Source organism: Sapajus apella, unplaced genomic scaffold (genome assembly GCF_009761245.1).
Source record: "Sapajus apella isolate SASKATOON/1434 unplaced genomic scaffold, GSC_monkey_1.0 scaffold14, whole genome shotgun sequence".
Lineage (NCBI taxonomy): Eukaryota > Metazoa > Chordata > Mammalia > Primates > Cebidae > Sapajus > Sapajus apella.
In genome coordinates, this window is record NW_022436954.1 from 30,119,562 (window position 1) to 30,263,740 (window position 144,179).

General features: G+C 44.9%; 2 protein-coding genes, 1 long non-coding RNA gene and 1 pseudogene across 7 annotated transcripts; 1 reads left to right on the forward strand and 3 right to left on the reverse strand.

Annotated features, from left to right (window-relative positions):
* Positions 1-44,778: 44,778 nt before the first annotated feature.
* Positions 44,779-47,412, reverse strand: LOC116555168. The gene is made up of 2 exons (XR_004270406.1): positions 46,972-47,412; positions 44,779-45,324 (listed from the first exon to the last, which is right to left on the reverse strand). It is a non-coding gene; the product is annotated as an uncharacterized LOC116555168 (long non-coding RNA).
* Positions 47,413-59,484: 12,072 nt separating this feature from the next.
* Positions 59,485-61,683, reverse strand: LOC116555217 (annotated as a pseudogene).
* On the reverse strand, positions 60,273-63,404 carry LOC116555167. The gene is made up of 3 exons (XM_032283659.1): positions 63,004-63,404; positions 61,650-61,779; positions 60,273-61,012 (listed from the first exon to the last, which is right to left on the reverse strand). Exons 1-2 carry the CDS (start codon positions 63,342-63,344, stop codon positions 61,743-61,745), a joined length of 378 nt encoding a protein of 125 aa, XP_032139550.1. The 5' UTR covers positions 63,345-63,404; the 3' UTR covers positions 60,273-61,012; positions 61,650-61,742.
* On the forward strand, positions 63,315-109,293 carry WT1 (WT1 transcription factor). 5 transcript variants are annotated; one of them, XM_032283653.1, is made up of 10 exons: positions 63,315-64,151; positions 70,178-70,300; positions 70,745-70,847; positions 80,794-80,871; positions 81,870-81,920; positions 97,331-97,427; positions 101,038-101,188; positions 104,358-104,447; positions 105,047-105,139; positions 107,888-109,293. In XM_032283653.1, the coding sequence occupies exons 1-10, from the start codon at positions 63,710-63,712 to the stop codon at positions 108,007-108,009; spliced, it is 1,350 nt and encodes a 449-aa protein (XP_032139544.1). In that variant the 5' UTR covers positions 63,315-63,709; the 3' UTR covers positions 108,010-109,293. The 5 variants fall into 5 exon arrangements, with proteins under 5 accessions (XP_032139544.1, XP_032139546.1, XP_032139548.1 ...); XM_032283655.1 differs by having other exon boundaries at positions 105,047-105,130; XM_032283657.1 differs by lacking the exon at positions 81,870-81,920 and having other exon boundaries at positions 105,047-105,130.
* The last annotated feature ends 34,886 nt before the right edge of the window (positions 109,294-144,179 follow it).

Below are 144,179 nucleotides of genomic sequence, written 5' to 3' on the forward strand. Positions count from 1 at the left end.
GTAATCTTCACATTCAAAAGTGAAATTGTTCCTGCATAGATATTTCCTTTTAACGGAGAAGACAGGTCATTTTTGGCTAGCACTGGGCTTAGGAGCTATCTGTTTTGCACTGAGATATTTCATAATTTGCTCATATTATGAGCCTAAAATGTGACATGGGAGTAAGAGCCCCTAAATGCCTGGGGTTGAAGGCTGGCTCTTGCCACACGCAGGTGGCTTGGCTTTGGGTAAGTTGCTGACACTCAGGGCCTCATTTTCTCCTACCGTCACATGAGATAATAATACCACCGCCTCTCAGTGTGGCTTTGAGGATTAATTGAAATTAACATAAGCAAGAGTACTTACCCTATGCCATAAAGGTCAATAAATATTGAAGCCAAATCTCTTACCCACCTCCCAAGCAATGAATAGTGAGGAATTGGGCACATAAATCTCCTATATTCGTGAAAAAAGACATCTGCTTTTAGGGGTAGCTGAGTCTTTTATTTCTGTAATGATCTATTGCCTCTCCCCTTTCATACGCTGTCTAAAAAAAATCACAGTGACCCTGACTTTTAACCAAGATAAGAAAACATAAGTGATAAGGACACTGATGAATTTTCTGACACATTGCAGGGTTGTTTGAATGATAAGACTGACCCTCAATCTTCCTTCTTTGCCAACCTAGAAAAACTCTGAAATGACTAAGAGGTCCCAGGCAGCCAGTAGCCCAACAAACTGAAGCGTTGAAGGAGTGCCTGAGTTCATGTTGGTCCTAAGAATGTGTCAGCAAACAGAGAACCACTGGTTTCTGGAGTGTACTGTAAAAGGTGCATTCAGTCCTGCTGGCAGTGATGGCTCTGTTGTTACCGTGCTGAAAGCAACTTGAACTTGAACATATATAGATTTTATTTGAGGTGGGAGGGGGTAGCAATTAGGGTAAGAAAAAAGCCTAGATAATCAGGAAAAGCTTGGGAAGATCAAAAGTTTTAAAGTCATAACTCAAATGAGATTTCGAGATTTTCTCCTTTCTTTCTCTTTTCTTTCTTCCCCTCCCTCCCCCATTCCCCCACCTTCCTTCCTCCTTGTTTCTTCCCTCCTTTCCTCCCTTCATTCCTTCTTCCCTTCCCTTCCATTTCTCCCTTTCTCTCTGTTTCTTTCTTCTTTCTTTTTTTTGTCAAGGTGAGGGTCTTACTCTGTCACCCAGGCTGGAGTGCAGTGGTGCAATCACAATGCACTGCAGCTTCGAGCTCCTGGGGCTCAAACCATCCTCCCACCTCAGTCTCCCAGGCAGCTGGGACTCCAACTGTGTGCCACCATGCCCAGCTAATTTTCTGTTTTAGAGATAGGGTCTCACTATGTTGCCCAAGCTACTCTCAAACTCCTGGCTTCAAATGATCCTCCTGCCTTGGCCTCCCAAAATGCTGCAGTTACAGGCATAAGCCACCATGCCTGCTTGAGATTTGGGAATTTTCTGATTACTTTTTCATTCTTGTTACTTCTGGAAATCTATACCTTCCACCCCTGTAAACAGGTACAAATTCCCAAATTTCAAGTTCTGAAGGTATTAGCTAGAGCCTAGGCCTTGAGGCCTATTGATCCCTGCAGCCTGGCCTGCTCCACTCCCCTGGATGTCTAATGCGCATCTTGGACCTCTCCATCTCTGTATTGAGAACTCCTTTCTTGCACTGATTTCTGAACATTTACTGGGTTCCTAGTATGTGTCGATTATGGAGACAGAAAGATGAATAAAGTACGGGCTTTCCCCTCAAAAAGTTTATGTCTACTGGATCATAATTATCTATTGTTGTAGGCTCTCTTTTTTTTTTTTTTTTTTTTTTGAGATGGAGTCTTGCTCTGTTGCCTGGCTGGAGTGCAGTGGCACGATCTCAGCTTAATGCAACCTCCATGTCCCAGATTCAAGCTATTCTCCTGTCTCAGCCTCCCAAGTAACTGGACTACAGGCGCATGCCAACACATCCAGCTAATTCTTGTATTTTTAGTAGAGATGGGGTTTCACCATGTTGGCCAGGATGATCTCGATCTCCTAACTTTATGATCTGCCCACCTCAGTCTCCCAAAGTGCTGGGATTACAGGCATGAGCCACCGTGCCTGGCCTAGACTATCTCTCGATTTCCAACAATGCATTGGAATACTACCCTTATTCAAAAACACTGGGGAAATGATTCTCTTCTAAAAGAGGTGTTTACATGTTTACATATGTGTATACTATATGTGTGTATTTATATATTTATATGTATATATGTGTATATGTGTAGATATGCATGCATTTGTGTATATATGTATATTTGTATACGTATATGTATATACATATACATATACGTATACATATATATACACACACATACGTGCACATTCGCTACCTTGTACAATTTTTTTTTTTTTTTTTGAGACAGAGTCTTGCTCTGCCACCCAGGCTGGAGTGCAGTGGTATGATCTTGGCTCACTGCAACCTCCGCCTCCTGGGTTCAAGTGATTCTCCTGTCTCAGCCTCCTAAGTAGCTGGGACTAAAGGTGCATGCCACCATGCCTGGCTAATTTTTGTGCTTTTAGTAGACATGGGGTTTCACCATGTTGGCTAGGCTGGTCTTGATCTCTTGACCTCAGGTGATCTGCCTGCCTTAGCCTCCCAAAGTGCTGGGATTACAGACATGAGCCACCGTGCTGGACCTAAACAACCTTTTTAAAAAATTCCTCAAATCCAACTGATGGTTTGGAAAGGTATGTCTAATTGGGTTTCTTATAATGTTTTGTATTCCAGTGTTGTACTTTAGGTCAGCAGTCTCCAATCTTTTTGGCACCAGGGATCAGTTTTGTGGAAGACAATTTTCCCACACACCGGGGGTGGGGTGGGGGATGGGATGGTTTCACGATGAAACTGTTCCACCTCAGATCATCGGGCAGATCATCAGTTAGATTATCATAAAGAGTGTGCAACCTAGATCCCTCACACATGCAGCTTACAGTAGAGTTTCTGCTCCTATAAGATTTTAGAGTCTCCTGCTGCTGCTGATCTGAAAGGAGGTGGAGCTCAGGCAGTAATGCTTGTTTGCCCACCACTCACCTCCTGCTGTGCGGCCAGGTTCCTAACAGGCCACAGATGGGTGCCGGTCCATGGCCCTGGGCTTAAGGACCCCTGCTCTAGGTCATTAAAATTTCTAAATTATTTTTATGGCTTTGTAATGCATTATAATGTTTATATAACTATAACCTTAAAATTTCATATGACTATAACTTATAACTTTATAAAAAGTATACTCTTATAACCTCCTAAGTATTCTTTTGTAAAACTATTCCTTTTATTCTCAGAAAACTTTTGTACAGTAGCTAAACTCATAGGAAAATTAAAGACTCATCATCTGTCACATAATCCAAAACATCTTATTTAGCAACCTTATTTACTATTTTTATGGATTTTAATAATATTTATTTAATGGTTTTGATTTTTTTCTAGGTGATGCATGTGATTTGCAATTAATGACAGTGAAAATCAGTTATTTTCTAACTTTTTTTTTTTTTGAGATGGAGTTTCACTCTTGTTGCCCAGGCTGGACTGCAGTGGCCCGATCTCAGCTCACTGCAACTTCTGCCTCCTGAATTCCAGTGATTCTCCTGCTCAGCCTCCTGAGTAGCTGAGATTACAGGCACCTGCTACCGTGCCCAGCTAATTTTTTTATTTTTAGTAGAGACAGGGTTTTACCATATTGGTCAGGCTGGTCCTGAACTCCTGACTTCAAGTGATCCATCCTCCTTGGCCTCCCAAAGTGCTGGGATTACAGGCATGAGCCACCATGTCTGGCCTAATCTGCACTTTTCAAAACCCTATATAATAATAATAATGATGTGGCCATCCATACCTTGTTTTGTATTTTACAGGGAATAAATGCTTCCAGGGTTTTTCCATTAAATATACCACATTAGCACAGGCAGTCTTTGTAAAATCAAGGAAATAGAATTTTACTCTTACTTTAAAACAAATAAAATGTTAAACTGCAACATGGATTGATTGGTGACAATGCAGGAGAAGTTCCTGGTGGTCTACAAGAATTGGTACAATTTAGTGGATCCTTTGAGACCAAGGCTGTGTGTGTGCACACGTGTGTGTGTTCATGTGTGTGCATGGGGAAGTTGGGTAGGGAGTGTTAGTACCTCTTGACTCTGGACACTTGACTTGTAGAAGCAGAAAAGAGTACGTGCTAAGAGAAAGGGTTTTTTTGCACTGTGAAGGAAAGGAAACCAAATATTAGATTATTGCCGTAACTGAGAACTAGCCCCTAGGTATTTTGAGTAGATGAATTCTTTAGCTGCTCCTTTCGAATGATAATTTATAGCTCTTCTTTTTTTCCTGAACTCATTTTTATTAGGCTTCTGCTTTCAACGTTTCAAATACAATCATGAAGTTAAGCGTCACTGTTACTAGCTTCCCATGGCCTTGCAAAATCTGCTTCTATGACAGAGGTGATGATGGCTGGCTTGGCAAGGGGCTGTGAGGTTATGCTCAAACCTTCAAAAACAGACCGGGGCTGAGGCCACAGACAGACGGCACAGGTGAGAGGAAGCATAAATTCTACAGCTCAGCCGTTCTGACTCCAGTTGGCCTGAATGGGCCTCCCTCCGTGGAGGGGTCTGAGGCCCCTTGGGCTGGCGGATTTATGTCAGCGAAAGCAGTGTAGTAGAAAGAGATTAAGAACTCTTTCAAAGGGTGCTTGAGTGGGTTGCTCCTCCATCGGAGCAGGCTGGGACACAGAGTTCAGTCTGTGAGGACCTGGGTTGGTGCCAGCGAAGGGAGTAGGGCAGGCCTGAGGAATGGAAGGTCACTGGCAAATTGGGTGTTGTGATAATTATATCCTTGTTTCCTTGAAGGTACCAGTGTCCTTGATTTTCCAGCTTCAAAGTGAACTGCCTCTGAAGTCAGGGAACATTCACACCTGCTTTGCTGCAGTTGATTTCTGCCTTCCTGGCTGCAGACTCAACAAGACAATAGGTCTGCTGACATTTTCAAGGCCATATTCATAAACCAGGCATGGGAAGCTTCTCTTCTACCTTTTCTTTCTAAAGGAAAATGACAAAGTTTGTGTGTCCAGTGAGAATTCAGCAACGAATCCAATGTAATGGTTTTACCTTAAATTCAGATGTTTTACAAGTCAGTTAAATCATCACCATCATTCTTACCTTCTCTCCCCCCCAATTCTCATCTCCTCCCTAAAGGGATAATCAGAGGGCCAGGTCTAGTAATCACTAGAAGTATCAGTGTAGCATACACCTAGAATGGCTTTTTCCTTTATTTTCCCGCTCTCCAGAGAAGCTGTGCCAACATGGTTAAGAAGTATAAGCACAATACTGCCTTTTGTATGTTCCCTATAGCATTTAGCTTCCTATGAGACCTCGAGAGAGGGCCTTGTGTGTCTACTGGGTGCAATGAATGTGATCTCAAAGTGGAATTTCCCCTAGCTAAACACACATATCTGCTGCCTCCCCGCCCCAACTTCTCATGGGTCATCTGAACCCTCCCATCATTAAATGGGCAAATTTAAAACCATATTTTGATGTAAAAATTCCATTTCTTACAGATCAAATGACCAGTTTCTGACACTTAAAACCTTCCAAGAAGAGAACTGGGTATTATGTATAGGTCCCTGGATCCTGCCCTCTGATGTTTTTCTGCCGTTGTTATCGGTTTTGTAGACCACAATTTTCTTCCTAGGTACAAGCAGGTTCTGATCAAAACCTAGAAATTGGAGAGAGGGAAATATTCTTTATTTTTCTGCCTAGTTCTTGTTCTGACCATGACAGTGATAAATAGTGATTCTGTATACAAAATCTTTCCTAATTTTTTTTGACTTTTATCCTGAGATTGTACAAATAGACACTATTATATTGATGAATTCTGAATTTAGTGACACAAATAAAGTCTTTTCATATTGAAAGAAGACTCATGGCTGAAAGCAGTGGCTCACACCTGTAATCCCAGCACTTTGGAAAGCTGAGGCAGGCGGATCACCTGAGGTCAAGAGTTCGAGACCAGCTTGGCTAACATGTTGAAACCCTATCTCTACTAAAAATAGAAAAAATTAGCCAGATGTGATGGCGCATGCCTGTAATCCCAGCTACTCAGGAGACTGAGGCATGAGAATCGCTTGAACCCAGGAGGCAGAGGTTGCAGCGGGCTGAGATCACACCATTGCAGTACAACCTGGGTGACAGAGCAAGACTCCATCTCAAAAAGAAAGAAAGAAAGAAAAAAAGAAAGAGAAAGGAAGAAAGAAAGAAAGAAAGAAAGAGAGAGAGAAAGAAAAAAGAACGAAAGAAAGAGGACTCACCTCCACCTCTACCTCTCTTTCCTTCCTTCTCTCCTCTCTTTTCTTTTACTCTCTCTATTATTCTGAGAGTTTCTCACTGCCTAGAATCAAGGGTAATGACTGCCATGACACCTAGAAGGGAACAAAAGCTCTATCCTCTCAAATCAGCTCCTGTCCGTCACCTGGGACCCCGGGATTCTGAGCTCTTGCCTATGATTTAATGAGAGGCCCAGTGGTACAGCTCAGGTGCTGTGTCTCAGACCCTTGCCAATTGCCAAGGGAACATTTAATCTGTTGACTTTATTCAGTTATGCTAGTCTGGCAAACATACCTGGAGCTGTAAATTATTTAAATGCCTAATTTATTTGGTGTAGAAGGCAGTCTCTTATAACTTAGCTATCTAATAGCAAAAGATAAAAAACCATTTCATTTACAAATCATAAAAACCTTAACAGACTTGTGCCTTAAGCAGCAAAAGAGATCTCTCTGACCTTAAAAGCATAACAGGGGTCCAAACCCATATTGTTAACAGATTTTTTCTCTGTGAGAAAAATTGTGATACAAACCTGGCTGGGCTAGAAGGGGAGTGGGAAACGAACACCTTCTATCGGCTGCCAACGGACAACCAGTTTAAAGAGCACACAAGGCATATTGTAAATGAGAAATGGGGGGCACAGCAGGGACCCCATTATTACCATGTACTTTCCAGTGGCCCAGAGGAGGGAGGAGTTTAAAACTATAGAAAGTTTTGATGCAAAAGCAATTGCAATTTTTTGCCATTGAAAGTAATGGCAAAAACCGGAATTACATTTGCACTAACCTAATATAACTTAAACCCTGTTAGTACACAAAGTTACCACCTAACAGTGAAATATATCACCGTTTTGCTTATTGACCTCACATTCAGTGCATTTCATTAAAAAAGAAACTCAGTATATGTTTCATTAAAATAGGAACAAACAACAGAAACAAATGATCTTGTGGAATGACTGACCACTACAGCGTGAGATTAGGGATTCAAGCTTCCACTATTTCACTCCACCTTTTTTTTTTTTTTTTTTTTTTTTTGTGATGGAGTCTAGCTTTGTTGCCCAAGCTGGAGTGCAGTGGCGCAATCTCTGCTCACTGCAACCTCTGCCCCCAGTTTCAAGCGATTATCCTGCCTCAGCCTCCCAAATAGCTGGGACTATAGGCGCACACCACCACTCCCGGCTCTTTAATATTTTTAGTAGAGATGGGGTTTCACCTTATTAGTCAGGCTGCTCTTGAACTCCTGACCTCAAGTAATCCGCCTGCCTTGGCCTCCCAATGTGCTGGGATTATAGGCATGAGCCACTGTGCCCAGCTTTCACTCACCCTCTTGATGAAAAAGGATTGATTTGTAGCAAAAAATAAGCATAACCTATAGCAATACAAAAATATCAACTATGGGAACATAGAAATTCTTTGTGAATTTTTCTTTTATACCCGCGTTGTTTTTGGAGACAGAGTCCCGCTCTGCCACCCAGGCTGGAATGCAGTGGTGCGATCTTGGCTCATTGTAACCTCTGCCTCCCATGTTCAAGCAATTCTCCAGTCTCAGCCTCCGGAGTAGCTGGGTCTACAGGCGCTCGTACCACCCCCGGCTAATTTTTTGCATTTTAGTAGAGATGGGGTTTCACCATGTTGTCCAGGCTGGTCTTGAACTCCTGAGCTCAGGCAGTCTGCCCGCCTTGGACTCCCAACATGCTAGGATTACAGGCATGAACCATCTTATACCTGCCTTGTTTTAAAGCTACTTCTGTAATAAGGTGACATTATTGGACTTTTGTTTAGCATCATCCAAGTATTTTAAAAAATTTTTCTTCACCAATGAGTTGCAGTAGAATTTTAGCTACAAACACTGGTTCTGCAGTCTGGCTGCCTGGTTTTGAATTCCTGACGGTCTGATTGGCTGTGGTACCTTGGGGAAGCTACTTAACTTCTCTCTACCTGTTTTCTCATCTGCAAAATAGGGATACTATCTTCGTCACGCTTCTTTACTTCTTGTGTGGTAAAGTACTTAAAACAGTGCCTGACACACGATAAACGTGAAGTATGCCTCCACGCATGTTAACTTATTGTTACAATTCATCTACTATGTGCTAGCACTAAGTTATTGTTATGAATCATCTTCTACCTGCTTTGGAGCAATTGCCTTATAATAAACAACTCTATGAGGTAGTGATTGTTATTCCCATTTTATTGAAGGAGGAATTTACTTCAGGCCTTACAGCTAGAAACAAGCAGAAGTTAATTTGGAACTCAGGTCTGCACGTCTCTGTGGCAGGTCTGGATCCCCAGGAAACAGATTGTGAGACAGAGATCTCCGTGCAGGGAGTTTAGTGGGGAGTGCTCCGGGCAACACCTGTGAGCCAAGGGAGACGCTGAGTGCCATGTGGTAGGAGTGGCTGCAACAAAGTCCTCAGCCCACTTTGCAGCAGCTCTGGCACGGGCGCGACCCTTCAGAGTTGGACCCATTGGGACAAGAAGCCAGCGGTTAACTAACCGTTCCACTGAATCTTCAGTCTTTAGAGGTAGGCTGCCCCAGAAGGGTAAGTATGTGGCTTTGGGCAAAGCAACTCCTTTCAACCAAGGGCTAGCTCCAGCTGGGGTCTTAACTGCCAAGGCTGCCAGCAGCTGCAGGCACAGCACTTCAGTCTCACAGGGGAATGTACATCACTAGCGTATCACAGGGTCCTCATCCCCCTGCAGCTTAGGAGGAAGGTGTTCAAAGTCATCTCACAGACCATGGAGGGTGTGATCACTGCTCTTTTTGTCCTGAATCTCTCAGACCCCACTTGTGTCAGGCACTCTAGGAAGCATATAGAAGGACTACTGTTTCTGTGAAGTACAGAAAGTGCTTGGCTTGAAACAGCCACAGCAGCTGCTAACCAACATCAAAGCCAAGTAAATCACCAGCAGAGACTGGATGCCACAGTTTATATTCTCTTTATAGCTGATGATTGGTCATTTACAAAACACTTAAATAGCCCGTTTTAAAAATTCAATCTCTATAGTATTTTTTATGGTATATGTCATCATCTATAGACAAGAATCACAAAATTTTAAGACTGCAAGGAGACTGAGAGCCCTAACCCCTTCATTTGAATCAGGGTGGAAAGGAGTGATTTAGTCAAGGTCACACAGCAAGTTAATAGTTACACACAATGGGATTGGGATCATAAGCATGAAAATTGATATCTCAAGTAGAGGTTAGCTGTTTGCCAACTGCAAAGAAATTATAAAAACAAATTCTTGGCTGGAAACTTGAAAGGATAGGTTTGGAATGTTATCTTAATGCACATTACAATCTTGAAGTTTCTTGTCATATCCAAGATAAAGCACTGTGTTTATATTTTATTCATTTCCATGCAAAATGGCTTCTAAAATGAAATGCCAAGAATTCTCACTGACGCGGTGCAGTTTGCATTTCTTTGACTATATTTTGTTTCTCTTTGACAAGAAGATATTTTTGTGATTAAAATACTCTTCTACTCTTAGTACTATAGTTTTCCCCCATATATTTTATCCAATTACATAAATACTGTACAGTGTTGGAAACCTTTAAAGAACCTTTTCAGATTTGAGAGTAAAGTCTTATCTTTGAAATACTTTCAGAAAACACATCAGACATATGGAGCTGTCGGGTTTAAAACAGTACCACCAATTTTATAGTTACTTATTATCTAAAGTGCAATATTCTCTGGCATATAGATATATCCATAATGATGAAGATTAGTGCTCAGCCAAAAAAATAAAAGCTTTTAATTTTTCATTACCTCCTTTGTACACTACCTGGCTGGAGCTAGAGACATTTAAAAATCCCATATGATTGTTCAGTTCTTCAGAGCTGTTAACCCTTATATTTCCAGCAGAAAATCTACTAGAGAATATTTAATTAATTATTAACAACAGTAGTAGTTTAATATTGGAGCTCAGAGCACACACACTTGGGAGCCATACGGTCTGTGGTCAAAGCCCAACTTCACCAGCTGTGTGACTTTGGGCAAGTTATTTAACTTCTACAAAGTGGAAATGGTAATATCACTTGGCTCTTGTGGTTATTCTAAGGATTAAATGAGGTAATATTACGTGCAAAATGCTTAGAACAGAGCCTGCCCACAGTAGCTCTCAGCTGATGCCATATCATTACAATTTGCTTTTTAAACTATAGAGGGCTGAATCTTTACGAAGAAAGTTAAAGATGAAATTTAAAAACCCGATGCACCTAAGTGATCATGTTACAGTTTTTATTCTTACAATGGAACTCTTCGGTGAAATAAAATCATAAGCCTAGATAGCCTCTAACTTTACATTCTAAAGGTTCATTTCACAACTTGAAACACATGATGAATGAGGTGGCAAATTACCAATTTTTACTAGAAGAAATTTGATTCTGGAACTCAACGATGTTCTAATTGTGGGCTGTAAAAAATTATTCTTAAATGGCAGCTCCATGAAGCAGTAACTATGCGAAGCTTGCTCAACATTATATGCCCAGCATTTTTTTCACTGTCACATAGTAGGAATTTAATATGTGTAAAGTGACTGAATGACTTAATGTTAAGAGGCAAGGGCCTTTAATTCATAGAGTTTCAGAGTTGGAAGGGCTGCCTGCTGCTGACATCACACATGAGAATAAATGACTTAAAACTAATTATGTGGTTAGCTGGTAACAGAACCAGGATCCAAAGTGTTGACACCCAGCCTTGGACACTTTCCAATAAGTCATTGCCCTCCACAGTATTTTTCAAAAATGCTATTCATCACTCATTCATTGAGTGATATTCATCACTCAGTGAATACCCCAGTCTCTTGGGATATTCAGTGAGTGATGGGTGGAAGGAGTTGTTCTATATAGTCAAATAATTTTGGGAAATGCTGAGTTTTAAACAGTAGCTCTCCAAGAGGAAGTTATAGTGCCATATGCAGCATTTCTGAATAGGATTTGACATAAAATTCCTTTTAAAGGGAGCATCTTTTGGGACTGATGATCAATGAGACAAATGGGAGAAAACGGACCAGCTGGCTTCAACAAATATTTATTAAGCACCTACTACATGCAAGTATTATGATAGGGACTGCACAAAAAGCTAAGGTAAGTTAGACATCAAAATGTTCCTGGGCCTTTAAAGCAGGTGGAGCGGGGAGGGCGTTAAGAAAACACACAGATAACTTCAGTTTATGTCTGAATTGGTAAGTGTCATGAGAAAGGTTAAATAAAATGCTATTGGGGGTCCAAAGAGGGGGATTTGGCCAGAGTTCCATGGAAGAAATAGCATTGAGATGAATTCTGAAGGTTCCATTAGTGAAGGTCTGCTAATTTTTGTTTATTTGAAAATGTCTTTATTTTACTCCCATTTATGAAATATAACTTTTTTGGATATGCAAGTGACAATTTTTTCTCAACACCTTGCATATATTGTTTCTCTGACATAGTTTGGCTGTGTCCCCACCCAAATCTCATCTTGAATTGTAGCTCCCATAATCCCCAAGTATCATGTGAGGGACCTGGAGGGAGGTAACTGAATCATGGGGGTGGGCTTTTCCTGTGCTGTTCTCATGATAGTGAATAAGTCTCATGAGATCTGATGGTTTTATAAAGGACAGTTCCCCTGCACATGCTCTCTTGTCTGCCGCCATGTACAATGTACATTTGTTCCTCCTTCACCTTCCCCCATGGCAGTGAGGCTCCCCAGCCATATGGAACTGTGAGTCCATTTAACCTCTTTTTCTTTATAGATAAGCCAGTCTCAGGTATGTCTTTACTAGCATGTGAGAATAGATTAATACCCCCTCTATCTCCTTTGTCCCCTCTACTGTTGAGAAGTCTTCTGATAGTCTGATTGTTGGTCCCTCATCGTTGGTTTTTCTCTTCTCTCAGGCTGTCTGTAAGATTAAATCATTGTCTTTGGTGTTCTCCGTTTTCTCTATAACATTTGCAAGGCATAAACTTCCTTTTATTTATCTGGCTAGGAATATCTTGTACTTCTTAAATCTATGGAGTTGGGTCTTTGGTCTTTTCATCAATTCTGAAAAATTATTAGCTACCATTGCTTCAAATATTATGTCTCCTCCATTCTCTCAATCTTCTCCTTCCAAAATTCCAACTAAATGTGTATGAGAACTTCTCATTCTATCTTCCATATTTTTAACCTTCTCTTTCATATTTTCCATTTTCTTTTTTTTTTTTCCTGTTCTACATTCTGGATCTTTGCTTCAGATATTTCTTCGGTTCACAAATTATCTCTTCAGATATCTAACATGTGTGTTAAATGTTCGCTTTCAGGCTGGGCATGGTGGCTCACACCTGTAATCCCAGCACTTTGAGAGGTTGAGGTGGGTGGATCACCTGAGGTCAGGGTTCAAGACCAGCCTGACCAACATGGTGAAACCCCGTCTCTACTAAAAATACAAAATTAGCTGAGTGTGGTGGTGGGTGCCTGTAATCCCAGCTACTTGGGAGCTGAGGCAGGATAATTTTTTGAACCCAGGAGGCAGACGTTACAGTGAGCAGAGATCGCACTGCACTCCAGCCCAGGCAACAAGAGTGAAACTCTGTCTAAAAAAAAAAAAAAGAGTTCACTTTCTATAATTTTATTTTTAGGCATATTAAACATTCTTTTTCAAAATTATTCCTGAAGGCCTTTTGCTGCTTGCTTGTCTTTGGGATCCCACTCCTTACTTCTTGAAAGTTTCATCCGTAGCCATTCTTTGTTAGAAAGGCAGCAAAATGCAGTGGTGAACGACGCAAGATCTAGAGCCGAACTGCCCGAACCCAGGTAGTACCTCTACCATTTAACAGAATTTCACCTAAGACAAATTACTTAATTTCTTTGTGCTTAAGTTTTTTTTTGCTTATAAAACGAGGATAATACTTGCTTTGTTGAGTCACGATGATAATTAAATAAGTTAAAGCTGGAGAAAAATCTTTATAATGGTGCCTAGCACATAATAAATGCTCTACACAATTTTCTAAGTTAAAACATATTCTGTAGCCGAGAATTTTGATGTCTAACGTTCTTATGGTCTAAACTGGATATTTGTCTTTCTGTGGACTCATTCTCTCTGTGGCTTGCCTCCTTCTATATTTGGTGATTTTTTTATTTGAACCTAAACTCAGTGGACCTTGATGGCTTTCCACTGTGAGGATTTGTGTCTGCTTCTGTTGAGAGGCGGGGGAGTTAACCAACCTGAGACCCTTTAGCTCTTTTGGAGTGTCCTGGCTTAATGAAGAAGTCTCAGAATCTTGACTATCCCACAAATGTAAAAATACAAAAATTATCTGGACAGGGTGGCAGGTGCCTGTAATCCCAGCTACTTGGGAGGCTGAGTATTAATGGTAAAGGAGAACAGAAAGTTAAATGGCAACTATACCATGGAGGGCTCTAAATGCCAGGGGAAGCTTCATTCAGTAGTGACTACAAGGCCACTGAAAATTTTTCAGCTGGAAGGTAACATAAATTCAATCCAGCCTTTACTGAATATCTACCACGTACCAGGTACTATGTTAGTCATTAGGGAGATATATATGATATAAAATTAGTACAAAAGTGAATAAAATACTGCTCACATAGCTTACAATTTAGTCTTCAAACAGCTTACAATTTAGTAGCATAATTGAAAATGTACCTAGGAAGATTGATGTAGACTATAGACCAGGCACCAATGTGAAGAAACCAACTTGAAGGCTACTGTAATAGTCCAGGTGGGAGCTGAGGAGGGCCAGAGCCAGATGACTAATAGTAGAGATGAAAAGGAAGGAGTGGATTGAGAGGTCTTATGGAAGTTGCATCTATAGAATGTTCCAATTATCCAGATACGGGAAGCAAGGGAAAGGAAAGACCGAGGAATCATATGAAGGTTATAAACATGAAGGCCAAGGAGAATGGTGCCATTAACAGAAATATCAGAAAGAGCCCTTGGTTTGGGGGAAAAGATGATCTTTTTGGTTGTATACGTGTTGAATTTGAGATTTCATGAGTACAGTTGTCCTTTGGTATCCATAGGAGATTGATTCCAGGAACCACTGCAGATATCAAAATTCCTTATTTATCAAAATCCCTTATATAAAAAATGCCATCTTATTTGCATATAATCTAGGCACAGCCTCCCATATACTTTAAATCATCTCTAGATTACTTACAATACCTAATACAATGAATACAATGTAAATGCTATATAAATAATTGTTACATTGTATTTTTAAAAATTCGTATTATTTTAAATTGTCATATTGTTATTTTTTTTCCAAATATCTTTGATCAGCAGATGGTTTAATCCAGAAATGCAAAACCCAGGGACACAGAGAGCTGACTGTATACCTGATGGAAATATCCGGCAGCAAGTTGGATATATGAAAACAGAACCCATGGGAGAAGTCAGAAATCAGAGTCCTTGCACAGCAGTAACTGTTTACACCATTTACAGAAGATAAGATTGCAGAGGGAGCTACAAAGTCATTTTTTTTTTTAAATTGCAGGATGAACCAACTGGGTGCAGTGGTTCAAGCCTGTAATCCTAGCACTTTGGGAGGCTGAGGTCAGGAGTTCAAGACCAGCCTGGGCAACAAAGAGAGACCCCTGTCTCTTAAAAAAAAAAAAGTGGGAGAGAAAGAAGAAATTAGCTGGGCGTGATGGCATGCACCTGCAGTCCTAGCTAATAGGAAGATTAAGGCTGAGGCAGCAAGATCACTTGAGCCCAGGATCAAGTGATGCAGGCTGCACTGAGCCATGATCAGCCACTGCACTCACACCTGGGCTACAGAGTGAGACCCTGTCTCAAAAAGCAAAAAAGAAAAGGAAAGAAAAATATTGCATGATGAATATATGAAATCACATGAGGCCAGCATGGTGGCTCACGCCTGTAATCCTAGCATTTTCGGAGGCCGAGGCAGGTGGATCACTTGAGGTCAGGCATTTGAGACCAGCCTGGCCAACATGATAAAACCCCGTATCTACTAAAAATATGAAAATTAGCTGGGCATGGTGGCATGGGCCTGTAGTCCCAGCTACTTGGGAGGCTGAGGCAGGAGAATTGCTTCCACCTGGGAGGCGGAGGTTGCAGTGAGCTGAGATTGTGCCACTGCACTCTAGCCTGGGTGACAAAGCGAGACTCCATCTCAAAAAAAAGAAAGAGAGAGAAAGAAAGAGAAAGAAAGAAAGAAAGAAAGAAAGAAAGAGAAAGGAAGGAAGGAAGAAAGAAGAAAGAAGAAGAAGGAAGGAAGGAAGGAAGGAAAGAAGGACGGAAGTAAGGAAATCACAGGACTTATTACAGGATAAAAGAGTGAAACACAAAACTACTCTTCTATCCAAAACTCCTATCCTGTCACAATAAATGAAATGTCATCCTTACAGATCCATTCCCCTAGGTCTGGGAGGTTTTTTAGTCCTCAGTGTCTCCAGTTACAGTATAGAAACTCCCAAATAATCCTTAGGCCCTGATCGACGATGCCTTACCCAATATAGGCTTATTAGGGAGCATCCTCTTTAGCTGGATGAGGTGGTACCCAGCATAGCGATCAGGCTTGGGTGTGTTGGGGCTTGAGGGCTATTCAGGAGATCAGAAAAAGGGAACCGGACTCTGAACAGAAGGTGGTCAGGGACCAGATCAACCACTGGAGGCTTTAAGGGTCTCCTGAGGCCCCGCCATAGAAGGTGCACACAGTGATGTCTTTATCAAATGTGTGGAGAGGGAATTTGGAATAAACAGTTCTGCACTTTTACTTGGTTGGACATTTAGGATGTTCATGTGGAGGACAGTTGACTGAAATATTACATTGGTTATCTTTCTCTCCATTTCAGACAGACAGGAAGGTTTTGTCATGTCTTCCTGGAAAACAGGCTGGGGCAGGGCAAGGTGGTTCACGCCTGTAATCCCAACACTTTGGGAGGCTGAGGTGGGTGGATCGCTTGAGCCCAGGAGCTCAAGACCAGCCTGGCCAACATGGTGTGAGCCTATCTCTTAAAAAAGGAAAAGGAAGTTTTGTCTCTTCGGTATTTAATGTCACTGAACACCCAACAGTGGTTCAGAGGATACATTTTATGTTGTGTATATTTTACTGTAATATAAAATTTTGAATACAATACCAAACGATTTTGTTCTGAGTATTCTGATATATGCACTATAACAAGAAATAGACATAGCATTTACTCTCATAAGAAAATAGTTTTCCATGTTGAGGCACCATGAAGGGTGTTCTGGAGAGGGAGGGCCAAGGGAGGATGGTTTTGAGAAGAGACGAGTTTAGTAGCAGCGATCCCTGGTCAGGGAAGAGTGCAGATTCCTCTGGATGGGATCTGCCCCTGTGTCTGAGCAGTGACTGGATGGGCAGCACCTAGTGGGGAGAGGCCGCGTGTGCTCCCACAGAGGCCTAATGGCAGCCTCCCCAAAGAGTCCTTCCTTGGCCCTAGGTGAGGTACAGGTGTGCCTGCTCAGCCTGGAGCAGAGGCACAGATTTGACCTCTTTTTGTACATTGCTATTAATCAGCTCCTAGAGCAGGGCCTGATGTGTGGTAAGACTTCAATACATATTTGTTAGTTAAATGAATGATGATGGCAAAGCAGGGCCTTATGTTGTATAAAACCTCTGGACTGCTGCACTAGCCTGTGGACTGGGGAGAAGGGAGGTGGATGGTTTACTTTCTCAAGAGCGTGGAAGGATGAGGATTTGGAGTCAGACTTAGGTTGAGTTGTGTAACATAATAATGGTCTTTCAGAGTTGGAGGCTGCAGTGAGCTATGATTGTGCCACTGCACTCCAGCCTGTGTGACAGAATGACACCCTGTCTCTAAAAATAAAAATGAAAAAATGGCCTTTCTTGCACACCTGAGAGCCTTTTCTTCCTTCCTTTTTTTTTTTTTTTTCTTGAGATGGAGTCTCACTCTGTTGCCCAGGCTAGAGTGCAATTGTGCGACATCTTGGCTCACTGCAGCCTCTGCCTCCCAGGTTCAAGCAATTCTCCTGCCTCAGCCTCCTGAGTAGCTGGGATTACAGGTGCACCAACACACCCAGTAATTTTTTATTATTGTTATTAGTAGTAGAGACAGGGTTTCTCTTGAACTCCTGACCTCATGATCCGCCCACCTCAGCTTCCCAAAGTGCTGGCGTTACAGGCATGAGCCACCATGCCTGCCTTGAGCCTTTTTTAAAAACTGACTATTCCCTTGCATCCTTCATAACATGTTCTATAACTCAGTCTTGCAAACAAATAGCAGACTTATTTACCAGTGAAAAAGGATTTTACACACTAACTTATGAGCAGCAAAGAATCCAGAGACACGTGAGGAGTGAGACACTGGCTGGGTGCAGTGGCTCACACCTGTAGTCCCAATGCTTTGGGAGGCTGAGAGGGAGGATCACTGGAATCCAGGAGTTTGGGACCAGCCTGGGCAACATAGTGAGACCCTCTCTGTACAAAAAGAAAAAGAAAAAGCCAAGAACGATAGCCCCCACCCATAGTCCCAGCTACTCAGGAGGCTGAGGCAGGAGGCTCACTTGAGCCCAAGAGTTCGAGGTTATATTGAACTATGATTGTACCACTGCACTATAGCCTGGGAGACAGAGTGAGACGTTGTCTCTAAATTTTTTTTTAAATAAACAATTAAAAAATAAAACATCCACCCCATGGGTAGCCTTGCATGTGAGTCAAGTCTGGGGTAGACCTAATCGGTCTTACATGGACTTTGGGGTCTTACATGGACTGGTCTTACATGGACTTTGAGGCTATGGGTTGCAGTGGACAGGGCTAGTTGATAATCCCATTTGGATCTTTTCTGCAAAACAGATGGGATCTCTTCTGCAAAACAAAGGGCTGAATATGATGGTCTGAAGACAGGTTTGGGATTCAGCCTGTACATACTTGGCCTGGCTGCCCCCAGTGTCTCCAGACTGTCTGGTTTCTGATTGGTCAGGTATGTATGGTACGGTGGTTAAATATTTTGCATATCAGCCCTACTCTCAGGTCTCTTCCATGTGAGGACAAATCCCTTGCAGGTCTTCAGAAGACAGAGGTAATGTGGTTTTCAGAAACAAAAGAATCAGAGGAATTCATTACAAGCGTTGATTTATCCTGATTATAAACACTATTGTGATGACTCCAGGAGCAATCGCTATGTGCAATATAAAACTGACTTCTCACTGGCTCTGCGCCCAAATTTTCCATTTTCTAACCCCTTCTAAGCCTTTTCTCCCTTTACTGTAAATATTTTTTTCTGGCTTCAAAACACATGGACACGTTCCCCATCAAGGTGAAAAAGAAGAATAGAAGGCTTGAACCCGGAGTTTCTGAGGGTCTCTCTTGGTGCCTCACTGTTCCTCTTTGGGAGAAAGCCAAACACAAAGAGAAAATGCTGAGCTGAGACAGAGCCAGGCAGCCAAGGAGCAGCATTTTCTCCATCTGGAAAGTCCTCTGCAGTCTTTCCCCCGGTGGGCTTCTAACGAACCCTCAACATACCAACCTATGGTTATTCTGCTTCCATAATACTTTCACAAAATGAACCTATTATTTTGAAATATAAACATTTTTAAGTCTATTTCTTATCAGAACTCCTGAAGGGCAGGAACTGGGTTTGGTTCTCTGTGTGCCCCACTTCCCAGCGTAACCCCAGGCTCTCTAAGTCAGGTGTGTTAGAAATGAACACTTGCTCAGCCTCCCTGGTTGAAACGAACAATCCTATTAGAACAATCCTATTAGTTTGGGGCTGGGCACAGTGGCTCACACCTGTAGTCCTAGTGTTTTGGGAAGCCAAGGCAGGCAGATCACTTGAGGTCAGGAGTTTGAGATCACCCTGGCCAACGTGGTGAAACCCTGTTTCTACTAAAAATACAAAAATTAGCCGGGCATGGTGGCTATAATCCCAGCCATATCAGGAGGCTGAGGTGGGGGAATCACTTGAGCTTGGGAGGCAGAGGTTGCAGTCAGCTGAAATTATGCCACTGCACTCCAGCTGAGGTGACAAAGCAAGACTCTGTCTCAAAAAAAAAAAAAAAAAAGATTGACCTCCCCTGAGGAAAAAAGAATTCTGCCAGTAGACTGCCTTTGAACTCAAACTGCACCCCTTCCCTGGATCTCCAGCCTACAGTCTGCTGTGCAAATTCTGGACTTAATGGCCTCCACAATTATGTGACCCAATTGCTTAAAATCTCTCTCCACATGTATACATACACATATAAACATGTACACAACCCTCCCCCCAAACACACACACACACGTGTGTGCACGCGCACATCCGTGCATCTTATTGGTTCTGTTTCTTTGATGAACCCTGACGAATACAGGTGGCATCCTATTTGCAAAAGATTGTTTGATAGTAAAGAAACAGAAAACCTCTCAAGCTAATTTAAGTAAAGGGGATACTTTTAAAATAAATGCATGTTTGTTTGTTTTGGTTTTTTTAGACCAAGGTCTCACACTGTGGCTGAGCCTGGAGTGCAGTGGCACAATCATAGCCACGGCAGCCTCGAACTCCTGGCCTCAAGCAATCCTCCGACCCCAGCGTCCTAAGTACTGGGATTATAGGCATGAGCCACCATGCCTGGCAAGAAATACTTTTAATATTCAATATTAACCTCAATCCCAATTCATTATAGCATCACTTGTGTCTGAAATATTTTTCAAAATAAAAAGCCTCTATGTGTCCTTACAGTTTCTCCCCAGTTTCTGAGTGTCATTTGTTCTCAGCCAGTGGGAGTTAGAGCAAAGGAATGATCCTGTTCTCAGGTGAGCATTAAGGAACAGGACTGCCCCTGCCTCTAGCTGATGAGCTGAGCTAGACCATGGGAACTGAATGTGTCCCATGTGGTTTACAGAACCATTAAGAAACAGAACTGCCACTGCCTCCAGCCAATGAGCTGAGCTACACCGTGGGAACTGAATGTGTCTCAGGTGGTTTATGTTTACTCTGCTCTGGCCTCCCCTTCTTTCCTGGCCTCCCTTTCTTCCCTGGCCTCCCTTTGTGCCATCACTTTTGTGTCCTGGCAAACAGTTTTGACCCAGACTAACTGCCTAAGGGATATGGATGAGAATACTGGACCTATTGCAAAGAAGTAAAACGGATAATGTGCTGGAATTCCAACCCAAGCATCCACGTTGCTCTGCTTCTCTGCGAGCTTTCTCCTGGGCCATTGGAGTTTGCTGGGCTGCAGCCACAACCAGTGGTGGATGGGGGTCATTGGATAACTGCCCCAGTCTTTCTGTTCCCTGGTGGGACAATTCTGAGGTGTGCACCGCATGCCTTCTCAGAGGGTCTCAAGAGGGATGAAGCCATCATTTCCCAAGGCTGTACCTGCTTGTTAATGCACCTTTTAATGGCTTTTGTCTTTTGCTCTTTCTACTTTTTGGTTCCTGGGGCCACCTCCCAAACAAATTTCCTATACACATATCTTTTTTTTTTTTTTTTTTTGAGATGGAGTCTTGCTCTGTCACCTAGGCTGGAGTGCAGTGGTACGATCTTAGCTTACTGCAACCTCTGCCTCCTGGGTTCAAGTAATTCTCCTACCTCAGCCTCCTGAGTAGCTGAGATTACAGCCACCACGCCTGGCTAATTTTTGTAGTTTTAGTAGAAACAGTGTTTCACCATGTTGGCCAGGCTGGTCTCGAACTCAAGTGATCTGCCCGCCATGGCCTCCCAAAATGCTGGGATTATAGGTGTGAACCACTGTGGCTGGCACAAACTGTTTTCTAATAGGATTGTTTGGTCTCAACAAGGGAGGCTGAGCAAATGTCCATGTGCATCAGCATACACGCACAGGAATGTTCCCAGCAGGCTTATTAGTAACATCCCCAAGCTAGAAATAATACAAATGTCTATCAACAGTACACGGAAAAATTTTTAAAAAAATACTATCCTGCAATAAGTCTAAATTGCAATTATGTACAAGGTGGATGGTTCTCACAAATGCAAAGTTGAGCAAAAGAAGCCAGATACAGAAGAACAATGCATTCATCCCATTTACATAAAGCTCAAAACCAGATTCTATCTAGATGCACACTTTGGTGCTAAATTATTGTTTTCAAAAGCAAAGATGTGATTCCCGTAAAAGCCACGATAATGGTTATCTCCAGGAGCATGCGAGAAACTTTGAGGGAGGGTCAGCCATATTATACTTGTTGACATGACTTTATAACAACTTGTTAAACTGAAGTTTTGTGTATGAGGTTATACCTCACAATCGAAAAGTTTAAAATTTCCCCCCAAGGTCTCCTTATGCCAATTCCCAAAGAAAGCAGAAGCACAGGGAAGCCGACTGACGGCTGACCCTAACCAGCCTCTGCCCAAAGAGGCCTCTGCATTCCTTCTTCCTCCCTAAGAGTGTCCACTTAAGACTTTTTTCTGTTTTGCCTCTCCCTGCAGAACAAACGTCTTCATTTTAGTACGGTGATTAGATTTACAATATAACCAATTTAACAGTTGAAAGCCTAAAATTCATCCTCAGCAGAACTTTCGAGGCAGCTGCAAGAAAGATGAATGCCACTCATGGGATCAAAAGCCTAGAAGGTTTTCAGGGAAGGGTTCAGTAGTGTGTACATGCAAAGCCTGTTCTTAGCAGAAGGCCTGTTAGGGGATAGAGTGTCCGTCGATCTCATTATCAGCTGGAAGTGCCTGGGATCAGTGAACTTTGCAAGGCTCCCCCCATTCTTCTTCAAAATTTCTGGTATAAAGAGCAGGCTCTCACTCTTATGATCTGCCTTCCAAGATCCTAGGCTTAAAATTCAGGATTTGGCTTCCAATGAGTTATAGAAAAGGCAGAGTGATTTTAAGGGCAGGTGATGGAGGTTTACTTTTGCCTCTTTTCATAGCTTTTAGTACTAGAAAATGTGTGGTTCAACATGCTTTCTTCCCTCTGGGAAACAGATTCTACTCGTCCCCCCCTCTCCACCCCACTCAACTCTGTCTGAAGAATAACAAATTTCATAAGGAAACCTGTGAACCCGAGGAGAAATATGCAATGCTACAGATACCTCATGTTGAACTGGCTGTCACAGACCCTGGTTTGGGTCAGGCTGTTTAAACTTCTTTGGAACAAGCATTTATCTATAGCAGGGTCATTTTATAGATCCATTAAATCTACATTTTCTCCTGGGCTCCTTTCCCCAGCTCCCCTCAACCCTGCTCTAGTCACATACTCTAAAAACCCCCTTAAGCTCCCGAAATAAATCTCTATAAACTGCCAAGTATTCAATCAGGCTTTCACTATATCTCTTTGCAATTAGAATAAATTTACTGCTTGGAGAGATGGGGGAAAATATGCAAGGTACTCCTTGAATAAATATACTGCAGTGAGAAAAGTAGAGACTCTGTAAAAATTATCTCTGTGAATTCAACAAGAATCAAGGTCACGGGAACCGCTACATACCAGGGATCGTTAATTAATGGGCCTGCAGCTGGTGGTACCACTTGGATGCTCAGCTCCAGCTGCCTGCTCCATATTTCTCCCGTTTGTAGGACTATTCTTGGACCAGATCCCATCTCTTTTTTTCCTCCAAGTACAAAAAGTACATAAGTCTATTCTGGAAGAATGCCAACCTTTCAGAGAACTAAGGAAAGTGTTGTTTCTTCGCTATTTTTATCTCCTTTTTAAAGAAAGGACAGTCTATCACCTCTGGAGCTGGATTACTTGTAATCAGCGTCCAAGCAGTGGTCTGAGGTCACTGTCCTGGCACTGTGTCCACAGGGAGATGTCTTGAATATGGAGAGCAGAGAGGGACACTTGTAACACTTCTTCTCAAACTAAAACAGAAAATAGCAGAAAAGATATACCTGTTTTCATTGACAACAGAGTTTGCATTTTAGGCCAGGTTGGAGGCAAGGTAAAATGGCAACCAGAATGTACCCAGTGTCTCTGAGCTGCAGGGGGAGAGGGAAGGAAATAGGAGAGAAAGGAGAAAACAGTCTGACAGAAGAGGCAGAAAGTGTTTCCAGGGTCAGGGTGGTTTATGCTGGAGACCATGCTTGTAAACCACTCAGCACACCTAGCTGGGACACAGGTAGCTATTATTAATTACAGCAAAATTCCAGAGCGGGGGCACAAAAGAAGTGTTCAGCATGAACCCATCCCTGCACTGCCACAAGACTGTTTTCAGATGGCGCATCAGAGTCAGGAAGATCTGAGTTTGAGTCTCACACAACCACTAAGTAGCTATGACCCTGAGAACTTTGAGCCATCTACAACCTCAACTTCCTCGTCTGTAAAACAGGGCTAGGCATTTGAATGCCCATCAATGATAGACTGGATAAAGAAAATGTGGCACATATACACTATGGAATACTATGCAGCCATAAAAAAGGATGAGTTCATGTCCTTTGCAGGGACATGGATGAATCTGGAAACTATCATTTGCAGCAAACTGACACAAGAACAGAAAACCAAACACCACATGTTCTCGCTCATAAGTGGCTGTTGAACAATGAGAACACATGGACACAGGGAGGGGAACATCACACACTGGGGTCTGTTGGGGGGTGGGGGCTATGGGAGGAATAGCAAGAGGTGGGAAGATTGGGGAGGGATAACATTAGGAGAAATACCTAACGTAGATGACAGGGGATGGATGCAGTAAACCACCATGGCATGTGTATACCTATGTAACAATCCTGCATGATCTGCACATGTACCCCAGAAAAATAATAATAATAATAATAATAATTTTAAAACAGGGCTAGGAAGTGTATCTGCCTCCAGGCTACTACGAGGAGTTAAAGAGACACCTCATGTAAGACCTTCGGCACACTGTGAGCACATTGGTAGTCTCCACAAATATTCCTTATTATAATAGGTGCTGTTATAACTGCTGTGTGGATACGGCAGCAAGAGAAGAGTTGGGGAAAGAGTTTGCCTCTCTGAGCAGGTGACGGTGGCTTCAGAAGAGCTGTTACCTGACGCTGTGAGAATGGTCTCACTTGTCTCTATTACACCCAGCCTTGTCTTTCTTCTCATTTGGAAACTTTCTTTCCATTGGTGTTACAAAGTAGAGGTACTGGGCGTTCTTCCACACAATGACGAACACGCAAATCACACCCAGAAATCACAGGGAGAATTCCTGACTGCTTCTTTAAGGAATTCTCCAGGTAGTCATTAGCCATGAACTCCAGACGCAGGGCCTGACGCTGGCTGTCCCACGCTACTCCTAAAACAAGGGGCCATGGTCCACTGGGCAGGCTTCTTTATAAAGGAGACCCAACTTCACTGAGCCCTTTTTTAAGGAAGGAAGAATGTTCTCAAAAATTGGAAATGTTCTCCATGACTCCTTCCAAATTGTAAAATGATATTTGGGCCTTTTAAAAGACTTGGGAAATTTTCTGAAATTAAGGAATATGGATTTAAAGGAAGTCTTGGGGGATTAGATTTTTCTTCCTCTTTGAAGCATTTGAAACAACTTGAATCTGCTTTGAGAGTGCTATCCAATTTAGCATGGCATCTGGTAAAATATTTTCGCCTTCTTCATGGAACTGATACTTTTGTGCCCCCTTTTAAACCCATTTGGAGAAATATTTACGGTACAGAGAAAAATTAAGCTTGAATTTTAAGAACATTTATTCAGAGTGAAGAAATGGCTTCTGAAAGACTTGAAAGACATTATTATAAAGTTTTGTTTGACATACAAAAAAATCAAACAAACAAACACAAATGTAGTTGTATATGCAGCTATACTGATATGACCGTCAATCCTGGGTTTTGGTCCTTCTCTCCTATCATAAATGCACCATTATGATAATAAAATGTTATTCTCAAATAATAGTATTACTCTGGGAGACAGACACTGCTATCTTTTCTTTTTCTTTTTTTGAGACAAAGCCTCTCTCTGTCACCAGGCTGGAGTGCAGTGGGGCAATCTCAGATTACTGCAACCTCCACCTCCCAAGTTCAGGTGATTCTCCTGCCTCAGCCTCCCAAGTAGCTGGGACTACAGGTGCACACCACCACGCCCGGCTAATTTTTGTGTTTTTAGTAGAGATGGGTTTCACCATGTTGGCCAGGATGGTATCTGTCTTTTCACCTTATGATCCGCCTGTTTCGGCTTCCCAAAGTGCTAGGATTACGGGACTGAGCAACTGTGCCCAGCCTACAATCATTATTTTACTGACAAAGGAATTGGGACTCAGGGAGTTTGAGAAAAAAAAAAATACCTAAGGAAGATGTAATATGGCAAGAAAAACTTGGGACTCTGGGTTTTGATCCCAATACCTTTTCCATATTGAGGTAGGGGGTGGGACTCAACTCCAGAGGCAGGGAGTGGCCACTGGATCAATTTGAGCACTAGCTAAAATGGGCCAGGCAAAAGCAGCTTGCTTTCTTCCTTCCCTTTTTCTTCCCTCCTTCTCTCCACTTCCCTCTTTCTTTTTCTTTCTCTCTTTCTTTTGTCTTGCTCTGTCGTCCAGGCTGGAGTTCTTTCTTTCTTTCTTTCTTTGACAAAGAAAGAAAGTCTCGCTCTGTCACCCACGCTGGAGTCCAGTGGCGCGACCCTGCCTCACTGCATCCTCCACCTCCCGAGTTCAAGCGATTCTCCTGCCTCAGCCTCCCTCCCAAGTAGCTGGAACTACAAGCATGCACCACCATGCCCGGCTAATTTTTGTATATTTAGTAGAGACGGGGTTTCACTGTGCTGGCCATGCTGCTCTTGAACACCTGACCTCAGGTGATCTGCCCACCCCTCTTGCCCAAAGTGCTGGGATCACGGCGTGAGCCACCATGTCCGGCCAGAAGCAGCTTCCTATAAGACACACCCACCAGTGTGCCATGTCGGTTTCCAATTGCCATGCCAACCTCCAAGAGTTACTACCCTTTTCCATAGCAATGATGCAGGACCCAAAAGTTACCACCCTTTTCTTAGTAATTTCTGCATAAACCATCCCTTAATCGCCATGTAATGAGAAGTAGGTATAAATATGACTGCAGAACCTCCCTGAGCTGCGACTCCCAGCACACTGCCTGTGGGGTAGTCCTGCTCTGCAGGAGCAGTCACAGAGCTGTAACACTGCCACAGCTGTAACACTGCTGCTTCGATAAGGCTGTTTCCTTCTACCCTTCCATTGGCTCATCATTGAATTCTTTCCTGGGTGAAGCCAAGAACCTTTGTGGGCTAAGCCCCACTTTGAGGCTAGCCTGCCCTGCATATATATATTTGAGACAGAGTGTTGCTCTGTTGCCCAAGCTGGAGTGCAGTGGTATGATCTGGGCTCATTGCAACCTCCACCTCCTGGGGTCAAGTGATTCTCCTCCCTCAGCCTCCCGAGTAGCTAGGACTGCAGGCATTTGCCACCATGCCTGGCTAGCCCCTGTTCTCCATCAACTGAATTCTCCAGCTCGATCCATACTCATTGTTATGACCTTGAGACACTATGGGAAGAAAGACTGAATTAAATTCGGCAGAATTGTTGTTATTATATTTTTATGATTTTTTTAGATAGAATCTTGCTTTATCACCTGGGCAGGAGTGCAGTGGTGCAATTATGGCTCCCTACAGCCTCGACCGCTGAGGCTCAAGTGATCCTCCCACCTCAGCCTCCTGAGTAGCTGGAACTACATTCATGGGCCACCATGCCCGGCTATTTTTTTCTATTTTTCCCAGAGACAAGGTCTCACTATGTTTCCCAGGCTGGTCTTGAACTCCTGGACTCAAGTGATCTACCCGCATCATCCTCCCAAAGTGCTGGGATTATAGGTGTGAACCGCAGTGCCCAGCTTGTAGTTATATTTTAATGTTCCATATATTCATTTATTTAACAAACATGGGCAGAAGCATTAGTTAATTCAGAGAGCTCATTCCCTAGTCATTCTGAATCAGCAGGATTGTTTAAGTGAGCTTTTCCCTCAGTTCAGTTCAGTACCCAAAACCAAAGCTGAATCTTCCCTCCTCATCCTGGCTGAAGCACCAGCTCACCAGAACATGCTTCAGGCTGTTCTGAATTAGCTTGTGGACAGAATTACCCTCAGTGAGGTGACCTGCTGGCCCTGTAAAAGAGAGGAGGAGTGATCTGTTTAGGAAGACCTTTTAAAAATTGTCTTTTGGCAGTGTGGCTCAGATGGTAGGGAAATAGACTGAAGTCAGGGATTTGGGTTCTAAGCCTTTATTACCTCATTGCTGGGTGACTCTGGGCTTCTGTTTCTTTGCTATAAAATAAAGAGTTCAACTAGGGGATTTTGTGGCATGGAGAGCAGTGCCCTCTACTAACTGGTGCATGGGATGAAGGATGCTAATAAAATCAAATTAAGGTAAGGCTCCATAGTCCTAAAGGTATATGATTCATTATAGAAATTAAAAAAAGAATAAATCCTTAGGATGCTAAGAGCTTTCTCTTAGACACCAGTCCTAGCCTAAGAGCTTTCTCTTGGACACCAGTCCTAGCTGTGATTTTTTTCCCTTCAAGTCAGACCCTCCTTGAATTCTGGAATTCTGGTAAAAAGCCTTTCCCTCCTAAACTAGATGAGCTGTCAACCCTGTCCTTCCTGTAGGCCATGAGAACCTGGAGTTTTCATCAGGGACTCAGAGCTGTAAACCTGGACACAACTGGTAATACTCTTTTTTGAAACCCCGTCTCTATAAAAAGTACACAAATGATCAGGGCATGGTGGTATGTGCTGTAGTCCTGGCCACTCAGGAGGCTGAGGCAGGAGGATAGCTCGAGCCAGGGAGGTCCAGGCTGCAGTTAGCTGTGATCACATCACTGCACTCCAGCCTGGGCGATAGAAACGAATAAACAAAAAACCAATTACATGTAAATTCAGGGGCAGGTCAATGCAAACTGAGGTGCAGCTTATTTAGAACTTTCTAGAAAAGGGGTGGAGGGGCAGTAACTTCCAGGTTGTTGGGGGTAACTTCCAGGTCATTGCCACGGCATTTATAAACTGCCATGGTGCTGGTTGGAGTGTCTTATGCCAAAGAGCAAGCTAGGGGTCACTTTTGTTGCCATCTGCTGGTTCCTGCTAGTTTCTTCACCTTATTCTGTCTGGACCAGATGATGTTTTGGTCAGCAGGGTTGTGACCAGAAAACAAGTCCTGCCAGTCTTCTGCCTCATTTCTCACTCACTGTCTTGGTCCTTTCATGGTCGCCAGATATTGTAAGACAGGACAGCTCCAAAATTGAGGCTTAGCCTGGGAGGGTTCTTTGCTTTACCCAAGAAAGAATTCAAGGGCAAGTCGGTGGTGTTGGACTTGCCCTTGAGATGGAGTTTTGCTCTTGTTGCCAGGCTGGAGTGAAATGGCATGATCTCGGCTCACTGCAACCTCTGCCTTCTGGTTTCAAGCAATTCTCCTGCCTCAGCCTCCCAAGTAGCTGGGACTACAGGTGTGCACCACCATGCCCAGCTAATTTTTATATTTTTAGTAGAGATGGGGTTTCACCATGTTGGCCAGGATAGTCTCGATCCCTTGACCTTGTGATCCTCTCGCCTTGGCCTCCCAAAGTGTTGGGATTACAGGCATGAGCCACCATGTCCAGCCAGACCCTGTTTCTTAAAACAAAAAAATGCATTAAATGTTGTTTTATGTTATGTGAATTTTATCTCAGAAAAATAAAAATCAAAAATTAAGCAATACATTCCAACATTCTGAAACGAATATCAAAAAGCTTATGAATTTTAAAAACTAGCATTCTTTCTATTTTTCTGCATATACTAAATTTTCTACATATGTATGAATTGCTTTTTAAAAACAGTTTTTCATTTTGAAACAATTGTAGATTCACAGGAAGTTGCAAAGAGTACAGAGAAGTCCCTACCTTCAGTTTCTCCCATGGTTACCATCTTGCATAACTATAGCAGAAGGAAAACAAGGAAGTCAACACTGATACAATGTGTATGTATAGTTCTATGCTACTCTCACAGGTGCAGATTGCGTAATCACCAGTGTGGTAAAGACATAAAACTATTCCATCACCACAAAGAGCTCCTTCAGTCTATCCCATTAGAATAACCCATTGGAAGCCAGGTGCGGTGGCTCACGCCTGTAATCCCAGCACTTTGGGAGGCTGAAGTGGGTGGATCACCTGAGGTCAGGAGTTTAAGACCAGCCTGACCAACATGGTGAAATCCATCTTTACTAAAAATACAAAAATTAGCTGGGCATGGTGGCGGGCACCTGTAATCCCAGCTACTTGGGAGCTGAGGCAGGAGAATCATTTGAGTCCAAGAGGTGGAGGTTGCAGTGAGGTGAGATTGTGCCATTGCACTCCACCGTGGGCAACAGAGCAAGAGTCTGTCTCAATAATATTGATAATAATAATAATAATAACCCATTGTCCTTCTCCCCACCAATCTTAACTGGGTAAATGCTCATCTGTTTTACAGCTCTGTGATTTTGTCATTTCAAGATGGTTCTATAAATGAAATCATATAGAACGTGACATTTTGAGATGGGCTTTTTTTCACTGGCATAATACCCTTGAGGTCCGTGCAGCTTGTTGTGTATGTCGATAGGCTTGCCCTTTTTAAATTGCTGAATAGTATTCTACAGTATGGATGGACCATGGTTTGCCTAATTATTTACCTTTTGAAGAATATTTCAGTTGTTAGATGTGGGCTTTTACAAATATAGCTGTTATGAACATTCACGTGCAGGTTTTTTGGTAGATGTAAGTGTTCATTTTTCTGGGATAAATGCCCAAGAGTACAATTACTGGGTCATGTGGTAAGCGTATGTTTAGTTTTTTTGTTTTTTTTTTAAGAAACTGCTAGGCCATGCCTATAGTCCCAGCAGTTTGGGAGGACAAGGCAGGAGGCTAGCTTGAACCCAGAGGTTTGAACCAGTGTGGGCAACACAGTGAGAACTTGTCTCTAAAAAAAAATAAAAATAAAATAAGCTGGACTTGGTGGCATGTGGCTGTGGTCCCAGTTATTCAGGAGGCTGAGATGGAAGGCTCACTTGACTCTGGGAGGTTGAGGTTGCAGTGAGCTGTGGTTGTGCCATTGAATTCAAGCCTGGGCAACAGAGCAAGACCCTGTCTCAAAAAAATTAAATTTAATTTAACAATAGGAAGACTGCCAAATCAGTTTCCAGGGTGGCTCCATCAAGTAATACTCCACGAGCAATGTATGAGTGATCCAGTTTCTCTGCCTCCTTACCATCACTACTTCTATCGTTTTATTTTATTTTAATTTTTTGTAGGGATGGAAGTCTCCCTGTGTTACCCAGGCTGGTCTTAAACTCCTGAGCTCAAGCAATTCTCCCATGTCAGCTTCCCAAAGACCATCAATACTTTTTTTTTTTTTTGAGACGGAGTTTCACTCATGTCACCCAGGCTGGAGTGCAATGGCGCGATCTCGGCTCACCGCAACCTCCACCTCCTGGGTTCAGGCAATTCTCCTGCCTCAGCCTCCTGAGTAGCTGGGATTACAGGCACGCACCACGATGCCCAGCTAATTTTTTGTATTTTTAGTAGAGATGGGGTTTCACCACGTTGACCAGGATGGTCTCGATCTCTTGACCTCGTGATCCACCTGCCTCGGCTTCCCAAAGTGCTGGGATTACAGGCTTGAGCCACCGCGCCCGGCGACCATCAATACTTTTAAATTTACCTGGAAAGGGTCATAGCTCCCCGTGGTCTTAATTTGCATTTCCCTAGCGATAGTGTTGTTGGATGTTGAGCATCTTTTCATGTGCTTATTTTCCACATATGTACTCTTCAGTGAATTCTTTTTGTATCTTTTGTCTGTTTTCTAATTAGATTGTTTTCACTGATGAATTTTGAGTGACCTATATATTGTAGATATGATAAATATATATAAATATATTATCTACTGTAAAGTCCTTTGTCAGAATGTATGGTTTGTAAATATTTTCTCTGAGCCTGCAGCCTGTCTCTTCATCCTTTTAACAAGGTGTTTCCCAGGGCAAATGTTTTTAATTTTTTGGGGGTGGGGTACAGAATCTCACTCTGTCACCCAGGCTGGAGTGCAGAGGCACAATCTCCGCTCACTGCAACTTCCACCTCCCAGGTTCAAGCGATTCCCCTGCCTCAGCCTCCCAAGTAGCTAGAACTATAGGCATGTGCCACCACACCCGGCTAGCTTTTTGTATTCTTGTAGAGATGGGGTTTCACCATGTTTGCCAGGATGGTCTCAATCTCCTGACCTAGTGATCCGCCTGCCTCGGCCTCCCAAAGTGCTGGGATTACAGGCGTGAGCCACCGCACCTGGCCTTTTTAAAAAAATAGATTGTACTTCTTGGTGTTGTGTCTTTCTTCCTCAAACCCTGAATCCTGCAGATTTTCTCCTAAAACATTTTATAGTTAGGAATTGCTTTTTGAAAAGGCATTTAAAAAATATGTCAAAGAAATACATGCTCATTGTAGACAATTTGGAATATTAAAAAGGCCAGAGAGAAAAATTTAAATCACTAATAATACAAATGTTGAGAAATATGTTTTGGTATTAGGTGCTGAGACTTGCAACTTTAGTAAAAATGTGACCTATTAGGTTGCCACAAAAGTAATCATGGTTTCTGTCTAAATGAGAAAAAAGCAGCCTTCAACAGCAAACTGCACTAGTGAGTACCAACTGGGAGTGTGGAAGGAGAGGCCTCTCTCCGAATGCTCAGATCAGCTGGGGGAGTTGCCATTCAGAAAAAAACAAGAACTACTAACCCAAACGTTAAAACTCATGTTTATGAACCGCAGCTGTTAGTCACAGGCTGTAATTACCCCCACCAGATAAAGAAGCTATTTAAGAGAGCAGGTTGCTACAGTTGAAGAGAAACAGAAAATAGAGTCTTTTTGGAAATCAGAGGATTGTAACTAGGGGAAATGTCAGCTTTGAGGGTGGAAGGGATCTTTGTGTATTCACTGGCTTGGAGACAAGACAGGATGATCTAGCAAGAGACTGGCCAAGCCGTGGCTCCTCTACTGTTTTGTTGGAGAGTAATCTGTTGAGGTTCTCTTTTTCAAGCCCTGGCATGTAGAGGCTTCTGACAGTGAGCATCCTCCCAGCCTACCCACTTCTGATTCCTGGGCGTCTGAACTCTGGCTTTGCCCCACCTCTCTTCACCTGCCTGACTTGTTGGTCACGTGGTAACAGCTGTGATCAGAGCAGCGGACCCTAGCAGCACCCCCACCCCGATACCTCCCTACAACAAATTTGAGCTATTCTTAAAATGAAGCATTAGATATTTCTGAGGTATCTCTCCCTACCCCTACCCCCAACCTTCCAGGAAGCTGATGTTCCAGTGAAATTTGCTGTTCAAATTCTTTTGTGAAGTTAAGAAACAACCCTGAATTTGATTTGGTCAGTCTAGATGTTCATGTATCAAGATTGCACCCAAGGGAACACTGCTTGAAATAACCCACCTTGCAAAGAAAATCTTATTTTTTGATGACCAAGTAAGAATCACTGCTGTTTGTTGAATACTGAGGAATCAAGTGAAATCCCTGGATGGTGGCAAATAAAATTCATAAATAGGCGGGTTGCGGTGGCTCACGCCTGTAGTTTCGGCACTTTGGGAGGCCAAGGTGGGCAGATCAAGAGATCAAGGTCAAGATATTGAGACCATCCTGGCCAACATGGTGAAACCCTGTCTCTACTAAAAATACAAAAAAAAAAAAAAAATTAGCCGGGTGTGGTGGTGTGTGCCTGTAGTCCCAGCTACTTGGGAGGCTGAGGCAGGAGAATTGCCTGAAAGCGGAAAACGGAAGTTGCAGTGAGCCGGGATCATGCCACTGTAGTCCAGCCTAGCCATAGAGTGAGACTCCGTCTCAAAAAAAAAAAACAAAAAACAAACAAAAAAAAAAAAACAAAAAAAAACCTCATAAATATTTAGATTAAAAGTTAATTATGTGGTGAAAAGTGCAACCTACATGTCCATCAAAACGGAATTGGTCAACTTAAATTATGATACACCAATACAAAAGCTCAACATTTATTGCCATGAAAAAGTGCCTAGATATATTGTATTACAAAGCAGGTTATAAATTAACAGGTAAAATTTTATCCTATTTTTAAAAATACATTGAAAAAGAAATATATCAAAATATCATCAGTGGTAATCACAGGTTGATAAAATTATGGTGAATTTTATTCTTTCCTCAGTTTTCCAAGTGTGATTGCATTGAGTTTACACTGTATTGCATTAATAATAAAAAAAAAGACAATGAAGTGAGGTTAGTTAATGGGTACTGCTATATATCTAAATAGAATAAATAAGTCTTAGTGTTCGATAGATTAGTATGGTGACTATAGTGCGCAATAATGTATTGTACATTTAGAAGTATCTAGAAGAGAATGATTTGCATGTTTCTAGCATAAAGAAACGGCTTATTTAAGATGATGAATATCCAAGTACATGGATACAGTCTTTACAAATGATATGATTGTATTAAATTAGCATGCATGGTCTGAAAATATATGCATCTATTATATGTAAATTTAAATAAATAAGTGATCCTAATTCTGTGGCATGTCAAAGAGAACTGTATATGTAGTTTACCTTTTTTAATTTGGAGAGGACCTTGCTCTGTCACCCAGGCTGGGTTACAATATCATTGTGGCACGATCACTGCTTATTGCAGCCTCAACCTCTTGGGCCTAAGTGATCCTCCCACCTCAGCCTCCCAAGTAGCTGGAACTACAGATGTGCACCACCACACCAGGCTCGCTTTTTATATTTTTTTTGTAGAGACCACTTTTACCATGTTGCTTAGGCAGGTCTCCAACTCCTGGACTCAAGCGATCTGCCTACCACAGCCTGCCAGAGTGCTGGTGTTACAGGCATGAACCACTGAGTTTACCATTTTTACTTATGAGTTTTATAATATAACTTATAAAAAGTTGATAGTTAAAAGTAACCAAAGGGGACAAAGAGTAGAAGGGAAAAAGTAAGAGTTCTCTCCTTTGTGAATCCTCATTCTGCCTCCATATGTAACTACGGTCAAAAAAATGCACATTGAAAGTAGAAATTGAACAGTGAGAGCAGATGGGATGTACAGAGGCTCATGTGAAGAGGCATGAGACAGCTCTGCAAACAGGTGAATGAAACTCACCAGCCTCCTGCTCGCCATCCCCTCATACTCACCCTGCCCTTCAAATAAAGGAAGTCCTCTCCTTACACTCTGAACACATGGGTTCCAACAGACAGTGACGCCCAGCCAAGCATGCACGTTAACATGAGCTCTAAAACCCAGGGGAATCAAGGCAAGTTTGAATTTCATAGCACATTGAATTAGTGAGTCATAAAGCAGTGGGCCTGAATTTACTTTTTTTATAGTTTCATAGCAGACTCCTTATCTTCCATTGTTCAGCTTAAATGCCACTTTCTTAGAGAAGAGACAAATTGATGTAGCCCCCTCCATCCTCTATCACCACTCCCTGGTGATATCCTTGGGAAAACTTACTACCATTTGGATTTTTTTGTTGTTTCTTGAGACAGAGTCTCACCCGGTTGCTCAGGCTGGAATGCAATGGCATGATCTCCGCTCACTGTAACCTCCGCCTCCTGGGTTCAAATGATTCTCCTACCTCAGCCTCCCAAGTAGCAGGGATTACAGGGGCATGCTACCACTCCCAGCTAATTTTTGTATTTTTAGTAGAGATGGGATTTCACCATGTTGGCCAAGCTGGTCTCGAACTCCTGACCTCATGATCTGCCTGTGTCGGCCTCCCAATGCGTTGTGATTACAGGCGTGAGCCACTGTGCCCTGCCTGTTGTTTTTAATTTAATTTATTTAAGCCTGAACTCTACGTTTCTTCTCTCCCCAGACTGTAAACTTCATGAGGGCAGGAACCGTGTGTGTTTAAATTAACCTTTGTTTAGTCAGTATATAGACCCCCAATAGGCATTTAATGAACATATGTTGAACGAATGACAGAAGAACAAGATGGAAAGTTTTTCAAGTCCATCTTTGAAGTGAAACTCTAACTTTGTTAGTGTTTTACATAATGGCTGACCTTTGAATGGTAGCTCTGTTCATGCGTTCACTTGTTCTTTCATAGAGTAATCAACAAACTTTTATTAAGAGCCTATTATTTGGCCTGGAGAAGTGGCTCACACCAGTAATCCCAGCACTTTGGGAGGCTGAGGCCGGCGGATCACTTGAGGTCAGAAGTTAGAGACCAGCCTGGCCACCATGGCAAAACCCTGTCTCTACTAAAAATACAAAAATTAGTGGAGCATGGTGGTGCATGCCTGTAGTCCCAGCTACTCGGGAGGCTGAGGCACAAGAATTGCTTGTGCCCAGGAGGCCAAGGTTACAGTGAGCCGAGACAGTGCCACTGCACTCCAGCCTGGGTGACAGAGCGAGACTCTGTCTCAAAAAAGAAAAGAAAAGAAAAAAAGCCTATTATTTGTCAGACCCTGTGCTAGGTGATAGGGACAGAGGTGCCTCATGGAATGCTCAGTCTAGCAAAGAAGATAAATCAAGGCTGGGCGTGGTGGCTGATGCCTGTAATCCCAGCACTTTGGGAGGCCGAGGCGGGTGGATCACCAGGTCAAGAGATTGAGACCATCCTGGCCGACATGGTGAAACCCCATCTCTACTAAAAATACAAAAAATTAGCTTGATGTGGTGGCACGCGCCTGTAGTCCCAGCTACTCAGGAAGCTGAGGCAGAAGCATCTCTTGAACGCTGGGGGTGGAGGTTGCAGTGAGCTGAGATCCTGCCACTGCACTCCAGCCTGGCAACAGAGCGAGACTCTGCCTCATCAGTCAGTAAAACAGGTGAGTATGATCTAGGGCGATATAGGCTATGCTCTGGGTAATACAGGGTTTAGGGGAGCACCAAGGCAGCTATTTCCTGAGCTTTTACTGCAGCTGATTTTTTTCTCTGCTAAGTCACCCTGCAACATCCATTCTAACCAAATCACTTCATATCCAAAATGTTGATTTGATATACCTGGAAGTTCCAATAGAAAGATTATCATGAACGTTTTAAGCAGAAGGTAATTGGTGTAAGAGAGTGACACCATAAGGAACAAATAAACCAGAGACCCAACAATTTTCAAGGCTATTTTCTGCAAAGTAGGGCTTTCTAAAGTGCATTCTCTCTTTCTTCCTCCTTCCCTCCATCCTTTTCTCTTTCCCTCCCTCCTTACTTTTTTCTGTCTCTCACACAGAGCTCAGACACAAGACACAGAGAAGCAAATGTTTTTGGACTCGATGACTTCAGTAGATTAGTGCTCCTTTGAAAGTGATATTGTTACAGCCATAACGTGTTTATGTGTAACACAGACATCTTTATATAGAATACAGACGTGTCTGTGTGGGGAATGGTAACATCCTGGCTTTGTCATTTAGTAAGGTAGGAAGTTCAGCCTAGGACTACAGATCCCTAAAGCTTTGGGGAAGCTTGATATGGCGAAAGGGGGGAACTGGGGAACAGAGGGAGATTTATTTAACGGTTATTTATCTTCCCCGCCCCCCGCTTCTAACTCTCCTGGGCTTAACTCCTTCACTCTGAGAAACGATCCCTTTCCAACACAGCTGGGATGGCTGTCAGGCCGAGGGGTTCCTTGTTGAGGATAACAGTCATCAAAAAAAGGATCAGGCAATTAGAAGCTGCTGGTAAATCACAGAGACACCACAGTCACCACAGTGAGAGTTCCATTTTCTTTCTTTTTTTTTCCTTTTTTTAGACAGAGTCTCACTTGGTCGCCCAAGCTGGAGCACAGTGGCATGATCTTGGCTCACTGCAACCTCCACCTCCCAGGTTCAAGCGATTCTGGTGCCTCAGCCTCCTGAATAGCTGGGACTACAGGTGTGCACCACCACACCTGGCTAATTTTTGTGTTTTTAGTAGAGACCTACAAATTTTTAGAGGCCTACTTTTAGCCACCATGCCAAGCCAATTACTACATATTTAATTTAAAAACTGGTACTTGGGCTGGGCATGGTGGTTCACACCTGTAATCCCAGCACTTTGGGAGGCTGAGGCAGGACCGCTTGAGCCCAGTAGTTCAAGATCCACCTTGGCAACATGGTGAAACCCCATCTTTCCAAAAAATATACAAATTAGCTGAATGTGGTGGCTCGCACCTACAGTCACAGCTCCCTGGGGGGCTGAGGTGGGAGGATCGCTTTAGCCTGAAAGGCAGAGGCTGTAGTGAGCCTAGATCGTGCCACTGCACTACAGCCTAGAGTGAGAGGCTATCACAAAAATAACTAAATAAGTAAATAAAAAGTTATTAAAATTAAATAAATTTAAAAATTCAGCTCCTCAGTCACACCAGTCACACATTTTGAATACTAATGACTATCATATTAGACTGTGAGGCTTTACAGGAAATCACCATTATAAGTTTGATGCAGGATCTTCTTGGTTTTTCTTTATGTATCTACACATGAAAATAAATATGTAATTAGACAAATATATATATTACACATATCTGGATTTTTGCTTCAGAAAAAATGTGATCATGCTATTTATTTTACTCAAAAGGCTAATTTTGTTCTCTTAGTTATATTTTGGATCTTTTTCCTTTTCTATATATATACAGGGATCTGCATTCTTAGTAGATTTACTTAACTACTTCCCTACTCATGTGCATATGAGTTGTTTTTGATGTTTTGCAGATATAAACATTGTCTGCATACTTGTGCTAGTATTTCCATAGATTTTATCTAAAGAATGAACATTTATGGGCCAAAGGGTATGCCCATTAAAAAATTTGAAAGTTGGCTGGGCATGGTGGCTAGTGCTTGTAATCCCAGCACTTTGGGAGGCCGAGGCAGGAGGACAGCTTAGGACCAGGAGTTTGAGAACAGCCTGGGAAATACAGAAAGATCCCTGTCTGTACAAAAGATTAAAAAAAAAAATTAGCCAGGCCTAGTGGCACATGCTTGTAGTGCCAGCTACTCGGGAGGCTGAGGTGGGAGGATCACTTGAGCCTCAGAGGTAGAGGCTGCAGTAAGCCATGATCATGCCACTGCACACCAGCCTGGGTGACAGGGCAAGATACTGTCCCCCCTAAAAAAATCAAAAGAATAAAAAAATTGAAAACTAATATCAAATTACCCTCCCAACAGTAGTGCGAATTTTTCTCATATACTCTTTGCTAGAATTCCTCTTCAGCATCTGCAGATGCTCCAAATGCCAGAATCATAAAATATTGGAAAGAAAAAGCCTTAGAGATCATCTATTCCAGTTCTTTCATTTTACGGACCAGGAAAATCAAGCCTAAGCTGAGGGAAGGGGCTATCTGCACAGCATGTTCATGGCACAGCTGGGACTGAAGCTGCTCTCCAGGTTCTTGCCCTCTGTCCAGTGTGTGCAGGGGAGCCTGGCAGAGTCTTTCCAAGACATCCTCTGGAAGGTCATTCCTCCTCCTGCTCAGCAGTCCGCCCCTTGCTCCCCCTTTATCACCATCAGCCCAGCACTGGCTAGATCAGCAGGCCTTTCAATGGAGCATGACACTGCGCCTCAGTGAGCAAGGAGCACGGAGCCAAGGGAACCTTTCCTTGACATTTGTATCCAAAATTGAATTCAGTCTACTCAAATGCTCGCTACACTTTCAAAGTGTCCCTTTCCTATCTTCCTTCTGCTCAGCACAACCAAGTCATAGACCCAGGAAGAAGGGAGAGAAAAAAGGTATCCTGTTGCATGCAGAAATAAATTTCACTGGTCAGCCATTTAAAGTAGGCCGACTCAGAAACACTGTACCTTTAATAGGAGACACTTTGGGAGGACAGAGGCAGAAGGCCCGTCTGGGGCCACTCTCAAGCTGGTAGGGCTGGTGAGATCCTGGAGGACTGTCACGTGCCAGTAAGGTAGGCTTCTCCTGAGAATTCCCTAGGACTTTACCAAGTCCGTGAACACAGATGCCTCATGGAATCCTTGCAGGGCAGGCTGAGTAGGGAGATTGTGGGGCCTTCCTGGTGGTTAGAAACCATCTCTCTTGACTCCATCTGCAGATGTTTCCCTTTTCCCCATCAGTCCCTGGACCCATGCTATTTCCTGCAGAACCATAGTGAGCCTGGGTCCCCTATTCTCCATCTGCTTCCTGCACCCCCAGCCCAATCTCATTACAGGCATTAAAAAAACCAAACCAAACAAACAAAAACCAATAACAAACAATCCCATTTGTTTATGTTACACATTTATTTTAAAAAATCAATTCAGACATATTAATTATATTTATATTTCTTCCTCTCTTGTTTTACTCCCACTCATTCTGCCCAATTACAAGCCCTTTTTCTTTTTCTTTTCTTTTCTTTTTTTTTTTTTGAGATGGGCCTTGTTGCCTAGGCTGGAGTGCAATGGTTCGATCTCAGCTCTCTGCAACCTCCACCTCCTGGGTTCAAGTAATTCTCCTGCCTCAGCCTCCCAAGTAGCTGGCATTACAGGAATATGCCACCACACTCAGCTAATTGTATTTTTGGTAGAGACGGGGTTTCACCATGTTGGCCAGGCTGGTCTCGAACTCCTGACCTTGTGATCCACCTGCCTCCCCCTTCCAAAGTGCTGGGATTACAGGCGTGAGCCACCGCGCCTGGCCTATAAGGACTTTTTCACATACTGGCACCAAGAGGCCAAAATTTAGTTAGAAGAAAAATCTGTTTTGCTACATGTTTCCAGATGTTTCATGCTCCTCCTGTACCTGGGGCCTCCTTCTGGTCCTGGTTTTTACATTTCTGATGTTTCTTTGTTCTGGAAAGAAAGAAAAGAGTTATCACAATAGGAAAAGATGATAGCAGAGGGGAGAGCAGCAGAGAAGCAAACTAAGGATTTCTTTTATGCTGTATTAACATATCATTATAAAATATCATTATAAGTCTTCCAACTATGTCATCCTTGGTACATCCTCAACCCCTAGATGCAATTCATCAACAGGCCTTGTTGGTTTTTATTTTTGCAGTATTTCTCAAGTCTATCTACCTCTATTTCAACCATCATCACCCTAATTCAGTATTCCCCCGTTGGGTCCTGTCAACTTGCCCCTCTAGAGCGTTTTCCACACTGTAGACCGGCTGAACAAAAAAAAAGGACTTTTGGCTGGCCGCAGTGGCTCATGCCTGTAATTCCAGCACTTCGGGAGTCTGAGGCAGGCAGATCACCTGTCAGGAGTTCGAGACCATCCTGGCCAACATGGTGAAACCCCATCTCTACTAAAAAAAAAATACAAAAATTATCCAGGCATGGGGTAGGTGGCTGTAATCCCAGCTTCTAGGGAGGCCGAGGCAGGAGAATTGCCTGAACCTTGGAGGCAGAGGATGCAGTGAGCCAAGATCACACCACTGCACTCCAGCCTGGGTAACAGAGCGAGACTTCGTCTCAAAAAAAAAAAAAAAGAAGGAAAAAAGGACTTTTAAGCCTCATGCCAAATGCTGTGGGAAATAATAATAACAATCTTCATCACCATGGTTAAAATTTCTGAGCGCTTACTGTGTGCCAGGTGCCATTTTTAATGCTCTCATGTCTAATTCGTTTAATCCTTACAATAACGCTAGATGATCATTATTATTTCTATTCTGATTTTAGAGATGAACACATGGAAGCACAGATATGTATGTAATTTGCCCAAGGACACACAGCAGTGTAAGCAGCTACTTTAGGAACCCAGTTAGAAGAAAAATCTGTAAGAGTTATAAAAGAAATATCCAGGTATTAATGTGTGTATATATGGCAATGCTGGAGGGGTCACAAGCAAGTATCCATTGTTGTACAGACCCCTCAGGGTGGCAGGTGAGTTGCTTTCTCACCAGTCGATTGGAAGTAGGTGTCTGGACTGCTGGGTTGTGAACAATTGCGAGGCTGCATCCGGGCCCAGTGGGAAACTGTGAGGGATTAAGAGGGAGGTCTGTCTAGGGCTGGGTCCTGGCTGGAGTGGGGTGCGTACTTGTTTTCTATTGCTGCTGCAACCAATTACCATATGTTTTGTGACTTAAAAGAACACAAATTTATTATTTTACAGTTATGGAGATCCAAAGTCCAAAATGGGTCTCATTAGGCTAAAATTGAGGTGTTGGCAGCTCTGCATCTCCTTCCGAAGGCTCTCCAGAAGAATCCCTTCCCTACCCTTTCCAGCTCCCTAAGCCTGCTTGCCTTGCTGAATTCCTGGCCCCTTCCAACAATGGCACCACTCTAACTCTGATTCTGTCCTCACACCTCTGTCTCTGATACTTTTGCCTCCATATTCTACTTTTGTTTTTGAGACAGAGTCTTGCTATGTTGCTCAGACTCGAGTGCAGTGGCATGATCTCAGCTCAGTGCAACTTCCACCTGCTGAGTTCAACCAATTCTCCTGCCTCAGCCTCCTGAGTAGCTGGAACTACAGGGGCACACCACCACGCCCAGCTAATTTTTTGTATTTTTAGTAGAGATGGGGTTTCACCATGCTGGCCAGGCTGATCTTGAACTCCTGACCTTGTGATCCACCTGCCTTGGCCTCCCAAAGTGCTGGGATTACAGGTGTGAAACACCGCACCCAGCTCCCCTCTTCCACTTTTATAAGAAATCTTGCAGTCAGTGCGATGGCTCACATATGTAATTGCAGCACTTTGAGAGGCCGAGGCAGATGGATGGCTTGAGCCCAGGAGTTCGAGACCAGCCTGGGCAACAGCAAAACCCCATCTCTACAAAAACACAAAAACTGAGCCTGGCACAGTAGTTCAAGCCTGTAATCCCAGCACTTTGGGTGGTTGAGGTAGGTGGATCACCTGAGGTTAGGAGTTCAAGACCAGCCTAGCCAACATGGTGAAACCCCATCTCTACTTAAAATACAAAATTAGCCAAGAGTGGTGGTGCATACCTGTAATTCCAGCTACTTGGGAGGCTGGGGCATGAGAATCGGCTGAACCTGGAAAGCGGAGATTGTGATGAACCAAGATTGCACCACTGCACTCCAGCCTGGGTGACAGAGCAAGACTCCATCTCAAAAACAAAAACAAATAAAAAAACAAACAAAAACACTAGCTGAGGATGGTGGGGCTTGCCTGCAGTCCCAGCTTTCCAGCTACTCAGGAGGCTGAGGTGGGAGGATCACCTGAGCCTGAGGAGGTGGTGGCTATAGTGAGCCATGATTGCCACCACTGCACTCCAGCCTGGGCCACAGAGTGAGACCCCGTCTCAAAAAACAAAAATAAAAGAACTCTTGTGATTGCATTGGACTCACTCAGGTAATCCAGGATAATCTCCCCATCTCAAAGCCCATGCCATATTCATATCTGCAATATCCCTTTCACCACGTAAACTAACATATTCCTGGGTTCCAGGAACTATGGCATGGATCTCTTGGCAGAGGGCATTATTCTGCCTACCCCAGGGGATGATGGCATCAGGTGGTGCAAGTGCTCCCTGGGATGAGGCTCTGTCTAGCCCTGAGAGCACAGGGACCCCAGTCTTATTTACTTCGGTATGTTTCACGTCTGCCACAGTAGATATGCAAATCTTTGATGAATGAATAAAGGAAAAAACTGATAAAACAAATACACAGAGTAATAGATATCTGTCTTAGGAATGTAAGAAAAAAACTACTACTTTTAACATGAAAATTTGTTTAGGATCTTTTTTTAAATTTTAATTGAGGTCCCATAGTTTGGGAAATGCCAAAATTAATGGTGGTAGCTGAGATTTACACACACACACACACACACACACACACACACACACACACACACACTTTTTTTTTTTTTTTTTTGAGACAAGTCTCACTCTGTTGCCCAGGCTAGAGTGCAGTGGCATGATATTTTGGCTCACTGCAACCTCCGCCTTCTGAGTTCAAGTGATTCTCCTGCCTCAGCCTCCCAAGTAGCTAGGATTACAGGCACGTGCCACCACACCTGGCTGATTTTTGTATTTTTAGTAGTGACAGAGTTTCACCATGTTAGCCAGGCTGGTCTCGAACTCCTCACCTCAGGTGGTCCACCTGCCTCAGCCTCTCAAAGTGCTGGGATTACAGGCATAAGCCACTGCGCCTGGCCACTGAGATTAATATTAAGCAGATCTCAGTGCTGAATGAACTTCTGCATTTGTCAGTCTTTTCTTGATATCATTGTCTTCTAACCGTTCCGGGGGCAGAAGTCTGCTAAAGGAGAAGTATATAGAATCCATTCACTTCTACAGAAGATGCTGGGAAGGAGGGGTGAGTTACTAGCCCAGGAACAAGCTCGGTCTCCCATGGGGAGAACACATCTCTTTTCCTGGCTGCAGCAGTAGTTATGCCTGGAACCACACCACTCAGCCCCAGATAAAGTCAAGTCTTCCAGGAGCTGCCACTCCGCTCAGGATTTAGTTCAAGGTATCTTAACATGATTTTCAAGGCTCCACCTACTCTGACTCCTTTCTGCCTCTCCAGCCTCATCCCACACACCACTCAATCCTGTCACACTGGCCTCCACATCAACAACCACGGCCAACCACCTTCCTGCCTCAGGGCCTTTGGACATGCGATTCCCTAATTCTGGAATACTCCTGCTACCATCTTTTGCCCAGTTAATTCCTACTTATCCTTGAGGCTTGGCCTAAAATCTCATCCTGAAAGGTATTTTCTTTAACCTCAAATCTAAATTAGCACCCACTTCCTCACCCAGCTCATAAAAAAAAAGGGCATTAGTGTCAGGAACTTGGGGTGTGGACTCACATTGACTTTGTATGCTAACTCCACCACTCCAGAGCTGTGTGACCTTGGGTGAGACAAGTAAACCTCCATGTCTCCTCTGTCCATGTATTCTTCTGTCTAAAATGGGGCTAATGGTAGTATCTACTGCAGAGAATTGTTAGAGGATTCAATGAGATCATGCATATAGAAAGTTTGGCAGAGTGCTGCTATTTTCCTTTACAGCATTGATCAAAACTGCAATTAAAATTATTATTATTCTTTTCTTGTGGGATGGAGTTTCGCTCTTGTCACCCAGGCTGGAGTGCAATGGCGCAATCTTGGCTCACTGCAACCTCCACCTCTTGGGTTCAAGCAATTCTCCTGCCTCAGCCTCCCAAGTAGATGGGATTACAGGCATATGCCACCACCAGACCCAGCTAATTTTTGTATTTTGGGTACAGACAGGGTTTCACTATGTTGGCCAGGCTGGTCTCAAAGTCTATTACTTGTTTCATATCTGTTTTCCTACATATAGTAAACCCTACGGGGCAACAGTGTCCCTCCTGCCCTCCACTGTATCTGCAGTGCCTGACGTGTCATCTGTCATATTGCAGGCCCTCAGTACATACATCTTGAATGGCTGAATGAATGGATGGATGTACATATTACCTGGGCTGGGTCCCATGAAAAAGTGCCCCCTTTGTCAGGAAATAATCAATATTATTAAAGAATATTGTGTGGAAATTTTTGATTGTCAGAGTCTGAGCTTATTAAAATCAGACCTTGTCAGGCACAACACTCACTGTCTCTCTCTTTCTGGGGCCTGTTCTCATGCAGGGCCTTGTGATGCTCATTGCCAGGCAGATTTATGAAACATCTCGTCAGGGCTTACATTCCATATGTTACAATTTACACATTCCTGCTGGGGTCAAGGTGGGGAATGGCATGCCTGCTAATAGCTGTGTTTCTCACATGAACTTTCACATAAACCCTCTTTCCAGCTCGTTTTACTGATACGTTATAATATACTTTTGTAAACGATTTTTTTCAAGGTCATAAATGAACGCTTCCTAATTTCCATTTTTCAGAGGATTACAAGTCTAGAAAGGGCAACTAGAGGTTTCTGAGCCTAGCTCCTTTCACTGGCAGCAACTTCATCTGAACCATCTTCAAAGATCTCCGAGGAGACAAAGGAGAACATTTCTCAGTGGAATCCCACAACCTCCCTCCGGTTCTTCCTTCCTTAGGTCTCAGAAATACTACTGTATGTGTCGATCATGCATATAAGAATGTTTCAAGTCCAAGAAAAAATGCTCTTTTATAGAAAACATCCGACAAAACTGCTGAAACACAATGGCCACTGTTGAGCCAGTTCGCATGTGGCTGGACGCCTCCCCCTGAGTTTTTGCTTCTTGGCAGGGAGGCCGGCAGACGTCAGTCTTCCTGTGCCTTAATTCTCCTTCTGACCTGAATTGTCAGTCACACTCTATCTTTGTTCCATTTATCAAAACGCCATTGTTCTCTCTCTTCCCTGTGGTAGTTTCTTTTCTATTGTTAAAAATATATAGGCTGGGTGCAGTGGCTCACGCCTGTAATCCCAACACTTTGGGAAGTCCAGGGGTGTGGATTACCTGAGGTTGGAAGTTCAATACCAGCCTGACCAACATGGAGAAACCCCGTCTCTACTAAAAATACAAACATTAGCCAGGTGTGGTGGCACGTGCCTGTAATCCCACCTACTTGGGAGGCTGAGGCAAGAGAATCACTTGAGCCTGGGAGGTGGAAGTTGCAGCGAGCTGAGATTGTGCCATTGCACTCCAGCCTGGGCAACAAGAGTGGAACTCCGTCTCAAATAAATAAATTAATTGATTTAAAAAGTCAGAGCTGCTGTGGGTTGATGGAAGCAGCTCTTACTGGCTGTGAAGTTTGGCGTGTGGCCCCAAGCCAGTCTCATCTTCAGTGTTCACAGACTGTGGAAATCATCTCCTTCCAAACAACTTGGGCTCCATGAGGAGCCACAGCTCACAAAAGAGTCTCCGTCACCAATTGTTCTGTGTCTGGGTTACAACTTACTGAATGGTGGGTTCCTATAACAAGGCACATTCTCTTCCCAGCTAACATTTATTTCCATAAAATAGTAAACTCAGTAAGAAAAAAGCACATGATTTTTATCAGAGAAATGTCTAGTAGGTCGGCTTTTTGAAGGGTCTGTTGCTCTAGAGACACGCGTTGTTTAGTGCTAACCTGGGTCCGTGTTTGGGAATCCCAGTAGCAATTTCGTGTGAGAACAGGATAACTAAGGTATTTTAGATGCTGAGGAGAAAACTTACTCTGGATGCTGCCGCAATCATGAATTGTTTTCTTCCCATCGTTAACATTATTTGCCCAAAGAATGCCTCTTACAACAGGATTTACAATTCAAGACCTATATTAGCTTGTGTTCTAAATTCTGCCTGAAGGGAAAAGTGATTTCTTCACTTATCAATAAGTAATATCTTTTTCTGTCCTTGTAAGTTATCATTCTAAAATTTGTTTAGATCATTTGCTAAATAGATGGATTCTTTTTTTCTTTTTTTGAGTCGGAGTCTTGCTCTGTCACCCAGGCTAGAGTGCAGTGGCGCGATCTTGGCTCACCGCAACCTCTGCCTCCTGGATTCAAGCGATTCTCCTGCCTCAGCCTCCCAAGTAGCTGGGATTACAGGTGCCTGCCACGGCACTCGACTAATTTTTGTATTTTTTGGTAAAGATGGGATTTCATCATCTTGCCCAGGCTGGTCTCGAACTCCTGACCTCATGATCCACTCGCTTTGACCTCCCAAAGTGTTGGGATTACAGGCGTAAGCCACTGTGTACGGCCAGATTCTTTCTTTTTTAACAAGGATTATTGGGAACTGACTTGGGCAGTTCAGTGAACTCATGAAGAGAAGATCCTATCAACTTCTAGAGAGAAAATGCTAGTTGCACATACTGGTTCAAGACTCACAGTGGATTTGGATTTCTCAAAAGCAATGCTAGAAGTTAGCAGCAAAGAGCAATGTCTGCAAAGTCTGAGAAAAAATTATGTTCAATGTATAATCATATAAACAGCTAAATGTCAGTCAAGAAAAGGCTGGAATAAAATTATTTTCAGATATACAATGCTCCCTCAACACATCCCTGCCTTTTTTCATCCTAGTCTGGGCCCTGGAGGCTAACCTGTATGGATGGCACCAGCGGGCTTCTTAGCCTTTCTCTTCTAGTAGGGTTTGGCCAATGGGAAATAGTGGCAGAGCCTGGAGGGAGAAAGAAGAATGAGGTCAGGCTATGTGTACCTTGGCTCCTTCCCTGCCAAGTCAGCTCAAGTCGACCATGTTCCTTTCTGCAGTTCGGCCTTTCTCTACAGCAGGCTTCTCCACTCTCTCCAGCAACTTCAATTCCTCTGTCTGGGTTCCAGAACCCCTCTCTCCTCTTCCCTCCTCTCTCAGCCACAGGGATGGTAACAGTGTCTAGAGCCAGGGAACTTCACTACCCCTCACTGGTTTCCCTTAATCCTGACCACACCTTTTAAAATAGACCCATCATTACACCCTGGCCAATGTGGTGAAACCCCACCTCTACTAAAAATATAAAAATTAGCTGGGCATGGTGGTGTATGCCTGTAGTCACAGCTACTTGGGAGGCTGAGGCAGGAGAATTGCTTGAACCTGGGAGGCGGAGGTTGTGCCGCCTCACTCCAGCCCGAGCGACAGAATGAGACTGTCTCAAAACAAAAACAAAAACAACAGACTGCTCATTAAGTGTTCTTTGATTGCCCCATTTGAAAGAGTTTCCACAGGACCTTGACTAGCACTGGTACCTGGATGATTTACTCACTCCTCTCAGATGCTGTAACAGTTAACATCAAAGGCTTTAGAATCCCTTCAACCTGAGCTCTGCCTTTTCTTTTTCTTTTTGAGATGGAGTCTTGTTCTGTCATCAGGCTGGAGTATCAGTGACATGATCCTGGCTCGCTGCAAACTCTGCCTCTTGGGTTTAAGCGATTCTTGTGCCTCAGCCTCCCAAGTAGCTGGAACCCCAGGCACACACTACCACATCCAGCTAATTGTTGTATTTTTAGTAGAGACAGGGTTTCATCATGTTGGCCAGGATGGACTCAATCTCCTGACCTCGTGATCCACCTGCCTCGGCTTCCTGAAGGACTGGGATTATAAGTGTGAGCCATTGGGCCTGGCCAGCTCTGCCATTTTCTAGCTGTGGGACTCTGGACAAATGACAAGCTCTCCATGTCTCATTTATAAAATTAGGATTTTAAAATGACTTTTCACCCAGGATTGTTGTGAGAATCAAATGAAATAATCTAAGAAAAATGTTACACGGTGCCAGTCAGTTAAGGACCATCTATGAAAGGTAGCTGCTCTTGATCCTTGGTAACTTTCTGCTATTGCTAGCCTGCCAATGGCTGCTTGCCGCACAGAGGCCAAATGGCCCAAATGAAGCCCCACAGCTTCAGTTATGTATCCTGAAGGGGTGCAGAAGAAAGCTGGACCAAGTGGGAAGCTGCTTGCTTCTAACCCTCTAAGGGTATCCTGGGTGAGGAACGCTGCTCTTGTTTTTTTGGGTTAAACCCTGACAGGCAGGGCGGGACATCCTCTGGCTCTGGCTCCAAGTTCCACCCACAGTCCTTATTAGTTCATGACCCTGGTGCTTGTTGCCAGAGATAAAGGAGTAACTGGAACCAAGGCACATTTCTTAGAAGGGATATGATCCCAAATGCCTGACTGCATAGCCCTGGCTCTCTTCCTGAGGTTCTCAAACTGGCAGAACTGTTTCAGCTTTCAGCTTCTGACTCCCTGCCTGGGATATCTAACACCTCTCTCTTCCTAACTATAAAAGAAACCTAGAAAATCAACCCTAATGGAATTCTGTCTTTTAATGAATGTGGAAGGTGCAAATTTGCCCCTGTGAAGTTATTTTCCTTTTTTCTTTGTAATATTCCATTAGCTCAGTCCTTCAGGATTGCTTGTGAGATGAAGGGTGGGGAAGGGAGAGGTGAGAGTGAGAAGGACCAGCTCAGTAAATGGGAGGTCACTGTGAAAGGGAAAAGCAGAGACAGGATTCATGTTAAGAGCACAGAAAGGATGAAGACTTCAGCAACACACAGTCTGGCTCGCTTAATTCAATAGTACTTATGAGCCTCTGGGTTTTATAAATGCAGAAACCTCTACATTTTCTTCCCCTTGTGACCATCAGAAATAGCCTAGCTCTGAGATCTTCTGAGCGCTACCATGTTAAAAACCCAAGTGGACATTTCAGTAGAGCTGGCTCTTGCTTTATTGAAATATGATATTGGTGTGCTCATGCATTCCACTCCTGCTCCACTCAACCCTGGCAGATGAAAATTCAAGTTTGGAGAGAGAGGAATGATAGTGAAGAAGAAAAACACCACCTTGGGATTCCTGGAAATAGCAACTTCTTTTTGTAACTCCCCAACAGAGCACTGGCAATGCTGTTCACTATATTTAACAACAACAATAACAACAAATCAATTTCAGGGACACAGCACAACTATTGTACTAAGAAGGTACGCTAGAAATTTGATACAAACAAGAAGAAGGTGGGTCAGACTTCAGTTGACATTGTATGGTGGAAACAGATTCTGTGTCAATGCAATTTAATTGTACTTGGGCCTGTGGACATTGGCATGATTGGATCGCACAGTAGGTTTGACTCAGAGCATAAGCTATCCCAAGCACTGGTGCCAAAGGGGTTCCCTGTTTCCTTACGTTCACCTCACTTCCTTCTGGAATTCTGATGCTGTGTCCTCCAAACTAAAGACTGCTGCTCTGGCTACACCGCATTCTAGATGGCTAACTGTGGGAAACCCAAACCTCCCAGCATCCATTTCCTCATCTAAGAAATGGTGAACAACCTCTAATTGAAATGGCTGCTGTGAGAAGTGCAGGGAATGTACGAGAGAGCCTAGGCACTCAATTAGTGATGGCTGATAACAGTAACTATTATTGTGGAAAAAAAGAGGAGGAGGAGGAGGGAAGGAGGAGGAAAAGAGGAGGACAGCGAATTTTAATTACATGAGGAAGTCACCTCCTAGAGCCATCTGGGTAGCATAAGAGTGATTTTATAGGATACTTTAAAAAAAATCTTAACGTTCTCTTAAATGAGCTTGCTAATTTTCTTGATAGGATTATTTCTTTGTTTCTAAACTTCTGCATTTTATTCCATTTTAATTATACATTATTTTAGTTCTGACATCAAAAAGTGCCTCATCTGTTTTTATCTTTTTCAGCCCCATCCACATCCTTGGTTACTGTTGCTCAGTAATCCTGGGGTCACCCAAAGTACTTTTGTTCTAGAGACCTTTTAAAGGAAGCCAAGGCAGTGGTTTAGAAAATTTGTTTATAGACAGAATTACATCAAAACAACCAAGGGAGTGATTCCTCTCTGGGATAATTATTTTTGATGCCTTACTGGACACGTTTGAAATGCTTTTCAGGTCTTTTGGGAGTCAAATTAGGAGAAATTCTTTTTTGTTTGATTTTTACATCTTGGAACTTGATCTTTGGTAAATGTCTGCGTGTTTGCACGTTTTGTAATACTCACTCCCCCAACCTCCCCCGCCCAATGCTGTCAGCATTTCATCAGCACCCAATAGGCAAATAATACAGGGTGACGAAGATTAACAATTTCTGTGTGGCTCTCCGATTATCTTCCTTTGACTCTGCTACTAAATGCAGCTCCAAAACACTTGTGCTTTTGGGTTTGATCAACCAGTCCATTCAATTCAGTTCCAAATCAGAAGAGCTCCCCCTTCGGGTATCCTTGTTGCTAAACCTCTATGAGGCATCATTGACTTAATTTAGGCAAAAAGATGCTGTTAGTACTTCAGGTATCTTTACAAGTCGGGTCCTCCTCCATGAAGTACGAGGATGCTTTCCTAATTTTCACAATGTAGTGATGAGCTAAGTATTTACATAGTCACCAGGGGCCCTCTTTGTAAAACTTAATTAAGTGGCCTTCAGTCTTCCTGAATAACACAGGGAGGAACTGGAGAGAATTCTTGGATATGGTAAAAGCGAGGGTTGTTACAAGGATACTTCCTGTATCCTTGCACATCCTGGCTCAGTGATGATCAAGTCCTGAAGCACAGCCAGATGGTAAGCAAGTTGAGGGCCAGGTTTTGCATCCCAGTTTAGTTGCTGGGCCTGTAAAAGGTACTCAGTAAGTGCAAATCGATGAATGCTGCTCCAGAAAGATAGATTTTATTTCCTGGCCTTGGGCAAAGCTCTGCCACTAACTAGGTGCATGATCTCTCGCGGATCGTATCAATGTCTTATCTGAAAAATGAGGGGTAGGACTAGACGCTTGTAAAGTCTCTTACAGTTGTAACCTGCTGCAAACTGGCAAACTGCTGATTCAGCCTGGTGAGAAATCATCCTCTGTATTCTGTCCCCACTCAGTGACAGCTGGGATGGTACCAGGCTGAGTTAGGACAAGAGAATGGTGACATTTAGATTCCTCTCGCCCCAAATAATTACTTAAAATATGCACAACATCGCTTTAAAAATGAAGAAGGGGGCTGACTCAAATATTCTCATCTTTTAAAAATAGCTCTGTTGATGGGATTGAGAAGGCAACCGTAGTCTCTGGTGCTCTCTACGCATGTGACCCACCTGAAATGAGCAGGTGGCTTTTTTATTTATTTATTTATTTTGAGACGGTGTCCTGCTCTGTCGCCCATGCTGGAATGCAGTGGCATGATCTTGGCTCACTGCAACCTCCGACTCTCGGGTTCAAGCAATTCTCCTGCTTCAGCCTACTGAGTAGCTAGGACTACAGGCGCATGACACCATGTCCAGCTAAATTTTTTTGTATTTTTAGTAGAGATGGGGTTTCACCAGGTTAGCTGGGACGGTCTCAATCTCCTGACCTTGTGATCTGCTCACCTTAGCCTCCCAAAGTGTTACGATTACAGGCACTGTGCCTGGCCGATTTTCTTTTATTTTTAAAATCTGGTTTCCAAACACAGAGATGATCAAGAAGCTGCTCTGGCATTACACACCCATCTCAGATCCATCTGTAATAGACATATGAGAACAAAGTTCAGGGACTCCAGTTGCCTTTAAGGAAACAGGGCAGACTTGACCTAACAGATGTTCATGTTTATCCAATAATAATAATGATACACTGTGTTTATTTGGAACATGACTAAATTGTTCATGCAGCTTCAAGGTCCCAGTGCAAAATCCTGGATTCAGACGCTGTGGATTTATCACACCCACCGGAGGATACTGGCTTCACAAACCTCTGAATGGATTATCCTCTTCCATAAGAGTGGGCTCATCCTTTCCAAAAGATAACATCTTGCTTCTCTGGCCTGAATTTCCCTTGACTTCTTTCAAAACACAATTTGCGAAAACAATGTGTGAGAACACGTGACAATGGGAAGTGCTCAGCGGGAATGCTGCAATAAATATGTCAGGTATATAAACTAGCTGATGATATTTATTTGGTTCTTAAGAAACTTTCTTAAGAAAGTTTGGGATATAATAAATTACAATACTTTTTCAACATCTCAGATTTCTCCAGTAATGCATATATGCTGGCAGATCTTAGTGAATCACGCTAATTTATTTGTAAATCATCAAAGGAAAGCATAAAATATATGTCTCCAGGCAAGTGAATGGACTGGGAAGCCAAATTGGGCAACAGCAGTATTTTCCTACGCCAGATGTAAACATGTCGACATGGTGACGAGGGTTCTGTCCCACTCCTGGCTGAACTTTGAAGGGTGAAATGGCTAATATCGAGGGACCCAGCTTTGTAGTCCTTTCTCACAAAGCATTCCATGAGTCAAGAGAAGGACAATCTGCAGCATGACACAGAGAACTAGGTCAGAATAATATTTCTTAATGGAGATTCCTATGATGTATTCATTACAGCAGTGGTTCAGAATTTTCTGTGCCTTGATAGGTTGTATTTTTAAGTAGGCACCCATTTTTAAATTTAATGTGATATAAAACTGAGTTCCAAGGAATCCCTATTATGTAAGTGGTAAAAAATGATGTGGAGGAGAGGAAGCAAAATATGCACATATCCACGCATACAATATTTGACAGTATTTCAAAGACCATCTCTGGGAACATAAAAGTTTATGCTGCCCTTGATTTGTATGGTTTTAAAAAATACCAGCAATATTTAGGGATCTTGGAGCATAACGTCAGAACAGAAACTCTGTCCTGAATTTGCATGTGCTATCTGGCTTTCTTTCTTAGTGCTCTACATGGATTCTTCCTCCTTTCTGGTTACATGAGTTTATCCACAATTCCCTTTGTGAATTGCATTTTCACATGACTTGCCTCTTCTTATGTTTTTTTTCCTGACATTTGTTGAGCTTGGGGAGAGACATCCACCAGCTCCACTGGGTGGGATGGAGGACTCCAGCCCAATGTCCTCTTCCCCGTGAGGTTTTTTTTTCTTTTACTCCAGCTAAAAATGATGTCGGCATTCCTTCTTCTAACAGTACCCTATGGCAGGGTTTCTTAGTCTCGGCACTATTGATATTTTAGGCTGGATAATTCTTTATTCTGGGGGTCTGTCTTGTACATTACAGAAAGTTTAGCAGCATCCTTGGTCTCTACTCACTAGATGCCAGGATTGTGCATCTAATGAGTGCCTTCTTTTTTTTTTTTTTTTTTTTTTTTCTAGGGCTGAAGTACAGTGGCATAATGTTGGCTCACTGCAACCTCTGCCTCCTGGGCTCAAACGATTCTTCTGCCTCAGCCTCCTGAGCAGCTGGGATTACAGACGCCCACCACTACACCCAGTTAATTTTTTGTATTTTTAGTAGAGATGGGGTTTTACCATGTTGGTGAGGCTGGTCTCGAACTCCTGATCTCATGATTTGCCCGCCTCAGCCTCCCAAGTGTTGGGATTACAGGCGCTAGCCACCATGCCCGGCCTAATGAGTGCCTTCTTACTCCAAGTAGCGACAGCGTCTCTAGATGTTGTGAGATATCTGCTGGGGAGCAAATCATCTCAACTGAGAACAATCACTGCCTTAGAGCTCTCACCAAATTGTTTGCAGATTCTGGAGAACAGTGGTCAAGTCCTTTGCAGTGTTTTGATTCTGGTTCAAGTTAACTGATGATTAATGGATAAAAGATGCTTTTTTAAAATTACCAATAGAGACATTCTAAAAATTAACAAATCAGGTTAATTTGAATCAGGTCAGATCTCTCAGAAAACTACAAAAAGGGACTATATTATTGTCTCTCCTCTTAGAGTTTACAGAACCACAATTTTAATGCTGTGGACATCGGGTTAAAAGAAACTATCAGAGAATGTCGCTGTATCTTTTGAAATATTATTGCTGAAGTCACTAACCATTGTCTGATAATTCTTATAGAAAGGCAGTATGTTAAGTTCTTCTTAGAGTTTAGTACTAGAAAAAGTTCATCTCTTCTGAAAAACTAGGCTTCTTTCCTTCATTGCATCATGAAAGATATGAAACCAGTGCTATTTCTCCCTTTCTTACTTGGCTGTCAGGAAGTTTAGAATTGTATTATGTTCAATTATAGAAACTATCTGCATCTTTTGAAACTAATATTAATTCAATATTTTTTTCTTCTCATTAGCCCCACTTAGCCCATATTTTACCCTTGCTCTAATGGCTTTCTTAAATCTGTCTTTTTTTAAAAAAAATAAAATAAAATTTTAAGGAAGTGAAGTCCTTATTTACCATCAAAAGTAGAATACTTTTCGGAGTAAAAGGAGAGTAATTAATAATTAATCTGGGACAACAGCTTGAGCGGAGACTGTCCTGGGCAAAATCAAAATGTGGTGTCACTCTAGATACAAATAATAAATAAAACAGATAACATTTATGCCATTCCCAGGTTGGAGATAATTAAAGATAAACATGTGCCCTACATAGGGAATGAAAGCTAAGTTATGTGCTTATTTATCTTGTGTCACATCTGTTGATTAGAGTTTAATATTTATTATTTCTTGGGAAATTTTGTAATTAGCCTCTATTGGTAGAGGAAAAAAATACTGGGCTTCCTAAAATGTACTTAATTTCTACCAAAGTAAGGGGAGGGTCTTTTAGATCTGGAACAGTGATCACAATAGAAGTTTCATTTGTTTGTGATTTATGGAGACTTGGAATAAATGTACTATCGACCAGTGTCAGATTTCTAATGACTAGATCTTGTTTTTCCTAAGCAACTTCTCATAAACTTTTGTCATATTTTGAACAGCAAGCTGATACTGTGTTCCACATCGTTTACAGAGCTATTAATAAATGCTATGTGGTAACTCCAGGAAGAGGATCAAACTACTTTTTCTCTCCATTGGCTGAAACCAATTTCCTGCTTATTCTGAAAAACATGGGATTACCAATGTCCTTGACATACGCTGGGTATTTTGCAAAGAAACCCATTAAAAATAAATGAGATTCAAAATTTTAACCTAAAGGGCTCATAGTCAAAAAGAATATCATTGTCAATGTCTTGGTTGCAAAGTCTTTCATATGCGAAAGAGTGAGATTTCAGTGTGGTATAGGTGAGTTTAAAGGAAGCTAGAAATTACTTTCTGTGTTTGTTCAGAATCACGCTCTAATTCAAGCTCTAACAGGCTCATCTGTTTTAAGTCATAGCTAATATTGTCTGATTAGAAAAATCGCAAGTTTAATAACTACCAGTTATTGATCGTTCTTACTACATGCCAGCACCATGTAAGAAATTTACATATAGTGTTTTAATTTGTTATAAAAACAACCCTGTAAGGTGACAGTATCATTAGTCCTGTTTTACAGCTATGAAAATTAAAGCTCAGAGGAATTAAGGAAGTCACCCAAAGCCATACAGAAAATAAGTAGCAGAGGAGGCTTTAAACCCCAGCCATCTGATCCCAAAGCCTTGCTCTCTATACTACTGTAAACTTGTACAGTAAAAAACTCTTTGTGTGAAAATTATAAGGCTCAATCCTCGGCCCAAGAAGACGGCCAGAGAACAGGAACAGTAACTGTACCAGTGACACTCACATGGCACACACTCTATGCTAGGTATCGTTTTGAAAGACTAAAGGTACTATGCCCACTTAGAAATGAAGAACTGTGAGAGCAAGCAACATGCCCCAGTGTTCTGAATAGACATACTCCTTTCCTCATGTTCACATGTAACAGATGCCATGATGGTCTTCTGCACCGTGCAGCACTTTGTAGTTTTCAAATCACCCATGGATTCTTTATTTCGTTTTGTATCATCTCCATTTTACAGATAAAGCTACTGAAAAATTGAGGGCTGAGGTTTTTTTCCCCAAGATCATGGTAACTGGCAGAGAAAGGAATTGAATTCAGGTGCTTTTATACCTATGCCAGAATTCTTTATCCTGGACAAGGGCTGCAAACCTGAAATGTGGTTCCAAGGAACAATGCTATTCTAAGAGTGTCAGGCTAATGTTAACTTATAGACTTCTGTACTAAAAGAAGGAACCTAAGCTTGATTTTGAGGCAAAAGCCACACATTTCCTGTTTTAGGGTTCTGGTATAGGGCAAAATGATTTAAATTTCCTTCTAGTTGGCAACAACCTCATTTAAGGTCAGATTCAGCAAAGGTTTCCCTTCCTGCTCTTCCCCCTGATCCAACAAGAGCAAAGATTTCCACCTTTTCTTAATTCACACCAAGATCAATACTAAGCCTATAACTTATCAATTAATTAGAAGCAAACCATGTATTGAATACTTCCTAAAGGCTAAGAAATTTATATGCCTTACCTTATCTAGTCCTCATAACTTTCTGTTATTTTTTTATTTTGAAGAGAAGAAAACTGAGTTTCTCAGGGATTAAATAGCCTTCAGAGTCACTCAGCTAGTGGTGATGATTTTAAGCCAGCTATATAAAGAGCAGCCCTGCCGATTCCATAAAGTCCAGTCTTGTGGGCAGAGATTTATCCAGACCAGCCATTCCAAATCCTTCAAATCCTTCCTGCACTTGGACAGTAGGGTGGAATACTTCCTAAAAACACATTGAAATGTGGTAGCATGGGCAGAAGGCAAAAAGAAGTGAGGGCTATCTGTTGCTCTTCATCCCCATCTCACCTTTAGTCATTCTCCAATCTCACAGATCTCCTTGTTCTTATATAGCAGTTACTACTATATGAAAATATCTCGGCTGGGCACAGTGGTTCAAGTCTATAATCCCAGCACTTTGGGAGGCCAAGGTGGGAAGATCACAAGGTCAGGAGATTGACACCATCCCGGCCAACATGGTAAAACCCTGTCTTTACTAAAAATTAGCTGGGTGTGGTGGCATACACCTGTAATCCTAGCTACTTGGGAGGCTGAGGCAGGAGAATGGCTTGAATCCCAAGAGGCAGAGATTGCAGTGAGCCAAGGTTGTGTCACTGCACTCCAGCCTGGCAACAGAGGAGTCTTTTTTAGACTTCATCTAAAAAAGAAAGAAAGAAAAAAAGAAAATATCTCATTTGTTTCCTTGTAAAGTATCAGTCATACCTACTGGAATATTAACTGTGAGGGCAGGGTAAGCCTGTCATTACCCTGTGTTCCCACTGCTGCTACAATGCCTGACAATCTTTGCTGCATGGTGAAGGAATGAATGAATGAATGGCACCAAAAGGATAAGGATATCCCTGCTTTAAAAAAATGGGAGGGGGAGGTGAGCTATTCCCTTTTTCTGGTGGACAATTTGATTTTTTTTTTTAAGTCTTGAAAACAGTCATTTCCAAAAGGCAAACCCTGATTTGCCAAGATTTCAGACAGCCATGGTTATGAACTTCATGAGCAATTGCTGCTTAAACACTGTGTCTGATTTTTGTCTTGGTAAACCTCTGCTAAGAATTCTGTCCATTCCCCTTCCTCACACCCAAGTGCTTTCTTCTTCTTCAACCACGAATGAATACACATCCTTCTGCTGACCAGCGGCTGGATATCCTGGTTCCCAGAGGAAGGCCCAGGTGGCTCTTCACTGCTGGCTAATCTGTTATCTGTGTGAGGAGCCAGTGCTTCCTCTGGGTGCACTTTTCTGAAGCTAAACTGACCTTTGGGGGAAAATGCATTCAGAAAGCAATGCCACTCTCCGTCCAGTCAGCTTTTTTTTTTTTCTTATTCTTTTGCTCCCAAATATATCCCAACACCTTTCTTTAAAAACATATTATCTAAGAAGACTCCAAATGCAACAGTTGAGCTTTTTCCTTTCCACCGTACTTTCTGAGCCACCACTATGCTAACAGGCTGCTCTAAAGAATAACCCCTTCTTGTCTTGCTGCACTGACACCCCCCCACCATATTCCTAACACAACCTTGGATATTTTTACAACATATATTCAGTTTGAAAGATAATACCGATACCTTGTTTTATATGAACATTTATACACCAGGACCCTGGCAAGGGGCTGACTTCATTGGGATACTTTATGGCTTAATACATCTGAATGATTTATATCTCGTTTTGTCTAAGCATTTATGCTAATAAATTTAACAGATTCTCCAGTACTGCCTGGCCCTTCATTTTCTTCAGGGGGTCAAAGTGAGAGGAAAATAAAGCAGCATGTTACTAAAGAAAGAGGGAAGAAATTGGCCAAACTAATTTAGAACACAAATAAAATTACTGCACAAATAAAATCTCTGCTTACAGTTAAGCTGGAATCGCAGTCAAAAAAGAAAAGGAAAAAAAAGTTCCTAGACACAGGTAGAGTTCTGTAATTAAGCCATTTCTCAAAGGGGAAGTAAATGTGACAGAATATTTAGCAAGCTAATTTACTGAGAAATATTTTGTTCCTACATAATTAAATTCAACACTGAGGTAAAACTGACAACCATTAAACTGAGGGCAGTTGGGAGAGGGAAAGGGGATGAGATAAAATCCAGTCTATAAAACATATTCCATTATCTTTTATAGGTTAAAAAACACAAAAGAAATATTTGGAAAGAATTGTCTAAGATGGAAAGATTTTAAGATTGTGTGTGATTTTTTTTTAAACAGGTGCAGAATATTTTTTTTTCCTCTCTCTCTAGTGGTTTTTCTTTTCCCCATTTTTTTCCCCGTTGTTTGCAAAGTTGAATCTGGGGTCAGGAGTTCTAATTGTAACCTCAGACTGGAATTCCAGATGGTGCGCTCAGGACTGGAAGCAACTCTCAGTTCATCAATTTCATGGGCCTACGTATCTGCTCTGGCCACAGCCTGGCCTCCATCCCCACTGTGGCACTAATGCAGAACAAATTGAGACATATCCTCTATATAATTAGTTCCAGAATTTAAAAAGATTTACGGTATAATAATAGAGGCAGAGCCGCGGAATCCTTTCATTGAGGACTCTCCCGGAGCTCGGGGACCATCTCGCGGTGGCATCAGAACAGACGGGTAACCCTGGCGGCTCCCAGACACTGCGAACTGGGGGAGAAAGCGAAATTCTGCATCGCACTTGGCAGTATCTAATGGTTCCGGGCCCCCAGATAGGGTTAGAGAGGAGAGTTAGAACCGTTAAGCGGGGACTAGTTGTTGTTGTTGTTGTTGATTTTTTTAAATAGAGTTAATTTTGAAATGATCAGAAGAAGCTGGGAGTAGCTATCACAAAAGCCCCTCCCTTCCTTTTTTTTTTTTTTAAATAAATAATTGACGCTGAAATTTCTACCACCAGCGCAGGGCTGGGAACCATCCTAAACAATTGCCGCGCATCCCTGAGTGGGCAGGAGTCAGCGGGGAGGAGGGAGGGAGGGAGCAGCTGTCGGGCTAACTTGTGCGCGGGGCTCCGGGCGCCGGCCCAGGAGAGAGACGCTAGTCGAACGCTAATTTCTCTCCCGCGACAGGCGGCAGAGAGGTCGAGCCACTCTTTATCACAGTCTTTGTGCCCCGCGCGTAGGGTGGCTGCCTCCGCCACTGACCGGTCGCAGCGCTTTGGCATGTTTATTCGGTTGTCCGCGGCTGTTGGGTGACTCCCGGAGGGCGGCTCGGGAGTGCGCACTGGTCCCTGGGGTTGCGGCTGCAGCAGCCCAGCTCCGCTCTCGGTCAGATGAAGTGGACCAGCGCAGGGGTGAAAGTAGGGGTTGAGAGATCCTCACTGCCCTCCTCCCACCCAGCCTAGACTTTTTTCATCTTGCAATAATTATGCACCTTTGAGGCCGGGATGCCTGCGCTTTGCCAGTGCACCAACGCCGCTTGGTTTTCCAGGCGCTCTCCTCGCCTCTGTGTCCCATTAGCCCTAGAGAGGCAGAGGGGTGGTGGGTAAAACCCCCAACTGGACGTTGAGAGACCTGGGTTTCAGCTCAGCTTTGCCATTAATTTGTTTCCTGTCCTTAAACAATAATAGTAACAAAAACTGTAAAGTTGATTGAGTCGAAGGCCAACACTGCTCTCCTATCTAATCCTCAGAACGACTCCATGAGCTGGGAGCTAGTATCCCATTATCCCATTTGACCAGTAAGGAGACCGAGGCTCAGAGAGACTGCGAAACTCGTCTAGGGTCACACAGCTGTTGGTTACCTGGCAGAGCAGAGATTCCATTCTGGGACCACCAGTCCCTTGCTCTTTACCGCTGCGCTCCACAGCTTGCCTCTCCTTCGTCTGTCTGGGCCTCAGTTTCCTTCTCTATAAAAAGAGGAGTTTAATCTGCACCTTTCTTTGCCAATAGGTGTTTGAGAATAGGAACCTCTGCCACAGATCTCGGCGCTGACAGGGATAGGAAGGTGGGGGAAAGAAGGGAGCACCCAGGTCTCACAGCCTTCTTTTCCCCGGGACATTGGGCGGGCCTCTAGAGCTAAAGAAGTGTAAGAGAGCGCCTACCTTCCGCGGCGGGTGGAAGGTGAGACCTGCCTGCGGGCCAGGCTGTGGGTCCTGCTGCTTAGCTCACAGCGCCAAGGCTAGCGCAGCCGGAGCATCCCTCTTAGGTAACCTCAGGTCTCCCGCAGAGAACGTTACCCATAAAAAAGAAGGGAAGAGAGAGGCCTGGAGCGCCCTGAGACTGCAAGAGTTTGTCAATTTCCCAGCGCTGGTTTAGGGTCTCCTGGGCTTCCGGGAATGTGGGTCCTTCAGGGTCGTACGGAGACTTCCTGTCGGGTCTTGGGGTCCAGCGACTGCTACTCCAGAGCTTAGCACTTACTTCTCGGCCCTGCAGGCTGCAGGGAACTCCTCCCACCTCTTCGGTCTGAGAAGTCGAAGTCGAGGCGAAGGGGCGCCCCGGAGTTCGTGCCAGTACGCTTCCCCTCCCCGCCCCCACAGGGATTCTGAGAAAACAAAAGGCAGAGGAAAGAGGAGTCCTAAATTTGCTTCGTTCCCCTTTCCTCCCACTCACCCCTACACCCCCTCCCCAACCCCCCGCCGCTGCCCGGGACAAAAACTTACTTTTTGAAAGCATTGGTTAGAGATTTACGGGTCTTTGACGTACCTGGGTTTCGCAAACACAAAGACTCACATTCAAGCCAGCCTCCCTCCTGATAACCTCCTTCCCCCCCCCACCCCCGCTAAAAGTGCCAAGGATGGTAAAAGAAGAAACAATCTCAATCTTTTCGTTGGGAAATGGAAGTCCCTTATAGTGCTTGAGTCCTGGTTAAGAAAAACGACTTCTAAGCAGAAATAATAGGCAGGGAGAAGGAAGGGAGAGACAGGGATTTGGGGCGTTCGAGGGGCAGCTGGTAGTGAAATCTGTCTCTCGAGGCCTCTCTCCACTCAAAAAACCAAATGCATGAAACCCCTAAAGGTTTAGGAATAGAGCGTGTGGGAGGGGACTGGGCAGAGAGCGTAGGGGTCAATTTCCTGGAGAATCTTTCTTAATAATAATTTTTAAAGCTTTTGAGTGGAGACGAAGCAAAGTCAAACAGCACAGGTGGCCTGGGGTGCAAGCGGAGGGCTCCTGTTCCGTACCTTTACCCTTCTCCTGTGACTACGGGATGCGCATCCCCAAGAAGTGCGCCCGTCGGGTAAGTCCTGGGCCCCGCACACACTTCGGGTCCTTAGTCAGAATTTAATGGCGACAACGTTTACGCAATGCAAGCTAAAAACCAAAACGTAAAAAATAACTGTCATTTATTAAAACGCCATCCTTTGTCAAACTGCAACTACTTTGCTTCATGTAAGTTTGGCTGGAAAGCTTGGAGCCCCAGCCCGGGCCAGCCAGGTACAGGAGGCGAGACTGCACCAGTTGCTTCCCTTCCAGTGCGCCCGGCCGTCCCACGCTGTGCCGTTGCTACTGCCTCCTGGCGCCCCTGGGCGTTTACACGCACCTCTGAAACACTCTCCGCTCAGGGATCCTGGTGCTTCTCCTTGCCTAGGGTTTTTTCCCAATAGATCCTAACTCCTCTAGAAGATCCGAACACCAAACCAAAACAACCTCCCTCCATCCCGCCCCAAACACCTGCTCTGGGGCGCGGAGGCTGCCAAACAGAGACTAGATGAAGGGAGTATAATTTGGCGAAGCTCTTAGAGCTCCCAAAGATTTGAACACTACCTCGGACCCGTGGGCCGTTGGGAGGCTCTCCCTACTCCACTCCTTGGTCCCCCTAACTGGCTTCCGCCTCCTGGTCAATCACTGAACAACCAGAATAGTATCCTCGACCAGAGACGCAGGCAGTGCTCAGTGGAGTGGCTCCAGGAGCCACCCTCTCTCAGCCCCAGCTTCTTATCCGAACCCTCCCCTTCACCTCTCCTCCCCCAACTGGACGCCAGGATGCTCTGGCCGGAATATACGCAGGCTTTGGGCGTTTGCCCAAGGGTTTTCTTCCCTCCTAGACTAGCCGCTGTCTTCCCGGCTTAACCGTAGAAGAACGAAATATTCCTTACTGGAAAGGGAAACTTAAGTGTTGCTGACTCCGATTTTAGGTAGGCGGCAACCGCCATCCGCTGGGCGCAAACCTCACCAAGTAAACAGCCACCAGCCCATCGAAACACTCCCGGTTTATAACTGGTACAACTCCCAGCCACCCAACTGAGGCACCTTCCCTTCCAGTCCCGACTTCTGGAACCCCAAAGGGCCGCCTCTCTCCGCACTGACCCCAAGATCATAGCCACCACCCCTACCCGACGGCTCTAGAAGCAAGAGACAGACTCAAGGGTGCAATGTAAGGGTAACCGCTTCTTTGAAGCCTGTGAGTTCTCCGCGCTTTCCTGAAGTTCCCGCCCTCTCGGAACCTACCTGCCCCTCCCTCCAAACCACTCTCTTAGATTAACAACCCCATCTCTACTCCCACCGCATTCGACCCTGCCTGGACAATGTGCTTACCTGAGGGGACTCTCCAGTGAGACGAGGCTCCCACACTGGCGAAGGCCCTGAAAGGGAGATGGGGGGAGGGTCGTGCCATACCGGGCAGCTAAGAACGCGTGTTTGGTTGAAGAGGAGGGTGTCTCCCAGAGGGACGCTCCCTCGGACCCGCCCCCATCCCCGCTGCGAGGGCGCCCCCAAGGAGCAGCGCGCTGCCGGGCCGAGCTTGGGCTGCTGAGTGAATGGAGCGGCCGAGCCTCCTGGCTCCTCCTCCTACCCCCGCCGCCGGCCCCGCTTATTTGAGCTTTGGGAAGCCGGGGGCAGCCAGGCAGCTGGGGTAAGGAGTTCAAGGCAGCGCCCATACCCGGGGGCTCTCCGCCACCCGACCGCCTGTCTGCTCCCCCCTTCCTGCCCTCCCTCCCACCTACTCATTCACCCACCCACCCACCCACCCAGAGCCGGGACGGCAGCCCAGGCGCCCGGGCCCCGCCGTCTCCTCGCCGCGATCCTGGACTTCCTCTTCCCGCAAGAGCCGGCTTCCACGTGTGCCCCGGAGCCGGCGTCTCAGCACACGCTCCGCTCCGGGCCCGGGTGCCTACAGCAGCCGGCGCAGCGGGGAGTCCGGGATCCAGGCGGCATCTGGGCCAAGTTAGGCGCAGCCGAGGCCAGCGCAGAACGTCTGCCGGGCCGGAGGAGCCGCGGGGAGTCCGGGGCTGAGCTGCAGCAAATGGGTTCCGACGTGCGGGACCTGAACGCGCTGCTGCCGGCCGTCCCCTCGCTGGGTGGCGGCGGCGGCTGCGCCCTGCCTGTGAGCGGCGCCGCGCAGTGGGCGCCGGTGCTGGACTTTGCGCCCCCGGGCGCTTCGGCTTACGGGTCGTTGGGCGGCCCAGCGCCGCCGCCGGCTCCGCCGCCACCCCCACCACCGCCGCCCCACTCCTTCATCAAACAGGAGCCGAGCTGGGGCGGCGCCGAGCCGCACGAGGAGCAGTGCCTGAGCGCCTTCACTGTCCACTTTTCCGGCCAGTTCACCGGCACAGCCGGAGCCTGTCGTTACGGGCCCTTCGGTCCTCCTCCGCCCAGCCAGGCGTCATCCGGCCAGGCCAGGATGTTTCCCAACGCGCCCTACCTGCCCAGCTGCCTCGAGAGCCAGCCCGGTATTCGCAATCAGGGTAAGTAGGCTGGGGAGCGCCCCCTACGCACGGGGCAGTGGAGCCAGGGGCTTCCCGCCCTAGGACACCTCCCTCTCCTACCCCATCCCAGACCGCAGCTCCTACCCGGCTGCTTCCCAAGGGCGGTGAGGGTAGCGGAAGCGGCGGCCGGGGAGGAGGCCGGTGAGTAGGAGTGCACGCAGGCAGGGGCCCCCGACATCCTCCAAAGCCAGGGAGAGCTGGGAGGCTGACTGTTCGCCTGAGCCGGGAGGCCTTCTGGGCCCCTTAGAGTCAGAGAGATTCTGGATTCCGGGACTGCTAGTACCCACGGGAATGGGACGAGGAGACCGGCGCAGTGTCTGACTTTGCCTCGGGAAGAGGTTTTGTTGATTAAGGCAACACCAAATTGTCACCAAGCGTTGGGCTTTTCAGACGTCTGGACTGTGGATTCGTAGTGGGACCAGCGCGGGGTGAGCGCCTATGCTGTGCTGCCTCCGCCGCTCTAAAATGTCCAGGAGCACCTCCAGCCCGCGTAATACGGTGTTGGCACACAGTAGGTGCACATTAAGCATCATGGAGAACTAGAATGAGCAAACGCACCACCAGTCACTAAATGGCTTTCTGGAACAGTGCCGTGTGCGCGGATAGCTCCCGCCTATGGTAATGTAGAAGTGGATCTTTCTCTGGGCTTCGCTCAGGCGGCAGCCACGCAGGTTCTGTAGATGGACCAGACCTTGATTTATCCGATTCCAAGCTATGCGGGACCAGGTTCTGCCGCAGACAGTGGAAGGAGGCCCGAGCTTTGGCCTTTCTTTCAGCGCATCTGGGGCGCCTCCTTATCTTGTAAACGCGGGGCTCAGCTGGGAAAATATTTCTTCAAGACCTGGAGTTAGAACAAGGACAGGTTTACTCTCTGTGCTCAGTCAGGATACCAGGACTGACCTCGGCGCACGACAAAGTATCTTGTTGGTTTCTATTCCCGCTCCGGCGCCCGCCCACCTCTCTTTAGCTCAGGCCGCACGGACCCGACCCTGCAATGCCCCTGCAGTTTGTCCTCTTCATTTATTCTCAGTGGATTTCTGCGCTATTGAGAACCTAAGCCAGTTCGGGTTCACTAGGTATTTTCGTAAACGCTTTACTAACACAATGGCGGATGCTGTTCCTGGAGCAAAATATCTTGAGTGCCTAAGGACTGGGATGTTGCTGGAATGCGAGGGAAGTCGAGTGTGTCTTTTGCAGGAGGTACCTTCCCCCAAAGCGCGGCAGAGGGGCTCTGCTTTGGTTGCCAGCCTTCACTCGCGCCTTCTAAACGCGCCTCTTAAGGCTATACTACCCCAGCCCAACCAGGAGCGCCGGGCCCACCCAAAGCCCTGGAGAAATCGAAACCGCCCTTTTCGTGCGGAGAATCTGGGATCAGTGTCCCGCGGAGGAACCGCAAGCAGACCCAAGGGTCGCCTCCACTCTGTGCCTTTAGTTAGTGAAATTAGTGTTTTGTACTCAAGGGGCGTTGGGACAACTTATCGCTGAGGCTTGTGTTCTTTGATCAGATCGCGCTACCTCTGTTTAGCAGGTTGAGTTACTAAGTCTCAGAGTTCCTGTCTATAAGAGGACAGCTGAGATGGGCAACCTGGAGATTGGGTCCGGCTTGAAGTTATTCTTCAGAGATGCAGAAGCGCGACCCACCATCGTCTTGGGGCTTTAAATATAGAACTCCGCAACCCATCTAAACATCTGTAACTGAGAAACCGTGAATCTCTGCATGTGTGCTATTTGGAGAGGGTTGAGAAACCGTTGAGTCCATGCCCCTGGGGCACAAAATAGTACTTTGCCATTACCATTTTAGTACTTCTAGGGAATTTTTGAAACCTGGGCTCTGTCTCTTCAGTTTGAGTCCCTTGTCCAGCCCTCTTCAGGGCAGATCTGGTGCCTGAGGTCTTAACACCCAGAAAGGGGTGGGGTGGAACTTTGGGTTTCACAGCCAGCGGGCATTACACTTCTGGAAAATATCTGGATTCCTTATAATACACAGGCGTGGTTGCCATAGAGAAAAAGTCAAAAGGGGACCAGGACTAGCAGGTGAATGTATCCTTCCTATCCACCATGGAGAAAAATCCCAATGGGGAGAAGGCCCCAGATTCAGGTCATACAGCCTGGAAGCGCTATCTGTAGGTTTAAGCTTTGTCTTGCAACGAAAACAGATGGGTTGAGCTTACCCAGCCATTGAGGATCATTGGGCAGCTTGGATATGAAAAGCGCTCCAGCTTCTACCCTGGAGTGGGCAACAAGGATGGTCCTAGAGAATCTGGATTTATTCTTTTGATTTCCAGGGTTCCTGCTGCTTTCCCAGGAATGCAGGGTCTGGCCTGAGACTTAGGCTGTGAAAGGCAAGGGCATCAACTCTCTCAAAAATGTGGAAATGGCCATCAGAGCGCTAAGGCCAAACCCTAGGGGAGAGGAACTGTGGTTGTCTCTGGATCCCTAGGGCAGCCTAGCCATGGTGCACAGGCAGGGGCAATTGCTGGTACTCACTCACAAGCCTTCACAAAACTTCACTAGCATGTTCATTTTTTAATTTCTTAAATAGTATACCTGGCAGCCTAATCTTGTAAACATTAATTTAGCAAACATCAGTCACCTACTTGGCCAGGCACTGGGGAGTGAATATTAATTAAGACAATGGCCTCAAGAACCTTTGCAAGAAGCTCACAGCCTGATCCTGGAGAAGCCCTTGTTTTGAATGAAGAAATCCCGGCTCTATGAGATTAGGTGGCAGAGCTGGGATTTGAACCTATACCATTCCAGGGTGTTTCTACTCCTTTTCCAGGGATCTTGGCCCCACTGTTGAGACAGATTTCTTCTGGCCTGCTGGAGGAGCGCCAAACTCTTAGTCCATGTGTAAGGGTTGAAGGGTTTGTGAAGGCAGAAGTGGGGGTGAGGACTTGGGTAGTCCCAGACTAGATGCAAGGCTTAGGGAGGAGGGGAAGAAAAGCTTGCTAGGGCCGGAGGCAGTGGCTCACGCCTGTAATCCCAGCACTTCGGGAGGCCAGGGAGGTTGGATCACCTGAGATCAGAAGTTTGAGACCAGCCTTACCAACATGGTGAAACAACCAACTCTACTAAGAATCCAAAAACAAAGCTGGGCGTGATGGCGTGCGCCTGTATTCCCAGCTACTTGAGGCTGAGGCATGAGAATCGCTTGAAACCGGGGGGCAGAGGTTGCGGTGAGCTGAGATTGTGCCACTGCACTGCAGCCTGGGCGACAGAAAAACTCCGTCTCAAGAAAAAATAAAAAGGTTGCTTGCTAGTCTACGCCTGATCCCGCAGCCCGTCGGGCTGGCAGAACGCTGGCATGATCAGGCCTGGGATAATCAGGCCACCCAGGGTCAGGTGCGGAAGCTGCGAAGACCGAGGGCCAAAGGCTCCCCCTTTCGGTCACGTACGAGAGGGTATTTTGTTAGGGGACGGGTTTTCCCGGATCCCGGTGCAGCTGCAGTCATCGTTTTCAGCCTTCCGATCACCTTCCTGGCTGAGTCTACTGTCCATTTCACCCCTCAGCTCTCCCAGCCTGGCTGGGCCAGGCGGTTCCCCGCTTCTCTGCTGCCGCGGGCGGGGGAGGAGAGCGCAGAGCGCGTCTTGCCTCTTCGATCGCGGTCAAGGTTGCGCTCCTCTCCCGGGCCGGGATTAACCGTGGGAAAGGCGCTACCTTCGCCACTCATGTCTCTCCCTCCAAGGGCTGTGCAAGGAGGCTTTGAACACGCTGCTCCTTCTAGCCGGCAGCTGTCCCTCCCCCGGCCTCTGCCCCCGCACTCTCTGCGCCAGGCCCAGAGCGGGGTCCAGGGACAGTGAGCTCTAATCAAACCCGCGTCCGATAAGCTTCTAATTAAAAGAGACCTCCCTCCGCTCCGCAGGCGCTTTCACCACTGCCCCTTCCGGGGGGAGCTGAAGAAAGTGTTCGAGGCCGGTCTCTACCCGCCGCTGAGGTCTGCGTGTCCCGTCTGGGAGGGGGCCTAGGAAGCCTCCCGTGCCACGGGTATCCTTGGGCCCGAGTTCTGGGGTGCGGACGGACGTCGCGAGCGTGGGTGCCGCAGCCGGGGACCCACGGCGCTCGCCGGGCACACAGTTGCATAGCAGGGCTCTGAGGATTGCGCAGTGCCCCGGGTCCCTGACTACTCATCGGCTCAGGAATGGAGAAGGGTTCGTCTAGAGAAAACTTCTTTGTCGCTTCTATTTCTCCTCTCTCTTTCTTTCTTTAAAAAAGTTTCCTTTTAGAAATTCGGCTTTCCCTCTGGGCAATAGTGGGTGCCCCGAGCCAAATTTCGTTTGTAAGCTGATCTATAGGCATCAAATAGGGCCAGGCCTCAGGTTTCAAAAGGAAGTCTCTGGAAGCCCAAGCATACTCACCCTCGCCTGAGAGCTAACGGGGCCGGGGGTTATCTTTGCCCACTTAGCAGGCGAGAAATGGAGGCCCTCTGGGGTCATGCAGATGATAAAAGCTGGTGACTTCTCAAATCTCCAATGTGTAGTGCTGAGCGGTGTGTGAGACTTAAGCCTGGACCTGTACTATCCTGGAGTTAGGATTTGCCTTTTCCTTTCTTCCCTTGTACTCTGCCACATCATCCTCCAGGCTGCTACCTCTGTTGCCCCGGAGAGGGCAAAGGAAGCTTGTTTTTTTTTTTTTCTTTCTTTTCTTGGGTCGGGGGCTGCAGTGTGTGCATGTGTGTTTCTAAACTAGAGGTAAGGATGCCTGGGGTCACTGCTTGCTCATAAGCTCAGTCCTGCTTAAGTCTTTGGAGGCACTTGTTGCAGAACTTCGATCAAATTGGGTAAGAGTGGGAGAATGGGTGATGTCTGATGCAACTTACTCCTGAGAATTTTGTGAAGTTTGGAGACCCAGGACAGTCGCGGGGCCAGGAGGATCTGAGGCTGGCGGGGTGGCCCTGCCAGGATCCCAGAGGAGCAGCTCTCCTTTGCCGTTGTGCCTGGACCTCAGGCCACAGACTCCGGAAATTATAGAGGAATGGACCCCACCCTTGGGTTCCAGGGCCAAGGACAGACCTTTAGCGAATGATACTTTTCCGCAGAGGCAACAACAGCTTTCCAGAAGCTTGTGGGGGTATATGTTTAAAGCAACTTAGTAACAAAAATCATAAAAGACTTTGTTTGCCAACTGAGGCACCACGTTCTTTTTCCCACTTTTGGAGACATGTGTAAGAATGCCAGAATTACCCTGGGGGTAAACTGAGGCGGAGGACCCAAGCACTACCATGGCGGGAAAGGGAGATACAGTGTCAGGCACCCTCTAAAGGAAACTGATTGTCCCCCTGGAGAGCAAGGAAGTTGGCTCCTAGGGCAGTGGTCAGGGTCGGCCTGGGCACAATGTGGGTCCCACAGGGGAAGGAGGAGAGCGCAGGTTGCCATCTGAAGGCCCAACTGGAAGGGGGCCTTGTTTCCCCCTCACCAGCTTTCCCTTGGGCCTCGGGTGTCGCGGTGTGGGTTTGGGTAGTCCCAGATAGATAACATTACTCGGCAATTACTATTCCCATTTTTAAGACCAGGCCATTTAACTGGCTCCGAGTAATTAATGAAAGTTGAGGCGCAGGCCACTGATTTACAGCTCGGAGTCAGCGTGGGGTTAGCCCAGTAGATCCATTTCACTTGCCCGCACTGCTCCTGCCCTATAGCTGCAGAGTTTGTTTTTTGGGGGTGAACAACTTTGTTGATCAGGCGACGAGTTTTATACTTAACCTGCCAGAGGTTCGCTGCAGAAGCGGCAGAGACAATGGAAGACTGAGGCATGAATAAATTGGGAAAAAGCGAGGTCGGGGCTTTAGTTGGAAAGGGTGGAGAAGCCTGTCCAGAGATCGCATCCAGGGGCTTGGGTAGTCTTTCCGCTGAAAGTCCCGGGGGCTGGTGGGGCGATAGTCTCCTCCGCTGGGGTTCCGAATGCGGGGTTCAGCGCACCCCCCCACCAGTGGCTGGTTCAGACCCGCAGTCCCTATCTGGCGAGAACCCCGCTGACCCTGTGCTTCTCTCCGCCCCTCCCGCAGGTTACAGCACGGTCACCTTCGACGGGACGCCCAGCTACGGTCACACGCCCTCGCACCACGCGGCGCAGTTTTCCAACCACTCCTTCAAGCACGAGGACCCCATGGGCCAGCAGGGCTCGCTGGGTAAGCCGGCGAGAACCAAGTGGAGTCCCTCTCCCCTTCTTCTATGCTATTCCTCCCTCCCCCCAGGAATCCCCAACCCACAGCAAATTAGGTAAAGGAGGACATCTAAAAGACCTTAGAAATCATTGGCCCAATGACACTGTATTTAAAGGAAAAGATTGGATCTTCCTCCATCCCAAGTACGTTAGGGACATCGCCATCGCCCTCCAACCAAGTCTACAAATGTCTGGAGGGCCTTTTGGGTGCACCGCGCGGCGACTGCTAGGAGAATGTAAAATGAGGCTTAGCTCGTTGCATTGTGGACGGCCTCGCTCTGCACACCCCGCATCCAGGCCCCAGTGCCCCAGGCTCAGGATCTCGCGTCTCCCCCAACCCCTGCCCCAAAGCGTGTTACCCTGAGCCCTTGGGGCGCACTCGCTCAATTGTCCTCGGCTCTCTCTGCAGGTGAGCAGCAGTACTCGGTGCCGCCCCCAGTCTACGGCTGCCATACCCCCACCGACAGCTGCACCGGCAGCCAGGCTTTGCTGCTGAGGACTCCCTACAGCAGGTAGGAAGGCGCTGGGCATCGCGTCTGGGTCCCTGGGACCCCTGAGGGAACGCACGAGCCGGAGGACTTGGGAACGCCCCAGCCGGGCAACCCTGACTGCTGGCATGCAGGGTCTTGGGGGCACGAGACGCCTCGACCCCAATACTGCTTAGAGGAAATTAAAGCTGATCTCCCCGGTGTCTGAGTTGTTCTTATTTTGTATAAAAATGAGGACAATTACTGTTTGGAGCTGAAGAAGAAGGAGCGGCGCTCTAAAAGTTATTATTTTTAGAAGGTCTTTACTGGGAGGAATTTGCTTTGTCGGGACTAAAGATTAAACGCGGAGTCCACTCCCACTCGGTTCTGAGACCTTAAACCCATCCATTGGCCACACCTGTCAGACTACTTCGAAGGCGCGAACCCTCGGCCACAGCCTTCTCCCCACCTCAACCCTTCAGGGTTTCGGCCCGCTGCAGCACTTTGTGAGCGTCGTTCCCAGCGCCCCTGCTACGCTCTCTGGTGAGCCCCCAGCCCGGGTGTGGGACGGAGGTCGGATTGCAGCAGGACCCTGCGGGGAGGCTGCTCTGGCCCGCGTGGGACTTTCTTTCTGTGCGCGGGAGGCCTCAAGGCCAGCTTCATTCCCCTCCAAGCTTTTCTCCGGTCCGTGCTTCCTCTTCTCGCCTCTCGCTCCACTTCTCTCCCCCAAATTTCTTCTTCAACTTTGGGTGAACTTGGCCGGCCGCCCGCGTCTGCGATAGGGTTGCCTAGTAACTGCGGCGCACATCAGCCTGCGCGGGGCGGGAAGGTGGGGCGGGGGCCGGGGAGCGGCCTCGCGCGGCTTGTGCGGCCAGGGATTGGGCGCGCATGACCTCATAGCCCCCCTCCTCCTGGGTGCTCCTGGATCCTGACACCGGCTGCCCCCAAACCCATCCCCATCCTCCTGCTCCTCCGCGCGGGGACCCGGGGCTGACGTCAAGGGAAGGAGGTAGTGAGGTCATGAAGGAAGGAAAAGCGCCTGCCCTGGGAGATTGGGTGGGGGAGTGGCCGTGCCTGGGGGATCGTCCAGTCCCGCAGGTGGAGGAGGGGCGGGAGTCCTAGATCCGGAGCGAGGCGCAGCCCTAGGCCCTTGCTGCCTTTGCGAGAGTGAGCCCGGGGCTGGCCTGACTCCCGCATCTAAGGCTCTCTTTCCCGGGAGTTCCTAGAGAGGTGCAGGGACGCGCCCCTTCTATTTCCAACACCTGAGACTCGCGGACTGGGGAAACCTTTTTTTTTTTTTTTTTTTCTCAGAACATCCGGTTTATCTTTTCGAATCTTGGATTCCTCATCACATTTTCTTGGGGGACGGGGAGGCATGCAGTGGGCAAGGAAATGAAATGGTCGCACCTCCCCATCCTTATTTTTCTGCCTCCCTAGCTAGAAATCATTCCTGTTCTGCACCGCAGGCACGGCATTCTGCCCCAAGCCTGCCAGCTCAGCGCCTCTCCTGGGGGGGCGGGGGTCAAGTCCCTGGAATGGGGGCAGGATTCGCACCTATTCTTCGCGGTCAGTCTCCTCCCCTAGCAGAACTGGCAGCGGGGCCGTTGCCGTTCTTCCAGAGTAGCTGCTCCCGTCCATTGCCAGGGTGTCAATGCTGTTATTCTAGTAGCCATCAGGAGGGCTGTTGGAACGGTTCCCGCGTAATGACCTTGGTCCACCCCTTCCTCCTTGGCTCCTGTGGACTCAGTTGGTGTCTCACACTAGGCTGGGAGAAGACCTTGATGCTGGAGTGGGCGCTGTTGAGATGGGAAGTTTTCTTGGGGGTTGGGGGCTGTGAAGTCATTGCAGTCCGTGCATCAGTGACACACACATCCCCTACTCACCTCTCCCAAGGCGAGATTCTCACCCTGTGGGACCCTAGGAAGGGGTCCATCAGAGGACCTGGCAGCCATGAAAGAGGAGTACAAGAAAAAGCGATCACTACCGCTGGTTTAATAGCAATTCTCCAGGGTGCCTGTGGTGGATTTTGACTTAGGTCTGACTTTGTGGTTGCCAGGGAAGTAGGAAAAATTACATACATTTTACATTTTCTAATCCAGCCTCTGATTGGCCACTGTTTAAAGCACTTTGTCGAATTCACCTTTCAGAAGTATTTGTTTTTTTCTTTATAATTCATGAACTTTCTTTTGTCCTGTTATTTTTACACGAATCCAATAAAAATACTATTTTTTTCCTCTCACAGAAAATTTCCTGAATGTAACATCTCAAAAAAGAATTTGTGACCCCTGTTGGAAGAGGTTGTTCCTTTGAAATTTGTACTGTCTGGATCTGGAAAGCTCCATTCAACCTAAATTAACATTTCCAGTTTTCAAAGATCCTGTGCTTTCCTTGCAGTCTAAAGATGAATGGGCAGGTATAGGGATATTTTAAAACTGGGTTTCTGCACCAACATTACTGCAGTTACATGGTTTTCTTCTTTCCCACTCCTAAACAAGTTTGAAAGAGTATTTAAATGCTTTTGTGAATGCAGTGTTTGAAAAAGCATAAAAATAGAGCTGAACTTTAATTGCTTAACAGCCTAACTTTTGGATTTTAGATGTTCAGTGGTCCCTAGTTTCATTCATTTTTCTGTCTAAAATTTGGGATTTTCTAGGGAAAGCTTGCTTGTATTTTGTTTGCCTTGCTGCATTTGACCCCCTGAGGCTGACTGCCCAGCTTTCCCCCCTCCCCCACTGAACTTTTTTCTCCCCAGTCTTTTTTTTTTTTTTTTTTTGAGACAGAGAATCACTCTGTCACATGGAGTGCAATGGTGCAATCTTGGCTCACTGCAACTCCGTCTCCTGGGTTTAAGCAATTTTCATGCCTCAGCTTCTCAAGTAGCTGAGATTACAGGTGCCTACCACCACACCTGGCTAATTTTTGTATTTTTAGTAGTGACAGGGTTTCACCATGTTGCTCAGGCTGGTCCCAAACTCCTGACCTCAGCTAATACACCCACTTTGGCCTCGAAAAGTGCTGGGACTACAGGTATGAGCCACCGCACCGGGCCTCTCCCCAGTCTTTGGATCTACTTTCCCTTGCCAGCCTAAAAGAAAGGTAATGGTACAGATTTGACATTAAATAAGCAGAGTACAGTGTGGAGTGTGCTTTGAGGACTTTTTCAAAATCCCAGTTCTTTCCCTGTCCCCTGCACAATTCCCTCCTTTCTCTCAGGTGACAGATCTGAGGGGTTGCAGCTGCATATTTATTTGTTGTGGCTATGAACAGCAGTGAATAGAAAATGTACCCAATCAACAACTTATGGGAAGTGACGGGGTGATTTTCTCCATCCTCCTTACCCTCTCCCTTCATGTAGAACTTGGGTGGAGTTTTGTGTAAAGGTCACTAGCGTTTCTGAAACCAGGTGTTTGCCCTCATGGAACCCAGTGATCATTGCTGGATGAAAGCATGAGTCTTTATAATGTAATAACTGAAATTTATTGCATGCCGACTATGTTGCTGTGTACGACGTTAAATGGTTCACTCAGTTTACTCATTTAACCCTTCTGACTCCTCTTTGAGGCAGGTACTATAAGTTCTAGTTTACTGATGAGGAAATAAGTTCAGCCTCAAAGTAACTTGCCCAAGATCACACGGTACATGAGAATCAGAATCAGGATTTGATCCTCAGTCTCTGACTTCACAGCCCACCTGTGCTCTGAGTCACCGAGTGACACTAGACTATGCAGGATTCCCCACCTGATTTTCCCGCTGTGTAGTCAATGTATCACTTTTGCTGATAAATCATAAGAGCACGTGCTTCTGTAGACTTACCATGTGCCAGGTATCACTGTAAGCACTTTGCAAGTATAGACTTATTTAATCCACCTAGGGACTCTCTGAGGGACACAACAGGTTCTCACTCCCATTTTACAGAGGAGGAAACTGAAGCCCTGAGAGGTAAATTTCCCCAGTGTGACAGAGTTAAGGGATGACGGGAGTTGTGTTCAAATTGAAGTAACACACCTCCAGAATCCATCCTTCTACCCTCTGCATTTGCTTTCTCTCTAGATGGATAAGTGCCATTCTCTCTTTGAAGGTGGCACCTGTCCTCAGTCTTACTAGAGGATGATCTTCTACTTCCCACAGTTGTGAAAGAAGTCCAGTTATCCACGACTTTTACCCATAGTTTTCAATAGAAAGTTCTTAGTGGTTTAGGACAGTGTTTTCCCTGAAGGCCATTATCAGAAGCAGACTTGAGCCTTCTCCTGAAGTCCTAACTCACAAAGCAGCTGTCTTTGAAACTCCAGACTCCTCCAGCTTCATCTTTACCACTGGGTGTGAACTGTTTGGGTGAAGTTCAATCCAGAATCGCAGGGCAGAGACCTTTCTTCCTGTCCATCCAGACCCAGGAAGAATGACTGCTTCCAGGACCATCCTGATTTGGGCTTGCCCAGAGAGAAGGTCCCGGGGAAAAGCATTCCCCTATCAGTGCAGGGAGTAGTGGGTTCCAACCTTAATAGGCACAATTCCCCCACTACTGTCTACCTAGAAAAGGCAGCTAGCTCGGCCTTTTCTGCTCTCTTTCCTTCCCAGAGTCCCTTTGCCTCATCTGTTTGCTGACCTCCTTGGAGACCCCCGTCCTTGAAAGATTGATCCTCATAGCTACTTTGAAAAGTTCTGTGCACTGTGTTTGAAAAATATTTCTATGCACACTGATTGTTTCTTTTAGACATTCTAGTACTTTCATTTTCCTTTTGCTGTTTTATTTGGTATGCATATTCTTCTTTAGCAACTGTGCTACCAATTTAAATGAGGATATTTCCTTTTGCTGTGCTTTTGCCTGTTAACAGGTAAAACCACTCGGACTCTGGAAGCTATCATTGATTGTCTGTTTTGGATTGAATGTTGATGATTCACAAATGGCAACATTGACAGTGGAGCCTGTTACAAATAGATTGTTTTTCATGTGAGAGAAACTTACTTAGCAGCTGTAGAGTTTCTGGGAAATCTTGGGTTCCACAACTCAGTGAGAAGTGCTAATCCACCACTTGGGTTGGCCTTCAACATAAACATAAATCAGATGACAGCCCATGCCCCCAAAATAAAATGATAATTAACAATACCTCTTTCACTTGTGTACCTATGCACATTTTACACTGTCTTTTCACTTAGTACAAAATCAGTATTTGTTTACCACATAGATGGACAGAAGGTAGAAGGTCTGAAATGGCTTCCAGGGTGATGGACAATGTTCTCAAAGCCACAGGCTTGAATTAAACTCGTCTCCAGGGAGGAGGAAAAATCTAGTTCCAAATATTCCTGTAACTTTTGTGCTGACCAAGTGTTTATTAATAGAAATTGAATCCCCAGTGGGTTTTTCTTTGGTTAGCTGGTGAGCTTGAGAGAAATTACAATACCAAGAGAGTGACTGTGAAATAATTATTCATCATGGCCTGCTGGGCAGAAATTTCTAGGCAAGCAGGCTGCAAGGCACCTCAAAGGGAAGAGCACAGGAAAAGGGTGTGTGGAAGTCTGGCTGCACCCTCTGTTAGGTTATTAGGTAGAGGTAAACTCACAGAGGCCTTCTGTTGGTGTGGGGCACAGCTATGACAGAAAAAGCTGGAAACATGAATTCTAATCACAGATGCCAGTTATCTCTACTTTGAGCCTTTTTTATTTTACTTTTTGGATCATCTTCCATGATGTTACCTTGCCAGCCAGCAACTATGTGGCAGAGATGACCCTAATCTCAGCCAGGTTAGATGGTTCTATTCCCTTGATGACATGAATTATTCTGCAGAATGTAATAAACAGACTTAAAGATGAAAATGTGCTTGAATCACACATGCATTTGAGGAGTGGGGGAGTTCTCGTCTAGATAATAGCCGAGTTTTTTTTCTTCCTTTCTTTTTATGCAGAGGTCAAGAACTTAATAATACTGCAGTTCAGGCCAAAACAAACTCTATATGATCTACTACTGATTTCCTTTTAAGCTCCCCCTTTTTGCTAGGACTGACTTCCTTTTATTTTACTCCAACTTGCATTAATCCCAGTTATAGAAGTTTCTTTCCTCTTTCCCTTGCCTCCAACTTCAAACATTCTTACGTAGGAAACAAGTGACTTTTTTTTTTTTTTAAAGATCTACTTAAAAAATATAAAGAACACCATGACTTTTGGAATACATTTTGGCAGCCTGCAATTTGAGAGTTCACTTCCGAACAGGCAGAGTTAGACGGTTGGAGCTGAAATGCCTACGTGACCACAGTGGTCGCTGTAAGCCAAACCACCTGCTTATCTCATCTCCTCTGGGAATGAGGTGGTCAGCACCTACAGTGGCTACTGAGTAATTAGATGCTTCATTTGCCAGAGGCTGTATATTCCTTGAATGAAACTGCTTCTTTCCACGGGCTTTCATGATGAGAGCAGGGTGTTGAGCGATTGCCCAAAGAGATCACAGCCTGAGCACGCTTGGGCCCAGTACTTTTAGCTCCAGTTCACATTTTTTGTCCTCTCCCCAGCAGCCGTTATTGTCCTTGCTGTCATTGACTTCCACGTGAAAGGTTGTGCCAGCCAGGCCCACTGACTGAGCAGCAAGGAGCCCCAGCCAGCAGAAGGCAGGATGTGGTTGAAACTGTGCTCTGATCCTATCTCTGGCCTCAGGAAACCTATTAGTAGCTTGGGGATTTTCTGAAAGTCCTTCTCTCCCGTAGTCCTCTCCACCGTCTCTCCTCTTCTGAGAGTTTCAGGCTAAGCAGTCAAGACAGCTAGAATCGCAAAGTGGTCTTCTACTGGGATCTTGGCACATTGTCATTAGTGAGCTGAAGAGGACGCATGGGGCATCTTGCAGCATTGTCATTTTCTAGAGACTGAATAGGTCACGATGCTCCCTGGAGCCTATTCCCTTTCACCTCCAGACTCTTTTCAGTATTGTTATTATTATTATATGAATGGTAGTGAGGGGATGAGGCTCAGAGGCCACATAATGCCAGGGTGCCTTCATAGGGGCAGGGCAGAGTGAGGGTGGTGGCACCAGGCACACCAGCACTAGGCCTGTTTTTGTGTCTCAATCCTTATCTAATAAATGGGGACTCATAATTACATCTGCCTCACAAAGCTGTGAGCAGTATTGAGAATGTGTGAAAGTGCTGTGCAAAACTTGGTAGGTTAGAACAAATTAAAGTATATTATCTGTATTGTCTTCAAAGGGCCATTGAGGGCATTACTTTCTATGGACCTCACAACATTCCGGTACAGTTGGACTGATTGAGATTAATATTCCCATTGGACAGATGAGAAAACTGAGGGGCAGGGAGCTGCACTGATTTGCTCAATGTCCCAAAACTTATAGAATATCACTGTCCAGTAGAAACATAACACAAGCCATACATGTAATTTGAAATTTACTAGTAACCACATTCAAAAAATGAGAAACTGTGAAGTTAATTTTTCAAATAGCATATTTGACTCAATATAGCCAAAAATCTTATCATTTTAATGTGTGGCATGAGTCACAGGTGGCCAGTGGCTACCATATTAGTCAGTACAGTACACAGTATATATTAAGTACACACTAGAGAGAGTCATATATGTAAGACATAGGCCCTGGATTTGAGAAGGTTTGCCTTCTGAGGGTCAAGAAAATACCATTGAAAATATTGGCTAGGCAGGGTGGCTCATGTCTGTAATCCCACCACTTCCGGAGGCCAAGGCGGGTGGATCACCTGAGTGAGGTTGGGAGTTTGAGACCAGCCTGACCAACATGGTGAAACCCCATCTCTACTAAAACTACAAAAATTAGCCAGGCGTAGTGGTGGGTGCCTGTAATCTAGCTACTCCAGAGGCTGAGGCAGGAGAATCGCTTGAACCACAGAGACAGAGGTTGCAGTGAGTTGATATAGCATCACTGCACTCTAGCCTGGGCAACAGAGGGAGACCCCATCTAAAAAATTTTTTAAAATTTTCTCTTTGGGGTACTTCCTTATAGAGACCTTAGGAATCAATCAGACTATTCCTTAGGTCTGTGAGAAAATTTCCAACTCACAAAGTTAGATATTTGGGATTCATTCACCCTTCTGCATCAACGTCTGTCACTCACCTTTCTTTCCCAGCTCCCTTGAAAATTATGATTTTTGGAGTCATATGAAAGGCTGAAATAGTTTCAGAAAGATCCCACATTCCCGAAGGGCCTAGGAAAATTGTCAACTGGGGCTGAGCAATTTTAGTTGGCGAACAATTTTTTAAAAATTAGTGACAAAAATATAGAGCTGCCTGGGGAATACAATGCCTGTTGGCTGAGATTAATGGCAAGATTAATAAATGGATTGCTTGATGAAAAGGTGCAGGAGAACAAAAACCAGTAGAGAGATTGTGGAGGAGGCCGCTTATTAATGAACTGTCAGCCCAAAGAAAGTTCAAGAAACTCTCCCGTGGTAAATGCAGCAGGCTGGCACTTCTAATAAAAGTTGGGGTCCTTCAGGAATTAATTACTCCAGCCTTACAGCAAGAATTTGTGGAATTGCAAAATGTTGTGGCACAGACCAGCACGGGCTGCTGCTGCAAGCCGGGAAGCTGCAGGAGAAACTCATCATTTTTTTTCATTGATATGTAGGATATTGTAGTAGCATAATAGCTGGTCAGACACAGAGATGAGTGACGGCGTCCAGATATACACTGACTAATGAAACAGCACATACTTTGAGTTTGAAGTCACTTCACTTTTCATATGCAAAATTCCCTCCTGGAATCTGATTTCCTCCTTATCCTGTATACCCACCACTAAGGAGTTCTGAATAATTTTCAGAGTTATTATATGAGAGTCAGATGGACTCTGCCACAATTTATCAAGCTATGTGGAAAGAGAGCACAGAATTCATTTATTCTGAGTTGCTATAATTTTCCTCTCCCCTCCACAAGTTCCCAGTTATGCTTGGCCTGAAAAAAGCCTTTCTGAATTAAAATTTCATGTTGCCTCTGCCCAGTGAAGTGGCCTAAGAATGCCATGACCAGACAGAGATGGTCTGAAATCTGCAACCTGAAACCACACATCAGATATTGAATGCCTCTTATCTTTTTTCACTTCTGCCATGAAGGTAGAGTGAAATGTTTTCTTCTGTAATGTGTTTAGAACAAAAGGTCCCAGGCAAACTCTTGGTTTCTTGGGTCTCAAATTTCATAATTAACCGTTTCAGTTCAGGCCTAAATTTATTCCTGATAGAGCTTGGTAACTTAGGAGATCTCTGGCAATTGATTCATGTGCTCGTTTTCTAGGAATTAGATAAATACAGAGGGGACAGAACAGCTTTTGGTTGGTTTACATGGTGATGTAAGACTCTTCTTTGGAGTCTTAATGTAAACGATCAGTCATTTCCCCTCATAGAATCTTATAGAACTGGGCTATTTTTTTTTTTTAACATTTGACTTGTACCAAGATTATAAAACATATAGAAAATGATTCCTTCAGCTGTGCATCGAGTTTATCATCATCTTTCTTCTGCTTGTCACATCCTTGCCTTTTAGACCATTTATCACCCATCACTCTTTGACTTTTCAGACCCTCATAATCCACATGATACTTATCCTTTTGATTAAAACAACTTAATGGCCTTTTCACGAATAATTAATCTGCTGTCTTTACTTTCAGCCCTGGGCTTTTAACTGGAGAACAGAAAGGCAGTTATCCAGCCTGCGTTGCCTTTCAAAGTTTCACTCCCCTTAGCCTTTTCCCCTCAAAGGTTTAATACTTCTTTAGAAACTTCAGTGGTTGCTATACTAAGGTTTTAAAAAATGCGTCCGAGTTACTGTCCCATCTTTTCTGCTGTGTGTGAAGTGTATAACTGTGCAGAGATCAGTGGGATGAAGTGAACATAATTTCAGACTTGGATATTGTGTCATTCTGGAAAATGCAGAGGCTTCCACTCTCAAGAAAAGTTAAAACTCCGTTGCTTTTGAAGAAACAATAGTGTATTATTTTGTGGTTATGTGTTTCTAACTCTGGATGTTTTTCTAACAGTGACAATTTATACCAGATGACCTCCCAGCTTGAATGCATGACCTGGAATCAGATGAACTTAGGAGCCACCTTAAAGGGGTAAGGTCTTCTCCATTCCATTGCTTTTCCACAGTAACTCACACCTGTTTGAACCATTTTAAAGGTGCTTAGAACTTATGAAGAGAGTACAGTTTTAGAAGAATGGGCAGAGCTCTCTGTGGCATTAGAATGCTTTCCTCCTTCCCCTAGTTGATGAGTTCTGTTCAGTATTAAATTTTCAAAAACGTAAATAGGTGGTGTCTCTATTTGGAACAAGGAATACTGGGGACAAAGCCATTCAACCTCATTTAATAATTGTGTTTTACTACGATGTCACAGTTGTTAACCATTCCGCTATCTTATCAAGAGGTGCTTTGGGTGTACAAAGTCCAGGATCCAAATTCATATTTGTGTGACGCTGATCTGGGTAATCCACAGTCCATTATGCCCATACGTGATTGCACTAACAGGGTTTTTCTTTCCATACTTGATCATACAACCATAATAGGGAGAATACAGCCAGGAAACATAGGAAGGGGCTACTCCTTGCACCTAAAAGTGAAGGAAAAAAAAAAAAAAAAGGCCGGTGGGACTTGCTTTCACCAGTGAAAGAACTCTTTTCATTTTCTAATAAATACGAAGAGATGGGCAATCGCATAGGACACTCGTGAAGTGCCTGCAGCGTGTCAGGCGCTCTTCCAGGTTAACTCATCTTATCTTCCCAACACCCTCATGAGGGCTAAGTACTGCTTGGTTTACAGATGAGTAAACCAAGCTCAGAGTGTTAACTTACTTCCCAAATTCACATACTACTAAGTGCTGGAGCTGGGATTCCATGTCCACATCTGATTCCAAAGCCCAAGCTCTTTGCAGCCTCCAGGTGGTTCTTTTCACCCCACCATTGGCCCCAGTAGGACTGGGGACTCAGTTCAGCAGTCTTGACAGCTAGCTTGATGTCTCTGTGTATTGAGGGGCTTTCATTGGATTCTGGGATCTGGGGGGCTTGCCAGAGCCATGCATGCTCCATTCCCCACTCCCCGCCTCTTCTTCTCTTCTAGAGTTGCTGCTGGGAGCTCCAGCTCAGTGAAATGGACAGAAGGGCAGAGCAAGTGAGTGGACAATGCGGGGATGGCCAAGCAAATGGCGTAGGCCTTTTGACTGGCACCTGGGGCAATGCAGGAGTTAGGACTGACGTGGGTAATCAGGGTAGCATTTGGTGGATGGGAAGAGTCTCTCTCCCCCACCCCCACCTCTTCTTGTTCCTCCTACACTGCTGGGGATGAAATGGAGGGAGTGGCATTTCTCGTCAGCGCGCTCCTGGAAAACAATTTAAAGACAATACAGTAGGAATCCTGCTCATTTCTTAGTGAATATTTCACAAAATACTAAATTTGTGGCATTACATATATTCCCGTTAGATCAGTCAAGTCTTTCAGTCTTAACTTACGTGCTTTTTCTTTATTTACCTTTAAGGCTCTCAGGGAGAACTTACCCTAAGTCTGAGGCCAGGCTTGGCAAAGACTTGTTTTTTGTTGTTTTTCAAAGTTTTTTTAAATTCCCAAACATTTGCATCTTTCCCAGCCCTATACCCGGCACCCTGGGGCATTTCTTTAGCTGTTTCTTTTTCTTTTCTCTGCTTAAACTCCGCAATCAACCACCCGCGTTTCTTCCTTGTGTTGGTCCAGTCCTGTTATTTGGTTCATCCTTCAGCAATCAACAGAGTTGTGTTTCATCTTCCAAGACTTACTGTGGGAGTCTTCACTTCACTCCACCCCAGTATTTTTAAGCAATTTTATCCAGATCTCCTCTTCCTCTCTGGACCTCAAAGAAGAAGGCTTCTGTTATTTTAAGTTATTTCTCTCCCATCTTCCATCTAGGGGACTGCTGACAGTTTTACCCTTCTGTCTTTCTACCTGTTCTTAACTCGTCTTAAGCTCTGGGCTTCTTGGTCCCACTCTTTCTTCCTGGCTCCCTTCCTTTTCTCCTTTCTCCTCTCCTCAGAACTTGATAACGTTCCCCAAGTTAAATGGCAAGGATAGACAGAACATGATTGTGAAGTGAACAGTACATTTCAGTTTTAAAAAACGTCTTCATGCTGTAATACAGGGGTTTGTTTGTTCAGTTACAAAAATCACAGATAAGGAATTTTGGCATGTATTTGCAGCTGGATCTTTCCATAGTTGAGATAATTTCGATACTTTTTAAGGTCTTTTGACACGTGCTGTTAGTCACTTGTGGAGGAGGCAGAAGCTATATTGTAAGGATGAAGCACAACGTGTGAACAGTTTCCTCTGTTCAGTCCTGCATAAGAAAAAAAATGAGAAGAATTTTCATTGGTTTGTTACTTACATCTTGGAAAGGATTTCTGAAATAAAAATGTATTTCTTTCTTTCTTTCCTTTTTTTTTTTTTGAGACAGAGTCCCACTCTGTCACCCAGGCTGAAGTATAGTGGTGCAATCTCAGCTCCCTGGAACCTCTGCCTCCCGGGTTCAAGTGATTCTCCTGCTTCAGCCTCCTGCGTAGCTAGGATTACAGGTGACTGCCACCATTCCCGGCTCATTTTTGTATTTTTGGTATAGACAGGTTTTCGTCATGTTGGCCAGGCTGGTCTCCAACACTTGACCTCAGGTGATCTGCCTGCCTCTGCCTCCCACACCTGTGATTACAGGTGTGAGCTGCTGCACCAGGCAAAAAAATAAAAAAAATTAGCCAGATGTGGTGGCACATGCCTGTAATCCCAGCTACATGGAAGGCGGAGGTGGGTGGATTGCTTGAGGCTAGGAGGCACAGATTGCAGTGAGCCAAGATCAGGCCACTGGAATCCAGCCTGGGCAATAGAGTGAGACCCTTCCTCAAAACAAAACAAAACAAACAAACCATATACACACACACACACACACACACAGGTATATTTCTCGAATATTAACTTTATTTAGGGAGCAGTTATAAAAAGGGCTACAAAACCCAATAGATAATTCCACCAAAGAACAACTCTTTTGCAGAGCAAAAAATGATGGTTAGCTAATTGTCTACCATCTTCTCTCACACTGTGAATTTATCCCCATATAACATACTATGCATCCATGAATTTCTGATTCCATTCTGTAAATTGGACATTTATCTAAGGATGGATATGAACATTATTTGGTGCTGCATGAGGGGCTGTGCATGTTTCCTCTTCTGATCTGATCTTACAACAGCCCCAGGATACTATGGCCACATCCATCTTTCAGCTGAGGAGAGGAGAAAGATTAAACTAACCCAAGTCACATAGTGAGTAATGGCAGAGCCATGTTGGAATCAGTTCTGTCTGACTCCAGGACCTGGGCCCTAGATTAGAGCTTCTTAAATGGGTGGAAACCTTTTAGACTGTGACCACAGTTAGAAATACCCTTTACAGTGAGATCCCATATGCACACATGTCCACACACATGCACCACAGATTTACACTGAGCAATACTCTTATGACATGCTGTGCATGCTGATATTTTCTCTCTATCCCATTTCATTTTTTAAAAATGCTGATTATGATACACTAGATTGATTTTACCACCCACTGATGTGTCATGACCCACAGTCTGTCTTGCTTTTAGCATTCAAAAATGATGACATCTTGGCTGTCTTCTCCAAACTCATGAACAGCCCAGAACTAGATTCAGTTGAATCTGTAATTCCAGTAGAAAGTTTGGCTTCTCCCCAGGGGAGACCGATCTGGGCTGGGCTCATTGTTCTCTGTGATACTGGATTTACTTTCTTTTGCCATGGTATGAAAACTATTAATATGGAAAATACATTTGAGAAAAGATATTCCATGAAGACAAATTCAGACACATGACTTTTTTCATTCATAACCAATGTCTTGACACTGTTTGAAATCAATGGTAAGAAAAATCATGTGACAAGGTAAATCTATAACAGGAAAACTGGCGATTTGAGACATGTTTTAGAGAAGAAAGATATAATTTCCATATTACTCATAAAAAAGAGGCATTATCAATTTTTTATTAAAAGACTATGTACCTCAGACTAAACCCCACTAAATGCTGGTTCGTATCTTCTTTCCTTGAAAATGTTACTTTTTAAAAAAGAAGCTTCACAAAGAATAGATTTGCTTCCATGTGTCCCAAGCAAGTCCCTGGAGGCATCTTTTGTTAGATGTTAGGGAGCAGTGTCACAATGGGTGGGGATAGGATTTTATGAAGAATGTGGACAGATGAAATGAAAACTTGCTGTGTTAGAGGTGGGATATACTTGAGTGACTGACCCACTCCTTTCTCCTCCTTCTCCCTTTACTCATTTTCTAATCTCTGCATACCCACTGGGATCACAGCTACTTTTATGACCTCCAATGGGAGAATGTATTTCAATTTAAGTCAATGAGAAGGTACTTTATGGAAAGAACCACTTTCTTCTCCCTCACCCCTAAACAAAGGAAATTAGATTTTTAAAGTGGGTCCCTGGGAGAAAACATTGCTGAGGAATCTTTCTAAGTATGAGTCCACCATTTTGGAGACTTCTGTTTATGGTGCCTTGTGTTATCTGCTTTCTATTTCTTTGAAAACATTTTCTGTGTGTTCTCAATGGCTGCTGATTTCCGAACAAGCCTCTCCTACTCTGTTGGCCTCTGTTTTGTCTCTTCTAAAGAAAATATCCTGCAAAATGGAGAAACACATCAACCTTGACTGTGATCCAAGTTACTAAAACAAGGAAGACGTTATTCTCTGGGGACTCGGGTAGGGGGAGTGGGAAATCGAACACAATAGAAATGTGAAAGGAGTACTCAGCAAAATGAATGTCCTTTTGCTGGTCCAAGAAGTTTACAGGCTGTTGGGAACATGCAGTATTCAACCTGTGGATGCTTGAGAGGAAAAACAAAAAAGACTCAACAATGAGTGATGTATGGTGAAAACAAAGCTGTGCGTTTTGGTAGGGCCAAGGCTGTCGAATCTGGAGAAAATCCCCGCTAGACATGGTCTCATTCCTGAGAACCTGTGCCAAAAGAGATAGCTGTCTTCTCTGGCTGAGAGCTCCAATACACAGCCCAGCACCTTCCCTCGTGGGCTCGTGAACATAAGGTACCCGTCCAAGAGATTTACTTCTTGGAAATAGATAGCTTGCTTTTAAGTGGCTCCCGGAGCCTGAGATGCAAAGTGAAGGTGGAGAGCCGCAGTTCCGTGAATATCAGCATTCCCGAGCCTACTCCTTCATCTCCACCCCCAGTAACAAGTTATTAATTTCCCTCCTTTTAAATAGTTCCATTTAATGCTGTTTAAGCAGTTTTTTTCTATGTTATTGCTTTGCATTTGACTTTACCTGGGGTCTGTTAACTCTACCAATCAGAAGGAAGAATGGGACTCCTGGCTTTGATAAAGATGGAGACTGACTTAGCTCTGTGTCACTCTCACTTAGTGTGGACTGCTTTGGAAGCTTCTTTCCTTTGCTTCTCACTTTTCTGCTTCTACTTTCCCCTCCCTGGATGCTGGCCTTTTCTTCTACCCTTTTATTTTTGGACATACATTCATGAATGTATTGAATTGTTTTATTATGTGAGTGATGTGTATAAATTATAGAACAGTTAGAAAATACAACTACACAGGGAAGGAAATTAAAACTCCCCCCAGGAGCCGAGATGAAAATGATGTTGGTCAGGCGCGGTGGCTCACACCTGCAATCCCAGCATTTTGGGAGGCTGAGGTGGGCGGATCACGAGGTCAAGAAATCTAAACCATCCTGGCCAACATGGTGAAACTCCGTCTCTACTAAAAAAATACAAAAATTAGCTGGGCATGGTGTAGGCGCCTGTAGTCCCAGCTACTCAGGAGGCTGAGGCAAGAGAATCATTTGAACCTGGGAGGCGGAGGTTGCGGTGAGCCGAGATTGCGCCATTGCACTCCAGTCTGGCATCTGGCAACAGAGTGAGACTGTCTCAAAAAGAAAAGAAAAGAAAGTGATATTGCACACACTTTTAGACCCTTCCCTGTCCATGCCTGTACATTTGTGTCATTTTCTTTCTTATAAAAATTATTGGCTTCAGGTGAGATGGAATTTAGCAAATGCGTATTTATAGGCCATCGTGAAGTTGTCATGATAGCATTGACTTCTTGAAAATATTCTCAGCCTCTTAAGACATACTCAAAAAATATCTTTGGGCTTTGCAGGCTTACCTCCATACCATGGTTCTAATTATTTTATTTTAATGCAAGAAATTATTTTCATCTTGTGGAGGTGAGGAAAAATGCCAGGTTTGTTTTGATCTGAAGAAGAAAGGAGCTGAATGGGAAAGATAGGAAAGAAAGGTTGGAGTGGGGAAGGGGACCAAGTTGGAAATGAGAAATACAGTGATCTTAGCACAGGGGTGAAGTGAGGTTAATGAGGATTGATAAAATGTGTGTGTGTGTGTGTGTGTGTGTGTGTGTTTATGTCTGTGTCTGTGTACTGGAGAGGGAAAAGTTACATCAGAATAGTAGAAGATAGCTTATTTGGACTTCTCCTATCCCTGATCACTTCTGAGACCCTCCACTCACCATTTATCCTTCTGCCTGTCATCTGCCCAAGAAAAGATCACAACCTCTAGATAGAAGAACATTGATCTGGAAGGTACACTAATAAAAAGTTACCCAGATAAGTGTTTCTCCGGAACGAGGAGCTACTGCATATTTTAGTAGGAGTTTTTCTATTAAAAGTGAACAAGTTTCTTTATTCTAGCTTTATTTCTAACTCTCCATTTAAAAAATAACAGATGTATTCTGTATGCCTAGATAGCGACTTTATTTAAAACGAAAACAGCTCTTTGTTTCTTGTTTATAAAAGTCACACAGGCTTATCATTTTTTAAAAAATTCAGACAGAACCAAAACATTATAAAGAGGAAAAGAAAATTCATCTATTGTTTCATCACCCAGAGATAACTTTAAAAGAAACATTTTGAAGTGTATTTATATCTGCAGAGAAAAAATTCTGGAAACGTTGATCAGACTATTAACTGCAGTTCCCTCTAAATAGATTAGAGGGAAGAGGCAAAAGCCTGAAACAGATGGGTTTAGGAGATAAGGAGAGGAGGTGAACTGGAGACAGAAAGATCACGCTTTCATGGAATTCTGCTGCAAAAGGGGACAAAAAAATGGGGCTCTGGCTGGGGAGGAAGATCGGGAAAAGGGGTGTTTTTGTTTTAAATTGTTCTGTTTTTATTTAGTTAGTTACTTATCTTTAGATAGTAGTATCTGTATGTTTGTTTGCTGATGAGATGACCAAGAGGAGGAAAAGATGGGCCAGGCGTGGTGGCTCAAGCCGGTAATCGCAGCACTTTGGAAGGCTGAGGTCGGTGGATTACTTGAGGTCAGGAGTTTGAAACCAGCCTGGCCAACATGGTGAAACCCTGTCTCTGCAAAAATGCAAAAATTAGCTGAGCATGGTGGCACATGCCTGTAATTTTAGGAGATTTGCCTGAACCCGGGAGTTGGAGGTTGCAGAGCCAAGATCATGCCACTGTACTCTAGTGTGGGCAACAGAGCAAATCCCTGTCTCCAAAAATAAAAAGAAAAAAAGAAAAGAAAAAAAAGAGGAGGAAAAAAATGGTGGATGGGAGGGGACAGAATCACTGAAACAGTGTCCTTGAAGGATTGGGAGAGAAGGGGCTCCGTAGATAAGTTGGTGGGGCTGGCTTTAGCTAGAAGCTGGGATAGTTCATCCAGTAACAATATTAATTTGTGAATTATTTCTGCCGGGCTTGGTGGCTTATGCTTGTAATCCCAGCACTTTGGGAGGCTGAGACAGAAATTCAAGAGCAGCCTGGTCAACATAGCAAGATCTCATCTCTACAGAAAACAAAAAAATTAAAAAATTAGCTGGGCATGATGGCATGCCTGTAGTCTCAGCTAATTGGGAGGCTGAGGTGGGAAGATTTCTTGGGCCCAGGAGTTCAAGGCTGCAGTGAGCTATGATGATGCCACTGTACTCCAGTCTGGGCAACAGAGTGAGACCATCTCTCTAAAAAAAAAATAATAATAAAGAAAAAGAGTTCTTTCTTTATAAGAGTTATTTTGCTTGTCATATGTAATGAAAATATTTTCTCTGGTTTGTACTTTAATTCTGTTAATAGGTTGTTTTCTGTCCGATCTATTTTATGGTAAAAATAATAAGTTTTTGTCTCATAGTTTCAAGTTTTTGACTTTTGGATCATGCTTAGCTTTTTCCCATCCCAAGTGTTTAAAACTATTTAATTATTTCTGGTATTTTAAAAATTTTACTTTCTTAAATAAAGAGATGGAGCACGTCACACTTAAAGAGTAAAATAATATTTATGTTGATCTAGTGGCATCTGTGCCAGGTTGCCACCAGCTCTAAGTGTGGATAACCCAGTGTCCATTCCCCAAATAAGATCTGATAAGTGGACATGAAAGTGACTTTTGAAATTACTGTGGCTACCGGGAAATTGGATATTCACTGAGTAAAGTGTTAAACCTGAGCATTCTGCCATAACCACTGAGAATTCCTAGGGAATGCTCCTGGATCTTTTGGCCCTGAGTCCCCTAGGGCTGATTAATTCAAGTCCAGCAATCTCTGGTTCATATGAGTACACGATGAGTACAGTATTCATGCAGAGATTTATTGTTTTGTTGCGTTTTGTTTTATTTGGTAGTTGTCCTCTCCTAGGTCTAGTTTATAACAGCCCCCTCCTCCCTTTTCTTCTCAGGCTATTGGTGGAAATAGCAGGTCAGCTGTCTGGTAGAATATCCCACAATCTGGATTTGGCAGATTGCTTCATCTTAGTCTTTTAAACTTGGGCCTCTCTCCCTGTATTTCTTTTTTTCTGATCCTTCTCTTTCTTCCTCTCTCTCTCTTTTGTTCTTTCCCTCCCTCCCTCCCTCCTCCCTCCCTCTCTGCCTTCCTCCCTCTCTCTCCCTCTATCTCTCTGTCTTGCCAGGCTGGAGGACAGTGACATGATCTCAGCTCACTGCAACCTCTGCCTCCCGGGTTCAAGCAATTCTCATGCCTCAGCCTACCAAGTAGCTGAGATTATGGGCATGTGCCAGCACGCCTGGGCTAATTTTTGTATTTTTGTATTTTTTTTTTTTTGAGATGGGTTCTCACTCTGTCGCCAGGCTAGAGTGCAATGGCGTGATCTTGGCTCACTGCAACCTCTGACTCCCTGATTCAAGTGATTCTCCTGCCTCAGCCCCTAAGTATCTGGGATTACAGGCTCATGCCACCACACCCAGCTGATTTTTGTATTTTTAGTAGAGGTGAGGTTTCACCATGTTGACCAGGCTGGTCTCAAACTCCTGACTCAAGTGATCCACCTGCCTCAGCCTTCCAAAGTGCTGGAATCACAGGCATGAGCCACAGTGCCTGGCCTCCCCTGTATTTCCTAGAGGCTTGATTTGATTTGTGTTTTTTTTCCTCTCTTTCTTTCTTTTTCTTTCTTTCTCTTTCTTTCTTCTTTCTTTCTCTTTCTCTTTTCTTTCTTTCTTTCTTTTCTTTTTTCTTTATTTCTTCTTTCTTTCTTTCTTCCTTTCCCTCTCCCTTCCTTCCTTCCTTCCTTCCTTCCTTCCTTCCTTCCTTCCTTCCTTCCTTTTCCTTTCTTTCTTTCTCTCTGTAAATGTAGCTGATGAATGGCACTGTGTTCAGCCTCCTCTCTTGTGTTTAAACTTTAAGGAAGCACAATTTCTTAGCACAGATCCTTTGTTCTTGTTCCTCAGAAAGTGTCACACTAAACAAGGGAGTGATGGTTCTCAAGGCTTGCAGCGGGGTTTATTGTCAACACTGAAAAGAATCAGGCATTTCAGCATCTCATGTATGAGCCCTGAGTATCAAGGGTGGGGAGAGAAGAGGGGTTGACGGGTAAATTCCATGTTTTGGAGACAGAAGAGTTTGAATGTCCCCAGGTGCTTCCCTTCAATCTGATTAACTCTGCAGAGGGGAGAAGACAGAGGTGAAGATGGGGAGATGCCTGCCTGGCCAATAACTAGAGGTGGGAGAGAGAAATGACAGGCCGAAGTTCCCCCTTTTTGAATATTCATATGAATGCTAATTGCCTTCCAAAGGCTCTTTTTCTTTTCTCTCTTTAACTCTTCTGTTGATAAGGGATTTCAGGGTGGCTCTGGTTTTCCTCATCTGTAAAACCTCAATTCCTTTTTATTAATCTTCATGTGCCTGTGGAATATCAAAGTTAATCATTTCTAAAGAAGCCACTCTTGCAATGTTAAGTGTTTTGTTTTTTGTTTTTTTCTCCTGGGCCAAACCTCAGTGTACACGTTTTTAGTGTGAAGAGGCCTCATAATTTGTGTTATATGAGGGACATTTTTGTCATTTTGCAAACTTTTAAGAAAAGTATTTATGCATTTTTTTGTGTGTGTGTGTGTTTGTTTTTGAGACACAGTCTCGCTCTGTCACCCAGGCTGGAGTGCAGTGGTGCAATTTCAGCTCACTGCAACCTCTGCCTCCTGGACTCAAGTGGTTCTCCTGCCTCAGCCTCCTGAGTAGCTGGAATTACAGGCATCCACCACTTTGCCCTGCTAATTTTTGTATTTTCATAGAGATGGGGTTTCACTATGTTGGCCAGGCTGGTCTTGAACTCCTGACCTCAGGTGATCCGCCCCTCTCGGCCTCCCAAAGTGCTGTACAGGCGTGAACCATTGTGCCCGGCCATGTTTATGCATTTTAAAGCTGTCTAGGAAAAGCAAACTTTCTCAGGATACATTTTTATGCATTTTAAAGCTGTTCAGGAAAATATACAGTCCAGGCCACTGCCAGAAGTGAAGCCACAAAGTGCTCTGCTGATAACTGCTTCTGCTTAGTTTATTTTCCCAGTTCAATAGAAAGAAAAATTTTTTTTTGAGTGGGGTAAAAATCATGCTCTGTTGCGCATAAGCAGCTATTTCTATCAGTTAGCCTTGTGCTTTCTTTATACCGGAGGTCCCCAACCCCCAGGTCATGGACCGTAGTGGTCTGTGGGAAGTAATTTCATTTGTGTAAGGTGATACAACTTAATGAATGACTCCTTGGGTTCTGCTAAGGATTGGAAAAAATATATATTTATGTATAAGTATATATTCTATATATATATTTATATATTCAACATATTTTATACATTTATGAATATATTATAACATATATGTATATAAAATATATAGATACTTTTTTTTTACAGACAGGGTCTCACTCTTGTCACCCAGGCGGGAGTACAGACAGTGATGCCATCATAGCTCACTGCAGCCTTGAACTCCTAGGCACAAGTGATCTTCCCACTTTAGCCTCCCAAATAGCTGGGACTATAGGTATGCACCACCACATTCAGCATTTTTTTTTTTTTTTTTTTTGTAGAGACAGAGTCTTACCCAGGCTGGTCTGAACTCTTGGGGCTTAAGTGATCCTCCTGCCTTGGCCTCCCAAAAGTGCTGGGATTATAGGCGTGAGACACCCATATGGCTTTAAAAAAACATGAATTTTATTGATCTCAATCACCAGGCTCATGAGATGCATACAATAAGTTGCAGCTTGGTGGCCCTTGGGCTGGATGTGTGTTTTATTTGACCTGACAGTGATTCTTATAATTTCAGTTATTTGCAAGAACTTATAACTCAGGTGCTCTCAAAAAAGTCCAGATTTCCTACTTTTTGTTGAGAATGGAAAGATACAGCAATGCTGGATTGTTTACAGTCATTGGCTGGGAGAGCTGAGTTGTGCCTGCCTCTGTTGGTCAAAGGGTGGTATGGCCAGGGTGGCCGTCCCTGCGAGTCCAGTGCCATCTCATTCTTTAGGGCCTTCTTCATTTTACTTGTCTTACTTGGACCCTGTAGGAATATTTGAGTCTGTGGCTCTGTTTTAAATTAAGAGAGTCAAATCCATATTCTGACCAATTTAGCAAACACATAAAATAACTGCCTCCTATCCAATAATCTGGAAATTCATGGAGAATAAGAGAGGTGACTGAAGAGTTGAGACAGATATATGTCTTCTTTTTAAGTAGGGAAAAAAAAAAAACCGGTGGATTCTGGAAACCACAGAGTTAACATGAATTATTGAGAAAGTTATTAAGCTAGATCTTTGAGAACAAGCTGGGGAGAAAACGGAGATCATTACCAAGGTTGGTTAGTGATAGGCAAGACACGTGCCCAAGTCCATTTCTTTTTGAGTAGAATTACCAGTCCAATAGAGTGGAAGTTTACTAATATAGTGGCTCTTCATTGCAAAAACATATTTGATGTTTTTGATGTTCTTGTAGACAAGATGGGGAATGATGGACTAAATACATAAATGGATGATTTGTGCTTGGTTGAACAATAAAGGAACTGTTGTCTAAAGTATCTTTGTTAAGCTGGAGAGTGGCTTCTAGCACAGAGTGGCTTCTGTGGCGGGACAGGAGGGGCAGTCACCTTACTCTGAACTTCCTCTCCCACATCTTTACCTGCCTGCCCCAGACCCACCGTTCTTTTCTCCACTTGGAACCATAGCCACCCTCATGACACTTTGCTGTTAATTCCTGTGATCTTCTTGAATATGTTGGCCAAGGACTCATCAAATCCCTTTTCCCTGTCATTCAGCAGGGTCAAGTATCTTACGTCTCAAAAGGAAGTCTACTAGGAAACAAAACAGAAAAACATGAACACTGTTTGAAATCTTTTTTTTTTTTTTTTTGAGATGGAGTCCTGCTCTGTCACTCAGCCTGTAGTGCAGTGGTGCAATCTTGGCTCACTGCAACCTCTGCCTCCCGGGTTCAAGCGATTCTCCTGCCTCAGCCTCCCAAGTAGATGGGATTACAGGTGTGTGCCACCATGCCCAGCTAATTTTTGTATTTTCGTAGAGATGAGTTTTGCCATGTTGGCCAGGCTGGTCTTGAACTCCTGACCTCAGGTAACCCACCCATCTCAGCATCCCAAAGCACTGGGATTACAGGCGTGAGACACTGCACCCAGCCTCAGTCACTGAGTTTAGAGGATGCAGAGAGGAGCAAGGAGTCTTTGTACTCAAGTCCAAGTTTACCATGGGGCAGAGGAGATACACACAGATCACTGTAAAACAGGAATCACTCAGTGGTTCTCCTGAAGGCAGAAACGAGAAGGAGGATTTCAGCTTGTTTTTAAAGCTCTCCTAAAATGGAATGGGCTCTCTTGAAAACTAGTCACCAGTCATGTTGATCAATTGTTGGGCATGAGCTTGAAGAGATTTCTGCTTTGAATGGGGGTGGTATAGATGGCCTTTCTAGGTCCTTTCTATCTCTCTTAGCCTATGGTTCCCAGACCACTGAGTTGCTTTTTTAAAGCTTATTTAGAGAGAATTGTTACCATATCAAATGTCAGTAAGTTGTACTTGGTGTTCTGGACACACCACATTGGGAAGTGCTGAGCTGCAGGTTTCCACAGGTGGAATTGCACTGGTGTGTTTGTCTTTTGGGGACCCAAGTCCCCATAGGCAGGGGCCTGGCTGTTTTTCTTCATGCACCTGGTAGGAGAATCTACTGGCGTATTCGGCAGGTACAGTCTTGTTGCTTCTTTTGTTTGTGGTTTGCATCTGGCTGTGAGGATTGCTGTTTCCTTTGAGCATCACGACACTTCATTTCAGGAGACAGTTGTCTTCAGGAAAGTCTGTTCCCGTGCCCCCGCCCTCCGGGAACCCAGCTAACACCCAGAGCTTAGCTGTCAAGACAGATTTCGAATTTTACCCTTTGATGGCAGAACTTTAATGTCGTGTTCCTAGAAGTCCTTTAGCCCTAGAAAATGTGGAAAGTAGGCTGGGGGCAGTGGCTCACTCCTGTGATCCGGGCACTTTGGGAGGCTGATGTGGGAGAATCGCTTGAGCCCTGGAGTTTGACACCATCCTGTGAAGGACATAGCCAGACTCTATTTCTACAAAGATAAAAATCAAAACAGCTGGGCATGGTGGGGGGCACCTATAGTCCCAGCTCTTCGGGAGATGGAAGCAGGAGGAACACTTGAACCTGGGAGTTCATGGCTGCAGTGAGCTATGATCGCACCATTACACTCCAGCCTGGGCAACAGAGCAAGTTCTGAAAAAAAAAAAGAAAATGTGTAAGTCACATTTTGGCTCCATACAGATGACTGAAGCAAGCAAAGGCAGCTTCTCTTCACAGCCTTGGAGGCAAAATGTTCTGGCAGCAGCATGGCACCATTGTGGTCCTGCCGTCTTTCTGCCGCCACATGACCATTGTCAGCACCTCTCACTTTCCCACTGTCTGTACGAAGTAATTGTAAGAAAGGCAGACACAGCCTCTTTCTCCTGGCAAACACAGTCTAAAGGCCAGAAGGGCATATGTTCTTTGGGTTTGGCGTTTCTGCCCAACTTTTGCATGTTTGACCCTGGGGTTAGTTCTTTGAGACATTCCCCCTGCCCGCAGATATGTGAAAAATCACTTGAAGGATGTGCAGAGAAGGTATGGTAGGTTACAGGGGCAGGCAGTTCTTTCTAAAATGCTTGGAGCCAGAAGTAAATGTAAAACCCCACAGCTCCTGTGGCCCTAGTGGGGTGTGAACATTTCAGTTGTCCTGGCAACTCTTCCCTTCCAGGAACTCTCTCTCCTCTGAGTGAGTGCTGAGTCGGCTCCAGGCTTCCCCACACCCCATTAGATGGAGTGGGCTAATTCACCCACCAGTTTACCTGCCTCCCTGCCCAAGACCCCTGGAACCAACTGCTAGAGTAATGGAGGCAGAGAATAGAATTCTCAGTGCTGACAGCCAGTTAATCCCACCTGGAGACTTTAAAAAATGCTAATGCAGCTGGGCACGGTGGCTCACACCTGTAATCCCAGCATTTTGGGAGGCTGAGATGGGCTGATCACCTGAGGTCAGGAGTTTGAGACCAGCCTGGCCAACATAACGAAACCTTGCCTCTACTAAAAATACAAAAATGAGCCAGGCATGGTGATGTGTGCCTGTAATCCCAGCTACTCTGTAGGCTGAGGCATGAGAATTGCTCGAACCTGGGAGGCGGAGGTTGCAGTGAGCTGAGATTGCACCACTGTACTCCAGCCTGAGTGATAGAGTGAGACACCTTCTCAAAATAAATACATAAACAAACAAACATGCATCCCTCCCACACCCCCTCCAAAGCAGATTTATGGATTTCATGGACTGTATGAGTCATCCATTTAGAGCGTACAATGCAATGGTTTTTAGTATATTCACAGTGTATGACCATTACCACAATTTCAGGACATTTTCAGCAGTCATTTTCCATGTCTTCTTAACTCCCCCAGTTCAAGTTACCCAACCACTAATCTAGTTTCTGTCCCTATAGATTTGCTTATTCTGCACATTTCATAGAAATGCCTTTTGTGAGTGGCTTATTTTACTTAGCATGATATTTTAAAGGTTCATCCTTTAAATAAAGGTTCATGCTGCGATATGTAGCATGTATTGGTACTTTGTTCCTTTTTATTGCTGAATAATATTCCATCATTATGAAGATACTCTCTCTTTGGTTTATCCATTCATCCGTTGATGGACATCTGGGTTGATTCTACTTTTTGGCTCTTAGGAATAATGCTGCCAATGCACAATGTATACAAGTTTTTGTGTGGACATTTGTTTTCATTTCTCTTGGGAATATACCGCAGAATGAGATTTCTGGGTCATACGTTAAATTTATGTTTAACCTTTTGAGGAACTGCCAGATATTTTGCAAAGCAGCTGCATCATTTTACAGAGCTATTTGATGAGAGCTCTCCTCAGTGCTTCTAGATGTGATTCTAATGTGCTGCTGGTGTGGGTGAGAAACCTCCGTCTGACTCATCTGGAAGTGAAATCACTGTAGAGCAGATAGCAGCGTAGTATCTCACGGAGAGAATAATTTTAGAGCAGAACATCCGCCCCTTCCAAGTTGTCCTTTTCAGCATTGCACATCTTTCGGGTCTTCCTACGTAGTCCAAGGTTAACCTGAGCACCAGTGAGGGGACTAGTCAGTCGAATGCTGGAGGAAGATTCTCCAGTGCCTCCACCTAGGGCGCAGGCTGGCTACCAAGAGTTAAGTTGATCTGGAAAACTGACCTGTTGTTTAAGCAGAGTGGGGCCACTGATGTGTAATCCCCACTTCTGAGGACGCGACATCTCTTCTTGTAAGTGTCATCACTTTTTTGGTGCTATCTGGTAAAAACTGAGTCATGAGGTGCGGACAAAAATTCAGTGCACTTAACGTGAAGCTGGAGGCATTCTGCTCATTCCTGAGATATTGCAGCTGTCAGCCCTGCCGTTCAGATGGTAAACAACTTGCCAAGGATGAAGCCCTGCCACTGTGGCTTTCTCCGGCATGTCTGAGCGAGACCCGGACGGTGCACGCCTTCGAATCGGAGGGTGAGGGGGGGCTGCGAGGTGGCGGCCCAAGGGTCCAGCGGCCCCGCCCCCCGCAGAACCCTGCACCTAAAGTGGCCCCTTGGAGGGAGGCAAAAACCAACTATTTTTGTTCTGTGAGTTTTGAAAACAACCATTCCCTCCCGATTGCAGATAAGCATTTCTAAATGGCGACTGTGAGCCACCCTGAGCCTTTTTTTCCTTCTTTGTGTTTGCAGCCACGGCACAGGGTACGAGAGCGATAACCACACCACACCCATCCTCTGCGGCGCCCAGTACAGAATCCACACGCACGGTGTCTTCAGAGGCATTCAGGTGAGCTCGCAGAGAGGCCCCAGCGGGAAGCGGCCTGCACTGTGGCCGGCCCTTTAGTTCCTTACTGATGGACTCTTTGGCCCTGGCAAGCCTCTTCTTCATTGCAGGCTCCTTTAACATCAGGGACACCTGCTGGTCCCCTGGGTCTGAAAAGATGGCTGTGTTCTCTCCCGGAGAGCCTGCCCCCTGCCTGACGCAGCCCAAGATGCTCCCACAGAATCCTTTCCTTTCTGCCTTTACTGCTCCGTTTGATTTCTCCAGGGTGGGCTGTGCAGCTTTTGTATTTGAGCTAATTGGGTTTGAATTAACCTCCTGGACTTTTGACTTCTAAGATTTGTTCTACATCGAAGAATGCCCACAGGAGGACCCATATCTTGCCAGTTGTTGATGATAATAACACTAACTGTACCGCCTATGGCTGGACATTTTCTGTATACCAGGCATTGTGCTAAGGTTTATACATAGACTTTAGAAAAAGTGGACTTTACCCTATTAGTACCGTTTTGTATTGATGTGGTTCATTTGTTGTAATTGATGAACCAATATTGATACATTATTAACTAAAACCCATAGTTTACATTAGGGTTCACTTTTTGTATTGTGCAGTTCTATGGGTTTTGAAAAATGCATAATGCCATGTACCTATTATTCTAGTATCATACAGAATAGTTTCACTGCCCTTAAAATTCCCTCTACTCCACTATTCTTTCCTCCATCTTCTCCTCTCAACCATCACTGGTCTTTTTTCAGAATGTCGTATAGTTGGAATCATATTAGATGTAGCCTTTTCAGGCTGACTTCTTTCTCTTAGCAATATGCACGTAAGGTTTCTCCGTGTCTATATGCGGCCTTTCCCCCTTCATTTCATCTTCAATACACCCTATGAGGTAGGTACTGTTATCCTCTCCATTTCATGGATGGGGAAACTGAAGCCCAGAGGTGGTGAATAATATACCTGGAATCACATAGCTAGTAAATGGTGGAGCCGAGACTAATCACACAGGTCTCACCTGACTTCAGACCCCCTGTTTATAACTACCTCATTATACTGCTTCTTAGTGAGGCAGAGAGTGGTGAACAGTTTAGGGGAGGGGGAAGTCTCTAAGGAGCACGAAGAAAGTAAAGTATAAAGGTAAAAGTTGGCTGGGCGCTGTGGCTTATGCCTGTAATCCCAGCACTGGGATTTTTAAAACATTGGTTTTAAAATTTATTTATTTATTTAGGCTGGGCACGGTGGCTCATGCCTATAATCCCAGCACTTTGGGAGGCTGAGGCAGGCAGATCACCTGAGGTCAGGAGTTCAAGACCAGCCTGGTCAACATGGTGAAACCCCATCTCTACTAAAAATACAAAAAAAGTAGCCATGCATAGTGGCACAGGCCTGTAGTCTCAGCTTACTTAGGAGGCTGAGGCTGGAGAATCGCTTGAACCTGGGAGGCGGAGGTTGCAGTCAGCTGAGATCACGACACTGCACTCTGTCCTGGGTGACAGAGTGAGACTCTGTCTCAAAAAAAAAAAAAATAAAATAAAATAAAAGGTAAAAGATTTGGAGAATTCAGTAGACACGTTTGGTCTGCCACCTCCATAGACCTTTAGTCTGCCTTCTCTGCAGAGTCTCTTTTTTGGGTGGTCAGAACCACATGCAGTTACTAAGGGTTTCTTTTATGGCTTATAAACATCAATCCATGGCTGCAGCATGAGTAACTGCAGTGATACTTCCGCAGAATGGTCAGTACCCTAGAAATAAATTGTATCTGGGCCAGACCCCACATGAAAAGTGGGGCAAGTAGCTCTGAGATGTTCTGATTAATGTTTCCAGAAGTGTCATGAAGAGAGAACAGTGTGCTCCCTACTCCCAAGTCTTCCAATGGAGAGGAATAAAGGCAAGGGTTACAGAAATACAGAAATCTGATGAAGGTTTGGGGAGACATCAAGCCTCTTCCCTGAAAAAAACCATCAGAATCCTTCACCAGGACCCTTGCTGAGACTAACAACTCCTCTTCCCACATGCACTGCTTCTAGGATGAATGAATGGAAATGGAAAATGCTTCCTTTGCTTTCTTTCCCACCAAGCCCAGTTTGTCAGGTTCACTTGTTATGGCTTCTAAACAACTCCAGACAGGACAGGTGTTTAGTATTCCAACCCAACAGCTAGCTCACCATTTAATTTTATGCCACCATTATCCCTGAGACACTGTGGCCTATTAATATCAATGCTGTGTTCTATGTCAATATGGCAATTTTTCTTCCAAAAAAGAAAGTGACCTTTCAGTGCAGGGCAGTGTGGAATAGGGACTAGAACGTAAGCATGGGTGGGTGGAAAATGCACAGGGCAATGAGTTGGTTATGCTCAGAAGTGGTTCCAGGTCTCTAGCACAAAACATGAATGTACTTTAGACCAGGCCTAGTGGCTGATGCCTGTAATCCCAGCACTCTGGGAGGCCAAGGTGGGAAGATCCCTTGACCTTGAGAGTTTGAGACAAGACTGAGCAACATAAGGAGACCCCATCTCTACCAAAAAAAAAAAAAAAAGCTGAGCGTGATGGCTTTCACCTGTCATCCCAGCTATTTAGGAGGCTGAAGTGGGAGGATTACTTGAGCCCGGGAGGTTGAGGCTGCAGTGAGCCCTTATCATGCCATTGCACTCCAGCCTGGGCAACAGAATAAGATCCTATCTGAAGAACAAACAAAACCAAAACATGGATGCACTCTTGTGTCAGCATCTTACCCCCACATGCACTTGGGGTTGATTTGCACAACTGTAAAGAAATGAGGAGAATTTAGTGGCCACAGGCACTTGCTCAGCTCCCGTTTCTGACTCACTGACCCCAAGAGGAGGAAGGGGAGCTTGCCTCTCTATTTTCCTCCAGTTCCCATCCTTGGAAGACAGACAACACACAGGCTGAACTTCCACAAGATAAAGGGGAGCAACAGATACCCTGCAAAGGATGTGTGCAGTGCACAGAAGGCAGACAATTTCCAGTGCTTTCTGGTGTCACTGTTAAAGATTGTGCTGGCTTTACCATGGCCCTCTGGTGGGTTTTGCTTCCCTTCACAGATGGGACCCCTAAATCCCGGGGCTCCTCCTTCCATGTCATTTACTTATACTTGAACGATCTGGTAAGTTTACGGCTCATTCATTATCCCACTTTTTTCTAATAAGGATGTCCCCACCCTTTGCTGATTGGCTCTAGGTCATGTGGCCATATCTCCAAGTGGGAGGGAGCAGTTAGACTTTGGGACTTTGGACTTGCAGACATCACTACCTCAAGAGGAGAAGCTGAGAGATAGAATGGATTGGGAGCTCTTCCAGGCACCAGCATTTCTTTTGCAGAGGCTCTGGGACAGCCATACCATGCAGGTTTCATCTCAAGAGCCACTTCTGGTTGCTCAGTAGTGATGGTCTTAGAGCACTGCATTGTAGAATGTCCTGATCTAGCATCCATTAGTGATGTCTGCCATGGGGATCTGGAGTGCGAATGGGAGTGGTTTTAGGTCTGGACCTGCCATCCCTTCTTTGGATATATTCCAGTGCTCACGCTCCCTTAGGACCTACGTGAATGTTCACATGTGGCTTAAAGCCTCCTTTCCTCTTGCTGTCTGCCTGCAGGATGTGCGGCGCGTGCCTGGAGTAGCCCCGACCCTTGTGCGGTCGGCATCTGAAACCAGTGAGAAACGCCCCTTCATGTGTGCTTACCCAGGCTGCAATAAGAGATATTTTAAGCTGTCCCACTTACAGATGCACAGCAGGAAGCACACTGGTAAGTGTGTCCACTGTCCAGCCTTGGGCAAACATGGTTCAAGAGCTCCTTTTCCAGGCTCGCACACTGCTAAGGACACAGGTGATTTCCAGGATGGGGAAAGTAAGCACTCCTTTGAAAGGTCTGATCCAGGTGATGGAAGGAGGCTGTGGGGCCATTTTGCATTCTGATTATCCATCCTTTATTACAGAGGTCAGCAAACTGTCTTCCAGAAGGGCAGAGCAGAGTGGTAGAGAGAAAGTGCCACAGAATTAGAGACCTGTGTGGGAATTGTGTTGGCGTTAGAATACTATTAGCGTTTCTAAAGAGAGAGGGACTAGCCTGGGAATATAGCATCAGATGGTTTTGGGAGATTGATGGCCAAGATCACTGTGAAATTTTGGAAGAGATAGTCCAAAGGAAAACTTACCTGCTTGGGTCAGTAGTAATCACCTAGACAGGAAGGGGAACATTGACTGTTGCTTTGATTTTTTTTTTTTTGTGATACACTTAAAAAAAGAAGTCCAGGCTTAGGGTCTCACGCCTGTAATCCCAGCACTTTGGGAGGCTGAGGTGGGTGGATCACTGAGGTCAGGAGTTCAAGACCAGCCAGGCCAACATGGTGAAACCCCGTCTCTACTAAAAATACAAAAACGAGCCAGGTGTTGTGGCCCACACCTGTAATCCCAGCTATTTGGGAGGCTGAGGCAGGAGAATTGCTTGAACTCGGAAGACGGAGGTTGCAGTGAGCTGAGATAGCAGCACTGTACTCCAGCCTGGGTGACAGAGTGAAACGCTGCCAAAAAAAAAAAAAAAAAAGAAAGGGAGAGAGATGATGATTTTTGAAGCTATGCCAATGAAACTGGATTTTCCCCCAGGTCAAGGAGGCTGCTTCTGGGAAATAGAGAATTGGCATTGTCTGGTGTTGGCCACCTTGAATGTGGACAGCCATGTCACAGAACGTTTGCCCTGGGCCTTGTGGGCACTAGGTGGGAGTGTGGGAGTGTGGTGAAGCCCAGGTTTTCCTACAGAGGCGCTGGTGCTGCCCTTTCCACCACCGAAAAACAGCATTACTGCTAGGATCACTGTTACAATTGTGTTATTACTGGTGATTTTGCTGTTTGGAAGCTGGAGAAAAAAGTGAGCTGCATTCAGATTTCCTTAGACCATTGGATTTTGCTAATTCACAGTGGACGGAGGATGCAATTCTGGTGTAAACTCGAGTTTGCACTCAGTGGGCCACAGACTTTGAGGCTAAAGAGGAGAGGACCAGGGGCATGTTGTATTTGTATCAGGTTCTCCACATGTATATTTCATTTAATCCTCACTCACAAAATATTTATTAAGAGGGTGGAATATAGCAGAAAGAGGACTAAAACTCCTGCCTTTTAACTCCAGGTTATAATCCCCCTTCTCAAGGAGTTCGTGGTTTGTTTGGGAGCTAGGATATACACAAATGAAATGGGACTAAGAGAGTACACGGTCATGTACTAAATCAGAAACGGGAGGTACTGATGAGTTTGGAGGGTATCCAGTTTGAACTAGGGTCATATGAGAAAGTTTATCAGAGGAGGAAGGGCTTGGGTTAACCAGTGAAGGCTGGTAGCCTGGACAGAGAAAGAGATGAGCAGAAGCTCAAAGACAAGGGAGGAAATCAGACTCAATAGGGGCATCGTCTTCTCCAGCTCGCAGAGGTGAAGCATCGGGCACCAAGCTGGATACAACTATAAAGAAAGGGGCCAGGCGTAGTGGCTCACACCTGTAATCCCAGGACGTTGGGAGGTGTAGGCAGGAGGATTGCTTAAGGGGTTCAAGACCAGCCTGGGCAATATAGTGAGACCCTGTCTCTACAAAAAACATTTAAAAAAATTTAGCCAAGTGTGCTGGTGTGTGCCTGTAGGCCCAGCTACTCAGGAGGCTGAGGTGGGAGTATCGCTTATGCCCAGGATTTGGAGGCTGCAGTGAGCTAGGCTCGCAGGACTGCGCTTCAGTCAGGGCAGCAGAGAGAGAGAGAATTTGTCTCTGAGTAAAAAAATAAAAAGGCTCCAGCGCTTAGGATTTTCCAGCCCATGGAAGGATTGTAGACTCAGATAGAGCTCACCACATTAGACACCCTGGAAGAAATGTTGTAATGAGGAAAGGAAGGGGAATTGGACCATGCAATGTCCAAGCAGGCATTGCAGACAAAGTGGCATTTGTGAGGCACATACAGGAGCCTTTTCAGTGTGGAGACAGGGATGGAGGACATTTAGTGTGAGCAGAATGCAAGGAGGACTTCAAGATGTGAGCTCTGGCATAGCAGGGAATAGATGTTCATGAAGAAAATAGCAGAGGTTTTGAGGTTGGAAAGATAACTGGGGGCCGCCCTGCCACAGAAAGGCCTGACTGATTCTGGAATGGCTTGTTTTCATCCCAGACGCCTGTGACTCAGGATTCTCCTAGGAAGGTGGGAAGGCCTAGAGTTGCTCACTTCTCTTGGGGCTCAGTTTCCAGTGTTTGGCTGAACTTTCTGTAGTGAGAACAGGGGTAAGGCTTCTCCATTCTGAGACAGGAGATTGGGTAATCCCACTGCTGACTTGTCTTGGATAAAGGGGACACCAAAAACTTTCTCAATGCTTTGGCTTTTGGTATAACTCGAGGGTCTCACAACCATGGAGCCATGTTGCCTGACTCAGGAACAGGGAGTCGGTAGCAGAGAACACCAGATCTTTGGGCCATAGAACATAAAGCACTTAATTCATGAGGCTGACCTCAAGGCATGTGCATCCCAGAATTCTGCCTCAGATTCAGCCTGGGAGTTAAAGATTTTGGTTTCTGTTTGTCTATGTATTCTCTGCTAATATTTTTTGCACACCCCTGTGCTAGGCCCTGGGCTGAGCCCTTTACAAGAAGGTCATAAATCTTTTGAAGTTGTTGGATTGTTGGACCCATTTTACAGTGAAGAAACCACACCTCACCTAGCGATTCTTTTTTAAATGGCAGATCTGGATGTGAGCCCTGGGGAAGAATCCTCTGGCCCCTGAGCTCCCATCATTTCTAACTTGCAAGTTAGGGATCATCTTACCCTAACAAACTCCAGCAAAGTGCCTTAGGCATTTTGAGATCTGCTCAGTCCTAGTAGGAGATGTTGCCTTTAAAGAGATCCCCATTTCCAGTATCATTTTCAAACAGAATATGTGTCTTCCTCAAGGTGAGAAACCATACCAGTGTGACTTCAAGGACTGTGAGCGAAGGTTTTCTCGTTCAGACCAGCTCAAAAGACACCAAAGGAGACATACAGGTTTGTAGGTTCACTTCTCATTGCTGGAAGTTGTGTTCCCTTGGGCTAGCGTTGATTTCACCATTCTCTTTGTTGTTGAACTTGAATGAGAGAGTCAGCCATGTGTTTAGTTTTTCCAGTACTTTTTCCCCCCACAATCTCTGGAGATTTTCCTTCTTTTAAATAAAGAAAAAGAAAAGGAAACACCCTACATTTCTCCTGCAAACCACAGAACAGTGAGATCCCACTAGCAGTGGGCTGATGATACACTGAGCATCGGCAAAGAATGAGGGTGATGGAGAGCGGAATCCGATTTGTAGCATGTGATTCACTTTTCCTGTGTCTGACACAGCTGAGATCTTGCAGCTGGTGAGAAGCTGGACCTCTGTGGTTAAGAAATTGTTGTTCCCAAGACAGAAGTGGGCCCTGGAAGGTTACTGTGCAGAATCTGTGATTCTCGCTGGGCCTTGGGGTCTGGGAAATCTGAGGGCGAGACAGATGCAAACATTGCAGGTGTGGCTGGAAATGCCGGGCTCCTTCAGCTGCCAGAAGTCAGCCTCATGGGCCTCGCTGCGCCCTGCGTTGTTAGGGCCGAGGCTAGACCTTCTCTGTCCATTTAGGTGTGAAACCATTCCAGTGTAAAACTTGTCAGCGAAAGTTCTCCCGGTCTGACCATCTGAAGACCCACACCAGGACTCATACAGGTAAAACAAGTGCGTAAACTTTTCTTCACATTTACTTTTCATTATTTTTTTAAACTATTGTGGAATGAAATTGTGATGAGAGGGACTGGGAAAGACTCAGACTCAGTGGAGAGAAGGAATAGTGCATGGCTATCTTTAAATAATAAATAATACTATTTTTTAAAGAAGGGGAGGGTGGAAATACAGAGAAGGAGGAAGATGGGAAAAGAATGGCTGGAGTTTGCAGAATGAAAATGAAGAGAGAAGCCAGGTCCCTACTGTTTCCAGTTTGTTGCGTCACATATTTTATCACTCCGTTTGATATGATAATCAACTTTACAGAAAAGCAGCCGAAATTCTAGCAACAAAAGCCAAACATTTACTCTTCTGAGAGCACATGTTTCATGACACTATTTTCCGAGAACCGAGTCCTCGCTCTGCTGAAAGTTAATGCCCCGGGAGCGATCTTGGCTTCTGCTGGACCAGAATCAGTGTGTGGTTATTATTTCCTTCATACTAGTACAGAGAGGAGAACAGGGCATTTATTCACTGGCTGCTGAAGGTTTTTGCTTTCTGCAAGGCTGGTGTGATTCATAATATAGATAGCACCACCTTTGTTGCATGTTTCCTATCTCTGGAAAGAGGGTTAATGCTTAGCTTATCAAAGTCTTCACAACATGCTTGTAAGTAGAGTAAGGTAGGCTCAGGTGTGGTGGCTCACACCTGTAATCTCAGCACTTTGGGAGGTTGAGGTGGGTGAATCGATTAAGCCCCGCAGATCAAGACCATCCTGGGCAACATGGCAAAACCCTGTCTCTACAAAAAATACAAAAACTAGTTGGGCATGATGGTATGCACCTGTCTCTACAAAAAAATACAAAAATTAGTTGGGGATGGTGGTGTGCACCTGTAGTCCCAGCTATTTGGGAGGCTAAGGTAGCAGGATCACTGGAGCTTTGCTTGGGAGGCTGAGGCTACAGTGCGCTGTGATCCCACCACTGCACTCCAGCCCAAGACAGAGCAAGGCCCTGTCTCAAAAAAAACAAAAAAAGTAAGGTAGGCATGTTTTATTCCCATCTTACAGATGAGGAGACTGAGGCAATAGTAGTTCAATGGCTTGTCTAAAGTCACAAAGCTAGTAAGTAGCAAATCCAGTTCTGTCTGCTTCCAGCCCACCTTGTCTCACTTGCTTCTTTATTGGAGAAAGAGCAGGCATTTACTCTGCAGTCCGGGGAGCAGAGAGAGGCAAGTGGAGAGTCAAAGTCACCAAAGCTGAACACCGTGGAGAGACTGAGAGGAATGAAGATGACAAGAGACAGGGTTGGGATTTGTTCATTAGGAGCCAGCCTTTGGGAGCCAGCCTAGGAAGAGCAGAGGAACAACCAGGGAAGGAAAACACGACATCACAAGCCCCTGGGCAGCCCCAGATACTCAGCCCAAACTGGTTGCACCTACAGAGACAGCCAAGGCACCTATGCCCCAAGGTTGGCGGGATGGGATCTTGCTTCCCTTCCTCAGGTGCCTGTGATGCTTCTTTGACTTAGTCCTGAGTTCGCCATTTGGTGGCAAAGTGTTACAGTCCCTTGCACCCTGCTGCCACACACCCCGAGTATGTGCGACATGACCTGTTTCACCAGCAGACTGTTTAATACCACATTTGATTGGCCCCCAATCTGACCCTGGGACACCGCACTGGGACATTTCTCAATGCTTGTCCAAACCAGTAGTTCTCAGAGAAGGCCAAGTGGGACCTGCAGTATCTGAGAAGACCTGTCAGGTGACACAGGGATTGGCTCCTGTGCCTTCTTCCCTAGGATGGAACCATAGCTGCTTTTCCACCATGGCTAAGCCTAGGAGGTGTGATACAGGAAAGAGCATGGGCTCTGGAATTTGACAGACCTGGAGTCCTGCCTGGATCTGCCCTCAATTGATGTCCAACCTCATCTGTAGAGCGGGGATAATAACTCTTCCCCTACGGGCTGCTGTAAGGACTACATTAGGGTGTGTGTATGTGACGCCCGGCACAAGGCTTGGCATATGTTAACCATCAAATAAATACTAGTAATTGTCGCTAATGAGAAGGAGGCTTGGAAGGAATGTCTGAGGGCTCCTTGGGTGGAGAAGCCTCAATCTTTTGGCAAGCTTATTAAAAATCTTAAGAACTGCGCCCCAGCTAGAATCTTCCATACAACAGGATATGCTCTCAGTAACACTTTAAGAGAAAAACAATACATAACATGCAAACTGGTATCAGTGATTTATTTTAAAGTATCCAGCCCATCCAGAGTATCTGCACAGAGAGAAGTGTTAAAGCTCCAGTCACAGCTCAGATTCCTGGACAGTGATCACTCAGTAATACCCAGGTTGGTGACCTGGAGGCTTCTGCAGCCCATTTCAGCTCAGTTCCCGACTTACTCGGCAAGAGCGAGAAATTTACACAGTTAAACATTCTATCAGCGGAGACTGAAACAAACGTTTTTCCCCTTAATTAGGAATTGCTCAGATATTTCCTCTAGCTTGACTCATTCCTTGTCTCCCATTTTCCAAGTTTTCTGACCTAAGAATATAATTTTTTTACAAAATTTTGATCCTTAAAGCCCCCAGAGGTGCTGCTGTTTCAAGGCTGCCCGGGAAAAGAGCTCAGTTGGTTAGCTCAGGGACGCAATGCTGGGGGAGTTCAGAGTGGGTGCCTTGTGATGACTTCACTCGGGCCTTGATAATTGAACTTGTGCCTGTCTCTTCATTACAAGTGTCTCTGACTGGCAATTGTGTCAACAGGTGAAAAGCCCTTCAGCTGTCGGTGGCCAAGTTGTCAGAAAAAGTTTGCCCGCTCAGATGAATTAGTCCGCCATCACAACATGCATCAGAGAAACATGACCAAACTCCAGCTGGCACTTTGAGGGGTCTCCTTCGGGGACAGTTCTGTGTCCCAGGCAGCACAGTGTGTGAACTGCTTTCAAGTCTGACTCTCACATTCCTCCTCACTCACCTCTCTAAGAAGGAAACTTCAGCTGATTGTCTTCATTCAACTTCCAAGACAAGATACCAGTGCTTCTGGAAACTAACAGGTGTGCCTGGAAGAGTTGGTCTCTGCTCTGCCTCCTTTTAGTTGACTCACAGGCCCTGGAGAAGCAGCTAACAGTGTCCGGTTAGTTAAAAGCCCATTGCCATTTGGTCTGGATTTTCTACTGTAAGAAGAGCAATGGCTGATCATGTCCCCCTGACCCTTCCCTTCTTTTTTCTATGCTCGTTTTCACTGGGGATGGAATTATTGTACCATTTTCTATCATGGAATATTTATAGGCCAGGGCATGTGTGTGTGTCTGCTAATGTAAACTTTGTCATGGTTTCCATTTACTAACAGCAACAGCAAGAAATAAATCAGAGAGCAAGGCATCGGGGGTGAGTCTTGTCTAACATTCCCGAGGTCAGGCAGGCTGCTAACCTGGAAAGCAGGCTGTGGTTCTGCCAGGCAACTTTTAAAGCTCATGCATTGCAAGCAGCTGAAGAAAGAATCAGAACTAACCAGTACCTCTGTATAGAAATCGAAAAGAATTTTACCATTCAGTTAATTCAGTGTGAACATTAGCACACTGCTCTTAAGAAACTATGAAGATCTGAGATTTTTTTTTGTATGTTTTTGACTCTTTTGAGTGGTAACCATATGTGTCTTCATAGATGTACATATCTCACACAAATGAAGGGGAATTCATTTTCTTCATTGGGGGTATCCTTAGTGTATACAAACCATGCTGGTTATGTGGCATCAGGTTGTAAAAATTAAAGTGACTTTAAAAGAAAATAGGGGCTGGTCCAGGATCTCCACTGATAAGACTCTTCCTAAGTAACTTTGGGTCTACAAGTATTTGTGAAAAAAAATGAGACTTACTAGGTGCGGAAATCCATTGTTTAAAGGTGGTTGTGTGTGCGTGCGTGCGTGTGTGTGTGTGTGTTGTGTTGTGTTTTGTTTTTTAAGTGAGGGAATTTATTATTTACTGTTGCTTGAAATTGTTATGTAAATATATGTCTGATAATGATCTGCTCTTTGACAACTAAAATTAGGAAATGTATAAGTACTAGCTGCGTCACTGGGTGTTGATCTTATAAGGTATTGATGATAACACTTAAAATTGTAACCTGCATTTTTTCACTTCGCTCTCAATTAAAGTCTATTCAAAAGGAAAGTGGCAAGATTCCATCAGCTGTATTGTGTTCAAATCTCAAGGCCACTGCGCCTCTTTTAAACAGGTAAGAGGGGACGCCACCAACATCGATGGCTGCTAGTGGGTCTGTCCAGGTCCTGACCACAATTTATTTATCTCTGTCAAACTTCAGGAGGGAATTACCTGTCCTAGAAGCAGCGGAGAATGCCTTCCCCTTGCATTACAGAGTGATTGTGTTCGTGCTGTGGTTGGATGGGGTTTGTGGATGGTGTGGTGAGAATTATGGTTTTTTGTTGTTGTTCGTTTGTTTTTTTGAGGCAGAGTCTTGCTCTGTTGCCAGGTTGGAGTGCAGTGGTGCAATCTCGGCTCACTGAAACCTCACTGCCTCCCGGGTTCAAGCAATTCTCCTGCCTCAGCCTCCCAAGTAGCTGGGACTACAGGTGCATGCCACCATGCCCAGGTAATTTTTTTGTATTTTTTAGTGGAGACGAGGTTTCACCGTGTTGGCCAGGATAGTCTCGATCTCTTGACCTTGTGATCTGCCCACCTCGGCCTCCCAAAATGCCGGGATTACAGACGTGAGCCACCGCACCTGGCCACGAATTATGTTTTAAGGTTTGTTTTAATCAGGTTATCATTGCATCACTTCTTATTCCAGATTAGCAAAAAGAGAATAGAGAGATGTTCGTGATAACTGATCCTTTTGAAAAGTTCACAGATGCAGCACTGGGAGGGCATAGGCTGAACACCTAGTACAATTGAATTTACAAGGATACTTGCTGTAAATCAGCTCAGCAGATTAAAAACTGCTCAGCCTTTCCAGGGCAGCTGAGTGTGAAAGCAAAGATCTATATCATCTATAAACTATAAACTCTCTTTCTGGTTCTAGTGTATGGTTTTTGAATTGTAAATAAGGAGATTAATTTGGTGCAGCCCTTCTCATCTCCCTTATCTTGGAATATGCATGCATTCTGGGTTTCATTTCTTCATTTAAAATGCATCTCAAACAGACGGAAGCCTAGCATGGAGACCGTTCTGCATTGACGTGCAGCTCAAAGTTTGGGCAGTCTAAGAGTCAGGTCTGGAGGCCCCTCTTATTTTGCATCTGGCTCTTGCATCACTGTTAATTATAGCGAGTGCGGTGACTCATTTATATCAGCCGTTTTTATCTTTTCCTGCCAGAAGACAGCATTTCTCTGGAGAAGCTCAGGACAAGCATGGCAAACGTCAGTGAGTCAGAAAGAGCCAGGTCTCACAACAAAAGTACAGCCACACTGATTGTTTCAACTGCATGGGGAAGACCAGAGACTCTCAGATGACCCTGCAAGTTCAGCTTGCTGTTAAGGTCATGGGCTTTGGAAAGCAGACCAACCTGGCTTCAAATTCTAAATCTCCAGCTTCCTTATCTGTGAAGTGGTGACAGAAGTCCCTGTCTGATAGGATCATAGTGAGGAATAACTTTTTTTTAAGTATGATTACATCAAGTACATAGCAAAGGCTTATAAACATTATGTAGGAAAACTATTACCCAGGAACTCACTGGCTCGTTTCCTTTACCTCCCCCTCCTCCACGCATCCTCTTGCAGTGTCTAGCCACCCTTACAGGTCAGCTCTGCAAAATGATCAAAAGTCCATCCCCCTCTACCCCAACCCAGAGTTATTAAAACGTTTTGCAGCAATTGAGCTGCTTGCCAGCCTTGCCACGAAGAACATCTCTCCTTGCTCTTTGTCTTCTGGAAAGCACTTGTGAGCACTGGGTGTGTGTTTCTGAGACCCACAGTGTTGCCCTTCCATGGACTGTGAGGAGTGGGTGAAAGTAGATCAGTGCGAGCTCCCTGTGGCCCAGGCTTGAGGCGGTGTTGGGCGCAGTGGTCAGCATGTGCCCTTTTCCATCTTGTTTTATTTACTGTAGCACCTGGTTTAGGTATGACTCAGTACTCCCAGCTCCCCACTCCTCTGCTGGATCTTCCCAGACTTTTCCAGTCACCTGGAGCCCTCTCCTCTCTGAACTTCGGTAGCATTTAGAGTACGTTTAACATTAAATAGTACTTTAAATCAGAGTCGTGCTTTCCCTTCCTTTTTGATCTTTAGGACAATCCTGTAAGGTAGACAGTGCAAGTGTTATCCCCACTTTACAGATGAGGAAATTGAGGCTCAGTAGAAGTAAGTGGCTGAGGCAGCACTTAGCCTCTTGGGCTTCAGCTTCCAGGTTTCCTCGCAAAACACGCTTGATGGTGTATACTTGCATGCTGCTCTCTTGCCTCATTTTTATATATACTTTGCTTTTGGCTGGAGTGCAGTGGCGCAACCTTGGCTCACTGCAACCTCCGCCTCCCGGGTTCAAGCAATTCTCCTGTCTCAGCCTCCAGAGTAGCTGGGATTACAGGCCCACAGTATCATGCCCAGCTAATTTTTGTATATTTAGTAGAGACAGGGCTTTACCATGTTGGTCAGGCTGGTCTCGAACTCTTGATCTCATGTTATCCACCTGCCTCAGCCTCCCAAAGTGCTGGGATTACAGGTGTGAGCCACTGCACCGAACCTTCATTTTTATATGTCCTGTCTTCTCTGCCAGAGTGTGAGCTTCTGGAGGGAAGGAGATCTTCTCCCTTTCCTGCATTACTTCAGTTAGGGCTTCTCATAGACAGCACCTGGGGAATTTGCTAAAGCTCAGACTCAGATTCAGAAGTTCTGGAGCGGGGCCTTGAGAGTCTTCATTCCTAACAAGTTCCCAGGTGACTCCCACCATGCTGGTCTGTGGATGACACTGCATGTAGCAAGGACCTACAGGGTGGCCTTGATAAAACACTTGAGGGATGACTGATGAGATTGGCACTTGACTATCCTGGGATGGCACTGGACCCTTCTACTCCTTAAGAGTAGCCAGTGAAGATGGCCCAGGGCCCTGCTATGAGGAGCCACTGTGGGTCAAGACATGCATGCTGAATGCAGTCAGAGGACCTGTGGGCACTAGCCGAGGGAATCCATCCATGAGGGCTTTGTCTTCACACACAGTTGGCAGATCCTCTGTTGGTGACTTCCACAAGTTGGGGAGACTTCGGCAAGTAAGATCAAGCGTGGTGAGGGACCACACCTGCCTCTCCAGAACTTGTACCTCACTCAGTCACACATCTCAGCAGTGGGCCCCAACGTCCCTGATGCCCTGTTTTCCAGCATCTACAAATTGAAGTCTTACGGCCTTGGAGAGGACCTATTCCCTGTGAGCCCCCAGCCTCACTGGCAGGCAGGGTTTTCCCTTGTCTTGCTGCTACTAGGAACTACTGTCTTGGCTCTCTTGGGTAACAAAGAGCAAAGGTGATGGTCCTTGGAGCCCTGTCCTTTCTGCAGGGTGTTTGCAACACTGATCTTGGACTAACAGATGTGCCAGGAAGAAGTATGCGTGGTGGTGGGGGGAAGGCATGGGGGTGGACTTTTCTCCCCCAGGGGATATTTGGCAATTCTGGAGACATTTTGGATCATCATGACCAGGGCAGGGGTGGGGTGCTCCTGGTGACTGGTAGATACAGGCAGAGATGCTAAACAACCTACAGGCACAGGGCAGCCCTTTCCTCCCCCTTCGCAAAGAATGATTTGACCCAAAATGTCAGTAGTCTCCTGGTCGAGAGACCCTGGCAGAAGAGGGAAGTCACTTGCCATAGATGGATTGTTGCCAGATGAGAGGGGTGATGGGGTGTATCTTGGCTGGCCTGACAATTGCTGTCTGGTCTGTCTTTAATCCACCATTCTGAAATTAACTGGTCTGTCTTTATTTATTTGTTTATTTTTTGAGATGAAGTCTCATTCTGTGACCCAGGCTGGAGTGCAATGGCACAATCTCGGCTTACTGCTTCCTCCACTTCCTGAGTTCAAGGAATTCCCCTGCCTCAGCGTCCCGAGTAGCTGGGACTACAGGCACGTGCCACCACGCCTGGATAATTTTTTCTATTATTAGTAGAGATAGGGTTTCACCGTATTAGCCTGGATGGTCTCGATCTCCTGACCACGTGATCTGCCTGCCTCGGCCTCCCAAAGTGCTGGGATTACAGGCATGAGCCACCATGCCCAGTACTGGTCTGTCTTTAACCCACCGTTCTGGATTAACTGACTCTCAGGAGGCATTTTTCTTCAGTCTTGAAGCAGGCAGAGTAGCTTGTAGGAATTTCTCATAGGTAAATGCATAACAACCATGGAAAGGAAAATAAATCCCTCTGAAAATAGAAACGTCTGTGCTCTTCATTCCTGTCTTTGCTTCTAGCGACTATTTTAATTATCTAGTGGTTGAAACATGTGCAATTATTGATTTGATAGGATCTTGCAAAACTGATAAATAAATATAAATATTCATGATGATGATCACACCTGGTACAATTTCTATTGTCAGTTGAGGAAGTAGCTGAGGAAGAAGCTGATTCCATGGAGAACTCTGGGCTTTCCTCCATTTTTCAAGCAAAATCCTGATTCTGTTGGCTCTCAGGCTGGCCTTGAGAAAGAAAGAGAGAGCCAGACAGCATAGGAAGGGTAGTATCTCAGGGGTCTGGAAATCCACCTGGCAGCCACCACACAGTCCTGCACAGCCAGGACGATCAAGACCAGACCCCTGAATCAGGTTGGGCTTCAGAGACTGGTGAGGGGATGAGGACAAACTCCTGAAGTCCAGGGATCTGGAAGGTCAGTGCCTTTAAGCACAGACTGAAAATCATCCCTCAGACAGGGAGACCGCAGTGGTAAGCAAGTCAAGCGGACCAAATGAGCAAATGTGAGCTGCGGAGTGGGCGCTGTATTTCTATGGAGCAGGGGAGGATTGAAGGATGGTCCGGGGGATGGGCTGAGATAAATGCAGAGGGGAAAGCTTGGTTGAGACAAGTGGCTTTCCCCCCTTGTGTCGTCCCAGGAGCACTGGTGACATTGACACTGGAGCATGAAGGATTGCCTGACACCGTGGGGACTCGGAGGGCCATGGAGGGGGCAGTTGGGATCCAGGAGAAAGAAGAAGGAGGGGTGGAGTGAGGAAGACCAGTCTGGGAAGAAAGATGAGACAGATGAGGAATGGAGTGCGGATGTCAGGGAGGTCTGCAGGAAGAGGGGGCTTCTGTCTCGCAGGGCCTGACCCCCACATGAACCTGCACTGGCCTGTGAATGCACACCCCAGGACTTTCACAATCAGGAGATGCTCAAGTGATGAACGGTGAATAGGATCAATTCGGACCATGTACTGATCCTTTGTGTGCTGCTCCGTGCCATTTTACAGGCATTCTCCATTTACCTGCACTCTCTCCACTCGCCTCCTTTGGACAGTGGTTCCCATTTTACAGATGAGGAAACCAAGACTCCAAAAGTACCTCCCACTGGGTCATGCGGTTCATATATATGGCAGAGTTGAGATTTTAATCTGACTCTGAGTCAGAGCCCACATTTTTCACTCCTACACTGTACCACGTTTGTCCCCCGTCCCGGGGCACATTGGCCTCACGTACCAGAGGAGCAGGGATGTTGAGAGAATGCAACAGTGCGGTCTTGCCCACTTGCTGGGATACCAGGGATGTTTGTCAAGTGCCCAGAGAAAGGAGGCAATATTCCCTTCCCCCACACCCAGTGGTAGAGCCTGTTTGTAAGATATGTTTTCATTCAACATTTTGTATTAAATACCGGAACTCAAGAAATGACATGGCATAATGTTAGCCGGACAGTGATAAAAGGGGAAAATTGAGAAACACATCTTGAGTTCAAGGTCAATGATTACTCTTTAAAAGCAGCATCCTGCTTTCCCAGGGAGTTCTACGTCAGAGGGAGCAGGCTGAGGAGGAAGCCATTGGTTTCCAGAGATGGGGGGCTGTGAGGGAATCTCGTGGATGTGACCCCATTAATGGGATCATCCCACTTCTCAGCAGGCAGCCTCCACTTTCAAAAGATGAGTCCTTACCATCCAAATGAAAAAGGCCAGGGAGCCTGTCCTAGAGACACTGCCCATCCCAATTTTCTGACTTCTAAAAGTATAACGGTCCCTGTCAGAGGCTTCCGCCTTTGCCCGCCTTCCAGCCCTGCCCTGGGAAGCCTCTGCCCTAGCAGCGTCCTGGGAAGGAATGCTCCCTGCTCCGGATTATGGAGAGCTTGTCGTGGGGGAAGAAGGAGAGAGGAGCTGGGTGGGGCAATGTCTGCCTTCACCCAAAACCAGGCTGGGCAAGGCAGCGTCTACCTCTCCCTCTTGAGAGAGCTGCCTTGGAATTCACCGGGTGGGCAACACAAAGTGCCTCCTGAGAGATGCTCCTGGTGCTGCCTGGTGGAGACGAACCACCACTGCTTCTAGACAGGGGTTCCCAGGACCCAGGGAATATCACGGAGGAGCACTTTGAAATACACCCCCCACACCCGGCCAGTGTTAGTAGCATCCAACCGCTAGTGGCAAGATGCCACAACACTTCTGCCTGTTGATCCAGCCCCTGGCAGTCTCTCTGCTCACCAAGGGCAGCCTAGAAAAGGCCCAAAGCAAAGGGTGAGGATTGTGGGAAGAGGCAGTGGGGTGATACGGCCCACACCCCGAAGAGACAGGAACATCCCAGCGCAGAGGTACAGCAGCAGCCATTGCAGCCTGCCACTCACCCCCCTGAGCCTGGCACCGCCTTCTGCGCCTCGGAGCTTCAATTCAGACAGCACCACCCTTTACCTCCCAGGTTGCCCTGAAGATGAAAGGAGGGGCCACAGGTGCTTAGCCTGGCTACCCTCAGTCTTGCTGGCAGGAGTGGCCCAGGACAGCCAGGCCTCTGGCTGTGCATGGAGCAGGTTTGGCCATTCAGAAAGGATTGAGGCAGAGCCTGCCACTGGGCCCCGGCCTGCACTGGTTCTATGCCACCCCTGCCAGGGAGCCTTGGCCCTTCCTTACTGCGGAGAGTAGAACTGGGTGCCACTGGGCAGAGCAGGCAGGAGCTGGGGTCAGTCATTGCCAAACTCACCCGTCACAGAGTTGTCTCTGTTCTCCTTTGACCTGCTCAAGTCAGGAAGTGGAAGGAACACTCGCCCGTCTGCCTCACTCCATAGAGGAAGATGCTGTTAGCAGACGGGCTGGGACCATCCTCATCGGAGGCCAGGCCTACGCCTCAATTGTCCTGTGCATCCTTTGTATCAAGGTCTTCTCTGAGCCCATCAGAATGCCTCCTGTCAGTTTCAATTTCCCAAATAAGAGGAGAGGAAGAAAGCACTTGGCACAAGCACACCTTTTTCACCTGAGTGTGTCGGCAAGAGGGACAGTATCCGGGAATTGGGCTCAGTTCGTAGGCTGATTTGGGGCCTTGGAGACCCTTTGCCTCCTAAGTTCTGGTTCCAAAGGAGCAGAACAGCGACACAAATAACCAGAAGCAGCGCTCATTCAAACCTTCGGGGACTGTTCTGAAATGAATTTATAGTGTTTTTTAAAAACATTTCCGTGGTAGATTCATCTGTCAGACTTCGGCCTTCTCTATGATGCAACTGCATCACAAGTGAAACCGAAGCATCTGCTCATTTATCTGACTGTAGGGTGCCAAGTCTCCAGATAGTTGGTCTTATTTTGCCCATTTTCATTCTTATTTGTCCTTTGAAGATTACAGGCTCTGTGGATAGATGAAGCTCCGTTTTATTCCCTGAATCAGCCACTTTGCAGCCTCCTGATTCTGGAAAGGTCCATGTAGTCCTCAGTTTGGCCATCTATGAGGGTAGGCTATAACAGTAACCTCGTGGGACAGACGTGGTTTCCATGAGGCACAGTGGCTGTGGGTCTTGGCACGCAAGAGAAAGCTAATTAACAGTGGGGCTTGTGCTTGTTATTAATGTTGGAATTCCACACTGCAGACACCCATGGTTGTCTGGCTTGACATGTCCTGGGGAGCCTCTTGGATTTTCCTGGGCACCCCTCAGCTGGAAGTCAATGAGGGTGGCCCAGGATACTGGCAAGAAGGCCCAGTTGAGGCAGGGCATTTAGCCCTGGTAAGGCTGACACTCCCTTTCCTGCCGCAAGCATTTCTTGATGACTCCTTGAGGCAGAATGCAAACACCAGGCGAGTTCCGTACCATGCCCTAGACGCCAGGAACCACTCCTGGAAGCAGATATGTGAAGGCTCCAACCCCGCAGAAGAATTCATTAGGACAGCCTGTGATACGGTGCTGAAACCAGAGGCTCGTCCAGGCGGACCAGGGATGGGGAAGTCTGGTCCCTGCTGAACTTCTACAGCTGATAAAGGCAGTGTCTGCTGGCAGATTTCATTTTTCACTGGGCCATCTGCATCCAGTCAAGGATAACTTGTCTTTCCGAAAAAGCTACTCGTCAGTGTCAACCCTGTACAGCCTCCCACCAGTGAATCAGCCCCACTCCTGGTGCCTGGGGTCATAGGGACGGTGTGGTATCAACAAACCAGTGTCATCATAATATACGTGGAAGCATTGAAGTGACGAACTGTTTATGTGGCTAATGCCCCGTTGCCTTTTATCAGCCCAAGTTATTGCCGATTTAGTTCTGTGTTAGCTAGTGTATAAATCTTCATGGCAGTGTTTTTATTTTCTTAATTTTGTCATTGCTATTATCACCTGTTTACATAAAGAACATTACTGCTGTCTCCAGTTATTCTTGTTCTCCGGCGTTTCTCCCACTTTTCACTCCTTCCCTCCACTTCTCTCTCACAGGTTGGAGATTCCCAGTTTGAGGCAGTTGGTCTGGCCCTTCCCTCTTATGCTTGGATTCTCATGGCAGGTCCCCAGGGGATATCTGGGGGGTGCCCTCCCTGGCTGCAGTGTGTCCCTTTGGTAGGCTTATAGGTTTGTGGGGAACTTAGGAGAACGACCAAGTTCTGGCCTTAAACTCTCCCCTCATTTTGATTGCCAAAAAAAAAAAAAAAAAAAAAAAGAAAGAAAAAGAAAACATGGCTTATGAACACCACGGCAAGGGTAGCAGTGGTGGATGTTCTCAGCATAGTAGATTTACTGGAGGATTTGGTGCCACGGACTCCACTTGCAAAGTGTCAGTGCCAGCATTTCCAGTGTTAGCAGCAGGTGAACGCCAGCTGTAGTGGTCTGCGTCTTCCTAGGACATCCCTTCAGAGCTGAGATCGGCCAGGAGGAGCCCCGTCCACTGCTGTAGTCAGTTCTTGTCCATAGTTGGAGAAGAGACATACCTATTAGCTGCTGTTGCCCGACTACCACCATTGGGATTGCTTCTATGGACTTTCTGGAGACATGGACATTTAAAGTAGGTGAAGGAATGATGTCATTCATTTCTTAAAATCAGACATAAGGGGCCAGGTGCAGTGGCTCACACCTGTAATCCCAAGACTTTGGGAGGCCAAGGTGGGCAGATCACGAGGCCAGGAGTTTGAGACCAGCCTGGCCAAAATGGTGAAATTCTGTCTCTGCTAAGGTACACAAATAAGCTGGGCATGGTGGTGGGCGCCTGTAATCCCAGCTACTCAGGAGGCTGAGGCAGGAGAATAGTTTGAACCCGAGAGGTAGAGGTTGCAGTGAGCCGAGATCATGCCATTGCGATCAGCCTGGGCTACACTGCGAGACTCTGTCTAAAAAAAACAAACAAACAAAAAAAGTTTATAACTTCATTCATTTAGCAGACATTGATTGTGAGCCTCCTGTGTGTCTGGCCCCTTGTTCAGAGATCAATCAGGCACTGCCTTCTCCCCAGGTGTATTAGTCCTTTCTTGCACTGCTAGAAATACCTGAGACTGGGTAATTTATGAGAAAGAGGTTTAATTGGCTCACGGTTCCACAGGCTGTACAGGAAGCACTGTGGCTTCTGCTTCTGGGGAGGCCTTGGAGGTTTTACTCATGGCTGAAGGGAAAGCAGGAGCAAGTGCATCTCACATGCGGGGAGCAGCAGAAATAGTGGGGAGGTGCCACATACTTTCAAACATCCAGATCACACTAGAACTCACTATCATGACAAGAGCACCAAGAGGGGATGGCTGCTTCTCATGGTTAATCCATGATCCAGTCACCTCCCACCAGGCTACCTCCAGCATTGGGGATTACATTTCAACATGAGATTTGGGTAGGGACACAGATTGAAACCATGCAACCACGGGTCTCACAGTCTAGTAGGAGAATCAGACAAAGGATCAAGAATGAGCTTTAACAGAGGGAAGGTTTAATGAGTTATTTTTCAGCCCAGTTCTTGAAGGATGTGTAGCTTTTAAGAAGGAGAAAGGGAAGAAACTTCCAGGTAAAATGAAGTGCAGGAATTAAAAGCACAGGGAGTATTTTGGCATACCTGGAGTCATAGTGGGGAAAGAGCACACTGGGCCATTGTCCACAAAAGGCTCTTGCTTGCTTGGAATGCTGCACCCTCAGAGCTGGCTACCCAGGGTAGACGGAGCTGGCTTCCACTGGTTTGCTAGTAATAGCCAAGCTGCTATCTCTTTAACAACTGGCTCCCCAAATTCCTAAAGATTTAACAACTGCAGACAGCACCTCCAGCACTGTAGCTGCTGCTAACACTGGAACTGCTGGCATTGACACTTTGCAAGTGGAGGCTGTGGCACCAAATCCTTCACTAAATCTGCTACACTTAGAATATCCAGCACTGCTACCCTTGTTGTGGTGTTCATAAGCCATATTTTCTTTTTTTTGAGATGGAGTCTCTTTCTGTCACCCAGGCTGGAGTGTAGTGGCACGATCTCAGCTCACTGCAACCTCCACCTCCTGAGTTCAAGCGAGTCTCCTATCTCAGCCTCCTGAGTAGCCAGGACTATAGGCATGCACCACCACGCCAGGCTAATTTTTTTGTATTTTTTGTAGAGATGGGGTTTCACCATGTCAGCCAGGCTGGTCTCGAACTCCTGACCTCAGGTGATCCATCCCCCTCGGCCTACCAAAGTGCTGGGATTACAGGCTTGAGCCACCACACCTGGCCTATAAGCCATGTTTTCTAACCAAGATGTCACTTCTTATTTAGCTGAAGGCAGTTATTAAACATTTAGGAATTTTGCAAGCCAGATGTTGGAGTGTTAGAAGCTTGAATTGGAAGTGTTTACAGCATGGGAATTGGCAAGTGCTACAAAGCAGGACTGCTTTTGCTGTTTTGTTTTCCAGAGAACCAGTTTACCTGTATACCATGGCGGGCTACTCTTTGGATGGTGGCTGAGAAGTTATATCCCAAGAGCATCTGAGCAACATGTCTCTGTACTCAGTTATTTCCCTGTGTCTGGAAGGTCCAACAGAGTGGTTCTCCTTAAGCATGTAGTCTTCAAAGATAGGGTCAAAAGAGAAATAGAAAAAAAATGTAACTTTTTTTTGGTCTTTGAGGATGGCTAGGTTTGTGTCTTGCTCCCGCCTCACAGCCTGTTCCTGTGCTTCCTCCAACTTGCCTGTTCTAAAGCCTCCTTGGGGCCCACCCCCTGAGTCAATTCCCATGGAGATCATTAGCAGGCCCTTGGTTTCTTCTCTCAGAGGCAGGACAGCACTGGTCCCAGAGAGGCTCCTCTGGGGCAGAGGCTGGGCCTAGACCCAGGAGAGCTCAGCTCAGCCAATATCGAAGAAAAGGACTCACTTTTTAAAGACACCACCCCCCCTCCCCATTTCCTTTGTCTGAATTGAACAGTTATTTCGCTGTTAGTTGACACAATCTTGGCCTCAATACATGTGTGTATAGTTGCTCAGGCCCTGAAATTCCTGGCCACAGACAATGGATTGTCCCAGTGCAGTGTGATGGAAGAGGTCAAAAAAAATCCACTGAAATCTCAGGTTGGCTGTGACTGGTGGTGGGAAGTATAAGTGGACACGTCACTTAACATCTCTGAACCTCATTTTCTTTATCTGTATAATGGGAATAATCTCAATGCATAGCATTGCTGTAAGGATTAAATGAGACCATGTGCATAAAGTGCCTGGCTTTGCTAATTAATGTCCTTTTCTCTCCCGCCTTCGGCTCCAAGCACCCACCTGACTATTCATTATTGCGTATCCTCATTTCCTGCTAATGAGGGTGATGCTGACTTGAAAAATGTCAGTCAGGGATCTTCCTTCATTTCTCCTACTGGACCCCATTTGGAACATACTTGTGAGGTCGGTAACCCATCTGGGGAGAGGATGCATGGTGTGGCTTTCTCATCACCATGCTCTAATCTCTCTAAACCTGTAAAATGGGGACAATAATAGGCTGGGCACGGTGGCTCACACCTGTAATACCAGCACTTTGGGAGGTTGAGTGGGTGGATCACGAGGTCAAGAGATTGAGAACAGCCAGGGCAACATGGTAAAACTTCGTCTCTACTAAAAATACAAAAATTAGTTGGGCGTGGTGGCGCACACCTGCAGTCCCGCCACTCAGGAGGCTGAGGCAGGAGAATCGCTTGAACCTGGGAGGTGGAGGGTGCAGTGAGCTGAGAGTGCACCACTGCACTCCAGCCTGTCAATAGAGCATGACTCCATTTCAAAAAATAGTAATAACAGTGCTCGCCTCATAGGTTTGCAGTGAGACTTAAATGAGATAATGTGTTTAAGGTGTTCAGCAATTTGCCTGGTACATTGTGAGCACTCAGTGCAGGTGCTGTTATTTAACCTGGCATGGCTAAATAGAGTTGGAGGGATTCTCAGGCCAAACGGCCATAGAACTAGAAAGGAGCTTGGACTGTGTAATTAGTGGCAAAGCCAGGACTCAAATCCAGGCATCCTAACTCTTAGTCCAGAACTCACCAGCTCTAATCAGCAGAAAATGGTGAACCTCCTATTGGACTCTTTTTTTTCTTTTTACCGAAGCTGAAAGACTAGAACAACCCCCAAGGAAGATGATTAATACTGGGGTTTGTTATTTTGAGGTTAATTAGGACTCACATTGCCGATTTCCCCGAAGGATAAACTACAAGGAGGTTGGAGCTTTGTTTCCAGGAATATGGAAGCTGTTACATGCCGCCTCTGAGCACACCCCCAGTGGGGACCAGAGCCCCTTAGAGCTGCGACATACATCATCCAGAAATCTGGCTGCTTTGAGCCAGATGCAAATACAGGCAAGACCCAAAGCTGGGATTTTACCTCTCTCCATAACAAAATGAGGCATTTTGGCTGATAAGACAAAGCTGGGGAAATTGGCAAAAATCAAATAGCTTCAAAATAAATGTATTTGGAGCACAGTATTGACCATATGTAAAGCGTATAAAATATATGGGGTGTTTTTCTCCCCTTCTTCTGTGTGTTTATTTTGGTAATTATCTTGAGATGACTATTGATATTCCTGATCGTTGAAAATCTTCCTCTAAAGGCTGGCCTCATTTTTTTTTGCATTTTTTTCTTTGTCTCTTTCCTTTTTTCTTGCTTTCTTCTTTCTTTCTTTCTTGCCTTTTTTTTTTTTTTTTTTATGGAGTCTTGTTCTGTCGCCCAGGCTGGAGTGCAGTGGTGCAATCTTGGCTCACTGCAACTTCTGCCTCTCATGTTAAAGCAATTCTCCTGCCTCAGCCTCCTGAAAGCTGGGACTACAGACACCTGTCACCCTGCCCAGCTAATTTTTGTATTTTTTTTTGAGATGGAGTCTCACTCTGTCACCAGGCTGGAGAGCAGTGACACCATCTCGGCTCACTGCAACCTCTGCCTCCCAGGTTCAAGTAATTCTCCTGCCTCAGCCTCCCGAGTAGCTGGGACTACAGGTATGCACCACCACACCCAGCTAATTTTTGTGTTTTTAGTAGAGATGAGGTTTCACCACATTGGCCAGGATGGTCTTGATCTCCTGACCTTGCGATCCACCTGCCTCAGCCTCCCAAAGTGCTGGGATTACAGGTGTGAGCCACCGCACCCAGCCAATTTTTGTATTTTTTAGTAGATATGTATTTGTATTTTTTATTTTTCACCATGTTGGCCAGGTTGGTCTTGAACTCCTGACCTCAAGTGATCTGCCTACCTCGGCCTTCCAAAGCGTTGGGATTACAGGCATAAGCCACCACGCCCAGCCCATTTTGGCATTTTTTGCCCTTGTTTCATCGAAAGCACGCAGGACACATAAGCACAGGAAAGGAGGAGAGTGAGAAGGCTGGGTCACCCCTGTCTTATGTGGTATCTTTCCACTAACTCCTGATTTATGTACAGAGAGGTGCAAGTCAAAGGCTTCAGAGCCAGACCACCCTGGGTTTGTGTCCGGCTCTGCCACACTCCGCATCTGATTCTCAGTAAGCCATTTGACCTCTTTAAATCTCATTCCCTCATCTTTAAAATGGAAATAATAGTACCTACTTGTATCTGTCTGGATCCAATCAGGAGGCAGAAACCACACAGCAATTTGAACAGGGGTGGTTTTAATCTAAAGAGGTATGAAACGCTGATAGGCGAGTATCCATGAAGATGTGAAGGGAACTCTAAAGAGTCCTCCAGGGCGGAGGGAAAATGCCTAAGAAAGGACAAACTTGGAACGGGGAGGTCTTCCCCGAGGCTGGGTTTGGCCTGTGTTGGAGAAGGCATGGCCGCCCACTGGATGGTGGATGAAGCCTGTGGGCTGCCTGGTAGCAGGAAACAGCCGTCCCAGGTCCAGGTGAGCCAAGATGAGTGGGCAGAAGGAGTCAGAATGCTGAAAATCCGCTTCCTGGCAGGGTGACACGTGGCCTAGGATTAGTGGTTGATGTTAGGAGGGCAAACTGAGGCTGGAGGGTGGGTCAGGGAGCCTGTTGGGGAGCCCTGGGGTGCACTGGTGTTTGCATCACGAAGGCCACAGCAAGGTGGTCACAGGGCCCCTGGCAGAGCTGCAAGGTGGCTGAGGGACTGGGCACTCTGGGAGCCTGGGTGGAGGAGAATGCCACTGATGTCCTCACATAGGCACCGGAGGACGCTTTACAAAGCAGGAGGAGGAAGAGACCCGGCGTCCCGCCGTGATGTCTCTCCTGCGCCCTCTACTGACAAAGCTTATCATGGCTCTCAATGTAAAGGAAAAATGCTTTAAGCGTCCAGTCTATTACGGCAGAGCAGGTACTGAAGGGTGAATTTGGACCTGAGAAGGGATACACTGATTATCTGACACATGACTTCATAGAGTTGTTTGGGGGATTACATGATAGAAGCCATGTAGAGCCCTTAGCACAATGCCTGGTAACCTTTCAGTAAATGAAATCTGTTCTCTTGATTCCTGCTAGGGGATATCAATCTACATTTACTAAAATGTGTACTAAGGTGTTTAATTTTGTGGTAGTAAATCCCATTTTTTGATGAGAAACTGGCTCTGAAGAACAGCTGGATGGTCCCGTAAAAGCCACAGACGAAAGCAATCCCACCACCCTTCATATGGTGATGTTTAGTAAGTAACACCTTTAGAGATGCATCCTGGGGAGCTGTGGCCTAGGCTGCCATGGAATCCAATTGTAATAAATTACTCATCCCCCAATTGTGTCAATGCATCCAGGCTTTCCAGCCTCTGGCATCGTTTTATGATGGCTCATTCCTACATTTTCCCTGCATAAAAAATGTTTCATTTGGTCCCAAAAGCTTATGAATAGTTAAATTCCAAGGGTCCTTAGAGACCACCTCTCCCGACTTTATTATTTGGATGAGGCCTAGAAAGGTGAATTAGATTACCCAGGGTCATCCAGCACAAAGGAGGACAATGACTGGAACCCAGGTCACACTGTGTCACACTTTGCATCACCCTATCTGCAAAGGGCATGCAACAAGTGAGGCACGTGTTTCATAACCCGAAATGGAGTTTACAGGTATGAATGAATATAGGTATGTGATTTGGATAGTGTCCTTCCAAAATTCACGTCCTTCCCAGAACCTCAGAATGTGACTTTATTTGGGAATAAGGTCATTCCAGATGCAATTAATTATGATGCGGTCGTACTGGACTATGCTTGTCCCATTTCATGGCAGATTTTATTTCCAATGGTCAGTCTTATCATCGGGATTCACCAGGTGTCTTTCATCTATCCATCCACTTGCTCGGTGCTGTGGAAGGTACTGAAGGAGAAATGAAATAGTTTGCTAGGTCATAAGGCTGGTGAGTGGCCAACTCACATCAAGAGCAGTTCTGTTTTCCTCCCAAGTCAGTGCTCTTTCCATGGCACTATAAATAATCCCTTTATTACATGAATTCTCTCAAAATATTGGGGGAAAGAATGACCTGTTAACTGAGATGATTGTGTAAATTGAATTTGGTTTTGATCCTTAAATCTAACAAGGACACAATACGACCTCTACCCTGCCCTCCCCACCACCAAATAATTTAAACTAAGCATACATGGGAAAAGGTTAAAAAATGGTATTTCAAATTGTATGACTCAGAATAAAACAACACATGTTAAAAGAATTGGCCAGGCATGGTGGCTCACACCTGTAATCCCAGCACTTTGGGAGGCTGAGAAAGGTGAATCACCTGAGGTCAGGAGTTTGAGACCAGCCTGGCCAACATGGTGAAACTCCTGTCTCTACCAAAAAATACAAAAATTAGCCAGGTGTGGCGGCATGCACGTGCAGTCCCAGCTACTGGGGAGGCTGAGATGGGAGAATTGCTTGAACCTGGGAGGTGGAGGTTGCAGTGAGCTGAGATCGTGCCACTGCACTCTAGCCTGGTAAACAGAGGAGACCCTGTCTCAAAAAAAAAATTGTCCACTATGGATATATAAGGTTTATTTTGGGTCTGCACCTGTAATCCCAGCTATTCAGGAGGCTGAGGTGGGAGGATTGCTTGAGCCCAGGAGTTCAAGACCAGGCTGGGCAATGTAGCAAGATTCTGTCTCAAAAAATTAAAGTGCACACACACACACAAACACACACACACACACACACACACACACACACACACATACACAGGACTTCATAGGATTTTTGCTAAATCTGGGCTCTGCAAACCTGAGCTTAGTTGATAAAAGGGCTTAGAGGTCACTGATTAAAGTTTGGCCAAGGAGAGAGTCATTGTCACTTCTGTGTAACACATTTCAAGTTTCAATTGTGGTGTAGCATGCATTACCACTTCATTCCTTTTTTTAAAAAAACAAAAGTTTATTTGGGGAATGGAAGGTATAATTCATATAAATTATTAATGGTGGCTGGGTGCGGTGGCTCACCTCTGTAATTCCAGCACTTTGGGAGGCCGAGGTGGGTGGATCATGAGGTCAGGGATCGAGACCATCCTGAACAACATGGTGAAACCTTGTCTCTACTAAAATAAAAAATAAAAAAAATTTATCCGGGCATGGTGGGCCATACCTGTAGTCCCAGCTATTTGGGGGGGCTGAGGCAATCACTTGAACCCAGCAGGTGAAGGTTGCCATGAGCCAATGTACTCCAGCCTGGCAACAAAGCAAGACTCTATCTCAAAAAAAAAAAAAAAAAAAAGGGAAAAAGGAAAAAAATTATTAATGGTTTGCTACTTAAAAAGAAAAATAATTATCTTAATAAATAGACAACACCACATCTTCGACAAAAACTTATTTTTCTTAATCAAATCTTTAAAATTTGATAGGGAGAATTTGTGTACACATGCACACACACACATTTACACTTGTGTCTTAGTCTATTCATACTGCTATAGCAAGATAACACAACTAGGTGGTTTATAAACATCAGAAATTTATTTGTCACAGTTCATGAGGTTGGGAAGTCCAAGATCAAGGTGCATTCAGGTCTAGTGTCTGGTGAGGGCTGCTCTCGGCTCACAGATGGCCCCTTGCTGTGTCCTTATACGTTGGAGGAAGACAATTCCTTCTTTAGGAACTGTTGTTCTCTAAGGGCACTAATCCCATTCACAAAAACTCTGTCCTCATGACCTAATCACGGCCCAAAGGCCCCACCTCCTAACAAACACCATCATCTTGGGAGTCAGGATTTCAACATATGAAATTTGGGGGGACACATTCAGGCCATAGCAGTGGGCACATTAAAACAACAATGAGATGCCATTTCACATTTGCTGAAAAGGCTACAATGGAAAGACTGACAACACCCAGTACCTCCAAGGATGTGCAGCAGCTGGACTTCTCATGCACTGCTGAGGAGAGTGTGAAATAGCAGAGCCATTTTGGAAATTTGGCAGTTCCATGTAATGCTAAGGAGACATCTACCCCATGACCCAGCAATTCTATACTCTGTTATCTACCCACCCCAAAATGAAAACAAATATCCATGATAAGAATTGTACAAGAATTGAGAAAAAAGAATTGTACAAGAATGTTTATATTACTTATATTCAGAATAGCTAGAAATTGGAAACAACCCAAATGCCTATCAACAGGAGGATGTATAAGTGAATAAAGTGTGGCATATTCATACAAAGCAATACTACTCAGCAGTTTGAAAAATGAACAATTGGTATATGCAACAACATGGATGAATCTCAAAAAAGTTCGAATGAAAGAAGCTGGATCAAGCGGAAGATATTGCGTGATTCCTTCTATGTGAAGCTCAAGAAAAGGCACCATTTTTATGGTGAAATAAATCAGAAAAGTGATTGTCTGTGGAGAGTTTTTCTAGGATGATGGAAACATTCTATATCTCGCTTGCATTGTTGAGTACTTGGTTGTATACATTTAATGAAAGTCATCAAATTGTACACCGAAAATCTATGTATTTCATTGATTTCTACCTCAGTTTTTTTTTTTTTAAAGTTTCCATTCTGCCTTATGACCATCACCTCAAAGCAAAAAAGGGAGAAGGAGGAGGAGAAGAGAGTGTTTAGAGTGGGGTTCTAAAACAAGAATGGTTAAAACAAGGATGGAGAAATGTGAAAACAGTGAAGGCTAGGTGTTGACTACATGAACATTTAATAGTGTACTTTTCTCTCCTTGTGCATGTTGAAAATTTCCATAATAAGAAGTTTTAGAAATTAGGCCAAGTAAGGTGGCTCATGCTTGCAATTCCAACACTTTGGGAGGCTGAGGCAGGAGGATAGCTTGAGGCCAGGAGTTGGAGATCAATCTAGGAAACATAGTGATACCCTATTTCTACAAAAAATTAAAAAGTTGGGCATGGTGGCACATGCCTGTAGTCCCAGCTGCTGGGAGGCTGAGGTGGGAGGATCCCTTGAGCCCAGGAGTTTGAGCCTGCAGTGAGCTATGATTGCACCACTGCACTCCAGCCTGGGCAACAGAGTGAGAAGACTTAAAAAAAGAAAACTTTAAAAAAGTAAATGCAAAAGCCAATATAGTATCTTTAATGAAGAAGAACCAAAGCAATTCTCCTTCAAAACAGAAGCAGACAAGGATGTCTCTTGCCATTACTGCTATTTATGGAGATTAGAAATGCTGACAATAACTACTCTAGGTGATACACAAATAAAATAATGGCATAATACAAAATACAAAATACGAAATTGCAAAAGCTTGTGTAATACAAAATACATAATGCAAAATGGAAAATTGCAAAAGTTTTATACAGACATTTCATCAAAGAAGGTATAAGGGAAAATACATTAAAGGTATCATTTATATATAATTATTACATAATTGTACCTAATTACATAATTGTATATCTGGTTAACCTAATGAAAGTGCCCAAGAATGACTAGTGAGAGAAAATGAGTTTGGCAACACAAAACATAAGAACATTTATTAGAACTTATTTTGTTTGTGCATTGTATCTGAAATACTACACACATACACATACACACACAAGTATTTCATGTGCTGATGTGGTTTATAGTTTCTATTTTAACAGACATGTACATATACACATGCACAGATGTACATACATACATATATATAAAATAACATTAAATGGGGGAAAAGCTAACACTGCTTACAGCAATGGAGAAATATGTTTATCCACATTTCATAAATGTAAATTGATTATCATTTCTTTTTTTTTGAGAATCTAAATAACACTTTAAATTCTAGTATATTAAACTCATAAATATGGTGATTGATATGGTTTGACTGTGTCCCCATTCAAATATCATCTTGAACTGTAGCTCCCACAATTCCCACATATCATGGGAGGGACCCAGTGGGAGGTAATTGAATCATGGGGGTGGATCTTTCTTGTGCTGTTCTCACGATAGTGAATAAGTCTCATGAGATGTGATAGTTTTATAAAGGGGAGTTTCCCTGCACAAGTTCTATCATTCTCTCTTGTCTGCTTCTATGTAAGATGTGCCTTTTGCCTTCTACCATGATTGTGAGGCCTCCACAGCCACGTGGAACTGTGAGTCCATTAAACCTCTTTTTCTTTTTAAATTACACAGTCTTGAGTATGTCTTTATCAGCATGAAAACTGACTAATATGGTTAATTGGTACCAGTGGAATGGGGCACTGCTGAAAAGACACCTGAAAATGTGGAAGCAACTTTGGAACTGGGTAATAGATAGAGGTTAGAACAGTTTGGAGGGCTCAGAAGAAGACAGGAAAATATGGGAAAGTTTGGAACTTCCTAGAGACTTGTTGAATGGCTTTGACCAAAATACTGATAATGATATGGACAGTGTAATCCAGGCTGAGGTGGTCTCAGATGGAAATGAGAAACTTCTTGGGAACTGGAACAAAGGTGACTCTTGTTATGTTTTAGCAAAGAGACTGGTGGCATTTTGCCCCTGCCCTAGAGATTTGTGGAACTTTGAACTTGAGAGAGATGATTTAGGATATCTGGCAGAATAAATTTCTAAGCAGCAAAGCATTCAAGAGGTGACTTGGGTGCTGTTAAAAGCATTCAGTATTAAAAGGGAAACAGCATAAAAGTTTAGAAAATTTTCAGCCTGATAGAAAAGACAGAAAAGAAAACCTATTTTCTGAGACGAAATTTAAGCTGGCTGCAGAAACCTGCATAAGTAATGAGGAGCCGAATGTTAATCACCAAGACAATGGAGAAAGTGTCTCCAGAACACGTCAGAGACCTTTGTGGCAGCCCCTTATCACAGGCCTGGAGACCTAAAAGGGAATAATGGTTTTGTGGGCTGGGCCCAGGGTCCCTCTGGTGTGTGTAGTTTAGGGCCTTCCTGCCCTGCATCCCAGCTGCTCCAGCCTTGACTAAAAGGGGCCAAGGTACAGCTCGGGCTATGGCTTCAGAGGGTACAAGCCTCAAGCCTTGGCAGCTTCTATGTGCTGTTGAGCCTGGAGATGCACAGAAGCCAAGAGTTGAGGTTTGGGAACCTCTGCCTAGATTTTAGAGGGTGTGTGAAGATACCTGGATGTCCAGGCAGAAGTCTGCTGCAGCGGTGGAACTTTCCCTCTGCTAGAGCAGTGGAGAAGGGAAATGTGGGGTGGGTGACCCCACACAGAGTCCCTACTGGGCACTGCCTAGTGGAGCTGTGAGAAGAGGGTCACAGCTCCAGGCCCCAGAATGGTAGATCCACCAATAGCTTGGTGCCTGGAAAAACAATAGATACTCAATGCCAGCTTGTGAAAGCAGCCAGGAGAGAGGCTGTACCTTGCAAAGTCACAGGGCAGAGCTGCCCAAGACCATGGGAACCCACCTCTTGAATCAGTGTGACCTGGATATGAGACATGGTGTCAAAGGAGATCTTTTTTTGGAGCTTTAGGATTTGACTGCCCTATTGGATTTCAGACTTGCATGTGGCCATTAGCCCCTTCATTTTGGCCAATTTCCCACATTTGGAATGGGTATATTTATCCAATGCCTGCATCTCCATTGTATCTAGGAAGTAACTAACTTGCTTTTGATTTTACAGGCTCATAGGCAGAAGAGACTTTCCTTGTCTCAGTTGAGACTTTGGACTGTGGACTTTTGAGTTAATGCTGAAATGCGTTAAGACTTTGGGGGACCATTGGGAAGGCATGATTGGTTTTGAAATGTGAGGTCATGAGATTTGGGAGGGGCTGGGGAAGAATGATATGGTTTGGCTGTGTCCCCACCCAAATCTCATCTTGAATCATAGCTCCCACAATTCCCATTTGTCATGGGAGTGACTCAGTGGGAAGTAATTGAATCATGAGGGAGGGTCTTTCCTGTGCTGTACTTGTGATATTAAATAAGTCTCACAGGATCTGATAGTTTTATGAAAGGAAGTTTTCCCGCACAAGTTCTATTATTCTCTCTTGTCTGCCACCAGGTAAGATGTGCCTTTCACCTTCTGCCATGATTGTGAGGGCTCCCCAGGCACATGGAACCGTGAGTCCATTAAACCTCTTTTTCTTTTTAAATTACAGTCTTGGGTATGTCTTTATCAGCAGTGTGAAAACAGATTGATATAGTGATTCTCAAGCCCTCTTCTAACTGGTAAATAAATTTAATCAGAATTTAGTTTAAATATTACACATACACATTAATCACTCATTACGTTTTAAAATAGAATTTCAAGACTGACTTTAGTAGATCCGATTTTCTTAAACCTTACACTCAAAGCACCAAATATGCACAAATGTCTTAACATAAAAATCCTAATATTTTTGTTTGATTATCTTGCCATTCTATTCTTATGTATAAAAAATACCCCAGGTTTCAGAATGAAGGAACTTGTACCTTCTGAGGAAAAAATATCATTATCCTGAATACTTTTGGGGTTACCTTTGTCACAACTGAATCTGAGTGCTGACTGCGGTGCTGTCCACAAGACTGAAAGGTCCACTGAGCTTTATTTATGGTTCTATATCTCATGGTTTCCAAACGGGGGTGGTCTTACAGCCAAGTCTCTACCCTTTTCTCTACTCACAGAAGCCTGCACACCTCCCAATCTGTGACTTCACTTGACTGATTGTGCAATTCATTGACTCAAGATATTTACCTGACTCTGGTCTAGTTCTAAAGACCTTTGTACTTGCTGGAATCTTGCATTCTTTCACATTTTTCCATTCCTGGAGCCACACAACAACAACAAAAGGATATTAACACAGCACTCAGCTGGATTCTGGCTGTTTCTCATTGCATTGTCTATGTGCTAACAACTTCCCAAAGTTATCCTAGTGACAATGAAGACTAGACAGGGATTTGAAATGCTATGAATATTTAGAGGTTAATGTTCCTTGAATTCCATTTTTCTCTTTTGAAGGTGCTGTGACCATAATGATAATATTTAAGGGAAATATATGGTCTCTGGTGCATCATAAATCATAAAACTTTCCCTTCTACCAAATGCTACTTTTACCCAGGAAAATCAATTCTTCTCTCTAAGGGGCAAGTGCTTATATGAAACCACTTGGAGAAATTGCCCCAGTCTTCATCTAGGGCCTGTGTCTCCAGTTGTGTAGACAGAGGATTCTCTTTGATGGCAACACTAGGGTTGAAATCAGAGTGAAGAGAAAAATCAATTCATTGCTGATATTGTTGAGAAAGGCGTCCCCCTCCCTCACACCCACCCAGCCTCTCATTAAAAACAAACCAGCCTGGAGTTAATCCCAGCAATCAGCCCAGATTTCCCTCCTGACTCCTCACAGGGATATCTGGGTGACATACAAGTTAAGAAGGAATTATTTAGGCAGATAGTGAGGATAAGGAAGTCCCTGGTAAAGTTTCCCTTTTAATAAAGAGCAGCCCCCAAATCATTTCTTTTCTAACAAAAAAGCAGCCTGTAGAATTGAGCTGCAAACATAGATAGGCAAGCGGGAAGCTTGCAGGGGTGAATGGCGGCAGCTGTGACAATAGGAATAGGCTACCTGGAGTCTAGCTCCATGTCCAGCACGGAGGCTCCATCTTTCCTTTTCTTTATCAACGATGTGTACAGTAAGGAGCAGACAAAGTGGTGCCACCTGGGTTAAAAACCCATTTGCATAACAAAAGAATAGGGTGGGGTGGCCAACTTCGTCCCAGGCTATATAAACGTCACGCCTGGTCCAATCAATCTTTGGGCCCTGTGTAAGTCACACACGACCTCTGCAAGCCAGACTGTAAAACCCCATGCATTTTACCATGAAACCAGAAGATCCCCTTGGGATCCCTTTTCTCTCTGCAGGAGAGAGAGCTATTTCTGCTTTCTCTTTCTTTTGCATATTAAACCTCCACTCTTTTCACTTTTATTTTTATTTTTTATTTTTTTCAGACAGAGACTCACTCTGTCACCAGGATAGAGTGCAGTGGCACGATCTCTGCCCCCTGCAACCTCCATCTCCCAAGTTCAAGTGATTCTCCTGCCTCAGCCTCCCGGGTAGCTGGGACTACAGGCATGTGCCACCACACCCAGCTAGTTTTTGTATTTTTAGTAGAGACAGGGTTTCACTATGTTGGCCAGGATGGTCTCGATCTCTTGACCTCATGATGTGCCCTCCTTGGCCTCCCAAAGTGTTGGGATTAGAGGCATGAGCCACCGCTCCCGACCAAAACCTCCACTCTTAACCTCACTCCACATGTGTCCGTGTCCTTGATTTCCTTGGCATGAGGCCATGAACCTTGGGTGTTACCCCAGACAAATGATGCTGCTTCATGAGGACTCCTCACCTGGGATGTCTGATCCTAGAACTGCAGGAGTGAGCGGACTCAGGGTAGTTATTTTCCCAGTCTGTATTTGGTTCATGCTAACTGATGCCGCCACTTCAGCAGGTAAGCCCTGCCCCATCCTTTCCCTGTTAGCCTGTGGGACTCGAATGAGATCACAGATGCATGTGCAGCTACAGAGCCACCCCTTTCTTTGCTCTCCCATCATTCATTTGCCTTCTTTTTGTTTTGATCCAAATGGCTCTCAGGGCATAATTTAATAAGGCACAGCAGAGACCAGAATATAAAACTAATACATAATAATAATATCTCATATTTATTAAGCATTGACTATGTGCCAGCCCCTGGGCTAAGTGCTTTCCATGCTTCGTTTGTTTAGTCCTCACCAGACCCCAAGACAGAGCTGCAGCCAGCTGTTTCCCAGGCAGTCCACTCGGATCTCTCCTAGACACCAAGTCAACATGTTCAGAACACAAACCATGGCCTTCTTCCCCAAGCTTCCTCTTCCTCTGCAGCTCAAGCCAGAAACCTGGGAGTTATTGGACTCCTCATCTTCCGTAATCCCAACCCAACAACCAGCCAACTGCCGACCGCTGACAGTTCTAAATCTAAATCTCAATCTCAGCTGGGTGCAGTGACTCACGCCTGTAATCCCAGCACTTTAGGAGGCCAAGGCAGGTGGATCACTTGAGCCGAGGAGTTTGAGACCAGCCTGGGCAACATGGTGAAACCCCATCTCTATGAAAAATACAAAAAGTTAGCCAGGCATGTGGCACTACTCAGGAGGCTGAGGCGTAAGAATCACTTGAACCAGAGAGGCGAAGATTGCAGTGAACTGAGATGGTGCCCCTGCATTCTAGCTGGGGTGCAAGAGGCAGACTCTATCTCAAAATAATAATAACAAAATAAATAAATAAATATCAATCTCTCCTCCGCCTGTCCCCCGTCCTCCTAGTCCCAGCATCTGTCTCTGGATTGCGGTCATACCTCCTGGCTATTCTCCATCACCAGCCCTTCAATCTGGACTAGTACAGGAGCCAAGTGACTTTTCCATCTCACTTGCCACCCTTTGGCCTTAGGATAAAGCCTAAGCTTCACAGGCCTTTGACACCTGGTCCTTACCTTGCAGCCTTGCAACGACCTACTCAATGACTCCCAGCTCCAAAGATCTATTTTGTTCTCGGTGACTTTTAAGCCTTTGTTCTAAACTATCTGAGATCTTCCAGTATAGCTTCCTCTTCCTCATGTCTCCCTAATCTTTTTGTTTTGTTTTGAGGTACAATCTTGCTCTGTTGCTTAGGTAGGAGTGCAGTGATGTGATCTCAGCTCACTGTAACCTTGTTTCCTGGAAGTGATTCTCCTGCCTCAGCCTCCCAATTAGCTGGGATTACAGGCATGAGCCCCAATGCCTGGCCTCCCAAATCCTTCTTACTCATCCTCCAGGTCTCAGGCTAAACAGAGGAGCTTTTCTGGATCTCCAAATCTGGCATTCCTGCAAACTCTCACATACCCCACATTTCTCCTGTGGTGGCGCTTACTGCAGCACCTCTAGACTAATACCCTGTAGGAGGCAGATTAATGGCCTCCGCAGATGTCTGTGTCCTAGTCCCTAGAACCAAGTGAACAAGGTGAAAGGGACTTTGCTGATGTGATTAAGCTAAGGATTTTAAGATGGGGAGATTTTCCTGGACTCTGGAGATGGACTCTGTTGGAAATAGATGCTCAGTATCATAAAGAAAAATTAGCACTGAGACAAAGGATCTTTCAGCAACATAATTTTTACTTCCTGGACTGCAGCAAGGGTACTCCTGCTAGCCATTTTGCCACAAGAGTACAATGAACAAAGGAAAACACATAAATTTATCTCTTGTGCATTTGAGGTCGTCCTTACTGCTGTGTCTGATCTCTGTTGGCTGGAGCCAGACCTCACAATTTAAACTAAAACCTGATTGGCTAATAACTTAAAACTTTTCTAAACAGATAAAAGCAATGGAGATCTGGGACATGCCTGTGAGCACATCCAGCACAGATATCTCAGTTTAAGCACGAGGACATAGAATGTACTATGTGCCTGTAAGCATGGCATGTTTGGCAGCTACATAGGATAGGGCTTAACAAAGTTATTAGCACACTTATTCTTTAACAGGAAAGGGAACTTTAAAAAGGAACTTTTCTACTTTCTACAGACTCTAAATGTAATAAGGGTCCTAATAAAGCAGAGACAGAGGAGCAGGAGCGTGAGGATCAGAGAAGGAGATGTGATGGAGGCAGCAAAGCTCGGAGTCATACAGGCCATGAGCCAAGAAGTGTGGGTGGCTGGAGAAGGTGTGAAAATGCATCATCCCCTAGAGCTTTCGGAAGAAATTTGGCCCTGTTGATACTTTGATTTTAGCCCAGTAAGAACCATGTTGGACTGCTGATCTCCAAAACTATAAGAAATGTGTGTTGTTTTAAGCCATAAGATAATTTTTTATAGCAGCAATGGGAAACAAATTCATCCCACGTATAGACTGCATCCATCTCTATATCCTTAGCAATGAGAACAGTGACTGCTCCATAGCATGTGCTCAGTGGGATGTGGTCGGGCACCATCTTTGAAATGCTAACCTCTCTTTTTCTCCCAGAATTTTCTCCCCACCTCCCTACTCTAGCAGTGAGTCCCTGGGTTCTCTTCCTCAAGGGAGAGGTATTACAAGACATGGCCAACTGGTCTCTCTTTGAGTTTTTATGTATATCTGTGGTTGTATTTGCCACTGAGTGAAGGAAGTCATAGAGAGAACGTGGCCCTGAGAAGAAATCTCCAAGATTTAAAAGAAGCAGGGATTTCTCTTGAAGACAAGTTAAAGATTCCTTTAGGCAGGAGGAGGTGGGAAAAGAAAATATGACTTGAGAAGGAAGATGGCAACACCCCCGGTAGGAGGGGTTGGGGGTGGCTGAGTGGTGTTTAGGTAGACAGGGTCATAGAGTGCCACAGGCAGCCCAGGTGAATGTCTTAAAGGGGCCAGCCAAACATCTCAGGAATACCTTTGTGCACAGATCACTGGAACTTCAAGAAGACCGGCTTCCAGGGCTTGGCAGTACATGAGTCTTCTGAAACTCACACTAGAACCTTTAACCTTGACTGAGACAAGATCTCAGTGACATGGGGGTTTGACACAGGAATTCAATTTCATTTTAGGAAAATAAAGTGATATTTCTCATGCTCTTGAAATTCAAACTCACTGCATCTATCACTTGAGTGAATGAGGGATCCCATGGCTTGCCCTCTGTACTTGTTACTTTCACTTTCCTGCAAAAGTCAACTCTGTCACTACTTCGGCCACTGTCCTGCTACAACTCAAAAATCTTTCTTTGCTGTGGAAGTTAAGAAAGTATATTTTGGCCAGCTGTGGTGGTTCACACCTGTAATCCCAGCGCTTTGGGAGGCCAAGAGTGGCAGATCACTTGAGGTCAGGAGTTTGAGACCAGCGTGGCCAATATGGTGAAACCCTGTCTCTACTAAAAATACAAAAATTCGCTGGGCATGGTGGTGCACGCCTGTAATCTCAGCTACCTGAGGCAGGAGAATCGCTTGAACCTGGGAGGCAGTGGTTGCAGTGAGTTGGAATTGTGCCACTGCATTCCAGCCTGAGTGACAGAGCAAGACTTTGTCTCAAGTGTTTTAAGTCTAACATCTTGATGGATACCCCAAATACCCTGACTTGATCATCAGGCATTCTACGCATGTAACAAAATATCACATGTTTCCCACAAATGTGTAAAATATATGTATCAATACAAAATTAAAAGGATCAGAACCCAGCAATTCCACTCCTAGTTATACACCCAAAAGAACTTAAAACAGGTATTGATACAAAAACTGCAAGAATGTTCACAACAGCACTATTCACAGCAGTCAAAGATGGAAGCAACAGATGTCTGTCAACCAAAGAGTGGATAAGTGAAATATGGCCTAGCCACACAATAGAATATGATTCTGCCAAAAAAAAGAATTTTATACTGATACTATACTGGTATGTGCTATAACATGGGTGAAACTCAAAGACACGCTAAGTGAAAGAAGTTAGACACAAAGGTCACATATGGTATGATCCCATTTAAATGAAATATCCTGAATAAGCAAATCCATAGAGACAGAAAGCAGATTAATGGTTGCCAGGGCTTGGGGGAAGGGCAGATTGGAGAGTGACTGGTTAATAGTATGGGTTTCCTTTCAGAATGATGAAAATGTTTTGGAATTAGATAGAGGTGATGGTTGCACAAATTAAGAATGCACTAAAAGCCACTGCACTGTACACTTAAACATTTTAATTTTACAGTACGTGAAATTTACCTTGATAAGAAAAATTTAAAGGATCCTTCGGGCTGCTGTGTGGAGAACAGACTGAGTTGAGGCCAGGGCAAAAACAGCAGAGCAGTGAGGAATGTCCTGCAGCGGTCCCAGTGAGAGATGATGGCAGCTTGAACAGGCTGATAGAGATGGAAGTGATGAGAAGCAGGAAGATTCTGGATATATAATTTTCTATTTTTGAGATGAAGTCTTGCTCTGTTGCCCAAGCTGGAGTGCAGTGGCAAGATCTTGGCTCCCTTTAACCTCTGGTTCCTGAGTTCAAGCAGTTCTCCCGCCTCATCCTCCCGAGGAGCTGGGATTACAGGTGCGTGACACCACAACTGGCTATTTTTTTTTTTTTTTTTTTAGTAGAGATGGGGTTTTGCCATCTTGGCCAGGCTGGTCTGGAATTCCTGACCGCGTGTGATCCACCCTCCTCAGCCTCCCAAAGTGCTGGGATTACAGGTGTGAGCCACTGCGTCTGGCCTGGATATGTAATTTAAAAGAGAAGTTCCTCAATGTCCTCTCTGAGGAACTCTGTGGGCTGTATATCCTCTGAAGCCCTGGTAGTTCTGGCTTCTTTCACTTAGCATCTATTTGAGTTTCACCCATGTTATAGCATGCATGAGGACATAATTCCTTCTTAAGGCTGCATAATATGCTATGTGTGATATACCACATTTTGTTTATCCATTCATTGGTCAATGGACATTTGATTGCTTCTACCTCTTGACTTTCAGCTCTGAGTGAGACTAGATTTAGGAAACTTAGGTGTCCCAACCTAAAGACAATCACTGAGCTCGAGAATGGCCACAGTGAATAAAGTGCTATGGGCCATAGAGACATTTTGCCAGGGACAGCGTGTTGGAAGTCACATTCTCCTCAATGAAGGATTACACTCCACTTAAGAACAGATTGACTGTTAAATCTCTATGTAAACTGTTTTCTTCCCTTCCATCAATAAACATTGCTTTGAGAGACAGCCGAATACACTTATAGGTCTTAATTGTTCAGAACAGTGATGAAGCCCCACTTGGCCAAGATTTTCTTGACTTAGCAGCTGTCTGGAAATTGACAAATTTATGATTTGAGAGCAATTTCATTTTTCTGCCTGAACCACACAATAATTTGTGGGAATTAGCTACCTGATAAGATAAGGGCCAGGGAGTGGAGAGATGCGGAGGGGAGGGGAAGGGGCATTGAATGCCCCTCAGTGTTCCAGGGAGGGCGTCGGAATTTTTGGAGCAGCCCTGGACACACTGCAGGGACCATTAAAGGATTAACCAGCCCTGACGGAGCGGCTGCACAGCGGTGAGGTTAGTAAATCATGGGCGGCCAGGTCATTATCCCGGGAATTAGCTCAAGTTGTATCCGCAGAGACACCAGCTATCAATAGGCGTCTCCAAGGAGAACGCCACAACCCGACGCTGAACTCCAGCACTCGAAGGGCTGAGACTTCCAGGTCACAGGCTGTGGGGCTTGCTCTCTCTTTTTGGCACAGACCTTTTCCAAAATCTCAAATCCTGCCTTCATTATCAGCACGTTTTTTGTGGGGGCAATCCATTGCTAGTTTGTTTCTCTCCCCCAAATTGCATTAACTGTGGCCTTAGTTCCTTTAGGGAAAAAAATGTGCCAAAACACAATTGCAAGCACTTACTGGAAAAAAGGAGAGTTTTTTCCATGGCATTTGTCAATGAAGAGGTTTAGGTTTTTGCCTTTTCTTTTTCTTTTTATGTGGTTTTTCTTATTACTTGGTGGAGAGGAGAAGGGAGAGTGTTATTTCATTGAAATATAGAATTACTAAAAAAAAAGAAAAAAAAACCTGACTAATCCATCTGGCCTATGGAATATGAAGGTACTTGACAAAGGCAATAAGTGGAAATAAAAAATGTATATGGATTGCTTGTGTTTCTCTCCCCAGATGCCCAGTAAAACGGCAGCAAATCTTTTCCCCTGACCCCCTTCAGGACATTAATTAATTACGCTGCCGAGTGAGACTCTGTTTGAGGAATCTGTCTCTGTGTCCTCGTGGAGTTTGACCACCATCTGAAAGAGCAATTTTGCAGAAATAGGGCATTCTGTATTGCTGGTTTAAGGGCTTTTAGGCCCCTAATGCGCCATGGCCGAAGGGGTGTTAACAGACGAAGTGGAACTATTCAGCCTGATTCAGTCAAGTAACCTGCTACCAAGTGAAGGTCCTGAGGGCATCAGGATCAGGGGTGGGTTGCTTGATAAACAAATGATGAACACACCCACTGGGAGAAGGGACACGTGTGGGGGTTACGGTCCGGACCTCCGCAGCCCCAGCACCTGGATGTAATTCTGGCACTGTCACTTTTTGTCTGTGATTGTGGACAAGTCACTTGATGTCTCTGAGCCTCGGTTTTCTCATTTACAACATGAAGAAAATAATGGTAACTTCTACTTGGTAGTGGTAAGGATCAGGAGGGGTCATAGTTGTGGTATTCAGAGCAGTGCCTGGCATAGGGTAAGAACTAAGAACATGCTAACTGGCTATGGTGATCTTTGTTTTGGGGGGTAAAGGAGTGCTTTCTTTGCTGTGCCCAGGACAAACACAGCTCATGCTCAAGGACACTTTCTGGTTCGATGCTGGACTGTGCTTTGTTGGTGGCCGCTTTTCTGATCTCAGCCAGGGGAAAGAGGGAAAAGAACATTGAACTTGGGGTCAGAAGACCTGGTTCCAAGTATTTTCTCCTCCACCAATGAGGTGAGCAGACTTGGGATAAATGTCTTACTTTCTCCAAGCCTCAGTTTCCTAATTTGTTAAGTGGGGACACTTGTTTGGACCTCACCGATGTATTGTGAGGGTCACATTAGATAACTAATTTACGACACAGGTGGCTGTGCTGCGTAGGCTGGAAAGTACTCTCCGAATAGAAGGTGGCAGCAGTTGTGGCTGGTAATAATGACGTCATGGACTATCAATGCCATGGACTGTCCCTCTGACAGCCTTGGTACCAAGGAGAAACTGGGAATGGAAGATAGGAAAGATCAGAATGATCTTAACCCCATAAATGCCTTTACTCCCAGGCAGTGAGACAAAATTATCACCCTTACCCATAGAAGTCAGGTAGGTCTTTGCAGAGATAATCCCCCTCTTGCAGCAGCTCTGCCTGCAACACTGAAATCACATCAATAATAGCTACTTGATCATTTCATTCTTCTGCCTCCTCTGGAATAGCCGTTTTGAAGTGCTTTGAATAAACCCCGTCCAGCTCCAGCTCTAAAGGACGGGCCACGTGCACAGTGGGTGGAGTAACTCTAGTAAATGTCACTGGCCTCCGTCCCCCAGGTCCAGGCAGAAATGGAGCAGAAGCTGGCCCAGGCCTGCTCTCCACAGCTTATGGTTTCATGGCAGGAGGAAAGCAGCAAAGACAGGCCAGGACTTAATTCAGAGGAAGGCCTGGTCTCTTTTCACCTTGCATGGCTGAGCTCCCTTTAATACACTGTGTAACATGTTAAGCTACATGGTTTTGTAAAAGCCCAGCCCTAAAGCGGTGTATGATTTCTGAATGCAAAGTGCCCTATTTAGCACTTTCGCAAGGTCTACCGCCACCTTAGCAGGAAGCAGCTCTGGGTCAGATGGGAAGAGGCTGTGATTTGGAACATGATATATCCAATTTCTATACCTTCCTACCAAGAACCATTCATGCAGGCTCAAATACCTGCAAACCTAAGACTTCCTGGAACTATACCTAGCCATGGAAGTGTGGAGGATGTGTTTATCACTACCATTTTCTGATTCAGCTCTGTTTCTTTCACGTGAGGAACCACCATGGGCTACAATCTCTAAAAACAGAGATCTTGGATAAAAATGCATTATGTTATAGGACAGGTTCCAATTTAACCTGAAATTATCCGAGGATACCATTCTACATCGCCAATTTGCTCTTTCTTTATTTTAGACAAATTTTGTCAGAAATGCATTTCCAAATTATTCCACTGCCACCTACTTGAACTCCTCTAAATCCAGCAACCCTATATCTAAAACATCCTGAGCTAGACCTCCCAAATGACCTCATATTCTGTCCCTTATATTCTAACCCACACAGGCTCTCAATCCAGTACTGGTTCTCAGTCCAGATCAATTGCTCAGGAATGGCAATCACATTGTCTGATTCAGACATGGCCATGATTTGTAGCTTCATTAAAAAAAAAAAAAAAAACTATTATAAAAATAATATGTTTGCTAGATAAAATAACTCTAGGCTGGGCGTGGTGGCGCATGCCTGTAATCCCAGCACTTTGGGAGGTCAAAGCCAGTGGATCACAAGGTCAAGAGATTGAGACCATCCTGGCCAACATGGTGAAACTCGGTCTCTACTAAAATTACAAAAATTAGCTGGGCATGGTGGGGCGTGCCTGTAGTCCCAGCTACTCGGGAGGTTGAGGCAGGAGAATTGCTTGAACCCAGGAAGTGGAGGCTGTGGTGAGCTGAGATCGTGCCATTGCACTCCAGCCTGGCAACAGAGCAAGACTCTGTCTTAAAAAACAAACAAATGAAAAACTCTAAATGAAGTCTATAGAATACAAGGTAAAAGTTAATCCTTTCAGTTGATCCTCTCCCCTCAGACACTGAATGCTCATTTATACATAACATTTAAAAGAAAAATGGAATCTTGCTATATGTACTGTCTGCAATTAATTTTCTTCACTTAAAATAGCTTTGATATCTTTTCATAAATATAACTTTAGAGCAGGAAACTGAGGTCCATGTATCCCCAGGGGAACCCATGGATGGACTTCAGGAGTTCATGGACCCTGAAATTTTATGTGAATGCACATGTGTGCATTTTCCAGGGTTCATGACATTCCACAGGTCTCAGAGGGCTCTATCACCCCCAAAATGTATAAGCAAAAATACCTCAACCATATGCACAAGGCTTTTTTATTATACTGGTTCCTCTAAAATCACTGCTAATACTTCTAGACATCATTGTTTAATTTCTATTGTGATATATTGGTCTAATGATGACTTTTATGAAGTTGCTTTTAAATGCTATGTAAGTTCAAGCACAGAAACTCACGTTAACTCAGGAACTTGTTCAGTAGACCACACCGTACCTCTCTTGGCTCTGTAAATTTTGTAGCAGCTTTGGGCCAAAAGCAATAAAATCTGACCTGGACAAATCTCTGTAGTAACAACTGTGCTATTCCTGGGATCCTTGTGATGTAAGGCTGCATGATGTTCCACCCGAACAAGATGGAAGGCAAAAATACAGCAAAAAATCATCCTTAGGTAACCATTTTAGAAGAGGAAGGATAAGAAGAACTTGAAGTCTGCATTGCAGGTGAGTTTCTAATTCCTTTCTTCCTCCAACCATAGTACAGGTCAATGATTTTAAAACACTCCTAGCAAGTACTCCCAGCCCTGCTTTATCACAACTGGAAGCTATCATGTTAATTTGTATGTTTCCTTGTTTATTACTTGTATCCACAGGCACCCCTCAGAATGTAAGCTCCATCATTGGTCCTGGTTGTTGCTGTATCTTCTGTTGCCTAACAGGTGTGTAGCAAATAGTACTTAATCAAATTCAGTTAAATGAATGAATGAACAAATTCAGTTAAATGAATGAATGAACAAATGTTGCCCTGAATACCAAACTCAGATGAGAGTTTGTCCATGCTTTCTGATCTCCAAAAGCTGTATCTTCCCATGAGCCACAGGCCCAAGTTTCTAAAGGAAGGACAAACATAGAAAGATGCCTATTTGGAAGCTGCAACTCAGGACTGTGGCATCTCAGCCTTAAGCGAGCCATTAGCTCCAGTTGTTAAGGGGATAACAATGACAAACATCTTTTCCATTCCCTAATTGTGGAATGGGAGACTGCTGCTTTTTTATTTTTAACCTCATCCTGGGTTTTAGGATGACAAAAGGCACCAGGGTGTACCATGCAGTGATTTCACCCTGTGACACAGTGGGAGAGGTTGCGTGGAGACACGAAGCAGCTGCTCTGCTGTTCCTTGCTGTTCCTTGGTACCCTGACCCTGTTCTTACCCAAAGCAGTCAGCAGCCTGTCCTCTTGGCCTGACCTGCAGCCTGAAGCTAGGTAAGGCAGCCAAGGCTCCAGAGGGAGAAGAATTGCTGCCCCCCATCAAGCCCCCGCCTGCCCCCCCGCCGCCCCCGGCACAGCCATGTCGTTACTTGGACTCATAAATCCCGAGCCAGTATTTGATCCCACAAAGCAAGATTGTGGCTATCTGGGTGGATAGGCCTGTCATGGGGCCTGTAGACAAACCACAGCCAGGCTGGGCCGTACTGGATCATTAGTCACCAGGACAGAAGTTCTGCACCGGGTC

Excerpts from the sequence above, each read along its gene's own strand:
- LOC116555167 (XM_032283659.1), bottom strand. The coding sequence starts at position 63,344 with ATGGGCGCTGCCTTGAACTCCTTACCCCAGCTGCCTGGCTGCCCCCGG. Across the intron at positions 61,780-63,003 it reads TCACTGGAGAGTCCCCTCAG|CTTGCATTGCGTAAACGTTG; the intron begins GTAAGCACATTG and ends TTTGGTTTTTAG.
- WT1 (XM_032283653.1), top strand. The coding sequence starts at position 63,710 with ATGGGTTCCGACGTGCGGGACCTGAACGCGCTGCTGCCGGCCGTCCCC. Across the intron at positions 81,921-97,330 it reads TGGACAGAAGGGCAGAGCAA|CCACGGCACAGGGTACGAGA; the intron begins GTGAGTGGACAA and ends TTGTGTTTGCAG. Across the intron at positions 97,428-101,037 it reads GTGTCTTCAGAGGCATTCAG|GATGTGCGGCGCGTGCCTGG; the intron begins GTGAGCTCGCAG and ends GTCTGCCTGCAG.